The 139,302-nt window shown below is 42.5% G+C and overlaps 18 protein-coding genes and 1 pseudogene across 19 annotated transcripts in view; 10 read left to right on the forward strand and 9 right to left on the reverse strand.

Moving 5' to 3' along the window:
• The window catches only part of LOC109487442 (complement component C6-like), a 10,027-nt gene extending 9,466 nt beyond the window's left edge, over positions 1-561 (forward strand). The window contains exons 12-13 of the mRNA XM_019791437.1: positions 1-36; positions 323-561. The exon at positions 1-36 is cut by the window's left edge and continues 150 nt beyond it. Of these exons, the coding sequence (XP_019646996.1) occupies positions 1-36; positions 323-537 (251 nt within the window). The 3' untranslated portion in view covers positions 538-561. The remainder of the gene's footprint in view (positions 37-322) is intronic.
• A 999-nt stretch (positions 562-1,560) lies between these two features.
• On the reverse strand, positions 1,561-5,946 carry LOC109487353 (beta-galactoside alpha-2,6-sialyltransferase 2-like). Its single transcript, XM_019791330.1, has 4 exons — positions 5,737-5,946; positions 2,887-3,044; positions 2,243-2,382; positions 1,561-1,832 (listed from the first exon to the last, which is right to left on the reverse strand). Exons 1-4 carry the CDS (start codon positions 5,944-5,946, stop codon positions 1,579-1,581), a joined length of 762 nt encoding a protein of 253 aa, XP_019646889.1. The 3' UTR covers positions 1,561-1,578.
• Positions 5,947-8,523: 2,577 nt separating this feature from the next.
• Positions 8,524-19,295, reverse strand: LOC109487312. Its single transcript, XM_019791291.1, has 8 exons — positions 19,188-19,295; positions 18,778-18,852; positions 18,335-18,450; positions 17,561-17,629; positions 10,995-17,362; positions 10,345-10,431; positions 9,909-10,205; positions 8,524-9,122 (listed from the first exon to the last, which is right to left on the reverse strand). The coding sequence occupies exons 1-8, from the start codon at positions 19,293-19,295 to the stop codon at positions 8,524-8,526; spliced, it is 7,719 nt and encodes a 2,572-aa protein (XP_019646850.1).
• Positions 19,296-21,308: 2,013 nt separating this feature from the next.
• Positions 21,309-33,430, forward strand: LOC109487364 (Smith-Magenis syndrome chromosomal region candidate gene 8 protein-like). The gene is made up of 30 exons (XM_019791340.1): positions 21,309-21,696; positions 22,414-22,502; positions 22,860-22,932; positions 23,103-23,185; positions 23,345-23,390; positions 23,618-23,702; positions 23,961-24,115; positions 24,312-24,423; positions 24,603-24,667; positions 24,988-25,104; positions 25,292-25,349; positions 25,674-25,740; positions 26,190-26,280; positions 26,515-26,633; positions 27,010-27,818; positions 28,048-28,194; positions 28,431-28,490; positions 28,880-28,970; positions 29,149-29,213; positions 29,573-29,681; positions 30,142-30,195; positions 30,449-30,572; positions 30,901-30,957; positions 31,115-31,159; positions 31,341-31,372; positions 31,646-31,729; positions 31,887-31,914; positions 32,085-32,144; positions 32,441-32,516; positions 33,023-33,430. The coding sequence occupies exons 1-30, from the start codon at positions 21,496-21,498 to the stop codon at positions 33,085-33,087; spliced, it is 3,267 nt and encodes a 1,088-aa protein (XP_019646899.1). The 5' UTR covers positions 21,309-21,495; the 3' UTR covers positions 33,088-33,430.
• Positions 33,431-34,251: 821 nt separating this feature from the next.
• Positions 34,252-88,398, forward strand: LOC109487365 (mannosyl-oligosaccharide 1,2-alpha-mannosidase IA-like). The gene is made up of 12 exons (XM_019791341.1): positions 34,252-34,876; positions 70,745-70,960; positions 82,993-83,073; positions 83,376-83,470; positions 83,641-83,764; positions 84,090-84,183; positions 84,692-84,807; positions 85,219-85,345; positions 85,776-85,868; positions 86,282-86,454; positions 87,111-87,566; positions 87,679-88,398. Exons 1-11 carry the CDS (start codon positions 34,292-34,294, stop codon positions 87,357-87,359), a joined length of 1,953 nt encoding a protein of 650 aa, XP_019646900.1. The 5' UTR covers positions 34,252-34,291; the 3' UTR covers positions 87,360-87,566; positions 87,679-88,398.
• On the reverse strand, positions 44,862-49,350 carry LOC109487357 (annotated as a pseudogene).
• A 1,801-nt stretch (positions 88,399-90,199) lies between the features above and the next one.
• On the reverse strand, positions 90,200-94,063 carry LOC109487366 (interleukin-1 receptor-associated kinase 1-binding protein 1-like). Its single transcript, XM_019791342.1, has 4 exons — positions 93,862-94,063; positions 93,261-93,369; positions 92,642-92,838; positions 90,200-91,473 (listed from the first exon to the last, which is right to left on the reverse strand). Exons 1-4 carry the CDS (start codon positions 94,026-94,028, stop codon positions 91,194-91,196), a joined length of 753 nt encoding a protein of 250 aa, XP_019646901.1. The 5' UTR covers positions 94,029-94,063; the 3' UTR covers positions 90,200-91,193.
• Positions 94,064-94,322: 259 nt separating this feature from the next.
• On the forward strand, positions 94,323-97,834 carry LOC109487363 (acylphosphatase-2-like). The gene is made up of 4 exons (XM_019791339.1): positions 94,323-94,487; positions 94,814-94,830; positions 96,955-97,064; positions 97,478-97,834. Exons 1-4 carry the CDS (start codon positions 94,439-94,441, stop codon positions 97,602-97,604), a joined length of 303 nt encoding a protein of 100 aa, XP_019646898.1. The 5' UTR covers positions 94,323-94,438; the 3' UTR covers positions 97,605-97,834.
• Positions 97,835-98,131: 297 nt separating this feature from the next.
• Positions 98,132-101,411, reverse strand: LOC109487313 (uncharacterized short-chain type dehydrogenase/reductase y4vI-like). The gene is given in 3 exon segments (XM_019791292.1): positions 98,132-98,484; positions 98,487-98,948; positions 100,566-101,411. Coding segments are annotated over 3 exon segments (1,626 nt in total). The 5' UTR covers positions 101,377-101,411.
• Positions 101,412-102,688: 1,277 nt separating this feature from the next.
• Positions 102,689-105,455, reverse strand: LOC109487359 (soma ferritin-like). The gene is made up of 3 exons (XM_019791335.1): positions 105,016-105,455; positions 103,752-104,024; positions 102,689-103,226 (listed from the first exon to the last, which is right to left on the reverse strand). Exons 1-3 carry the CDS (start codon positions 105,118-105,120, stop codon positions 103,086-103,088), a joined length of 519 nt encoding a protein of 172 aa, XP_019646894.1. The 5' UTR covers positions 105,121-105,455; the 3' UTR covers positions 102,689-103,085.
• Positions 105,456-106,526: 1,071 nt separating this feature from the next.
• On the forward strand, positions 106,527-109,287 carry LOC109487361 (acylphosphatase-2-like). Of its 2 annotated transcripts, XM_019791336.1 has the most exons (4): positions 106,527-107,156; positions 107,884-107,900; positions 108,381-108,490; positions 108,861-109,275. In XM_019791336.1, the coding sequence occupies exons 1-4, from the start codon at positions 106,970-106,972 to the stop codon at positions 108,973-108,975; spliced, it is 429 nt and encodes a 142-aa protein (XP_019646895.1). In that variant the 5' UTR covers positions 106,527-106,969; the 3' UTR covers positions 108,976-109,275. The 2 variants fall into 2 exon arrangements, with proteins under 2 accessions (XP_019646895.1, XP_019646896.1); XM_019791337.1 differs by lacking the exon at positions 107,884-107,900 and having other exon boundaries at positions 108,861-109,287.
• A 1,162-nt stretch (positions 109,288-110,449) lies between these two features.
• On the forward strand, positions 110,450-112,553 carry LOC109487362 (acylphosphatase-2-like). The gene is made up of 4 exons (XM_019791338.1): positions 110,450-110,569; positions 111,247-111,263; positions 111,761-111,870; positions 112,353-112,553. Exons 1-4 carry the CDS (start codon positions 110,461-110,463, stop codon positions 112,465-112,467), a joined length of 351 nt encoding a protein of 116 aa, XP_019646897.1. The 5' UTR covers positions 110,450-110,460; the 3' UTR covers positions 112,468-112,553.
• A 203-nt stretch (positions 112,554-112,756) lies between these two features.
• LOC109487358 (peptidyl-prolyl cis-trans isomerase-like 6) lies at positions 112,757-116,465 on the reverse strand. The gene is made up of 8 exons (XM_019791334.1): positions 116,374-116,465; positions 115,869-115,964; positions 115,443-115,628; positions 114,890-114,952; positions 114,438-114,588; positions 114,255-114,311; positions 113,847-113,982; positions 112,757-113,629 (listed from the first exon to the last, which is right to left on the reverse strand). The coding sequence occupies exons 1-8, from the start codon at positions 116,458-116,460 to the stop codon at positions 113,476-113,478; spliced, it is 930 nt and encodes a 309-aa protein (XP_019646893.1). The 5' UTR covers positions 116,461-116,465; the 3' UTR covers positions 112,757-113,475.
• A 613-nt stretch (positions 116,466-117,078) lies between these two features.
• On the forward strand, positions 117,079-118,695 carry LOC109487346 (CST complex subunit STN1-like; the record flags this gene model as incomplete). Its single annotated transcript, XM_019791324.1, has 2 exons — positions 117,079-117,367; positions 117,709-118,695. Coding segments are annotated over 2 exons (1,158 nt in total), but the record flags the coding sequence as incomplete, so codon positions are not given.
• Positions 118,696-121,082: 2,387 nt separating this feature from the next.
• Positions 121,083-123,537, reverse strand: LOC109487314. Its single transcript, XM_019791293.1, has 4 exons — positions 123,497-123,537; positions 123,004-123,098; positions 122,396-122,584; positions 121,083-121,143 (listed from the first exon to the last, which is right to left on the reverse strand). The coding sequence occupies exons 1-4, from the start codon at positions 123,535-123,537 to the stop codon at positions 121,121-121,123; spliced, it is 348 nt and encodes a 115-aa protein (XP_019646852.1). The 3' UTR covers positions 121,083-121,120.
• Positions 123,538-126,287: 2,750 nt separating this feature from the next.
• Positions 126,288-127,328, forward strand: LOC109487315 (leucine-rich repeat and immunoglobulin-like domain-containing nogo receptor-interacting protein 3). The gene has a single exon (XM_019791294.1). The coding sequence runs from the start codon at positions 126,288-126,290 to the stop codon at positions 127,326-127,328; it is 1,041 nt and encodes a 346-aa protein (XP_019646853.1).
• Positions 127,329-128,319: 991 nt separating this feature from the next.
• LOC109487433 lies at positions 128,320-135,159 on the forward strand. Its single transcript, XM_019791428.1, has 6 exons — positions 128,320-128,820; positions 129,385-129,547; positions 130,407-130,463; positions 131,775-131,809; positions 133,120-133,302; positions 134,036-135,159. Exons 1-6 carry the CDS (start codon positions 128,622-128,624, stop codon positions 134,251-134,253), a joined length of 855 nt encoding a protein of 284 aa, XP_019646987.1. The 5' UTR covers positions 128,320-128,621; the 3' UTR covers positions 134,254-135,159.
• A 71-nt stretch (positions 135,160-135,230) lies between these two features.
• Positions 135,231-137,117, reverse strand: LOC109487347 (protein-lysine N-methyltransferase N6AMT2-like). Its single transcript, XM_019791325.1, has 4 exons — positions 136,939-137,117; positions 136,397-136,479; positions 135,725-136,005; positions 135,231-135,488 (listed from the first exon to the last, which is right to left on the reverse strand). Exons 1-4 carry the CDS (start codon positions 137,095-137,097, stop codon positions 135,361-135,363), a joined length of 651 nt encoding a protein of 216 aa, XP_019646884.1. The 5' UTR covers positions 137,098-137,117; the 3' UTR covers positions 135,231-135,360.
• An 816-nt stretch (positions 137,118-137,933) lies between these two features.
• LOC109487440 (uncharacterized protein KIAA0895-like) overlaps positions 137,934-139,302 on the forward strand; it is a 6,316-nt gene continuing 4,947 nt past the window's right edge. The window contains exons 1-2 of the mRNA XM_019791435.1: positions 137,934-138,047; positions 139,285-139,302. The exon at positions 139,285-139,302 is cut by the window's right edge and continues 323 nt beyond it. The gene's annotated coding sequence lies outside the window, so the exon portion shown is untranslated. The remainder of the gene's footprint in view (positions 138,048-139,284) is intronic.

The following is a 139,302-nucleotide window of genomic DNA, read 5'->3' on the forward strand; positions in this document are numbered from 1 at the left end:
CCCAAACCTGCAACGTCTTCGCCTGTGACGGACCTGGTAAGGTTTCCATCTAGTTTTGAGCTTTGTAACATAACAGAATGGGCGCCGGGCATGGGTGACAGGGTTAACATATATGTATAGTTATGTTTCATGTATGTTATGTATATGTTTCAAAGTAGAAACTAAATACTAGTAAATTCAAGAAAACTTCAAACAAGACATCTCAATCATGTAGACCCAGAAAAGGAAGCCGTCTTGACATAGGTTAAATTTCCGTTTATCGAATGTTGCCTAGTTTAACGTAGTGTCCTACAGTGTATCGATTTTGTACCATTTCTTGCAGGCACCACGCTGATCCCGGGCCCTCCCCCCACCCCGGCACCGCGGACCGGAGCCGGCAAGCTCCCCGCGGCTCAGGTCGCGACTGTGTCCGTGCTGGCCGTCGTCGCCTGCCTGGCCCTGGTCGGCGCCGCGCTGGCCTTCCGATCCGGGCGGAAGAGACGAGGCCCTCGCCATGATCCGAGCGAGACGGAGCCAATTACTAGCGCGAACACCTAGTCTTTTTCCAGCAACCTGGGAAGCCAGCCTGTAGTGGTATAGAATATTTAAAAAAAACTGATAGCTACCGGGTCCTGCAGCTTTCCGAGATCTGATCCGTCAGTACTCGACGACTAAGCACTGAGGTGTTGAAAAACTGTTCTACGTAGAACTATCGTAGAGTGAAACTCGCTGTCACCAAGTACAGTAGGAGCATTATCATTAGATAGCTTTAAACAATGTTTAGTTAGATGTTCAAGGGTTATGTGTAACAAGTCGTTCGGTGTAATGTAGCCAGCTGCCACCGCGCCGCGTGCCTGCGAAGCTGGTGTGTTACGCTGAAGGGTGGTTATACCGTCTATAAAGATACAGAGTATGTTGACTATGTACTGAAAATCTCCGTCTGTTGCTGCAATGCAGCGGCTGTAGTGTTGCTAGTTATCAAGGAGGAACACAAACCAGAGCAAAGATATGAACGAGTTCTTTTTCGTCTCGTCCACGTAGTTGTCCTTATGTAATTCACAACAAAGATAGTAACAAAGACTGGTAATTATAAAAGTGATAAGTTTGGTGTTAGTGATACTTAGTGGTAATTTCAGTGTAAGTACTTCAATAATTAATTCTTTGTACTTATACAGTATATTATGTATCCCTAGTACATGTATAATATTACAGTATCGTCATTGTAGTGTATTAAAGCGTTTGCATGTAGATAACAAGGATTTTTCGGATGACTTTGGTGAAGTTAATTTGGTCGTTTCCGTAAGTATTGTCTTGAAGATTCTGTTTGATTTTATTCGTGCGTGTTTCTGTGTGTTTTGGTTCATGAGAAATCAGCAGTGCTGCCTGAGGAGTTTTGACAGATGAATAACAATAAAACAAACAAACAAACATAATTAATTAACATGAATCTAGTCATAATCTCCAAGCAGATGTTACGGTGACCACAAAATACCGTATCAAATTGGCCAGGCAAATGGATACAGTCTGGCCAATGGAAACCGCCTGAGCAATTTGATACTGTATTTCGCGGCCACCGAAACATCTGCTTGGAGATTAAATCTAGTCACAGTTGACTTGACTGAAGCCCTTTAGGGTGGCCCGTCCTGTAGAGTCGATCTGTTTGGAGTCCGTGACGGCCAGGTTCCGCATGACGGTCCTGTCGGCGGAGTAGGAGTGCGTGCTCTCCCGCGCGCCGCCCGTCCGCACCTTGACGTCATCCCAGTAGTACTCCCGCTTGTCCCGTTGCCCGGCAACGGACGGTACCATCTCGTACAGGGTGACCCAGTCGCAGATATGCATCATCATCAACACACCTGGATGGAAAAAAAACGTGGGTAAGGTCACAAAGATGGACAATTTTTAGACTGATTACATTGCGCGTCTAGAACCCCACCCGACTGACTAGCCAAAATAGCCATATTTGTTGACTTGTTTCGTCAGTTAATTATAAAGTGATGTGGAAGAAGAGAGATGGATGTCACTCAAAACGTCCGGAAGTAATCGCCGTACTTTATCCAGTAGAAGAGTTTGAATTGTGTTATGAATATCGTTTACCTGGATGTCTAACCTTCTTCAACGTTTCATTATAATTATTTCACTATACAATCATCTACAAGATATTACGTTACATAAAATGGCATTGATAAATATTATGATGAGTATTGTGCCAACAGGAATGCAGTAAGTCTATCGCTCCTTCAAATCTATCGCAGATTTTCCTCACCCAGGAACCCGGAGGTTGAGCTCCTCCTCTTGCTGCAGGTTCCCGTCTTGCTGCAGAAGCCCGCCTGCAGCTGATGAACCGCGTCGTAAAATCCCGGCACGTGAACAAAGAAGGCACCACTGTGAAAACTCTGTCTGTACCTGAGAACACAAAAACACCTCAGTAAATCATAAACTGATCTAAATCTCTTTACAACAAAATTTGTGGGCATATTGTGTTATCAACACGTCGGCAAAACGCACTTCGTCTGCGCGAAACCCTGTTTTTTTCCGCGGTTTTCGTTGGATGTTTGATCAATGTTGCATTTGAATTTTGCCTGTTACAGACGATATCTTTTCGGACATACCATTTGGAAACTACAGAAGGAATGTTAACCTTATATACGAGAAAACGACCTTATATATCCAAAATGAACTGCAATACGTTTTTAATAGGTAAATATTCTTAACACTACTGTTAGTGTCCTGTCCCCTATATATAATGATACGGTCAAAAAAGTGTTCGGTTATTCTAATAACCGACCACTTTCAAGGTTACAGCCTGATAACCAATGGGAAAAGGAGCATTCTGATTGGTCAACGTCTTCTAGCTATAGTATATGATAATCTACGATATCCTGGGACTGCAGAACCGTGACGTCATACCTGACGTAATTCCGAATGGCTCCGTATCTCTCCTTCTTGTCCTTCACGACATTCCCGGTGACGGAGTTGACGTTCCTCATGACCAAGATTTCTTGGCGAAACGAAGAGTTCGTCTTCCAGAAGTCCGTCTTGCAGCGAGACTTTCTCCAGTTCGGCACCTGTGTGTTGATGAGACGGAGGGTCGTGTTGGACCCAACAAACTCCTCGAACGACTTGACGACGGCGCAGTTGAATCTTAAGACGGCGTCATGTGCGTCTAGAGGGAGCAAGGATGTTACATTAATGTCTCACTTGCCGTTTTACTCACGTGCACTTTTACATTCATACATGTATTTAGTTTTGTTGGTTCTTAGTTGTAGTAGACCATACGAACGTCCCTGTACTTTTGCGGAGTCAATAAAGAATCTCTATATCAGGCTAGAGAAAATAATGGCCCCAAAAGCAGATAAACTGAGACGTCAACACATCGAAAGTCCATCAGGTGTCTATATGTACCGTGGAAGCTTTAGTTTCGGTATGATTTTTGTGCGTTTCTGCTTGTTCCGGTATGATCAAAGTGGTAAGATAGCTATTTTTGTCACCTCAATTCATGTCGTGTCTACTACAAAAACAGAAATTGAAAATAACGAAACTTGAATCACCAATTTCTTTCCCGTAAAGATGAGTCCGCATGGCGTGGCTGCTGCTCACTACTGCGCATGTGTTGAAATGAACAGCTTCCGGTAACGTCACTTCCGGAAAGTGCTGCCTGAAGGGATAGCTTCTGAAGGCGGGAGTCTTGGAGGAGATGGTGGAGAAGGGAATCTTCTTAAGGCGACAGTAAAGGAGCTCCTGGGGGTAACTTTTGTCCGTAAGGTCATCTGATGGGACGAGAGAAGCAGTAAAAAAAGTTTAAGTCCTCCCCGCAACCATTAACATAGTCGCATATGGCGGCGCCCATCTCCGTTTCTGTAGCCCTTGTGCCGCACAGTTATGCAATCACTACAGCAGGGGTTCAGTCCACTGGTAGTGGTGTGTGTTTAACTTCCATACTCTTTCTCAAATAATGCTGAGAAAGCAGTATGCACCATTTTAAAGTCTTAAAGTACACCACTTTCAGAGAAGCAGTACATTAGCATAAATCGTGGTTGTAGCTAATCTCAAAGCAGATCCTAGGGTGGCAAAAGACAGTATCAAATTTGCCAGGCAGTATCCATATATATATATGCATTGGCCAGAGAGGGCCCAATACCCTCTATGGCCAATTTGATACTGTCTTTTGCCACCCTAGGATCTGCTTTGAGATTTCACTTTAGCCTCCTTGGCGACTAGACTCAGTGCTCTCCCGCTATACTACTGCCATGGATGACATCTATTCTCCAAAGATGTATAAGAGTCGGGTGTATAAGTCTCGGAGTTTCACGCGTGATTTTGCGTCATTTTGTCATTTCGCCCTTTTGGTAATAGCACCCTCTCTGCCATTCGCAGAAGAGAGAAAATACCCAGAAATAGGCATGGAAAGCCCCCCAAAACACGCCCAAAACATTGACCTGCACCCAACATCTGCTTGGAGATTAATTACGGGAAAAGCCAGAAACGTTTGGGAGGAAAATGATTCAAGCCAAATCAGTCCGATTTTCTTGTAATGAATGAAATCAAGGCGACATCGCACAGACTCCATCCCGCCTGATCGATTAGCAATACTCGGGTATCGATCTCCAATAACGCTGCGGCACGAGCGCTAGCCTACTCTCCAAGCAGAGGTTTGGATTTTGGCTTATTTTTGGCGTATTTTTTATCGGGGTTTCTTTTTTGCACATGATCACACGTTTAGTTTGCATCATCTAGTTTCCACTCACACTAATCCGATGCGACAGCTGAGTGACCAGAAATTAGTAATACCAAAAATCTGACAGATCACACAGAGAATTTTATTTATAGATAAAGAGCGATTTTAAATCATGATCACACGTTTAGTTTGCATCATGAATATTTCACCTATAATACTACCAATGGTTAGCATGAAAGTTCATCTGGTTAATCACACTCATCCGATTTTGGTCACATAACGGTCGCCCAGGGATCGCCGTGTCACGGAAAGAGTTAGTTTCCACCCTCTGGTTTCCACCAGAATAACTACGCGGGTTCGAAAAAAGCCAAATTTAGCCAATAGGGAGAACAATTGACTAGGGGAGTTTAGCTAGTCTCCACCAGACACCTTTTGCAGGCTGAATAAATAGTGCAGGCTTCTCTGGGCGGCCAGTTTCTCTCTCCTTTAAAGGCCGATTTCTACTATTTATTGAGCCTGCAAAAGGAGTCTGGTGGAGACTAGATTTTAGCCACCGTAGATTTCATTTGCCCTCGCAGTTGGGGGGAAATTAACCCTCTCGCGGACGGACTCTCCTGGCTAACTCCCCACCACCCTTTTTTTATACAAAATTTTACGATGCGTGCTCCCTATATAGCAAGGCCTGGTGGAGGCTAGGAAAGAGTGCCCTACGTACCGAGCAGAGCTCGAGCCATATGGAAACAGGTTCTTATGTAGATTTGAGAGTGTATGCTGATAAGAGATACTACATAAAAAAAAGCAAAATCAATTTGTTGTCTGGTATTACCCAACACTATGATCCGTACCCCCGTAGGAAGGCCTGGTGGAGGCTAGGAAAGAGTTAGCCTCCTGTGCAGGCTCGGGGGGGGGGGGATTTTGATACAGCGTTTTGAAGAGTTATAATTAATAGCCGGCCATCGTATAACCAGCCGCCGGGAGAAGGTTCCATTCCGCCCACGGGCGTTAAAAATCCTTCAAAACGCTGTATTAAAATTCTTACCTGCTCCGGATCCTGCACAGGAGGTTAGGAAAGAGTGCCCTACGTACCGAGCAGGTCCTGGCACAGCCAGATGACGGTCCCTGCTGCGGCCATGGCCAGCACCACGAACAGCCCCTGTCTGTCCAGCTGCTGCCGCGGCCGCCTCGGCTTGTTCATCCTCCGCCTGTACGCCGTCTGGGTGCCCGTAAAATCCGCTCCGATCGGTGATTACTACTAGTACTATTATACCGAGCGGGGCTGGATATATGTCCATGGCGCCGTGAATTCTGAGAACCACTCGCGGGTTCACGCCTAGCGTTCCGCCGTCTGAGTCAAGGCGAGGTTTAGTAAACACTCACGCCGCGGCATTACCTTGTTCTATTACGGCCGGGTGCGTTTAAGGTTCACCTCGGGTCTCTCCCGTACTGTACAGCGCGCTATTAAAACACAGGCTGTACTGTACGCTCACTCTGTACACAGATTCCTGATGGATGACCACATAACTGGCAGCACGGATTGTCACAACACGCAGTGCAGCAGTCAGATGCTACAATCTGTAACCGTACACCAATGAAGGGGCGTGATGAAGATCAGGATGAGGATTGTCACGACGTTCCGCATAGAGGAGGAGGGTTGATAACAAGCACGGCACGGCTGCAAGGATCGCTGTAGCATCACGACACGGCTGTCAGGACTAGTATTACTGCGTAGCTAGGGATGCCGTTTGCTTGATACACACAGCAGCACGGCTACATACAGGGATTTGCTAACAACAACATGGATCGCTACTAAAGCTACCCCGGCACGGCTAGCCCCTCTGCCTGCCCCTCGCGGAGTCTAACCTTTATATATCACACCACGCAGGGAGGGCCGAGGAACGTCATCCGCGCCAACAGTGCAGTAAACTGATCACCTCTCCGGAGGGTCGGCCCCTGAAACTACGGGGGAGCCGCATGGAAATTAAAGCAGCTCAGGCTGAATATAGAAGCAGGGAGATATGCTAATCTCCAAGCAGATGGAGGATGCGCCTCGGTGTTTTGTAGCCTGGTTACCAAATCTATTATAGCTCCCGAGTCCTACATCCTCGGGGGCTATAATAAGATTGGTATTAAACCAGGCTAGTGTTTTGCACGTTTTTATTTTTAGGTGTGAACCTTTTAATACACACTTGTAGGGAGGAAAATATAGGCCCTTGCTATACAAGCGTAAAGGCAAGTTATAAGGGCCACTTGAAACCTTCATTTTACCCCAGCGAATACTCTTAATATGCAAAATTGTACACAAAACGCGAAAGCCAATACTTCGAAGGTAAAAATATTAACATCTACATGTAGGTGTAGGATTCATCTCACTATAAAAGTATAAGCAAGGACGTTAAATCAGTTAAAGCTCCTTGATGTAAGCGGCTCTTGGGATGCGTAAGGGGGCGGGGCCATCACAAAGCAATACAAGAAAAGGCAGAAAAAAGAGAAGATGGAGGCTCTAAAATTTCTGGAGTTTTTTTCTTTAGAAATTGGTGAACAGTTGACTAAGGAGCAAGAATTCCATGAACATGTAGTTGGCCTCTGACAATTTCCATATTCATTTCACCCGAGAGGGTTGGAGTGGGGACTAGAACGCTGTAACGTTCACCATTACCCTACATTATCTGTTACTGATCGATACTGGCGATCTCAGGATCGATAATTGTATTGATCCATAGATGGGGATCACGTGAGCAGGACTGGACAATCCTGGCAACTTTGGCAAGAAAAGAGACAACGTAAATCAAGACTTATGCTACCGTATGGTCTTGATATTGGGGATGGTGAGCACGTACTGACATGAAAGATTTTTCAGGAAAAAGTCGTTGGAGATACGGAGACAGGCTCTTATGTAGATTTTAGAGTTTATGCTGATAAAAGACACTAGATATAAAAGCAAAGTCCATTTGTTGTCTGGCATCTACGATGTTAGCTTGGCTTAGTTACTTTCTTTTGTTAAATGATACAGATATTGGAAACAATATTGTAAAACAATAAAAAAAAGTGCATTAAAACTTATGCATGATTGCTGATAAGGTCCAAGAATTGTTGTGGCCAAATGAAGCCCTCTGCAAGACAATCAGAAATCTTAAACTCCAAAGAGGTTTATTCAATATTACAATAATATTCAGACATCAATTACATTTTCACAGATATGGCACCTTTGGAAAATTAAAACATATATACATGAAGCAGACTAAACCACAGTTGATGTTAATATTGCAATTATATCTCAGTTGTTAAGACATTATAATCATTCATAAACTATCAGGTTAACAATTGCTGGATTCCTGCAAATCATACTTTGAGTGGTAAGTTTTCAATGCCTGAGGGACATCAACAGATAAGCCATTCTATATCATAAGCATTATAATCATAAAATTATTAATCATCATCAATGCTATATCAATTATCATCAAAGTTGGACAAACACAAGAACAGAAACAATCCGTTTGGCAGGATTTCTGACAAATGTAGAAAGTCCAACAAAACAAAACAATTAAAATCAAATCAAAGAATTCAACTTTCACACTAATCTCTTTCACATGGCCACATAAACCTCTCTTCATAACATCTGCCAATACACTGATCTTTTCCTAAAAAAAAATAAGATTTACTGATCATAATACTTATCATATGTCATCATAGGACAGATAGGGGCAAAATGAAAAAGTTTTTCATCAGATCTGGCCATCTGGATGTGTGGGCCAAGTAATCCAAAGTGGAACTTAAACAAAACCTTTAAACCACAACACTTAACCAAAAATAAGCAGCTGCTGCATTCCTTACTTGCACTGTGTTTCAAGTCTACCTGGAGACATCTCACGTCATCTTCTGGCTTTCCTTTCAACTTTACTTGCCTTTCTAGAGACTTGCTCTCCTTCCCATGATGCTGGAGCTCTGTCCCGGGACACCTTCTCCCCTCTCCCGTGCTCAGTCCTCCCCCTGTCCCCCCTCCCCCAGCCCTCCTTATAGTTCTGTTCTCTCAACCTGACCTCTTCTGAGGTTGGTCTTCTCGAGCCGTGGCGGCTGTGCTCCGTGTGTTTTCTGTCACGTTTCATGTCCGATGTTTTCTGACTTCTGTGTGAATGTCTATCATCCTTTACCCTTTGTTCACTGTGTTGCCTGTTGTTTTGTCTTGCAGAACTGCCCTCATTTTGTTTAGAAGTGCCAGTATACAGCTTCTCCCTACAGTGACTGTCTCTGTAAGATGATGTACCAGAAGATTTCACTACTGTGGCGTCCTCATCATCACTGACAATTTCTCCCTCTGACAAGTCTTCATCTTCTTCTTGGTGATTTACTTCAAGACACTTCTTCACCACACCTGTGCCCTTCTCCTTGTGTGCTGTAGTCTTCTGAGTTTCAGACATTTCTGTATTCTGAGCTGCTGCCTTGGGAGAGCCGAATGCTTGGTACCAAATATCTGGGTTGGGAGACGTGATTCTTTTGTTGCATGTTTTGCTGTCAGGTGTTTGAGTGTGAGTTGGAACATCTTTTGGTGTATTGCAAGGTGGAGTGGGTGGCATGACAACAGTTGGTCCAGTTCTTACATTTTCTTGTTGACTAGTAAGAACATGTGTGCCAACTGGTGTGTTGGACACACCCAGTCTCTCTCCGGACAGAGCATCAAAGATGTTCCTGTTTGCAGAATACAGAACTTGAGCTGTGTTTCCAACAGTGGAAGGTAACACACCTGGCACCCGTGACACACCTGTCATGGGCGACATACCTGGAACCTGTGACGTAACTTTCACCTGTGATGAACCTGGCACCTGTGGCCCACCTACTACCTGTGACACACCTGGCAGAAACACACCTGTCGCAGGTGGAACAGCTGCTTGAGGTACACCTTGCAACACCTGATGATTCCGCCCTGTGTTCATCGCTTCTACACCTGTAACTAAACCAGTCTGTTGTTGAACTTTTCCTTGCTGTTTGCGTGACTTAGAGAGGAGTTCCTTCACTGTCTTTCCCTCAACTTTTGACGTAACCACTCCTGAAGTCCTGTCCCTTCCAGTCCTGGCGTTTCTGTGATTATGGTTTCCAACAGTAACAGAAGACGTGAGGGCAGAAAAAGTCTGACTTTCCCCACCAGCAACAGGCTGTAGTATTTGTGTACTTGCTGGAAACTGTTGACTGTGCAGGGGGGAGGGTTGAGGTGCTGCCACATTGCTTTCACAGGTTGTAACAAATAACTTTGTCTCTTGACTTCCTGTTGTTGATGATAAGAAGTCTGGCTCCTGTTTAGTTGGTAGCGACTCTTGTGCCTGTGGTTTGACTGGCCACAGCCACTCGTACCCGTAGTTTGCCTCCAGTGCACAGATTGCAGCATACGAGAACTTGTTCAGCTTGATGACAGGTCTCTCTGCAACATAAACTGGCGGTGTTGGCTGCGACACATTTGCAGGCTGAGGGGGTGGTTCACGATTCATAGGAGGGAGGGGAACTCGGAATATACCATCTGCAGATGAGTTTGGAGGCATTGGCCCTTGGATGACAACGTCTTCTACATCAGAAGGCAGGGGTGTTGGGATGACAGACTTTTGTCCACAGGGCTCTGGTGAGATATTGTGAAGAGGAAGAGCTGAAGGTTGTTCCTTGGACAATGGCTGTTGAACAGCAACACCGCCATGGGTGTTACTTACTGCACAGAGTGGATGCTGTGGCTGGTTTGGGAGTGTCTGAATGTCTGATGGCATGAGCAAGCTTGGAGGGTCTGTCAAGCTGGGGGTCTGATCAGGGGAAAGACTTGCAGACATGGGTGCTTCTGTCCCAGATAGACCTGCTGAAGTATCCACAGTGTTGGGTACTGCATCTTGCTTATGCCATGCTGCAAGACCAGTTTCTGACTGCACACTACAAACACCAGTGCCTTTTCCCTTTGGTGCAGTGACAGTGCTAATGTTACCAGCCTCCACCATAGCAGTGTCTGTTACAGTGTTGCTGTTTGAAGCTTTGTCTATACCAGGTACAGCTTTCCCAAAGGTGATGCTAGCTTGTCTGTCTGACCCTTGTGCTCCCCATGTTTTTGGATCTTTCTGATGAACAGCTGATACAGGACTGTTGGTACTGATTTCCTTCATAGGTTGATTTATTGAAGAAGTGGGACTAAGTGAGACCTTGGCACTTGCAGAAGCACTTGGCCTGTCTTCTGTGACACTTGGAAAAGCACTTGGCATGTCTACTGAGTTTCTTTTGGCAGTTTCTTCTGCCTGTTGCTGGCAGGATGCTTTAGAACTGACAGGCTGTTTCCTGACTGAAGATACTTCTTCAACATGAGCTATTGTCTCTTTACCTGTAAGTGATGCCTTGCTCTCAGGAAGAGGTACTGGTACCTCCATTGGTTCTTCTTGATCTCCCAGACCGTCTGAGACATCGTCTTCATCACTTGATACATCTGGGAAGAAGTCAGAAGGATCCAAGTCTTTCCTTTTCATATTTTTTTCTGGTGTTTGCACACACTTCATCTTCTTATGACTTTCTTCTGTCTGCTGTTTTGTATCTTCACTATCTTTCTTCAAGTTTTCATCAGCAAGGTGTTTTCTGAAGGCATCTGTTTTGCTGGGCAATCTTCTGGGGGGAGCTAATTTGGGTGAGGAGGCAATGGTTGTGTTAACTCTCCCACTTCCAGGCAAAGTCCAGGTCTTCTTCTCACCACTCGTCTTCCTTTCTTTCTCTGTTTGCCTGTGCATTTTGTCTGTCTCAAAGTGTTTCAAATCCTTTGTATGCAGCTTGCTGTTACCCTGTACTGCTGTATCAACTGTCTCACATTGCTTCACTGTGTCTGCTTTCCTTGAAGTATCCCCGATGTCCTGCCTAGTTTTATCTGCTATTTCACTGACTACAAGTGTGCCCAGTTGCTGACTGTCTTCTTCTTTACCTGTGCCAATGACTGACATGTCTAGTTGGAACCTTGGCGGCTTCGGTCTCTCAGCGGCAGGTGTGCTGGCAAACCTTCCACCTGGTGGAGAGTTGAACAGCTGTCGGAATGCACCTGACTGCCTTTTCTCCGCAGGTGTCTTCGGCAGAGCTGGGTTTGACTTCCCAGGTGTCGAAGCATCGTCTTTACCCGAGGGCGTTGCCCCTCTGCTGGGTGGGCCCATTTTCCCGGAAGGGGTGGACGGGATGAGACGCACGTCGATGGACATGGCGCTCTGGCACCGCAGGTCATCGGGGTCAAGGACAGAGAACTGATCCAAGGTCATCTCCTGACGGAGCCCGGTGGGTGTGGAGGGGCGGGGCAGGCTGGTGTCGCTGTTGAAGGAAGCCGCCGTCTCGATGGAGTTGTGGGCTGCGTTCTCTTCTGACGTGCTACAAGGCAACAAGACAGTGGTGTCTAGTTCTTCTTCATCTGATGATGTGCATTCTCCTTCCTCCATTTCCTCTTCCACGTCTGTATCTGGTGACAGGGAAGTCTGTGGCTGTGGTTTAGCACTGGTTTGTACGCCATGTTTGACAGCAACCTCTAGTTCTTCCTCACCCAATGTGGACTTCCCTGTGTTGATTTCTTGTTTCAGCGTAGTCTGTGACTTATCAGTTCTTCCCACGTTGTGGTCACCAAGAGGAGCCTCATTTTCTTCAGTACTAGCAGTAGCAGCAAGGCTCTCTGTTGTTTCTCCTGTCTGCATTGGTTCTAATTCCTTTGACACCTTGCTGTCACCCTTACTGGCTGATGAATCCACTCTGCCCCCCTCCCCATGCTGCCTGGCTGGTGTACCAGTACTGATGTATTTTGAAGTTTGATTTGGTGCAGACTTCTCTCCAAGGTTTGTGCTTGGCCTGTTGTGAGGGGGGTGCAGTAGAGAAGAAGTACTTGTGACTGGTTGTTTTTGTATCTGTTTGCTTGAGCTGTCATCTGGCACTGTTTCTTTATTGTTTTCTACATCATGAACTTTAGGACTTGCTGCTTGCTGCAGGTCTGTTGAAACACGTTGCTTGCTTGAAGTTGGCACAGTCAGCAAATCCTTCTGATTTGATTTTGAATCACTCTGTATTGTTTCTGGAGTACTATTGATAATTTGTTTGTTGTTAGTTGTTTCAATTTTACCAACAAGGGAAGGTTTGTTTGCCTCTGAACGATCGTGTGCAGACGTTTCACTTTGTGCGACATTTTTCTTCATTAACCGAGTCTGAAATCCATTTGATTTGGGGGAGAGGACAATCATATTAGGCATGTCTTCTAGGTCGTCATGTGGCAGTCTGTCTGCCCAACTGTTCTTCTCTAAGTCTGTAAGTGTTGATTCTCCCTCCATCTCAGGTGTTTGTCTAGTTTGCCACACACAGTATGATGCTGATTCTGTATTGTGATCACTTGATCTCGCTACAGATGAACTTGTGCTTGTTTTTCTGGCTTCCTTGTGGTGTGTCATCAGTGTCTGGTTTTCTTGCAGACTACCTTTCGTTTTCTGTTGGCTGATGTCTACTACTGCTGCTTCTTCTGTGGATTCAACTGAAGTCACAGTACTTGGCTTTCTAGGGCTTTTTCTTGGAAATCTTGCAGCATCAGCTGTCTTACCCTGTGGCTTCCTTGGGCTAGATCTTAAAGGTTTGACTTCCTGTGGTGGGACTTTTGTCTTCTTGGCTTTACTGTCTTGTTCAGGTATTGCTAAAACTTCTGCTGACTGCTTCTCCTTTCTGTCCCTTTTCTTCTTTTCATCTGTTTTCTTAGAGCCTTTGTCAGTGCTCTTCTTATATGCCTTTTCCTTCTTGCTGCCCAAGGCTGATGGTTGTGGGGGAATAAAGGGTGAATCCATTCCATACTTTCTCTGCCTTGAGCCTTTTTTCGGAGTACACCCTGACCCCACCTCAACTTCTGCTGCAATGGTAGGTTCCAATCTCCCAGGGGAGAACAACCTGTAGGGTGTTGACCCTGTCACAGCCACCTTCATTGGGCTTTTCTTGGCACCGCCTTTTTGTTTTTCAGTCCCTCCTTTCCAAGGGGATGCCTGTTGAAGGGAAAATGCAGGTTTCACAGGACTGTGGGTTGGGGTCTTAGCGGCAGCAGCAAGTTGGGCCAGCACCTCTACAGCAAAGAGCTCCTCATTGGAAAGGTTTGCTGTACTGGAGTCAAACTCATTACTGATGCTGAGTAAGCTGGTCTCAACACTTCTCCTGAGTTCCTCATCAGTTCTCAAGGGCAGCTCTTCCCTTTCTTCTGCAACAGTTGCTTTTTTACCATCCTCAGCAGCATTGTCCTCTGTTGAAGTGAGATCGTCCTCTTTCTCCTCTCCCCCTTTTTGTGGAGATGCGTGGCCATCTTGGGTCTGCACGTTGTCTTTGAGTTCTGAATCTGGGGTAGAAGACTCAGCAATTATGCTGACCTCAAAAGGCCCAGTTGATTCAGAGTTTGTCTGCTGTTTCACTTCCTTTGTGGAGAGAAGGGCTGACACAGGTTCTCGTGTCTCCAAGACCTCAGACCCTCCGCTAAAAGGGACAACTGTCTGAGAAAAGTCTTGTTCCTCTAAGGAGGAACCACCACTTCTGCTGGTGTCTTCACTTGGCACAAATGGAAGCTGGGATGACATCCCACTTTTTAAACTCTCTGGTAAACTCTGCTCTTTTTCCTGTTGGTTCACCTTTTCTGTTTGATTGAAACTTTTCAAATTAGTGTCTGTGTTGCCATGAAAGCTGCTGAAACTGAGGCTGCCATGATAAGAAGGTATGGGCTGTTCCATGTCCCGCTTGTCAGTCTTGAGCTGAGCGCTGATGGCGGGGAGCGGCAGGCTGCAGGACTCCTCACCGCTGGGGAGTTCAAGGTCGCTGCTCCTGGCACTCAGGTTGAGCTGGGGGGTGGGGGGCTTCACCGGGCTGAGGAGCGGGGAGTTACGGAATATCTCACGCGCCGCGTTCTCCGCTGTCTCATACTCGATGTGGAAGAGGTTGACGGTTTTTCCCTTAGCGCTCTTCCCCGTCCAGACGATGCTTCTACACTTCTCCACGAGGTTTTCTGTCTTCCGCGGCGACTTAGACTTCTTCTTAGGAGTGGCTGATGACTTCTTGGGTGTCTTTTGTGGAGATTTGAAGACTTTCTTTGTTGAAGTGTCATGAGGAGACATGGTGACTTTCTTAGGAGATGTTTGAGGAGACTTGACTAACTTCCTAGGAGTCTTTTGAGGAGACACAGGTATGTTTGGAGTGATTTCAGACTCTGCAACTTCTTGAGCAATCTTTTGAGGAGACTTCTTAGGACTACACTTGACTTTCTTAGAAGGACTTCGCTTCACATTCTTCCTTGGAGAAAGCCTTCCCTTCTTTGTTGGAGTGTTCTGAGCAGCCTTTTTCTTTTTAGAAGCAGGTGAGGTGATGTGTCCCTGTGTGACATCCTCTCTTTTCCTCTTTACGGGAGCCAGAATCGAGCCCAGCTCTTCAGCACAGCTGTCAGAATCAACCCTGACTCTCACATCTGCTCCTCTGTCAGGCTGCTCTGTCGTGGTGCTGGTAACTTCTTCCTCCATCTCACTCTCATCAGGTTTCTCCTGGAGCTGATGACCTGTTGTTACTGGCTGCTGCTGGCTGCTTCCTGCTTCTGTAGCACAGTCAGGGCTGTTATGTATGGTCTTTTCTCTGTCAGCTCTGCCTCTGTGAGGACTGGTAGGATGGTCTGTTTTCTCTTTCAGTTTATCACCATCCTTGTAATGTTTCTGACTTTCCACTGCTGTGTCTTGTTTGTCTAAAGCATCTGTCCCTTCCCCCATAGCATCAGTTTCAATGGGCTCTTCATTGAAAGAACTGCCTCTATCAGGACTTGTCAAAGCTGCTACCCTGCCTTGCTGTCTGGCTTCTCTACTCCTAGAAGAGTGAAGGGAGCCCTCAAAGCTAGTAGGTAAGTGTTTCTGAACATCAGCAGTGCTACCAGCTGAACTGCTTCCCAATGATGAGTCAGTCTCCACACTCAGAGATCGCTGACTGTCGGGGCCACTGTCTCTGTCTTCTGACCTGTCTCTGTAGTTCACGAACTTTGACCTATGGCCCCTTCTGTCAGGCTCCTTACTGTAGTCATGTAGACTGTTTGACCTTTCGCTGCTTCTATGTCTTGACCTCTCCTTTTTTCTTCCCTCAGACCTGTCCTTTTGTCTTGAGCTGGACTGTTTCTTTTCCTTGGACTGCTCACGCCCATCTCGGTCCTTCTCATATTGCTTTTTCCTTGGAGGTGACACTTTTCTTCTTTCTTTAAGATGTCTATGCTCGCCTGAAGATGACCTCTTTCTTTTCTGAGGTTCCCTGGTGTCTCCAGGAAGTTGGCTACGTTCACTTTTGTCTCCTTTCCTCCTTCCCTCCCTCTGCAGCCTGCTATTACTTCTGTATCTCTCTGTAGATCTTCCCTCATCCCTGTGCCTCTCTCTCCCCCTCTCTGTTATTCTGCTACTTGGCTCCTTCCCATGTCTACTTTCTTTGCTTTTCCTTGAGTTATGTTCTTTCTGTTCAACTGCCTTCCTTTTGTCGTGGTCCCCTTTTTTACTGTCATTAGAAGATTTCTCTTTTGACTTATCTCTGGAGTGTTTGTTCTGACTTAGTTTCTGTCTCAAGTCCCCAGGAGAGATGTTGTTCTCCCTCCTTCTGTCTGGTTCAAGCTCCTCTCTATTGCGCTCTAAACTTTTTTCATTACTGCTTCTTCCCTCCTTCTGATGTTTTTCTCTAGATGCATGCCTGGTTCGTTTCCTTGTTTTTGAGTCATATCTAGAGTCTTCGCCTCTCCTTTTGTCCTTTTCACATTCCATTCTCTTATTTTCTGAACTACTTTCACGACTGTGCCTACCGAGGCTCTCGCTGCCAGATGAACAGTAAGCAGAATCTTTTTTCCCTTCCCCAGAATGTCCTCTACCCTCATCATGCCCTGACATCTTGTTTCTGTATCCTTCTTGCTTGTTATCCTTTTTCTTATCTTCTAAGCTATTTTCACGACTACAGAGGCTCTTGCTACCAGATGAACAGTTGGCAGAATCTTTCTGCCTTTCCTTAGAATGTTTTCTATTCTTAATATCATCTCCTGTCACCTTGTGTCTTCCTCCTTCTTGCTTGTGATGCTTTTCAGAGTCATTTCTTAATTTCCCACTGTGGGCAGCATCCTCATATGGGTAAGGATCTGGAGGAGTCTTAGAACCTGCAGGCACAGGTTCCTTAAGACATGCTTGGCCCACTGTGGCCTCCTGCTCAGAGTCAGGGTGAGGATAAGTTGGTGTGTGTGGGCCAGTTCTTTCTCCAACTGACTTACTTCTTTCTTGAACACGTTCTTCTGTTTTCCCATCCATATTTTTTATCTCTTCTGTTTCTTTTCTCTTCAGTTTGTCCCGGTCTTGGCTTGCCTGCCGGGGCGTACTTCCTTCCCCAGCTGATCTGTCTGTTTTATCTCCTGTCTGCTGTTTTGTATCTCTACTTTTCAGATCAGACTTTGCAGGTTTGGAGTGACCTGTCCTGTCTCTGATACCAATTCTCGTGTCCTGGTCTTTCTCAGGAGACTGGGAACTTCTAAAGTTTCTGTCAGGATGTGACTTTGCCACACCTGCTCCTTCCCTCCTACTCCTGTCTCTTTCTGGAGATTCTCCCTGCTGATAGTTCTGTCTGTAGCCGCCAGGCTGTCTGTCTGCCACATCCCTGTGAGTTGAACTGGCCTCTCGTGTGATTGTGGACTCTCTTCCAGAAGGTCCAGGTCTGCTGTGGTCACTTCTGTAAGAGCAAAAGGACAAATGGTTGCTTAAAATTTGGAGATCTCTGCCAAATCTTTAACATTAAAAATCCTTACACAAACTCAGAGTGTTTATTTATTGTATGTTCTTTACCTATGTGAGTTACTGATAGCATGTTGAAGGCACTTGATAAGTCAAGATGAAATAATGAAGAGAGAAACACATAAGGCTGTCTCACCTGTTGTCAAAAGGCCTGGTGGAGTGAGGGATCCTGGGTGCACCTCTTCTCATTCGGAGCATGTCCAGACTGCAGGAAAATTTACAATAAACAATCAACAAAAATCAACATAATGCATAAATAATAGACCTGAAACACAATTTTGCAACTAAATTCCCCCTATGATAGTTTCTGAACCATCCCTTATGCATAATGTTCACACAACCCTAACAATAGAACATATAAAATAGACCTGAAACACAATTTTGCAGCTAAATTCCCCTATGATAGTTTCTGAACCATCCCTTATGCACAATTTTCACACATCCCCCTAAGATAGTTTATGTACCATCCCTCATCATCTTTGTGACAGAAAATCATTCCACTACACAAGGATCAATATGAACCCAGTAAAACCCAGAACTGTCACAGTGAGGCAGGCAGGATATCGGGTTGAGTTCCAGTTATTGCTGAGCTTCACATCTGGATCTTACCGGTATAGGAAACCTATAACTACTCAGGCCTGACCAGAATGCAACATCTTAGTTTATAGGTGTAGTTTAGTGAAGCATATTGATTGGAAAAAGTACTGGTACTACTGTACACGTCCCTAATAAAAGCACATGGCTCTACGATAATGTACACGTCTCCAATATGCAATAAAGTTCATTAATAAGAAGTAAAAAATTGCATACTTTAGAGGACAATCTACAGTAAACAGAAACTTACATATAATGAAATTCCTTCCTTTCCTTCGGTAAACATAAAAATCATCTATGTAGTTGTTGTACTTACTCAGCCCTGAGTTGTGCGATCTCCTTCTGTTTCCTGTCCAGTTCTGACTTGGCCGTGACAAACAGAACAGAGATGTTCTTCTTCAGCGCCCGGTTCTCTGCGGCAAGGGACTGTTTCTGAGGGGTACAGGAAAACAAGGCTTGCTGTTACTTACTGTCAGACATATCAATTTAATATACAAGTGTACTACTGTATGTTCTTTAGTTTTAATCCATTTTTATGGCAATGAAGTTACCAGTGGAGAAATATGAAGCTACTGTAAATTCATTTCCTTCTGCTATGGTTAAATTTTCAGTAGGGGTTGAAACAATTCTATAGTATATCATATATACACTGGAAATTTGTGACTTTGTGGTGGAGAGCTCACTGAAAAAACATAGGCATGATGTTATTAAGTAGGTTCCTGAACTGAGGTTCCTAGGACTTTCGTCAGGATACCTTACCTCTGTCTGTACGTGTTCCATCTGAGCCATCAGATCCTCCATCTGTCCTGCTGTCTTAGTCACCTCACTTCGTAACTGGGGAGGTCAGAAGGAAAACAACACATTACAACTTATATCGACTAAAGATAAAATGTGCTGCATAAGATAAACTTCACCTGTGGTGAAGTGCAATAATGAACATCATCACCAGGTGGCGATGGTCTTCTTCTGTGAAACAAGAAACATAATGCAGGAGATCGAAGATGAAGCATGATGCTATTTCAATGGTTATAGCTGGCTTTTTGCTTTCTTGGGATCACTTAATAAAGCACTTCTTGATAAGTGTGTTGTGTTCTTCACTTATGACTAACTGGTGCTGATGAAAACTTAAACTCAGCATGTGTTGCATATAGAAACATTTGCTGAATCACCTCCTCAAACTTTTCATTTTCTCGTTCCTCCTCAATTATGTCTTCATACAGATCCATGGAGCTCATCACACTCTGTTCCTCCACCAGCCCCCTCCCTCTTTCACTCATTTCTTCTGTCTCTTCGATCATGTCTGTGTACAGGTCTGCCTGCCCTCTCCCTCCTTCATTCATTCCCTCAGTCTCTTCGATCATGTCTGAGTACAGGTCCATCTGTCCTCTCTCTCCATCATTCATTTCTTCTGTCTCTCCAAGCATGTCCGAGTATAGGTCTGCCTGCCCCCTCCCTTCTGCACTCATTTCTTCCATTCCTCCAGTCATTTCTTCTGTCTCTCCGATCATGTCAGAGTAGAGGTCCAGACTACTCAGGGTACTCCTCTCAGGATCCTCCATCTTGGACTGGAGCTGTAACCACAATAATCATTCATGGTCATTGCTCTTGCTAGATAGGCAATATTTTTCTCTGAACGAATACTATTATTTTTGATGATTGGAACACTGGATGGCACTGGAACTTTAAGCAATGACTATGCCTTCCGCATTACGTTTAGCTGTGGTGCTCAAAGCGGAATTTCTGCAGTTCCTACCTGTCTGGTGACTCTACCTACCTCTATAGCTCTACAGCACTTCTACCGTTAATCTACTCTACTACACTCTTTTCAAATTCATTTTCCCTATTTGCCACAAAGAGTATTGCTACACGAGAACTAATACATTACGATATTAACTATTGTAAATAAGTAAGGGTAACTATACATCATACATGTATAAATGGTAATATAATTTCTGTGTCATACAACCCAGATACTTTACTGTTACGACTGATGCACCAAAAATTCTGTCAACACCTCCTCTAAAATCGTCTTGCTACAAAGGAAATATAACACGAGTAAGATTGCTCTACAATGTACTTATACACTCACCTGCCTGTGTGTGATCTAAAAGTTTACATTTATACGTTCTTCGGGGCAAAATTCACCAAAAATTTGCAGGATTTTCGCGCGTTTCGTGACATTTTGCCGCCAGATTCCATTGACCTTATCATGTGAGGTCATCGAATATACCACTATCGGTATAGGGTGAGAAATATTTAATCACACTGTATTTTGAGAGAGGGAAGCATAGTTTTGTGTATATTCAATGATTGAAGTCACAGTAATTGTCAAAAATATTGAAAACAGTAATACAAAACTAATTTTAAAACTTTCCTTTACTTTGAATAATAACGTTATGTGACACCCCTAAAATCTAGTGTCGTCGTCTACCCGTCATCCTCTGCGCTTATTTCCCAACATGGACGTCCACGTCCAAACAGGCAAGTTTGTTTACTTTTCCACACTTCCTTGTATTTTGGGACCCTATAACTGCGTAAACCAACATTTTAAAAGTATCTTCACAAGGGAGGTTAAGCTGTAGCTAACGAAAGTTTTCTGATATCGTTCGTTGTTGGCCGACAAGCTAGTACGTGGGCAGAACAAAGCCAGAGTTTTGAAGGAACATGAAAGAACATCACATGATACTTGTGACCCTGGCCCGGTTCTGTTTTGCTAATTTGACGTGTCCCCAAATGTAAGTTATGTTTGTAGATGTAAGTCTCTCAGGCCGTCGGTTTAGCTTCCGTTTTAGAAGCGTGCGTGTGCACTGAGTCCTGAGAGTCAGAAAACCTTAGGTCAGTTTATTTAATATGGGAGCTTTTAGCAACAATCAATTTGTTTGAACCATTGTGTTGGGGGCGGGGCTGTTTTGAGTTAATGAGGTTATGTGCAATTACTAGTACTGTACATGCAAAGGAGCCTGGCCTTCTTGGGTATGTGAAATGGCATATAAATTTGTTCTTCATCTTAATGTAGAACTTAATCTGTACAGCACAATAAGTTTGACTATATTCTATATACAACCTCATAAAAAAGTAACAGCTGGCACAAGGGTGGTACCCTATGCTTACTTCCTGTTTGATACTAAAAATTGAATTTAAATCCAACACTTGCATATGGAGAATGTCTGTATTTTCGTTTTCCTCTGTGACATCTAGATGTTTTTAACATTACACGGTGGACTAGCAATTTAACCTTCGTGCTCACCTATTTCTAAATGAATGAACAATTTGATTGACATTTTCAGGTTTTTGTGTTCCTGTCCAGTATTGCATAACAATATGCCAGGGTGAATGGACATCGTGAACAAGCTCAGATGGAGAGGAAAACATCTACTCCATTCAAAGAAATAATGGAACATTCTTACCAGAGGAACCCAAATCTACATAACACAAACCTGTAGTTTTGAAGAGAAGTAGAGAAGAAGAATCTCCACCATGTTCCACGTGGGGTTTAGTGACATTGTGGCATATGGAGTCAACACAGACGAGGATTACTACGAGGATGGGTACTTCAAGTCCCGTCTGCCGCCGGAGCTGGCGTTCCGAGCAGAGAACCCGTGGCACGCCGACGCCAAGGTCACAGAGGACTTTGTTCTGATTGCAGAGTTCTCAGAACAGGAGGGGCCCAAACCTCTGGTCAGTACTCTCTTTTCTATCTTCTGTATCTGTATAGCAGGTATACTAGTAACTGCCCTTTGGTGTAACACACCAGCTTTGCAGGCATGCGACACGGCAGCAGCTGGCTTTATTACACCGTACGATTTGTTACACCTAACCCTTGAACATCTAACTCTAAACATTGTTTAAAGCTATGTAATGATAATGCCCCTACTGTACTTGGTGCCAGCGAGTTCCACTCTGCAATAGTTCTAGGTATCTTGCTTGATTTTCAGCAAATGTTGGATGAAATGATTTTTTTGTGTGGAATATTTATATCTTTTGGTATTTGGTTCACGGCATGTTATGCACGGATGGAAGGTCACGTGATCCAAAATTGAGTTTTCCATAGGTGTAAAGATCTCACGACACCATCGTCGCTTCCCTAAATTGGATCAAGTTTCCAACTCAATTGAGTTTGCAATGAAATACATGTACAATCAATATCATTTACAGTACTTGGCTCTTTTTAGGTTTTTGATGATTATAAGTGGTACTAGTCTAAGTCTTTGTGTACTACAAGAAAATTATTGGTGTATGAGTGCCTTGTTCATGTACTACTAGATGGACAGCCTTAAAGTTTGGCAATAACCCCTCATGATTTTTTATTTCGTTCCCTGCTGGGGTTTAAACTTCTAAAATGTTACATGTAAGGATAAAGTTTAAATGAAAGTGCATTTTTTTCTCCTTTTGCAGGAAACTATCCCTGAGTATGGTGGGGGAAGGTTTGACAAGAACAACTTTGCTGTACGGATCATGTCAGCTGACTACCAGACACATGGGAGGTACGGAGGCACACAGACTGTACTGTGTTCTTTTTTTTTTTATTAAGAGTCACAATCAGCCAAAAAATGCAGGTGTAGACGTCTATACCTTTGGCTGTAGCTATAGACACAGTAGTGCTTTTACTAATGTCTGACATTGGGCAACTGTTTTTATCCTTTTCAGTAGCAAAAATTTTTGCTTTCCAGGATGAAAAGGTTAGGACTTTAGAGAAAAAAATATTTTTTGTAGCATACAAAATCAGGGAGTCTCTTGTGTTTCTAAATGTCATATTTTCACTGGAATGTATGTGTATATATTTTGTATATTACATATTTCTATCCCATCTCCTTACATTTACCATTTCCATGTTTGTGTAGTGCCAGTGGGTTCTGTCTGGTGGAGGACACACATGTGGTCATGATGGACACCAAGGAGGGAGCCTGTGCTTATGTAAGTACATGTATGGTAGAGATGGTTACTATGTACTTCTTGTGTCCTCATACCCTTGTTTTTTTTCAAGGAATTCTTAGTTTAGGCCTTCTGGGTGTAATACTAAGTATTTGGAGTGGATGTATTCAGTATGATGTAGATAATGTTTATCATTTTGAACTTCTTTTCAGGTTCATCATTTCACCTTGTTTGACCTTCAGGCCCGAGGGTTTGTTCGACCTTTCTGTATGTCATATGTCACCACCGACCGCAGGTAAGAATTTCAGGCTTTCTTTCTTAGAACACAGAACCAAAAATGCTATGGCAAAATTTTCTTATTCATTTGTTTCATTTGTATCAGTGTGTAGTCAATGGTATTACTGGTAGTCATTCTTGAATTTGAATTTCTCCATTTTTGTTTGCCTTCATGCAGCAAAATCATGACAAATCTGGAGGAAATGATGTCAGAGTTTAAAAAGGTGAGACAGCAGTATGGCTATGGCTATGACTAAGGTTAACCTTCTCCCTATGTCTTAGCCCATAAACATTCAAAATTTATGCCTTATGGCTACCTTAGTAGGTTGAATGTTAATCATTGTACATGTAATATCAGAACTGAAAACAGATTTTTGTAATGACTTGATAAAGGATGTGAAAATGATATGTTAACACTAACCTGTACTTTTTGATTCAATATTTTGGCCAGGTGTCGAATGTGTTCAAGTATGGGAATCGTCTGATGTTTGTGCAAGAACTGGAACACAGGCTGGCTGACCTGCAGTACACAAGGGGTAAGATAGGGGGCACCAATGATACTAGTAATTGTCCTTTATATCAATGATAATTAAGATAACATCATAAGAATCCAAATGCACGATGATTCAAACCCATTAAGATTCAAAGCAGTACTCCATGTAAGAAAAATTCACCTGACGTTGTTTTCAAGTTCTACTGGGACAACTTTTACAAAAGAAAATTATAGGGATAGATAAGTAGACGACTTATTCCAGAATCAGTGGTTATAAGCCATGGTTTTACTCTGACTACAGAAAAGTATGAACATTGGCAGCAGCAGAAGGATTCTGGGAAGTTGACCTCGGTTGACCTGGAGGAGGCTTCACTGCTGGACACCATCTCACTGACCACCCTGGACAGGGTCACTCAGGAGACAGTGGACATTCTCAGGACTGTCCGCCCAGCTCTGGTACTTGTATTTCCTGTATAAGTCGATTTGTATATTAAGTGAAATGGCCTTTGAACACTTCAGTCTAATATGGTGTCTTTTCTAGACCCATAACAGAACCTGTGTACATGTACATACATTGTAACCTGCACTAAAATTCCTCATTAAAAATCTCAATGCTAAAATTCTTACTAATAGATTCTGTATTTCTGTACAGAACAACCCGAGACTAGAAAGGCACTTCAGGAGACTACAGGACAGGTGTCAGGCCCAGGCTGGCAGACAGGAGGCTTCCTCTTCTAACTCTGAGGATGGTTGCAATAGTAATGGTGAGATAGCCTAGAATACTGTAAGGTCACTGGGTGTGAGGTACTGTTAACACTGCTCAGTTTAAAGAAATTTCAAGTGTATTTTTTTTCAGCACAATTTGAGAATTTCCTTTCACATTCACAATACTGTTTCCCATTTAAACAGGACTAAAGTTAGTATGATTTGTTTTGTCTGACAGGCTCCCACTGTTCTGAAGAAGATGGTGGGAAACTTGCCATGCCAGAGAATGGAGTGCCTTATGTGGTGGGTTGTTTTCTTTCTATTCACAATATTTGAACACACGCACGCACGCACGCACACACACACACACACACACACACACACACACACACATACACACACAGTCACACACACAGTCACAGACACACAGACACAACACACACACGAACACACACACACATACAAACTCATACACACACACATGCTTACTAAATTTGACCACTTGTAAAACAGGGAAACAAAATACCATAAAGATACAACAAGTTACAATAATGCCAAAAAGGTTACAATAATGCCAAAAGGTTCCCCTAACATTTGAAGACCATGTGCATTTCTCTCTCCAGCCAAAGGTAATCAGACCAGACAGTAGCAAACAGTTTGACCGTGAGCTGAGGAAACTGGACCAGCTGTGTGGTCAGGGGGAGAGGGAGGGACTCAACAGGCTCAGGCAGATACAGAAGGTATGTGTTTGTGTGTTCGTGTGTGTACTAAATGCATTAGATGCTTCTTCGTATAAAGATTGTTTTAGAAAATAATACATGATTCAAATAATCTAAAATGCAGGATGTGGCTTGTTGATCAATATGATTTGTACATGTTCTTGTAAAAGACAAAGGAAGAAACAAACATGTAATTTTCTGTCCCCAGTTCTTCAGCAGAGACTCCATGGCTGTCTCCATGGAGAAGAGGGAGTCAAAGCTGATAGGTTTGTCATGTCAGAATACCTCAGTTATCAGATGTACAGTATTCTTATGTATGTGTAGATTAAACCTATGTAAAACCAAATGTGCCTGCTATGGGCAGAAGCCAGTGATGTTACATGTGTTCTGATCTATTTGGTTCTGCAAATGTATCTTTAGATGTAAACTAAGAACCTGATAGTGGAAAGTGTTAAGGTCTAACGTAGAAACACTTCCCAATTGCATGCATGTCTTAACCTTCACCACATTGAAGTGACCATTTGACCACCTGTTATGAGGTTGGTTAGACAGAAGATTAAACCCCTCCCCTGTGTTATGTCCCTCTCCAGACCCTGCTCCAGGGCTGCTCACCTTCGGCCGATGTGTTGCCATGAACTTTCTTCACAACGTGGACCTGTAAGTATATTTCATCCTGATTCTCACAACTTTGTATTTGAGTTAGGACCAAAAATTGATGTGTTCAAAAACTCTTATTTTCCAAGATGTATTGTAGAGTGGAACTCATTGCCATCAGGAAGAATAGCTACAATACAATTTTTGTAAGCTAAGTGTGGATCCCAATAAAATCAAGTCAAGTCAAGCACAGCTGGGGCATCATCACTAGAAAGCTTTAAACAACTACTTCATTATAAATTAATATAGCTAGCTGCTGCCGCGCCGCGTGCCTGCGAATCTGCTATGTTACGTCGAATGGTGGTTATACCGGCTATACCAATGCAGATACAGATACTAGTGCTTTGATAACTGTCAGCAGCCACTACATTGATACAGTAAAATGGCATCCAGTGGTGTGTGCAGAAGTCCAACTCATGGTTTGAAGCATGTTTGTTGACTTGTTTGTGCAGGCAGTGTGCAGGAGGGTGCTGGCCGCTGGGACAGACCGGCAGAACAGAGCTACAGCATCCCGCAAGGAACCTGTTCAGGCGATGGATGTCGGTAGGTGCTTATGAAAACTATAGTAATAGAACTTCAGACATGTAAATGATTTTTTGTGTGAAGTCAGGCATGGAAAAATGTAAATGCTGTCAGTAGTTGTGCCAGCCTAATTCATTGTAGGGTTTCTCAATCCCTTATAAATTAGGGTTTTAAAAGCCCAAAAATGAATTACATGTACTAGTATATCATATCATGAGTTTTATTGAGCACAAGTTGTCCCCTTGTTTCTCCCAGAGTGAGAGTTTGTCCAGCCTCTACACGACTGACTCCTTCCAGTCCGGTCTGGAGTCCCGCGGTGCCACGCACAGTCTGGACCCCACCTTCCTACCTGCTTCTTCTTACAAGTCCATAGAGTAAGTTCTGTGTGTGCTTTTGGAAGCACATCGGCAGAACATACTGCACCTATGCGAAACCTGTAATGTATTGTGCATAGCACTTTGGCAGAACTTCTCATAAACCATTGTATTCTGTCAATATCCCGTCTGTAGTTTCCTAATGTTCCAACAGGCAAAATTCTGATGCAACGTTGACCAAAAATCCAACGAAAACCATAAAAAATTGGGGTTTCATGCAGGCGCAGTAGGTTCTGCCAATGTGCTGCATTTGGATATCTAATGATTACTGTTATTAGGCTGTTAGACATTTTAAAATTGTGAAATGAAAGAATATTATTAAGTGAAGTAACATTGAAAGTGACTAACCATCACTATGTATACGTGTCTCCCCCAGTTCTGTGTACTATGATTACGAGGAAGACGATGATCTCAACTATGACTCTGACAGTTTGGAGATTTTGAGCAGCTCTGAGACGAGCGGCACGATGCATTTCTTAGAAGAAACCACCCTGACACTGCGACCTGCCACCGTGGTCAACATTGAGGAGTCCTCCCCATTCCATGGGCTCCTCAGCACTGCAATAGGGAGAAGGGACACTCAAGACACATACCACTCTCTTAAAGACTCGTCTTCTTTCTCTGAGGACTTACTCTCCAACAACAGTATTGTTATCCTTGAAGACAACGAGGAAGCGTTTCCCAAGGAGTTAAGGATTTTAAGAAGGAGAAGTAAGAGTGAAGGAAACGACAGTGTAGATACACTTCATGGGGAGTCTCCTTCTATGGTTGAGGAAGACAATAAGAGAACAGAAACTCCTTCCTCAGAACAAGAAGTATGTATAATCGAACAAACACCTGAAGAAGAAAGTAGAACTGCTTGTCTTAAAGAAGCCACAGAGAACCAAAGTCAAGAGAAACAGGTGGAAACTCCTTCAGATCTAGAGAGAAACATTTGTACAGAAAAAGAAGAAGCTATATCTGATGATCCTGTAGGAGCCTCAGAGCAACAAAGTGAAGACAAACAAATGGAAAAGGATAGAAGGAACTGTCCAAGGGAAGAAGAAGAAATGTGCAATAATGTTTCAAACCTCAGTAGCCAAGAGAAGGAAGAAGCCATGTTGTCAGTGGATCGTTTTGAGCCGAGTGGAAACTCAGAATACGCATCAGCAAAGTCTTCTGTGGTGGAAGAGTTTAACACTCCAGGTTAAACTTTATGGTATTCTGTACTGTACTGCTGACCTTCACACATTTAGTCTATCCTGATTTTAGTCTATCCTGTTTGTAACTTGTTTGCAAAGTGAAAGATACCCCAGTAGGCACCCTACTGGAGCCTATTGTTATCTACATGTAAATAATGATCTAACAAACTGTGTAATTCAAAGTCATCAAGTGCTGTTGACAATCTTGTGAGTTTTATTTTTCCCACTTCCAGCCCAGAACACCCCCCGTAGCTCCATCAGCAGTGTGAGGAGTGATGTTCAGCAGGGCTTACCTTTGCCCTATGACCTGAACCTTGACCCAGGGTCATTGGTCGGCAGTGTGGCCAGTAGCATCAACAGTGACTGCTACTCTGTACCAGGTGGGCTCATGTACAATTTTTACAGTCCTTGAAATTTGCTGACGTGTTTTAATGAAATTTTCAGAAAAGGTAGAAATTCAGGAATTTCTAAGATTATGATGTAGGACTATTAGTGTGTATTGCAATAACAATAAATCTGCTAAAGTAAAACCTAATACCAACAAGGCAGTGACTTTCCCCAGTCAGGCACTACACATGGGATGTCCACTAACATTGCTGTGTCCTTTTCATCCTAGATTCACCCACCGACAACAGGTCAGAGACCCCACCAGAACCCAGGTGTAGAAAAAATGGAGGTAGGATAAATACTATGAATGAATGTATATGTATTAACACATGTAGTTTTTTAGCATCCACTGCAATTGCAAACAAGTATAGAACACAATGAAATACTAAGTACAAATAACTTGTCTGGTTAAAGGTTGCTATTATAGTTTTACTTAAAATATATGAATTCTGTCTTCCCAGTACCAAATTCATGTTCAATTACATTCAGTAACTTTGTAACAGTGGGGTTCAAGTGCCGCTAACTGACCTTACAATGGGTCCAGACCTTTTGGAGTAGTCATTAGCGCACTGGTGCTGTAAGATGGCTGCCCAGGTTCGGCAAAGGTTTGATTCCTGGGAGTCAGGGGTTTTTATGTTTCAAGTCGCTCCAATTTGTTTCAATTTCCCCTGCTTGCAGCAGTAGGTGTGACCAGTATGGGCAGTACAGGCTCAGACAGTGCAGGGGGCAGCTGGCCTTCATCAGGAGAGGCTGGAACTGTGGAGTCCAGGTAAGGCCTGTAAGGGATCAACAACTTACTGGAGGGGAAAAATGAACAAAACAAAAATGATACAGGAAAAGATAGTGGAAACTGAGTTTACTTTAGATGTAGAACTGACAGGTTTTTACTTCTATATAAATTTAACAAGACATGTATACAGTTCATAATGCTTTTTCTTTGTCCACAGACACATCAGAATGAGTGTGTGCAGTTATGGAGACCACATCTGTAACTTTGGGCCGCAGCTTCCAGGTATTGCCACACTTTTGTCACTTGAGTGTTGAATGTCAGTCCCACAACTTCAATGCTATTCTTTCATATCTTGTCAGCACAGCACCACAAATAACATCATCCAATCTGTCCTCAAATCTGATGCAATCTTCTGCAATCTTCCACAATATCCATGTCTGTCTGTACTCACAGTCATATTTTTAACTGTTGTTATTATGTGTATTTCTATTTGTATGTTTTCTTTTATCTATATGGGCCATGGATGCCTGAAATAATAGCCTTGGTAACCTGGCTATGAAATAAAGAAAAAAGAAAGAAGGAAAGAAAGAAAGAAACAGTGGGTGAAAGTATCTTTCCTTACTTCTGACTTTGTTTGTCAGGTTACGGAGTTGTGAGGTTCATGAAGCAGTACGTGTTTGCTGCTCACGTCATCTATGCACTGCTGACTGGCAGGCCACTGGTGGTCCTTGGGCTGCCGAGACAGGAGAGGTACTCGCGTTCCCCTTTCTTCAATTAATCAATCAACCAATAATGCCGAGGTCACATTTCCAAACTGGAGCCCACTCGGGGTGTTTGCATCAACGAAAAATTAACCATTCATATGAAGAATATAACGCAAATACATGTAGTACTTATTCTTAGTTCCTAAAAATGTTTTGTGTTTTCTTGTCTTGTATATCATACTATACATTTCGGTCCCTGGTTTGGAAATGTGACCTCAGCATAAGTAGGTAACATGGTCTGTGGCAATATTGCCCAACTACAGTTTACTAGCCTAAGGCCGATGATTACACTGGAGGATCAAAAGTGCTGACAAGGACATGATGGCAATACAGTATGAAGGAGAAGTCTGAGGCCTTTTCCTGGTAGATGTATCAAATGTGGTGTAAATTTGGTTACTGTGATTGTATTCAATTATTTTACTTTAATTTTTGTACTTATTTACTAGGGAAGTGCGAGGCCTGGTCACCACTCTTAGCTTGTTTGTTCCGGGCTTCTCCAAGTAAGTATCTTAGTCTTCCACAGCTGCAATAAAGTCTTAAGAGAGAATCTTGCTTTACTATGTGTTGGCTGATTTTTATCCATAATAACCTACAATGTACAACATGTACCTGTATAGAGTGTTGACCATGAGATATTATATGTATATTTTTAATTAGGTATATATTGGTGCACATTGCCTACTTGGAGGGCTTTTTCAACACCAGCAAGATGCGTGCTAAGTACTAATTCTATGTTCCCTGCCCACTTCCCAGTCGGTACCACACGGTGACCCCCTGGCACACTGCCCCCCTCTGTCTTACCGACATCTGCAACACAAAACTCATCGGACTGGCCAAGGTCAAACCTGCGGACCGCATGATACCCAGCTCTGTCAAGGTCAACATCAATGTTTTTGTGATATTCTTCAATTTATGACGCTTTGTGAATAGACTATACTGCAGAAAAATTGATACATACTAGGTAAGTCTTTGTAAATGCCAAACTAAACTTTCAATTATGGTTGCTTTGGGCCACTGTTATGGACATAGAAACATGATATTAAATTACAGGGTACATCCTGAACTGAATTTCATAACGATAGTACCTTCATACTGTGTTACCAACCTTATACTTAGTACATTTTTGTATATAGTATATATCACATGGATGGCAGTTCAGCACCAAGGAGGGAGTATTGTTTTCATTTTTCCATCTTTTTCCACAGAGATACGTGTCTGTGTTTGACTGTGACAAGAAAACACTGACCACTCCTCAGTACCAGGTTAGTCTTTGGTCTGTGCCTCACTGGAAGTTTCTTTGCATTTTTCAAATGTTCCTTAGTTCTAAATGTATGTCTGTGAGTGAGTTGACCTTGCAAAAGATACAGCATAAGTGTTAAGAATCTTCTTACAGAAAGTTGTGTTTGTTTTATGTTTCAGGGAACATACATCAATGCCATAGTGAGCAGGAAAAAGGACTTCAAGGTATGTACATACTAGTATGGCTTTTCAAATCAGCCAAAACATGCATTTTCTTTGAATTTGAATTCTTCTGTTGATTGGGGAAAGAAGCAATCATGCCTGTAATTGCCTATTGAAGTTTTCCTTTGTGAGGAGGCACATGTACATGTACTAACTTGTTGTTGATTACTTTTTTCCCAATCAGGTGGATGAGCCATATATAGGATACATACACAGGTATGTTGAACCAAACGAAAAACCTTTTATTACAGAGAAGCCCTAAAAAAGATATTTTACAGATCCCAGCTACAACTGTGACTGTAAGTTGTAACAAGAGTGATACTGGAGTTGTAACAGTGTCACTTTGTAAAATGTTTTATTAGTTAGTACCTAGTATCATCTGGTCACGTAAGGACCACAGCCATTACAGTATTTGTGATGCTCCTTCAGAAAGACTTATCACTTCTTGGATTTCACAATCATATACTTGTTTTTAATGTGCTCCCCCAGCACACTGCTAGAGCTGGCATCTAAGGCCTTCCTGTACTACCACTCCTACTGCCTTAACTCACCCAATGTGGAAAATATGCAAAGGTCAGTCCAGTTTTTAAACATTTTTATTTTTGGGATAAACCTGAGTGTGCAATGAATGAAAAGGAGAAGCATGAAGTATAGATTTTATGATATTCTTTTGCAGTTTTTTTCGAGGTTTTATGAGAACAATTTTGAACTGTTTTTTCCTTACTTTTAGCCATGATGGAGAGAAACTACAGAAGAAGGTAGGCACAAATTCTTCCACAGATTGGTGACCCTTCTTGTTCAATATTGAATGTTTAGTTGGGTTTAGCAAAAAATAATTGTGAAGTTCTGTAGATTTACAATTGTATACAACTGTCATTCACTTTTTAAAAATGTCATGCACTAACAATTCCTGTTTGTACACATATAGACTGCTGCAGGCTTCTTGGGAAAGTTGGGTGTGCAAGATGGGGATGCCAAGGTGGTTGAGGTGGGTAATTTATTTATTTCAGGCTATTGCTCATACATGTTGTAATTGTTGTAGAGTGACAACATGATAGCATTGTAAAATCGGTACTATAGGAAGGTATATGTAAATTTTGTGATTGACACCTTATGGATATGTAGATTGTCAACTGTTGTCCTTTTTCCAGCCATTTGCATGCAGAGACTATGTAGGACTCGGGAGCTAAAATAGGTTTGGTAATCAGGCTATAACTGTTCTGTACATTTGGTGCTGAAGTGCCCTGTACTGTGTGTGACATGTTGTACACTTGTCTTCTGCAGTACCTGGCAGAAATCATCAAGCAGCAGCAGGTGGATGACCTTCTACTGAGGCACGACAAGCAGGCACGATCAAGAGGTAACCATGGTTACCTGTATAAGTATGTTGTCAGAGCGTAACTGCGCTTGTGTAAAACCCTGATTTTTCACGATTTTCGTTGTATGTTTTGTCACCGTTGCATCAGTATTTTGCCTTTTGCAGAGGATATCTTTTCCGTTATAACATGTGGAAACTACAGATGAGGTGTTAACCTTATATACGCAAATATGATCTTATATGAGACGTTCTGCCAAAGTTCTGTGCACAATACATTACGGGTTTCACACAGATGCAGTACGTTCTGCTGACGTGCTGTATATACCTGTGTCAGTCAACTGTTATTAGTGCCTTTGACATACATGTATAAAGAATACAGTAAACCATGTTGTATATTATTTCTGTCACACCCACCCAAGAAAACATTTCAATGCAAAATGTGCCAAAAGTGGAGAAAATATGGTGTCCCCAAAGAAAGAATTGTAACAATGTCAATACTTCTAACATTCTATTACTATGTATACTAATGGTTTCTTCATCTTCCTTAGATTCTGAGCTGCCTCCTCCCCCCATCAGGACAGAGTATAGAGCCTGCTCCCAGTACAGGGTCTGATCTAAACCTGCTGCCAGTACAGGGTCTGATCTAAACCTGCTGCCAGTACAGGGTCTGATCTAAACCTGCTGCCAGTACAGGGTCTGATCTGCACCCGCTGCCATAGGAACTCAGGGCAAGCTGCAATGTGAACTGCTCTTCTGGAGCCAGACATGTCAAGCCATGAATTTCAGAAACTTTTATACTTTCTATAACAAGAGTATTCAGATGATTATTTGCTGACTGGAAAATCAAGGAACAAGTCAAAGGCAAAGCATATTAATTTTTTTCGCTAGTAGTTTCTACAAGAAGAGGACAAGAAGAAACAGAATGGAGAAGTGAGATGTACATGGAATGTGTTTAAAAGATTGTTGAAAACAGGTGGCAGCAATATACATGTACATGTGCAAAGAGTCACAAATCATTTCATTTTAACCGGAAGCTAATGCATGTAGCAGAAATGTAAGATGCACCGTCTTTTCTAAAGATGACTTTAATACTGGAATGTGGTGTCAACATACAAGTACAAATACAAGTACACTGTATCAATAAGTTACTTTGCAGACAGTACTGACAGTGTAAGAATCAATCATACTTGTACTTGTACAATGTATCTCTAATTCAATGAGGTGCTCAATAAATGATTGATATATTTCATTTATTCCATCTTCTGTATTTTTTGTGTACTGTACTTAAGTCAGGGTCTCTTGTAGAATTTACAAGCAATGTAATACATGGAGTCTTCACGATATACACCACCAAACCGACTGCAGTACCAGTCCTGGCCACATTGAGGCGCTAGTACCTAGTGGTAGTTTTACTGCAAAATTTTGTCCTCTGAGGAAGCTATCAGAGAAACTGAGATGCATGTGGAGAGTCAGCTTTGGTAGAGTAGCCATGATAACAATATCTTGAAGCTGTTTAACAAATGCAGCCCTTTATGATCATTTACATATGTAGCATAAGTTCATGATTTGCTTCTTGAGGAAAGAGCAATGATGATGGCAGGCGTTGCTATCTTGCATTGCTACCCAAAAGGTTACAGACATATGATGTAAGTGGCCAAGGCAACGTTTCTTCGTAGGCATTTCTGTCAAACATGTCACATGCATAATATCATTCCCGAGGAACCTGTACTGAACGCCTTGCGGAAATCGTTCGCAGTGGTCGTGCTCTACTACTCGTGACTTCTCGCGGGGAATTGTGGGTACCAGGTGGAAGCAAGATGGCGGCGGCTCCGCTGCTCCCGACGCATCGGCGCTACGTGAACGGCGTTCCCGTGCCGCAGAGACAGACTCTCCGCATGAGCGAGAAGTTCATGGTGCTGCTCATAGTCGCTGCCTTTCTGTTCGTCCTCGTGGGGGCCATGTTTTTCCTTCCCGAGTTCCGAGAGAAGGTGGTAGGGCCAGGCGAGCCCGGGGACATTTTCCGGCCTCAGCCGCCGGCTTCGCCTCCAGTGGGGGGACTCAAGTTCCACCAGCACGATTTCGACCCCGTCGAGAACGTCGCCAGGGACGTGGTGGACCCTGGTAAATCCCGGGGCAAGCAGGAACTTGAAATCGAGCAGGAGAAGGTCCTCCAGGAGGCCAGGCAAGTCCTGAACAAGTTTCAGGACGACGATGTCAAAAACGACATCAAGCAGGATAAAGCGAAGCTCCAACAACAGAGAGAGGAGGAGGAGAAGAGGAAACAGGAAGAGCAAAATAAGGAGCTTCTGGAAGTCAACAGGGTCGACACCGGGGCAGTGGGAGTGAGCGGTGGCGAGCCCACAGACCACGACACCAAGATGAGACGAGACAAAATCAAAGAGGTGAGTCCGAGTTCGTGTCTGTATCGCTACGTGTTTGCTAGATCCTGCCAAATAATCGGTCACACACGCGCGAGCATGTTTGGTTATACTTTAGCCAAACCACGGTTGGTTTAGACTACAATGGGTTTACACATCATTTGATATCCTCAGCCCCGTGCCACGTACCTTTTAATAATGACTCTGAGACGGAAATTATGTCCCGCTTGTCTTGCCCTAAACAGTGAAGATCCCCCTTGAGTTACACCTGTACGTAAATATGACCAAGATCGTGCGTCTTCCAGGAAGTAGAACTCACCCTAGACTTCTTCCTAACCCCGAATCTTTAGACCTAATCACCCCGACAGTTCCAAGCTGTGAAAAATGAACATTTTTGGCAGCCTGTGCGCCATACGATCGTCCCAGCGGGAGTTCCATATGTGAGGTAATGAATGAGTTGGTGAGAGGGAGTGGGCCGGTTAAACGTCATGGGAGGAGCCACACCTGTGCAGCTTAGGTGAGAAAAAGGTCATCGACAGTGTCAGTTACGTGTGAAGAGGTACTTTATGGTTTGGCAAGAATTCCCCCAAGGGATGTAGTTCTTGTAGGCAAGAAGTTTGGTGTGGGGAAACACTAGTATACATGTGTATCATGTAGATATATTATCCAGAAACAAAGAAAACATTCTCTAAGTGTTAAGCACTCTAGTGTTAGAGAAACACCAGTGTACTTAACAGTCACTGAGTGCTAGGTAAAAACAATATAAACATGTAAATGTATAGCCCTGCACATGTACATGTTGTTGTAATTGACAGTGATTTAAAAGGGGGGTGCATCAATGATTGGCAAAAATAACTAATGGGATACCACAGGTCGTCTACCTCAGCCTAGTACCTGGTTGGCTTGAAAGATTTTTATGGAGGAGGAGTATTTAATATGTCTGCAAAAAAATTAGAAAACACCAAAAGAAATGATTGCCAAAAATCAAATTTAGTCATCAGGAATGACTGTTTGGAATATGTGCTGCTTTTGGTCAGGCAAATACTGTATATAACTGTATATATTAGCTTGTTTTGATAGAAGGTGACCGAAATGGATGGGAAAAACTTACCGGTATTGCATGAACACTTTAAACACCTGCCCGCCATACCCGCATCTTTTGTGGTGGGTCCCAAATCACATTATTTGGAAAGGAACAAAAGGAATGCAACACTGCCAACATAGGTCTACTGTGTCATGTCATCATCGTGCAACCTGGTACACTGAACAATACAGCAGTCAGCTATTATGTGCCATGTGCAGTATACCAGGTTGTCCCGTGACCTGTAGATAGGCCTGTGACCTGTAGGTCAGTTTCATCTAATGCCCAGTATCAGCTGTTTGGTGTACATACACTGTCACTGTGTACCATCCTGTGCCATGCCAAACCTGTGTTGCATTTCTTTTCCTTTCCAACAAGTGTGATGAGGTCACCCACAGTATTGTGACTGGAATGACTTAAACATGGTTTGCAAATACTGGGTAACAATTACTTAACTTCTGTTTTGACTAGGAGCTTTTCTTGTGTAATTGGATAATGTCCACTTGGTTAAGTGGTCAGGCCCTGTGTGAATCGTGATCCCTCCCAACGTCAGCATGTCAATATTGAAGGGGCCTGCTGTGTTTGAAAAAATGAAACTGTTGCAGGGCTCAAAATTTGTTTTCGGGAATTGTAAGTATACTGTACTAGTGCACCTAACCTCAAAATTTAGGCGCATGAAAAAGAAGAAAAATCGAACCAAACATAAAATTAAGTAGAATGTCAACAAACATGACTGACTCTTTCGGAGCTTGAGTCTGAAATTAGCCGCACTGTTCAAATTATCTGTGCACAAATTACTTATAAATGCACCCAGTATTTCAAGCCCAGTGATGTTTCCAAAAACTACTCCAGTATTTTCTTTCAAAAATACTTTTCACCCCAAAGGTTATCAGTACAATCTGTCTGCCTTAGGCATGTTGTACATGTGGTAACCAATTACTGGGAAGTTGCTATCAAACTTCCTGTCTTCCAAGAAAAGTCTTGACTCTGAAGGAGACATGGAAAAATTGGCAAGACCCCAGCTGGCTGATTTCTTCTAGCATCCTCCAGAAAAAAGGTATTGGCTGGGCATGTGAGAAGACACCTGCATACAAGCATACCTAACTCCTGTGAGAATGAGAGTCTTTTGAGAGCAGCAGGCATTAAACCAGAGATAGTGAGTGAGAGCTCTTCCCTGGAAAGATTATAGAGAGGAGCTGGATATCATCAAATGCAAAAGGGGCCTTAGATAGTGTGTAGCTTGACATGTGGGGTTTACGTGTGACAAATCCTTTGATAAAAGCTGCCCTGTAATGCCAGTTCCAAATCCAGTTATTCTATGCTGAAGGGCAGTTCCTCATGTTGACTCCTTGGAAATAAAAGATACACACGCATAGAAGTAATCCCTTCTTATGACTTGTATTGCCAGGAGTTCCAGATTGATAATCTTGTAGAAATGAAGAATTCATCCCCATTCTCTCCCTGAAGGGTTTAGCATATAGGAAAGCTTAATCTCCAAGCAGATGCTGGGAGGCAAAAACTGTCCGTTTCTGTTAAACCAACCACCTCATTGACATCTGCATAAAGTTGGCATCTAACAAGCTCCTCAGTCAAACTGCATTGAGGAGTTTGTGAAAGCAAATGAGCAGCTAGGAAAGCACTACAATTCTACCTCCCAACATCTGAGATTGAGGAAGGCTGCCAAAATAAGTAGCTATCAGTGATGTAACCTTCCCCTTGTTGACTTCTGCTGTAACTGATACAGATTATAGGTCCATTGTTAGCAGGGTGTTGGTGTTAGATAAACATGTCATTATGCTGTCCAACTTGAAGATATACAAACCACATAACAACAAAGGGGAGCTGTGAAAGCTCAGCCTTCTGTCAGGTCACTAAAAATCACTTAACCACTTGATTCATCAGGAGGCTGTCCATTACAGTGTAATTTACACATTGTGATGTTTGGATTACCCGTACATGTACACCTTTGTTATATTTTGATGTTTTGGTCTTTATCAATATAATTTATCTGTCATTAATTACATTTGTATAATACATGTATCATATGTCCATCAAAAATGGAAAGTATTACTGTAATTCCTGATTTGTTCACTCTACTGATAAGTTCACTGTTTTCACTGTTGGTTCTGTACAGTGAACTTATCATTACAGTTAACAAATAATTCCTGGACTTTCTTTTTTCTGCACCTGTCTCCACCGTGAACATATAGTTCAGTAAACATGTCCATTTTTCTCAGACCGTGAAATTTTGCTACCGTGAACATAAAGTGAATTACAGTATTTTATCCTAATGCGTGATTAATTTCACCAAGCTTACTAACTCAGTCCAGTTACATGAAGTCTTGTAACTTATCATTAAGGACTGAAGGTTCAGTCGTGTTACAACTACCGATAGTACTACATACATGTACATGTACTACATTTTATGTATGGTGCATTTCGCTTGTGTAGTTAGTCTTCTCACATCAAAGCAAACAATGAAACTGTCACACACATCACAGAGATGACTAGCAGAGTTGTTACTGACCCGTGCTTGGGTGTGTCCTGTGTGATAAACTCTGTGTATAACGATGTTCTCCAAGCATTCAAATTACTGCACATGGTTTTTATGGAGAAGTGCGTAAACTCTGAATCAATCTGCAGCAGGAGATGCTGGAATTTTACAACATGGCCAGGAGCTGCATCTAAATTCATGGCATCTTTTTATCACCATTTCTGACAGGATGCAGAGTGTGCAAGGTGGTTGGGTTTTGGAAGCTGCATAGATCACAGTATTTTTTGAGATGTTGGCTTCGGCCAAAGGACGTGGACAAATTTTGTGTGTTTAGTTCTTGTGACTTGCTGCATTTTGTATGGATGATACGGTATAACAAAACAGGCCATTGTCACCTTGCCACATGGTCATGTCCCTGAGTCTAAAAAAAGCCCTTGATCTGATCATGTCAATTCTGGAGGGATGGAAGTTTGTACCATCTGAGTGCCTTTTCTGGTTGCAAATGTTGCAATGCCATTTCCTCAGGAGTGAGGTAGAATTTCCTTGGCAGCCTGTACATGTAGGTCCTGAGGCAGCCTAGTTGGCCCTGGCAACACTCTGGCACCCTGGGAAATGTTTAAAAGGTTGTATCAAAAGGTGTGCCCCCTGAGTGATGGTAAATGCCCATCCTCCCAGATCAGGTATCTTATGAAAACAGCCACTGATGTGGAATGATTATCAAGTTAGCTGCTCCATGTTGCCCTCTAGCACTGGGCCAGGCCAATGGAATGTGTAGTTTCTTGGCATGGATTTTTGCAGTCAAAAAGAACAAAACGGTCACATATGAATTGTACATTGTACAGTATTGAAAGCCTCTACCAGGCTTCGGGAGGCGGCTGGAAAGAGTAGAAATCGTCCAAATAGAGAGATAACATGCCGGGGGAGTTGGTCCGCTAGAGAGCACAGTTTGTCACACCGGATTTCTACTCTTTCCAGCCGCCTCCTGAAGCCTGGTAGCTACAGTATTGATGGGCTTGTTTCTCCTTACTATACTCAACTGTCATCAAGACATGGCACTCTCATCCATCGTTTGAAGAGACTAAAATTTGTTGTGACCTTGTAGTTGACTTTAACAAATTTCCAACATGAAACTAAATCAATATATGTAGCCAGAACTGCCCAGACTGAAGAAGCCAACACCAGTACTGGAGACTGTTAAAATCTGGTCTACATGGACATGCAATCAGTATAAAAAATATGGGAAAAATTTTGTATAAAGGGACATCCAAAAACTTTATGGGTGCAGATTGATAGAGGTGGTCACATCTACCGGTTTGATGGAGCCCAACTCTGGTGTGTAGGGCATATCTGAAGAGGGATTCTATTCTCACTCACTCAACCAACATTCTGTGATGACAGCCCATCAAGGTGATAAGTCATGTATGACCCTGTGGGAAATAACTGCTGGCTACCTGCATAGCCTGACTGTACGTTTGCAGGGCTTGAAATACTGGGTGCATGTGCAAATTAGTGCACCCAAATTTGGAGCTGTACACCCAATTTTTTTCTGTGGGTGCACCAGTGCACCCAAATATTTTTTGTAGGTTTACGTTAGTCGTATGTCAAGATGTAAAATGTATAGTTGTAGTACTAGTAGTATTCAGCATATTCTCCACATCTAAGCGTCAAAAATTATAAAATCATTCTTGTAGTACTTTTCTTTAGAAATGAAATATAATTAGTTTTTGCTGACATTCTATTTGTTTCATTTCATAAGGTGCACCCAAAAAATTTTTTGTGCACCCAATTGAACCAGTACACAGATTCCCAAAAATGAATTTTGAGCCCTGCTGCATAACCTGTATTCTATGTTTGGCTCAAGTTTGTTATTCTGTTGGCAGTGGGAGGTAACAGGGCAGAACAGATTGGGTAAGGGACGCCCACTGGTCAGGTTTGATGGGGTATCAGTCACAGTATGGGGTGCCTTCATATAGTGTGACTCTTTCTATAATACTGTGTTTGTATGTAATGGTGAACAAGTACTGCCAGCAGTGTCTGTGATAGCGGTAATAAGTTTTGCAGGCACACGATGATTGGCTATTTTACATCAAATGACTTCTGCTTTCATAACTATGGTATCTAATGCCATGACGAGTTTCCAATCGTACTTTGACGATGGGTTCCTACTTACATGTAGGTGAAACAAAAATTGTGAAAACCTGATTCAAGGAGATGACTCTAAATCATGTTGGTTGATAAGGAATCGATTTTACAGTTTCACATTCATCTAGTTTCTATAAGAATTTGCCCATAAAGATGTAGTAAAGATATTTCTTAATACGATAGATTGAGAGGGAAATACTCCTTGTTTGCCTGCAAATGTTGGCTCTAGTCTTAGATATTACATGTAGTAACACTATCAAATGGCAACCTTCAGTCAGCTGTGAACAATGGACATAAAGACTTGTAATTAATCTCTGAATAAATAATACATCCAAAATGAGTGGTCGGGGACAATGTTGTGCTTTTAGGGCACACTTCAGTGACCATTTACAATCCAGCCACTGAAATACCATGGGAATAAAGCTAGTATTGGTAGAGCAAAGCATGAAACATCAGAAAGACTTACTGGTATGGCATTATAGGAAATGGTGCTATTCATAGCTAAATACGTACATGTAATTGGTAGAGATAACTATGGATTGAGAGATATTTCGTAATATGTCGACCTACCCGTAGCGTCTACATATTGAGGTTGACCTGCTTCCCTTTAATTTTTACCAGTTTGTCAGAGGAAGGTTATGAGAACAGGCCTAGGTTTGCTTTGCTGTATGTTGACACCCTCCTGTGAGAAAAAGATATGACATTACATAATGCATTACATTAGCCTCTATAGATTATGAGCTTTTTAGCCTTGGTTATAATGTTCAAATGGCTGCCAGTGCCTTACATTAAATTTTGAAAGTCATTTCTCAAATTTCATGTGTACCATGTTGCCAACCCATATACAAGTAACGGGCTGCTCATAAAAATTTTCACATGTCATAAGTCCATCTTCCCTCAGTTATATCACAGTTGGTGACAGGCTATATTAAGGAGGTTATATAATCTCCCTGGTTATTATGTACTTCCTACACCTGTATATGAACCCTTGCCCGCAGGCTCTGTATATATCTCACTTGTTTTATTGTGTTTTATGAACTCAACCAGTGAATAAAGTCAACCTCCTGAGGGATGGTCTGATGTCTTTATCAATTGTAACTGTAGGACTTGTAAGTGCATCTTGTGGAAGATATAAGGGATAGGTGATGAGCAGAGGTGAGCATTGCTGGATGGGGGAGGACGATTTGTAAATAGGATGTGTGAAGCTTGGGGAAAATCTACATGTAAATGTACATGTGGCATGGTATACAAATTGTTGGAGTCTCCTGTTGATAAATTGTCAATATGACAAAGTACATGTTTGTGTTGGACACATGCCATATACTGATATAGATTGAGATTTGTTGATTTTGTTAGAAGTGTAAGTAAGGACCTGGTCATGTTTTTCTGGTAATCTAGGAGTTTGCCATGTACATGTGTGTACAGTAACTTGCTTCCAAGGAACATAGATGATATAATATCATACCATAGATGTCTTACAGATGGCAACAGGTCTGTTAATCTAGCAAGGTACCTCTACTAACACTTGTGTCTTGAAGTAGTCAGATGCAGGGTGTAGCAGTCATTTCCAAACGTCAGTTTTTATCTGATAAGACTAAGAAAAATAGCCCAGGGTGTTCAGAAATTACTTGTAAATTGTTGATGCATGGGTGTGTTGGTGAGTTTGTATGGATGGCCCAGTTTTAACTGCTGACAGCACTCCATCACAACGTTGGACTGACATGGTTGGTGAACTTCTATCAGATGTAGAACCACTCAGGGAGAGTGGGGAGTTCAATTTAGAAAGGAAACAGGGGTGCAAGGCTGGAATACTTGATGCAGTCATGGTTGCATGAACACTGGGAAATCTAGGTAAAATTTTGGTGGTTCAGTTTCACTTGTGGTTCTTACTTGCAATCACATCAAACATAAAAAAAATTATATATTGTTTCACTTAACACATATTCCATAGTAATAGTATTATATTGTGTACCGGTATGTGCAGGTACATTATGGGTCTCTCAAGGCCTTGATTTCTCATGTGTGATGTTGTTGTTATCTTTTGCCACCATTGCTATCTGTTTGACATTATCAGGCTGTCAGCACATACATGTGTATCACTGGTATTGTAGCTATGTGAAGAAAACACTGATCTACCCATGGTGAATAGTTTTATCAGGTTGGTATGTGACTCAGTGACAGGAATGCATGTTGTTTACCACAGAACCTTGATATACCTGTCCCTGAGGAAGGTAGCTGAGAAGTTACAGACAGGTTCATGTACATGTAGATGCCTTTGAGGTTGTGTTATTAGAGGAACATTACCTAAAGAAAGGTCACATGGACCCCTCCAAACTCCTAGATATATGCCAAGGCCATAGCACTTGGCAACATGCAGTTGATCTTTGACACTTTGTCATTCAAAACAGAGAGAGAGTTACCAGTATTGCAGCTAAGGTAAAGAGAACGGCCAGAAAAGTCCATCAGAAAACAGGTTGAAAGCAGACTGCACAAAACATGACATGCCATTCTCAAAGAAGCTGTCGTCTACCAGAAGAACCCTGCATTCATTTTCCTACCAATACACCCTGCAGTAAAAACAGTTGCTACCGGTAATAAACATGTAGGTCCCCTTGCTTTACAGGAGACAAATTAACCCGGTCAGTGCAAGTAAGCCCACCATTGAGAAGGTCATGTGTAGTTTGACCTTCACTTGTCTGATGTTCTGCCTAATTGACTCGGTAGATAGCTGCCTGACAGACAAGTGTTTTCACTCTTCAGTAAAGATTTAATCTCTACTCTAAACCAGATGGAGAACAGCAGCAAAATATGAAGGAAGGTTGTTTGCAAATTTTACATTTGTACATGCTTGTTGCCCTGTATCAGTCTCTTTTGACAAACAGAAAAATTCTCAAGGGTGATCTGTGGAAAGAGAAATAAACAGAAAAACACAGAGGAACTTGTGATAGATGTTTTGTGACACTGTTTATTTCAAGATGTTCATTCTAAATGTTGCAACATGTGTGCTACACAGAAAATGATTCCTCCCCACGTACACACGATGTACTCTATCAATATCATGTACATATTCATTTGAGCTCCAAAAGATGTTCAAAACTTCGAATTCAGACTATCATCTGCCTGTCAGACTAGCACTGTCGAGTCAATTTCAAGTTACAGCTTTACTGTCATGTTTCAAATCTGCCCAATATTAACATTTTTCTGGTAGCTGCATACAATTATGATGATGAAACATTTAAAAAACATTATCAGTTTCATAGGTACATACGCTGTATATGAGGTAAAGTAGAAAGAAATGGCTTCTGCTGGTTCCATTTCTGCAGTGTGCTGCATCTATCACCCGTCCTGCTGCAGGAACCATTGATTTCAGATCTCCTTCCTCACACCAGGAACTGCTGCTGCTCTGCTGCTACAGGATGTTCAAATTGCTTCCCTTAAAAATTGATGTTAAGTCACAGGAGCAGCTGGAAAATGACTTACTGCCCATTTTTTTTACCTTGAGCAAGATTTGTTTCTGAATGTTGTTTTGCAATGTGAAAGTTTTAAAAATATCTACCTATGCTTTTTGAGTTGTTGTTTTACCATGGACAGCCTTTGTAAAATTAACACACAACGAACAAACAAACAAACAAACAAACAAACAAACACTCTACGATCTAGCACACACACAAAGGTAGAAAACACAGACATTCCACTGTACATGCAGTGATGCAGGAACTACAAACTGGTAAAGCTAAAATCATAGGGTGTCTGGGGAATCAGTTTTTTTTAAACAACTTTCATAACTTCTAACTTGTTCCTAGAGCCATAAGAGAAACAGGAAGGGTTTCTTACCTAGATGGGTTTTCCAGGGAAGCAGGGTCCAGTGTGAATTGAATTTCACCCAAAGCAACCAAGTTCCTAACAGCCTACCAGTCCATCACCTTGTGGGCCTGAATGAGAAAGGGGGATAAGAGACTGCTGGGAGGGGGGAAGAAAAAGAAAGGAGGGGGGAGAAAGGGGGAAAGAGAAGGAAAGGAAGAAGGGAGAAGAAAAGACGAAAACACTGCATTGAAGCGTAACTTTCTTTGCACATTTGTAGAGATGACAAACACATCTTGTAAGCCAACAGTCACCTGTATTCATGACGTTATTCATCAAAAGAAAAATGACTAAACATGTTAAAGCACATGTTTCAGCACCAAGGAGAGATGCTGTCTCTAACCATAAAGATTTAAAACAAAAACAAGAAAAACAACCCGTGTGAATATATAAAAAATGAAGTTCTACCAATGATTTGTCTTTCAGCACCAGGGAGAAATACTAAAATTGCCCTTCCTAGTTGGGTCGGGTCTAACTTTTGCAGTGCAAGTGACAGAATTACACCTGACTTCACCACTGGATACACCTGTATCACACCTGCGTCATTGCCATATGTAGTACTATGGCAAAGCCACAGTGTGGCAATGGCATACACATCAAGTTTCAATTCTAAACGCATGGCATACATGTACATAGCAGTGACTTTACAAGAGGAGGGGTGTGTGCTCTCAAGCCCTGCCAGAACGTCTTTCCCACCCTTCAGAATGTCACAAACTTTCACTTGTCTTCATGTTGTTTACAATGATTAAATAATTACAATTTGACTTAACATGCAAAAGCTAGTCCTACAAATGATTTTTCTTTCAGCACCAAGAAGAGATAAAAACAATAACTCGAAAAACAGCCGGTATAAAGATATACTTTTGTATCTTAAAATACATTTGTTTCTTTAAAGATTTTAAGAGCTATATAAAAGTTTAAAAGAACTTGAAGGTACAAGCGGATAAACCGTAAGGCAGTGTAGAACTCTCCAAAGTCTAAGGACTTCTGGATGATGGGAGGACTGGATGTAACTATTCATTTTTCATCTGTTCCTTCCAGTCCTCCACACTTATCCCAAGGGAAGGGCAATACCACTTGCCCTTCACTTGTGTGTGGCCAGTTGCCTTACTTTTCTGCTGTCGACACATCGTGCAGATATATCTATACCCCCCATCTTTCTTGTGACGTTTTTTGGGCGGTTCCCCCCTGGCCATTCGCTCCTGGTCCTCAAGGGCGGCTTTTTTGTGTCGCCATTCACGCTGTCTTGATGACTGCTGTTCATCTGAAGGGGATGGTGTCTCCGTTGAGCTTGGGGGTGCTGGGGGGATACAGTATGGCCATCCATACCAAGGCATTGGTGGATATCCTGGCAAGTATGGTGGTGGCTGTGTTGTAGACGGATATCCTGGCATGTACGGTTGTGGCTGTGTTGTAGACGGATATCCTGGCATGTACGGTTGTGGCTGTGGTGCTGCACTTGCCCAAGGACCTGGGTAATAAAACGGAGGCTGTGGTGGTGGACTTGCTCCAGGTCCTTTGGCGTGAGATTGAGGCGGTGGTACGGCATGTTCTTGAGGATGAGGCACAGCTGGCAAGCCACGTGGTGCTGACTTCCTAGGGCGTTTCGCCGACTGGTCCTGCCTATTCTCTGGTTCGGGAAATGCCATCTCCTCGTGGCCATGTGATGTTTCCTGTTCGGGCAGTTGGCGGGCTGAAGCCAGCGGCTCCTCAGATGTTGTGATGGAGTCTGGAAGTGACGTGCCTTGCAAGAGCGCCTCTCTGTCCATCCTTTTTTGCCTCTTACTGACCCTGAGAAATGAAGGAATGTTCAATTTAGAAAGATTTACATGGGGCATATTGTTTCATGTAGTGAAAAAGATATAGAGTTTCAGCCATACATAAACACATTGCGGTTGCAAGTATTGGTGAAGCCTATCAACAGGAACAACATTATCTGTAAAATATGGTCCTTACTGGGCAGAATTTAGATTTAAAATGTAATCACAGCACATAGTGCGAAGACAATTTTATTTTTTTCTGCCATGACAACACATTCAACATTAAAGTCAGAAATTGAAAATATGTTACCATGCTGACACAGTTGTGTTGTTGATCACTACCAACACAATGTTGGTGTCTTCCTGGATCATGCGGTTGTCCGCCAGAAGCTGCTGGATGTTCGAGTATGTCTGCACAATAGACTGGGGCAGAGGAAGCTTCCTCCCTTCGGCATCCTCTGGGCGGTTACGTACTTGTGAGTATGTACGCAACAGCCTCAGGCAGACGCATTCGGATATCCTGTTCGTGCTCGGACACTGTGCCGCCTGCCCATGTGCCATGTATAACCTAAATGTGGGTTAAACACATTAGCACAAAATTAATGCATTAAGCAAAGTCTAATACGAAATGCAGTAATGCGCTTATTTAGTTCCTGATACCTGAGTATTCTATCCTGTGCCTAAGTGTAACATGAAAACTATACAACTGTGCTGCCAGTGGTATTGTTGGATAATTGTAAACAGCTCTAAGTTAAGAAGTCTACGCTGTATTACAGTTGTACCAAACATACCTCTCACAACCCTGTACACCTGGTGTTGGAGCGTCACGTTTTCTTGATGCTCTCCACATACTCCCCTGACGCACGACGCCCCTCTTGGCCTTCCTCTTGTACTTCGTTACTCCCTTGTCACAGTCAGACAGTTTGGCATACAATGCCACAATGTTCTTTGCCTCTGCTGCTGACAGAGCTGTGGCGGAGAGGTCAAGGCTCAGCAGGTAGGCTGCAAGGTTATCCACAGCATCCCACCCTGGAACCCCTTGAGCATCATCACGACTCCCCTATAATATACAGAATAAACAAAACAAACCCATACTTGTTATATACAAATCTATATGAAAGCATATTAAGCATGCTAATACAGAAAATTGGTATTGTTAGTTGTAGATGTAGCAGCACAAAGTTGGAGTGTCTCCTTTTTTGGCTATACCTGTCCTTTTATTTTATTTAAATGTATAAATTTTTTCCAAAATCCACTGTGTAACTGTGAGAAATTGACAATGGAACTTGAGGGTCAACACCGGTTGTACATGAACATATTCTGCTAAATAAGACATTCAATGGGCTTTTTCTTACTTGGGCATCTTGACTGGTAGTTGCAGAGGATGTAGCACTGGCAGTGTGGTCTCTCGTCGCAGAGGATGTAGCACTGGCAGTGTGGTCTCTCGTCGCAGAGGATGTAGCACTGGCAGTGTGGTCTCTCGTCGCAGAGGATGTAGCACTGGCAGTGTGGTCTCTCGTCGCAGAAGCCGAAGCTTTTCTGCGACTGGCAGTAGGTTCGATAACTCCAGTCACTGTAAAACAGTGTTTCACAATATAACAAAAGCGTACAATAACTTCTTGTTACACTATTTCACAAGTCAAAGCAATCTTGCTGTAGAACTGTATTCAAATATAATATGCAGTTTTAGTTGCCCCTTAAAGAAGATTTTCAGTCTGTTAGTATTTTGTTTGTGACCTTTAATTATTGGAACAAGCATCTTACCTTGGTTTCCTGACCATATGTGCTCAGCCAAGCACACTGTGACATCGAGTAGATCTTCTTCATCCGCCTCTTCCAAGACTAGTTCAGGGAGGAGACTGCCAACATCGTCATCTCTTACTACTGATGCAGTCAAGTCTCCTCTAGCAGACTGGGCCAGCAGATACTGAATGGCCATGAGCTCATCTGAAACATATAATCATCAATAAGGACTTAAAACCTGTTAAAAGTATTTTGTAATTGTACATAGTTACACCCTGGGATGTACAAACATATATCAAGCAGAACTTAGTAACTCACTAGAAAGCTCTTGCACAAATTATGAAGATGAGTTTGGCATTAGATACCTAAGTACAGCTCCTTGAATGAACTGACAGAATTTTAATTGGTATTTTCAGAAACTTTTGTGTAGCAGGAAAAGAGTCAACATGGGTTTGTGAGATCTGGAGAATCTAATGATAGAGAGGAATGTTATTTACACAATGAAACAACCTTACCAGTGGGCTTTCCTGGTGGACTAAACTCTGGAAGGAGCTTCACACCCAAGACCCTTTGACTGATGGTGTTGATGTTAGACATTAGACGAACATCATACAGTCTGGTCTTAGATGTGACTGGTCGTTGCACTGCCTCCCTTGCCCTGTTGATGTTCCACCTGCTTCCCCCTCGATCATATACATCTGGGTATGGCACGCGTTGGCTCGCCATCCTACAAGGGGGCATTTGCTGTCTGAATGATCAATTGTAACTTAAAGATGTTCAATGATATTACTCTGGACAAAACATATTTCATAAATACAACACCAGTTTAGTTTTGAGGCCTCTTGCAGGTCTCTTAACTGCATTCAGCATAGGAAATATCCCTAATATAGAATACAGCACAGTGAAGTCCGTATGATATAAAATATAGGAAAGTACTCTGTTTCAATGGTACCTTTACTCACCAGGGATGAAGGCACATTGGTGCCTGTGGAATGACTCCACTGACGATGAGCCTCTGGCACATCGGAGGACCTTCAACCTCTTCCCACCTTTCTCCAGGTAGCCAGTGATTGTGTAGAGGTTGACTCCCTGGGGGTCCACGATACATGGCAGGTGTTTTTGCTGCACTGCCCACACGTTTTCCATGGTTTTCTTACTGATCAGGGGAACACCTGAGGTATCCGTCAGTTCCCACATCTCCTTCAGAAGTTGGTTGATCAGCTGCCGGATGTGTTCCACTGGCCGCGTCATCCTCCGACAGTGCCTCGCCAGCTCATTTGCTGTGATTGCTGCTGTCACTTGTTTCTCGCTTGGGCGCTGACCCGCGTTCTTGTTCCGTAGCTCCCCTCTCTTGGCCTCCCTTAGCTGCTCGTAATCACCTTTGTCCCATACAAACAGGCAGCTGCTGAGCTTCGAACAAAAGGTGCCATATAGTGGATGATGTCGGTTGTGAGCCCCTTGGAAAAGCGTCTGAGAAAGTGGAAGATGTCAAGCTCACATGGCATCTCCATGGCTGGAACAACTTCAGAACAGGGGGGTCACCTGTAACGGCAAACACAAGTTGCCAGATGACAAAAAATCTACCATAGCACCAAGACAAACTTAAAGCTGTCTCCTGTTTCCATCAAGATAAACAGGCTAGCTCATATTAGCTAAGTCAAGGTGGCTGAGAATGCAGCTAAATTTGTCACCAATTGAAGTATAAGAAAGGAAGCAGAGCCCATTTAAACAATTTTTGTATTTGAATACAGATTCTGAAATGAAACAGGCCACAGAGTCATTTATCTATAATGTATCTATACATACCTGTCTGGCTGCAGCAGTCACGGTCCACATATATTACATCGGGGGGTGGTTCACTGGCAGTGCTGTACCGTCTGACAATGCCTTGACAGACCTCCTGCAGCCCTGCCCCCTCACCGGTTGTCAGGACTGAGTTTAGGACTTCCCCGGTCTCATTCGAGATGTTGGTCATCCATGAGGCCGAACAGGCAACATCTCCCGCCAACTTCTTTGTGACCTGAAAAACATTGCACAAGGAATTTCAATACATGCATTTGGAATATGACAGTCCTTTCCCCATTTAAAATCACAATATTTGCCTTGCTAGATCAATGCAATACCCATGCAGTTTTACATGCTGACCCTGATCTCTCACAGTAACCTCAAAATTGCAGCTGTAAGCTTAAAGTTATTTGTATATTGACTTGAGTCATGTAGATGTTTAACAGTATGCATTACTAATCATTTAATGTAGTTCTTTTCGTCAATTGGACTAGCTCTTTTTCTGACAAGCTTAATGTTTGCTGTTTTGGTCATCCCTGGCTTGATGGACGTCTTGCCACAGTAAGATAAATAGTAGTTAACACAAACCTTTTTCGTTGAGTCTAGCTTCAACACTCGTCCGTAGGTGCTGGTGATAATAGCCCTCATCTCATCTTCGTGTCCGAAGATCTCGTTTGTATGGGCAGCCTCAAACCATTGGGCCAGTGGAAGAGGACGGTATGCAGGTGGTGCTTGGTACACAGTGTCACATGGTGGTCCTGTCAGTCTTGCGCCTTTCTTGTGAATTTCACAATCGGAGAGATACTGCAGGCACCTCCTACCCCATTCCTCACTGTGAACCTCTTCAAGCGCTTGTTGAGTGAGACTGGAACTGTTCCCTTGCGTGCGTGGCTTCATCAGCGTTATGCATTTCTTATCTAATGCTTGGTACTTCGTCAGCACAGCAGGAAACAAACTTCTGTGGTACGGGTCGAGTTGATTCAGAATATCTGAGCTCCAAGGGCAAAATGGGACCTTGCAGTTGTTGCACCTTGGGTAATCCAAGCTCACCAGGTAGTATCTTGAGTCAATGTCTACAACCTCGCGTGCCCTTGTGTATATCCCACTATGAGACAGCTGTAGTTGACACTTGGGGCAGTTGAGTGGTATCCTCCACATTCTCATTGGCGCCCATAAGAACATCCTCTGCCGGAAGTATTGGTGAGGATCTGGGGGGACACTCATTGCCACGAGGGGACTCGGGGGATGATACCAATTTTGGTTTGGCAGAGTCTCTCCTAGCCTTCCATTGTGGTCATATAGACACTGTGCAATCCATGCCTGATCAGCAGGAGAGATGTTATTTCGGAGCTTTTTGGGTAGAAACGTCTCCCACCCTGATGGCACTGCAGGAAGCCCACTTCCATCCTTACTTGACTTTGACTGATGAGTCTTTTTGGACTGTGTGGTTGTGGTGGACCTTGATGTAGGTGATCCTTGTGTGCTATTCTGCACTGTTGTGTCAGTAGGGACTGTGCGCTCTTCACAGCTAGACGTTGCTACCTGCACTGTAGGAAGTTGGGTCCTTTTTGCCATTGGAAGTGTTTTAGAGTTGCTTACTGTGTGTTTTGTGGTTGTTTCCAATGTGCTTGTTGATGGAGTAGTGACAACAGTTTCAGGTGTTGCAGGTGATTCTGTTGTTATTGATGAAGTTTGCTCTGATGCATGCACTACTGTTGATTGAGCTTTTGCAGTGACAGTTGTGTTGTCTGAAGAAGCAGTTGTCGTCTTCGGAGAGGTTGACAAGTCAGGCCTTGTTCTGCTTTGCAGAGGAGAGCTCAAGGACTGCGAAGTTTGTGCAGTTGAGGACGGGGGCACAGATGTTATCTCTCGTGTGGTCTGCTCAAACTCTGTGGTTGGAGCTGTTGTGGTGGCTGTCGGTGTTTCAGGCGAAATAGGTGTGGATGTCTGTGGAGAGCAGGACAAACGACAAAGAGCCATGAGTTTCTTTGACATGTCTGTCGTTGACACTTTGATCAGTGTAGATATGAAATTTGTTTATACACCAAATCTACCAATACAGTACATGTATATACCAAATGCAAAACATTCATTCAGCTAAAACATAGCTTAATGGGACGAAATATGCCAGGAGACAGTGTACAAGCACACTAACACACAAACACACACACGGTACTAAAGAAATATGCCAGGAGACAGTGTACAAATACACTAACACACAAACACACACACGGTACTCAAGAAACATGCCAGGAGACAGTGTACAAGCACACTAACACACAAACACACACACGGTACTCAAGAAACATGCCAGGAGACAGTGTACAAGCACACTAACACACACACGGTACTCAAGAAACATGCCAGGAGACAGTGTACAAGCACACTAACACACAAACACACACACGGTACTCAAGAAACATGCCAGGAGACAGTGTACAAATACACTAACACACAAACACACACACGGTACTCAAGAAACATGCCAGGAGACAGTGTACAAATACACTTCTAACACACACACACACACACACACAAACACCCTTTCAGGGATCATCTTGTACTGACTGTCACTCATAATATGTTACTCTATATCTATAATGGATACTTGTAGAAACGTTTGTGACTAGTGCAGTTATAGAATATTATTAGGGCAGGCAGATAAAGCAAGATATATGTTATACATACAACAGATTTAATACAAATTCTATTCCAATTTTATCTCACAAATGTCAGTTTCATAAGTCATTATTGTAGTGTTCTTGATCCCCCATGTACAATGTATACTGTACCATCCCTTAACCCCTAACCCGGCCTCTCTACTAACATATGGTTTGAATAAAGCTCTCTGCATCACCACCTCTGGGAGTCCAGACTTGAGTCTGTTCTATCCCCCAAAACCTTGTTCAAATCCTACAATTATCTAACGTTACCACTGTTACACAATGAACAAGACAATAGCATCCATATATTCCCAATATGTAATAACTTCAGCTTATAAGAAAAAAATAGTTTGAATTATAAATATTTTCGTACGTACCTTGTGCGGATAGCCACAAGTGCACTGTATTGCCCTCCCCAGGACATCACTATGTACCTCGGGGCTGGCGATGAACTTTGGGCAACTTCTGATCTTGGCTATCTCTTCCCGCCACCTCCGACCCTTGGGAAACTTCCCAGTCGTGAACTTGTAGACGCCCATGGCATACTGTCGCATGACAGTACGCCAATGGGCGTCTGATTGTCCTTTCTTCGGCATGATGCCGCCCGCACGGCTCGCTCGCGGCTTCCACGGGAAAAACAAGGGCTTATGCAAGGCGTGTCGTGTTTCAGCTTTTCCCCCCTATGGAATCTGATTGGTCGGACCGTTAGGACTTGGGTTAGGACTTTGTTAGGACTTGTTCGGACTTGTTCGGATTTGGTTAGGACTTGGTTCGGAAATGTGTGATATATGATCGCATATGTTAGGACATGTTAGGAAGTGTTAGGAAGTTGGGAGCAGGCCATCCGGTGGGAGGTACGGCCAGTTGGGCATTTGCCAAGATGCAGAGAATCAGGGTTTCTTTTGTGCAGGGAAGTAAGAACCCTGGTGAGGTCCCATAACCTCAAGTCAACAGGCATTGTTGACACTGCTACATAGAAATCATTCATAGCTGTAGTCTATAGATGAAGAAATTAGGCAGGAGCTGGAAATTTATCATGTAAATTTTGCTTCATCAACAAAACTATTCAGAACAGAAACCTGAAAGATTCTAACAGTCAGGTGTGTATGGAGTATGGATGTTACTTCATGAAATTTGACAATGTGTGAATTGTATTTACGATATCTATAATTCTCTGTACTCAGTTTTTGTTCTAACTTCTAGGAATGTCTAAAGTGTTTGCTGTCCTAATAAAAAATGGAGGAATTTGGACACAGTCTGTCTAGCATGTATAGAAATGTGATGAAAAAAAAGCTGGCAGCAATATACGCTGCCTCTTCATGGGGAAAATTGAGGATAAAGCAACATAATATAACCTTAAATAATAGATGAGTGAGTCCTTACACCAGAGCGGTGGGAGAGAATGTGATCCATGTGGATGGTAATAGTGGTTGAAATCCGCCACACTTCCCCAGCTCGTAAATTATCTTTCTCAACAGAAATATGTGTCTGGTTATTGACACCTTGAACCACCTTCTACATTTCTCTGTTACTGTACCTACAATTTGTGTTTTGTAATACTGTGCTATACTTTTGCAAATTGAAGTTTGCTCAGTGGCTATAGAGACCACTTGTAAGCACTGAAGCACATTGTAAGTTTAGGGTACTTGAAGTTGAACATCATCTCTTCACGAACATCATCTCTTCACCTTTTTTTGTAGTTTGAAACTGCTGCTTCCTTAAAGTACATGTAGATTACATTAGATTAATGTGCACTACAGTAAGTGCTGAAAAGTGTGAGGGAGCTATATGCTGCCCTGGGACATGTTGGAAGTTCGAGTTCTTCAAGTTTTCTCGTTGCGTAGTCGACCCGAACAGACCTTAATTGGATAGACATTTTCTCCCCTACCCTCCCATCCTTCCTGCTCCTCTCTGTAATTGCCACGGCCTGAAGATAATCTGTTTTATCAGGTTCTCACATCCAGCTTGTGGAAGAACGTTCGCTCAAAGTCTCGGGCTGACGTCAAGCACACGGATATAAATTGGTACCCAGAGGCCAGCCATCCACCAACTCTCACATCAAGATAAAAACTTCAGCCAGGAACAAATTTCACACTCTGGGATCTGTACATCTGGTACTACATCTGAAGTTGACAAATGTTTTCTGCCATTTCTGGGAGGAAGTTTAGGTCCATTTCATGCTGCTGCAAACCTATTACTATATTATATTATAGTATTAGGCATCCTTCACAATCCTTGCAATGGTTTACCTCAGTTTTCCTAACACCAAACCAAGCCCAGGAAAACGTTGGCATACATTTGTAAAAGATTATCTGGAACAACACTAACACCTTCATCATGTCAGCAGAGTTGACATCTAATCCATGCTTCCAGAATGCATTTATTCATGTATCGGAATCCTTTGTGGAGGTAGAAGATGAGCTGTTGCTGTAGGATTGATTTCGGGAAAGTTTGGAGTCCCCTGGGCTGTTGTTATCTGTTAGCAGTCAGCCGCTGACCCAGGAGTGGTGCGGCATGCCTGGAGGAGGCTCAGGCAGTCTGGGATAATCTGCAGTGGTGGAAACAGCAGATCTGTATCTGTGTGGGGATTAATGATGAGCAGGTAGAGCCGCCCTCGGGCACAACACAACACACCACACCAGACCTTGCCTGCCTGTGGGACTATTTGTCATACATGTAGCATACCTAAGCCTTGCATACATTTACATGTACCTGTACTGTGCATGTATCTACATATCCGTATTGTTAAAAAACCACATTGCCTTGATAACTGAGTTCAATTACAGTAGTTACATTGTAGAGTACGGAAGTATTGTTTTGAGTGGCTGGGGCACAACACACCAGACCTTGCCTGCCTGTGGGACTATTTGTCATACCTATAGCCTAATACCTGTACTGTGCATTTATCTGTATATCTGTATTGTTCAAAAAGCACATTGCCTTACTAACTATAACTGACTGAAATTAGTTAAACTTAGAGTACAAAAGTATTGTTTTGAGTGGCTGCGCTGTGGGTTTGTGTGTCTGTTTGCCTGGAGTCATAGTAGGTTGACAGCACATGGGTGAGGGGAAGATTAACAGAATGACAAAAGGTCAGACACAGGAAATTTGGTGAATTTGTAGGTCACAAAAATACTTCCTGGAAGTCTGAAATTTCCAGTGTGTTAGTTATTCTGGCAGAGTGTAGTAAATTACAATCCACACGAAGATGACATTAATATTAGTCTTGTACAAAAATCAAGTCATGTATTTAGAGGTAGAGCTGGCTGGGGGGGTGTACTAAGAGAAAGCCCCCTACCCCTAGAAAGATAAGAACAAAAATCTCCGCAAACAATTATCATAAAATGTTACCTCAAAATCCATGGCCCTCCTGGTCTGTACCCTAACGTCATTATCATTTATAGATTGGTTGATACAACAAAGGCTCTTATCCAAACAGGTTTATTGGATGCTAAATCAAAGAAAACAATCAATTTGATGAATTAAAGAACATTACTATTGATGGTTTTATAGTGAAAGCACTGCCCAAGCTTAGTCAGTAACTCTGAATTTATTGCTCCAGTTTTACAGGGCCTATTTATGTGGCGCCCATGGACAGCAGTAACGATTGGCAGCAGATGACAGTGCAATAGATAAAACACATATGGAATATTGCAGGCATTGATGAGCTTTTAGAACACTGCTGCCAACATTGTTGGGCTAGACTTGCCAATAAAACTGAGGTCACCATACGAGCGTAAATCATAGCAGCCCATTCGTGTATAATTAATGTCTGAATTTGCTTTTTTTCTTAAAAAGATAGATTATCAGACAATGAACTCCTTGTAGAGCGGGAAATTATCTGCTAGGAGGGAGGGAAACTCTACGAAGGAAGCACAGAGAATTACAGAGTACTTAAAAGCCGGATGTTTTGTTTGTTTTAACTACATTTAACTTACTGGAAAATGAAAAAAAAATTGCATGTTCCATTGTCAGCAAGCCACCGACCTTGGCATTGATATTATGATGCTTTACCAGCAGAGTCACCCGAGTTTTCAAAAATGGAAAAGTAAATCAGAAAAAATCTTTTGTCAAACCACAATGCGAATGCTCAGAAATGGATAGAGATCTATAAAAACGAGTATAAGCTCTGCTGCCTTGGTGCAGTCGATAACAAAGAGGATGGTGTTGAAAATGGCTGAGTGCAATTTTCTCGGCAGAAGAGATGAATGTTGTCATCTCGACCATTATTACTGACTTTTCCTGGAGGAATGGCCTGCGGAGATAGGATGGCTGGTGGGGCCTAGGAAAAAAATGTTGTGTTTCCTGTTTCAGTCCATAAAAACTTAGTGTCGGTAGCTAGGTAGGGCCTAGGGATTATCTTCTTTTTTTTTTAAATTTGTTTCTCTTTTTTTATTAGACTTTGTCTATAGTCTCTAGTGATATAACTTATACAATACAGTTTAACAAAGTAAAACTTGCATGAGGACACTAAGTCTTATATTAGATAGGATGGAAAACCTAGGAAAAAAATTTTGTGTTTCCTGTTTCAGTCCATAAAAACTTAGGGTCGGTAGCTAGGTAGGGATTATCTTCTTTTTTTTTTTAAATTTGTTTCTTTTTTTTTATTAGACTTTGTCTATAGTCTCTAGGGATAGAACTTATACAATAGAACTTATACATGAAGACACTAAGTCTTATATTTTCAATACCAATGTTGGAAAACTGATTGTACAATGTTTCATCACTCAGGTGTCAGATCATGGAGCTATAAAAGGTTGAACAGCTCAAAAAATTAATGTCCCTTACCTAGGGGTCCACCCCCCAAAAAAAGCCTAGGGTCGGCATTTTTTTCTAGAGTAGGTCGGGAAACAGGAAACACAGTATTTTTTTTCCTAGGCCTGGGGGGAAAATCAATAGAGTCGTGGAGTCTGGAGTGGCGATGATCTATCATTGGTTCCTCGTTGTGGTTGGTTAATCGTACGTCGGGAGACATTAGCGTCAATGACGGGAAAACCAACTTCTGCCGAACAGCCTGACAAGTTCTGCACCCCCTTGGCTGGTACCACGGAATTAGCAAGTTGAGGTCAACGTTAATAGAAATCCAATAAGGCTGAAGCAAATTAGTATACTGGATCTCAGACTTTCTTGTATATTCCTGTGCCTGAACACAAACTGTTCGCACATGTGTCTAAACTCCTTGTACCTCCTACATTTAGTCTCTACTACTCCAATGGGGTGTTTGAAACAGTAGGCATTGTCCAAATAGATTAAAGAAAATGTTCCTCAGTTGGCAAAGTCCGGAAGTAGTAGTTGAAGTACTCGCCATATTTTATTCAATCGTAAAGTTTGAATTGTCTATCAAACTTATTAAATTCTGTGAGTAATACTTACCTGGATGGCTAACCTTTAGCAAGATAAATTTCCTTCGGCTCAGAACTGTTTGGTATTCCTAAACAACAGCAGGCAGCTGGGAATACCAGTATTACCATACCATGAAGGATGATACTTCTTGCACCTCTGACATGCTGTTTCCTTTCTTAAGCATGATAAGTGAACACGTCTTAGATGTAGATACTGGAAATTTATGCCCAGTCTTTGCGACCTTACACCTCTGACAGTGTTCGTCCTTTCTTAAAGCAAGATGAGTGACCATGTCTAATATCGCAGATACCGTGGAAAGTTCTGGCCAGTCTTTACATTATTCTTAGGTGACACCTTGCCCAGAGGTCAGGCTAGATTAAGGTGGAGGTTTGCTTTTCAATTTCCGTCAGGAAGCCATTTTAGTTTCTTTTATCGAAGATGTTTTACTTTTAGTTTCACAAATGGGCACCTTTGCAGTAAAGGTACATATAAATTCTGACACAAAGTCTCTCAGAATGTTGGATGAGATTCCCCCACCCTTGCCGTGGTTCTTTGCTTCTTAAGTTTATAGGTGACCATCTAAGTGACACTTTGGAAAGTTTTGGTTCGTTCTTTCATCAATCAGGCTGCCCAGAACGCCTACTTCTTACAAGGCTTTGTCTAGGGTTTAGCCTTTTGCACCAGTGCATAGTCTATATCGTCTAAATGGAACATGGGGAGCTGGGCAGCTATCAGGTGGCAGCTTACGCAGGCTTTTCATGTGACGTCACTTGCGCCCTGTTGGATTACAGTGTATCTGTCAGATATATCAACATGCTGCAGCGGTGATCCACTTTTGTACGAACGTGGGTGCTGGATATTTAAATTGTAATCACTATGACGTCAATGAAAAGCCTCTATACCCTGATGTCTCTAAACGGCTTCCTAACCTATGTGCACCTCCTGGTTGTCTCCTACTAAGTCTTAGACCATTTTGATGACGTACATGTACATGTGGGTTGTGCCCTGTGCTTTTCAGTGGCGTCAGCACAAAACTTTGCTCCATCAAACAGAGAAGACAGACAAAAGTTTAGAGCCATGATCTCTCAGGACATTAACCTCCCTCTTCTCTGTAAAGCTGTCTGCTCCAAGAGATAGACAACTCTCCAGTAATGAGATGTGTTCCATTGGAAGGGAACTTGTGCTATGTCAAACTTGACAAGCCAGAGAATGTTTGAATTTCCTATCAATATCATTCATTGCATTATGAAATATACAGTACTTGTTGTTTTGAAGTTGGGACCTTCAACAAATTTTGATGAAGTAGATACATGTACTGAACATACAATAATGTTTCAAAGTCATTTAAAAGAGCATTCTTCCCTCAAGAGTTTAAAATATGTTCAGCTCAGTTCAGTTCTGGTCATTCATTATACATTTACATTCATTCACTTGTTATGTAAAACTCCCATCTTTGTATTTATGAACTAAAGAGTATAAAACATTTCAATGAACAAGAAACCCATTATTGCCTTCATGCCCACTGCTGTAATAAGAGCCTTCCTGGTGCCAGTAGGATGTGTAGGGTCCCCTAAACTCATCAGGCACTGATTTATATCCGACCGAGGGCAGCTGCCTGGCCCCCTGGGACCCTGTCAATATTTCAGGTGGCATGGGTGTCACTTCATCGCTTTATGGGTTAGGGAAGAGCTGAATCATTTCAATGCCTCATTTGTTGTCTATAGATCCAACCCCACGACAATCATTCTTCCTTTACTTCCAGTGACTTTCCAGTTACTCATTTCTACTGATTAGGCCACACCAATTTAATTTCTTGGTTAACGGATTTTGCTAGAAAAAAAATGGAGCGGGCGGGCGAAAAAAAAATAAAAATAAAAATTTGAGACCACCTGCCATACAGCCATGTAGTAAGCAATCCATTAAGTTAAGTTACAAAATGATATAAGACATTATATTAGACACTTAAATTGAACTGAAAGGACCATTACTACATGTACATGAGCACTTCTCTTACATCCCTTTACAATTATTCGTATTATTTTGCATGATACACATCTTTACTGCATGAACAACAAACTGTCAGTTGACAAGACTCCCATCCAATTGGTTTCACTTTTATTCATCTTTCAAAGTTCCAAAGAGTGGTTTAAATCAGGGTGCTCTGTTCAGATCCCATTGTTTTCTTAGTTCAGGGCACACAGCTGGGCTGGGCATTCTATTGTGTCTGGCTGATATGGAAGTTATTTAGAGCTTGAAATTTACAATATCCTAAATATATGCTTTAGACAAATTTCCAGGAATGTGTAAAAGTTATTGGCAAAAGAATTAACTACTTTTACAGATATTTTATTTCTTTTTTATCTTTCCCCAATTCCCTAATACTACCGGTAGTATACATTTTATATTTCCCATTATACACTTTAGGTATGCTACAGCTACATTATACATAGCCATAATTCAAACAAATAGCCACATTGACACACTCTTCAAGTTGCCACAAATTCAATGGTCTAGGGTTTCACTATAAAGTCTTTGATGTATGGGGATTTTTATTTGTAGGGGGAACCATTTTATTAAAAAATTTAGATGTAATAATTCATACTTTATTTGCAATCTTACTCCTATTTATATGTATCTAAATAAGATGTAACTTTGTTAGAATGCCACATGCACATGTAGTATTTTTCACAGAGTAATTTCTATAATCCAAAGAAACTGTTTCCCCCTACTCGAAGTGGACTCTTCCGACCATGAGAAAGTTGCTTTAGTCAAATTAGTGAATGGACTTACGTTCATGGAGGACTTTTTACTTTGCCCAATTCCCATGTTTGTGGTAGGATTTTATACTTTTTGAGAGTAATACAGTTTGTGATGCCAGAATACATTGTTATGTCGTGTTATTTTTACATATTCCCTGGAAAAAAGATCGTTTTGATGGTGTGTGTGCATGTGCCGCCCAGGCCGAGTTTATTCGTTCGGCCGATTACTTTTAACGCCCGTTTCCGACACAATACGTGTTTCTAAATGAAATATAATATACATGTATATCTAAAAGGGAGATGATATGTTGTTACAGACACGATGACTTAGTAAATCTGCCGTACGTTTGACTGTCGTCAGTGAAGTTTTGTCCCATGAATGGTGACATGTGCAAAGGGGGTGGGGGGCGAGTTCTATATCAAAATAATTTTTTTGACGAACTTTTGAAGAGGCAACCTAGCTTTCCGAACAAATTGCACTCAGAAAAATGTTTCTGCCGTGAAGCAATGTATTTTTAACGCTGTTAACTATGCCCAAATTTTGAAAAATTACAACGTACGGGGACTGGATTTTGGGGCCCCAATTCGGGACCCGAGAGTATGGATTTTTGTTCTGTTTTTATTTTTATTTCATTTTGGCAAAAAAACGAAGCGGCGAATCCGTTAACCAAGGAAATAAATTGGTGTGGCCTTATTGACAAGTGGTGCCTTGAAAAATTGATGCCAATTTCGATCTATCTTCTGTGAGTATTGAACAAAAGACAGAAGGGATGACTATATCCTATGTCAAAGTTGTGAAAATACAACTTATACAACAATACAAGCCACACCTTTTTGAAATGGCTTTGTCTGTATAAACTGCCTGTCCAAATATTAGTCCAGTCTATAAATGCAGTTAGGGAAATTGCTGATCCAGGGATTTGAAAGGGACCTGCATGTGAAAAATTAGGTGACCAAGTGGTGCTGTCAGTTTTGCCCATGGGAAGAGAGGGAAAGAGGTCTGAGGTACAGGCAGTATTGTTTAGAATAGTGGCTGAGTTGTCACAAGTCTGACAGTTCATTTAGAATCAGCTTATGCTGAATGTAGTAAAAGGGCATTAAAAAGGTATTGAGGTATTAAAATCCTGTCTCTAGTGAGCACCTGTCTACATGCATGCACACCAGATTTTAGCTGGTCTTCTTGGGCATTTTGACTGTACAATGTTACTACATAAATGCATACAGTAAAGTTCTACCTGTTAAGCTTCTATTCTGCAGATATTGAATAATTCATTTGCCAAATCCTGCTGCTGATATACATCTTCGCTGGATGGGCCAGGGAGGTTTCGATAAGCATCATCAATTCAAAGTTATGTGTAAAAGTAAACGCTTTATCTTCTATTTTTGGGCCTGCCTGTATTTGATAGCAGTTAGAAAAGTGCTTGGTCATGGATAATGTGGTTCAATTGGGGAGTAGAGTGTAGTTTATTAGGTTGATGCCATCTGTAGTGTGTGTGGGAGGGAGGTGAGAGGCTGTGTGTCTTCATTAGACCTCTCAACCTTCATTCTGGGGATGACATTGGCATTGTCTGCATGCATTAGGGTAAGACTGGACAGAGTCTACCAGTACCAGCTTTTTTCTCAGCAAAGATCTTTCAGATAATAGTTCAGCACCAAAGACAGGTTCAGCAAAAATCTTTCGGATGATAGTCCAGCACCAAGGACAGGTTCACTGTATAGATTCAGGCTTCCAGAAGAGATAACAGTTGAGATAATAAACATACCAACTTCAGCTGAGACTATTGTGCTCACATCACCTATGTCCAGCTGAGGTTGTGAATTAGATGACATGTCAGCACCAAGGACAGGATTGTTTATGTAGAAAAAATTCCAAAACACATTTTTGATTAGTAAGAAGTACAAAAAGTAAATACAGAATGATGATATGTAGATTTCAGTTGATCTGTCTTTGTTTTTAAGTGAAGAGTTTTAGTAGTGAAAATTACCATAATTGGTATCTATTATGATATTGATTGTAAAAAGAGCTCTCTTCTATCTGTCTCTGCAGTAAGAGTTTATAGGCTGTTGAAATCCCACATCTGCTGCAGCTGATTGTTCTATAGCAGCTACAGGCGACATTTCAACACCTCAACTGGCCCTGAGGTTACCGGGCGGGTCTCTAGTAACCATTTATCGATCAGGGGAAATAACCTATATTTATCCTGCTTATGGTGTCTATCAGATGGCAAGTCAGTGGTGTTGAATGGCCGAGTAGGTAGGCTAGAGGACACAAGATCGAGAGGTCATGGGTTTGATCCTCGGCATTCCTGGGTAGATGTTGTGTCCTAGGGAAAGGCACTTGACATGACTGACTTTCCTCACTCGACCCAGGTGTAACATGAGCACCAGACTTCAGTTGTGGATCCGGAGGTAAAAAAGGCAATAGAAGGAGAGGGATGGGCTCTGCCTTCCAAAACTGTGACAGTGTGCCCTAGATACGGTGGATCATAAGCCTCAAAAAGTCTATGGAATGACCTTTACCTTTTTGTGTCTTTCAGATGACAAGTCAGCACCAAGGACAGGGTTATTATATTCACTTTACAAAAAAAATAACCTGTTTTTTGGTAATAAAGCACAATTTGTTGACTCTGGGCCATTGTTCAGCACCAAGGACAGGGTTACTCACTGTACAAAAAGCAATAAGCTATACTGCATTAGTGTTTTGTACACATGGAGCAATTGTTCAGCACCACGGACAGAGTTATTAACTGTACAAAAAGAACTACACTGTTCATAAAGCATATTTTGTAGACTGGACAATTGCTCAGCACCAAGGACAAAGCTATTTTCTGTACAAAAGAACTACTGAGTAAGCTGTTCCCATAGCACATTATGTAGATTGTGGGCAATTGTTCTGGATACAATTTTGTCAAGTGTGACATATTGTGGCCTGTACACAATTGCTTTATTAAGCAAGGGGGAACAACCCATAAATGCCCACCTCATCCACCAGCAGTCAATAACATATCAGAAATTTTTATTTCTAACACTAACAGATTCTTCAGGGTTTTTTTTTATAAGAAAGAAGTACATGTGTGCTGTAATGTAGCTGTATTTATTTATTCATTTATTGTAATTTGTACATGAGTAACTAGTTGAAATGCAAGGCTGTCTACAAGGTGCCCTTGAAAATTGGAAAATGACTTCTCAAGTCCTGGGCGACCATTTCTAGGTTATATGTACATAGTCTAATGGAAGCAATTTGCATTTTTATGACTCTTGCGCCATAATCTAGCCAGTCTTCTGGGTAATTAAGGACTTCTCAGGTCCTAATTGTCGTTATCTCAGATGCATTGCTCTTAAGTGTGCCTGACAATTAGAGATTGAGGCTACATAGTCAATCAGCAGTGAGAATTGACTGAGCATGTGCACAGATTTTTAACTAGTTAAAGAATGTATGCTATACAGAAAGGAAAGGGTTTGGTTATTATTATTCTTTAAACTAGCAGGTGAATGGCAGACTAGTACAGTACTAGTACAGGTCAGATATCTTTTGTCTCAAGCCATGTCCTAGAATTTCAGTTGTTTGTTTGACTCCGAGGTTTTCAGTTACTATCCATATTGTTGTTATGGAGTTTGCATGAGCAGAAAGGCATTTACATAATCAAACAACAACTAATATAATTCTGGCCACCAGATCAAAATTGATCTATGAATAAGACGTCAGTCTAGCATACTGATAATCTAATTCTCAATGTCATTCCAAAACACAAAATATACAAACATTTAACATATATCGAAGCTATCCTCACAGCATGTTGTTTCCTAGAACTGAAAGAAGAGCTATAATATGAGCACACATTCCTGTAGAGGCTTTTAATACCACAGTTTGACAGTAATGCAGCGACCAGCTACATTATATCGACCTGCTTAATGATCTGTATCCCTTTGGTGAAGTCAATATAACCTCAGCAGTGGAGAACTCTCATTGGAGAGAAAACCTAAAAGAGTACATGTGCATGTAAGCCCTCAGAACACTTATCCAGAAGAGTAGGGGTGACCCGTGTGCTTCGCAATAAAAGTGAGCCATGGGGAAGCCACATTCCACTATCAGCTATCGAAAAAGCATGTAATGCTTTGATACTGGCTGAAGATAGTTCCCTCTTTGCTCCAGGAAAAAAATAGTCAGAAAGATTTGAAAACAAATACTAGAATGCTTTCAAGCACTCATTTTTTTTAGATCTAATCCAATTTTAGCATCATTTTTCCCTGAATTGGGGGTTAGACATGCTTGCACCAGCTGAAAGTTTTTTTTTCATAAGCTTTGCAATCCTGGAGATCTCTATTTGTGCTGATGAAATATTGGTTTGCGATATCCATGATAGTTTGCAATCTCTAAGTCTTAAAGGTTTCAAAATTGCTTTTTTGAAAATCATTGCTTGGATTGGTAAACATGGACAAGTCATCATCCAAGAGTAAATTCCATGTGCAATGAACGTATCTGGTAATGTGAAACTCTCACATTTTGATGGCTATAATTGCAGTATATATGATGGTTTATTTCAAATTCAAGTAACACCTCGCAGCCAATGGCTGAATTATGTGATACATTTACAATTGATTAATAGATTTAAGCAAATAAACAGTCTAACGTATAATATTTAAAATCGAGGTATGTAGGTAGCGCATTGAATAAAAACAATTGATAACAAGTGGTTGGTTAAAACATTGAACATTTAAGTTAAAAGCATATCGGGATAAAATGATTAGGTGTGGCGCAACGAGTAGATTCTAGTATGTACATTTGAATAAAATTTCTGGGAATATTAAATAACATTTGAGTACACGTAGATACAAATAGATGGCAGCATTAAGTTATAAGTAGGGCAACGAAGTAAAGAGCAGCTACAACTTCAGCATCCGTATCATGTAAGGGATTGCACTTGTTCGGTATCTTTCAGTAGGAGGAATATTAAGCACCACCTGTGCTTCTGAATCACCCTAGCCTTTGGTTATAACCCCCGCCCATTACAGACGTAATCCGACTGTTGCGATGTGGGCCTAACGAACGATCAGGAGGTAGAAAATCAATGGATCCAAAACCCTGCTGACTCCTCTGACCTATCTGCAAACTGGGCGGACATAGCCAGGAATTCTGCCTCATTAATTTGTATTTATAGCTGGGCTAATTGCTTTAGTGTAGTGTGCTGGGGACGTAATGGGGCAGGCAGGTGACCTCAGGAAATAACGAAGATTAAAATGTGGGAGTAATTAATCATTGATTAGATGATTCTGCTCTTCATTTGTCTGGGCAGGATAATGAGGAGCAATCAGTGGCAATTGTGTCATGGAAATGGTGGGGAATTTACGGCATTTCATTATCAAATGACCCCAAAATATGAATAATGAATTGTGATGGATTGTATAATGATCACTGTGAAAGGTGGTTGTGATTGTAAGAGAAACTGGAAAGGGCCAGGGATTTAGCAATTGTGCATTTATTTTTTTTTCAGTACAATTTGCACCTGTATAGAATTACCAAAGTCTGACTCATGGAAAATCTTATGGATTTATGGAATTTTTTCATTAGATATCCTACAATTATAGTACAAATATGACAAATGATGGTTGATTACTAAGTGTATATAATTATGAAGAAGAAAGAGAAAGCGTTTAGCAATAGCAGTTGAAATTTAAAGTTGTACCTGGCAGTGAATTGCTTACCTCTGCCTCATAGACATTAGGAATTACAGAATGGAATCTCTATATGAGCATCACTGGAAGTGACTGAACTGTGGCTAACAATGGTTGATGGTGCAGTTATAATTGTGATAAGAGGTGCAGACATTTAGCTTCTAATGACTCCAGCTGTCGTTTTCACAGGTCAAAACTTATCATAACGTTAGACTAAATCATTCAGAAATGGAGGGAAAGAGTCAAGGACTCCAGAATTCAAGTAAAGCTTGTCAAGATGATGATGAAAAGCAAGTTAGAAACGTCCTGGCTTAGAGCCACTGTGAGGTTTAACGCAAGTCGTGCTTAGTGATGAACCCATGTCAGTGTTTGAACGGTTCTCTGGATACTTACAGAAAAAGCGAGTGGTACCTTAGGCTACGTACCATCACTCTTACCTGCTCCCGAGTTCCATGCATTTGTTTCCTGTCCTGGGGGACACTTTAAGTGTGTCCTTTCCCATCCCAGGTGTAGAGCTAAAGTGCTTTCTCTAGATACCACAATCCCTTCAACTGCCTTCCATCCTCAGGTGTGGCTCCATGCAGTACTCCTGGCATCAATGGTAATGCTTTAAATGTTTCCACTAGCTTTGCACCCTTAAGCCAGCTTTCACGTGTCCTTGGAACGCTGCCATTTGAACTGTAGAAGTGGGAGGCGTCTTCAGCAAAGTTTCTCGTCTCTCAGACAAGATAAGAAGTCCAAGATTATAGACTGTGAGAGCTACATGCATGTATATACCCGTAGCTTTCTTGAAACTTAGTGTCTTCATGATCTTTATAACGCATTACATGCACTTGAAATGGTACATAAGCTACAGATTCTACAGTTGTGGCAGACTGATGAATTTGAAGCCAGTTGTGTAATGATATCCATTAAGATAACTCTTCAGCATGTTGAGAGGAGGAGATACCATTCTTTAGCTCTTTGAAGTCAGAAGTAATGAAGGCAGATTTGATTTCTATGACCTACATGTGAATCAGTAAGGACAGTTTGTGTAATGATACTGCCAGGCTGAGTTGGTGCTGATGACACACTAATGGCTGGAATGTCTTTTGAAGCCTCTCACTGCAAGCGAGAAGTAGCCATGAAGAATGGAAGTACTGTAGGTAAATGTGGCTATACTACTGCCTTTTCTGCCGAGTATTTGGGAAATGTAATGGTAAATTTGTAGTGGCATTTGGTAAATAAATTACACACCAATAAAAATATTTGGCTCTCTGAATCTGAATTTTATTTGTAGCTCTTGTTGATATGGTTTTTTCAATGCTGGTTTGACTAATTATGGGGTGCTCTACAACCTATAGGGTATTAAGTTTTGGCCAAATTTGAATTAATTAGATTGGCTACCATTAGAAGATACAGACCGAAACCAGTGGCTAGGCAAGGCATCAAGTTTCAAGGCCTTTCCCTGTCAATTCCTGACCCCAGGGTCAACACTACACAACATTTGAAACATTAGAGTTTTCAGTAGTCATATCGACAACCAATGAGTGAAAATAAAATGTTGCCAAGTATTTCAAATGTTGTTGTCTAGTTTCTGATCCTTCTGTTCAGTGTATCAGTGTAGTCTCCTGTGACCAGTTTGGACTGCAAATTTTCACTTTTTGTAATATCAGGGCAGGAGTTCCTTTTATGAATAACCTACTAGTCTGCTAGACCGAACTGCCAAAGAAAGAAGAAGACTATTAACGAATTTGATATTAAACCATTATCAGATGTAGTAAAACTTAAAACTTACCAGTGGCCTCCCTTCAATTTTGCATCAGGTACATTTGATTTTGAGCGAGAGACAATCAATACCTGAGGCTTGATATCAAAGCCACCAAAACTGCCCGAAGCATCACAGCCAAGATTGGTGAGATAGAAAAACGCTCCCATAGCAATTACCACTGTCTGATTCCCCCATCTCCCCCACCGGTGGCCAAATGGCTTCGCTGCCAGCTGCAGAATTGCTTTGTGAGCGGGTAAATCCTTCTCTCGGCTATCTAATGACCTCCCGCGCAGTTTGCAGACCATAAAGCGGAAAGCTGTGCATTTGGCTGGCTGTTTGTCTTGCCGTGTCCTAAGCCTTTTTGATAACATGTTAGATGTGTGAGGTGTACAGACGGCACTTTTCTACTCACATTAGGGCAAACTGGGAGTACTGAGGGAAACTGTGGGGATGAAAGTGAAGAATACCTGCTGTTTCTCAGCTACTTTTCAAAAGTACCTCAATTGCGGGAAGACCAAGTAAACTTGTATTTCCCTGATGTTGCTTTGTTGACATTACGAAGTCAAAAGTCCAGTGCCAGTAACTGTTGGTGTTATGTATAATTTTTTGGCACTATTTGCAATAATACAGATAATATTTTGCCCAACTACTCCATTAAAGACACCTGGAGCCTGAGATTGCTTAAAATCCTTTTAGCTTTCTGGGCCAGTGGAAAGAATTGTTTCTTTAGAAGTTTTCATTGATTGAGCCCTGGTAAAGCTATATACCTGGGGATATAGAGTTGCAATTGTGATTTCAAACTCAGATTTAGGTCACTGTAACATCAGTCGTCTAGCCATATAGGCTTGACTGAAATTACCTCTCAGTAAAGTAAGTGAAAGGATATCTGTGTCATCAGATAAGTTTTAACATGTAAATGGCAGGTTGATGTGATAGTGAGGTTTATCTTTGGCCTCATCTGTGGAGCTTTCTGACAAGTTGACATGAAGATCAGTATATTTCTCATTAAAAGATGTTCAAGATGTTAATTTGCCTGAAAAAAAATTTGTTCAAGAAGCACTACTTCAATTAGAAATACTGTCAACTAACCCAGGGATTCTAGATCATATTTTAGGTAAATTTTTAATCATGACAAACTGTGAACATGTGATAATGTAACAATAACTTAGTAATTAGTAATCAACAACTTATTAAGTAATTATGTATGAGATTTTGTATTTCTCCCATACCAAGGTTCACCTTTGAAACAGCTACACATTAGTCCCTTGGCTGTATGTAGGCCTGAGCCAAAGAAATAAATATTTTATGAAATAAAAACACATTGAAATCCGTAGGATAGACATGTAGTTACTAGTTGTAAGCTATGGTTAACTGTCCAGGCGATTTTCCCTTGTTCATGAAGCCTGTATAATCTTACATTGCACATGTACTTCCCTTTCTAAGTTGACCCTATTCTAATCCCCGATGCTCCTACTCGTGAGGTTGTATATTATTGATGAGTATTAAGTAGTTTTCCGCTGACCCAAAGGCTGTTATGAGCTGAGTTATGTCCATCTTGATGTAACATGGCAGGTACAGAAGTGGCCCTGTACATGCTTACAGGACATTTCACACATTTACAGGCAATCTGCCAATGTATTGATCTGTTACTAATGCCTTACACAGTTTATCTAAACCATCAATAGTAGCTAATATCAGCTGCCCAGTAGGGCAACAGACTGGTACAAAATGTAGGTAGAATGGTTGGTAGAGACAGTATTCCCTTTGCAGTTGGAGGTCGTAGGTTCAAATTCCTATAATTTGATACCAAAAACTGTACATACCGTTGCTTTCTGTGCTTGCTAAGCACTCAGCACCTATTAGAAACAGTAGAACACACACCACAGTACTGTCCCAAACTACATGTATGGAGATGTGCACCAATCTCCAGAACAGTAAGGGCCACACATAAATTAGACTATATGGACAGCATCTGCTAGAGAGCCATATAATGATATATGATAAGAAAATGTGATTCAGATGCTTTATGATGATTTGCACTTTCTGAGGTTCAGAAATTGTGTTCACATCAATTAAATCCTAGCTCAAATGACTGATTTGTCTTCATTTTTGTTTAAATCCAGGGAGTTGTGATGTTGCTTTATTTGGTATTCATGTCAGACTTCTACACAGCAAATCTGTTGCATCAAATCATGGAATTAATCCTCAACTTTCGAGTGGAATATTTGGAATGTGCATATATGCAGTGGTTAATTGCTGCGTAGTTCAAGTTTGATGGTGCAATTTTCCAAAGTAATCAGGCTTCATCCACAAATGGCAACACTAAGTCGGCCTGCTCTCAACAAGCACTGACTGATTCCCAGAGTTGACAGTCTGCACATTTGATGAATAATCTTAATTCCCTTTCTGCGGAGCTTTATTCCTCGTGCCCTTTTGTACATGTATATCGTTATGTATATATGCATGTCAACTATCACAAGAAGAACAGCATCAATTTGTATTTTCTTGCTAATACTACAGTGAGACATATCCGAACTCCCCGAACTTAAGTTGAAGAGTCAGTCATGTAAGATTAACAGTTAGTAGAATATTCATCAGTCAGTGACTTGTTTTGAAAGGTACATGTAGAAACACATACCTCCAAATTTTTGCTGTCTACTGTACATCTTGATCACGGAGTGACCTAGTCTCGCGAGAACACAAGACTCTAAGGTTGAGACTTCGCAGTGCAGGTCTCCTGGCCTCCCCGCCGTACAGTTCAGACTTTTAAGTGTGTAAAACAAAGTGTGTAAGACTGCAAATAAAGCAATTCTTCTTTCTTGTTCCCTTCCCCTGCAGATGATGAAGTTTGCGTGGGACAACTACGTGCAATACGCCTGGGGTCAGAACGAGCTGAAGCCCATCTCCAGACGGGGTCACTCCGCCAGCATCTTCGGGAACTCTGCGATGGGTGCCACGATCGTGGATGGGCTGGACACGCTGTACGTCATGGGGCTCATGGATGAGTACAAGAAGGGCCGCGACTGGATCGCAACCAACCTCAAAATGGAGGCGGTGAGTCTAAGTCTCTTCTTCTTATGCTTGTTGTACAATGGTTTTGTTTCGTTGTGAGAAAGCAAGACATTGTGTTCGTACAGTATTTACAGTTACAATGCTTGAAGGGCTGGGACTGGATTGCAACCAACCTCAAAATGGAGGTGGTGTGACTCATAAGGACTCTTGTGTTCTTATGCATGTTGTTTTGATTCAATTTCAGAAAGAAAGACAGGATGTAGGAGTTTTCTTTATCACAGCCAATTCTCTCACCTAAAGTGTTGACGTTTCAGTGCTGTCTATCAGACACCTTCCTCAGAGCTTCTGACTGGAGTTCTGCTTCTTGCTGCTATATATAGCTGATGTAGGTGGCACTTTAGGTGACAGAATTGGTTTGTGTAAAAGAAAACTTCTGTATCCTACAAACGAATGAATGAAACCAATGTGATGAGACTAGTTTTGGCAGAAAGAAGGACAAGAGTGGTAGTTCTGCCTTTATTTGATCTTGAGGAACACATTTAGCTTAACAGCTGCATTCCATGCAGGTCAAGGGGTCAAACAATTTGGAATATACAGAAATCATGGCAGCACAATTACAATGCATGACAATTGGAAACAGAAACCAAACCCAGCTGTAATTTCCTCATTATAGAGCTTGCATTTCTGTATGTCATAGCATCTTTACTCCCTTCATAACCCAGATTCAGTACCATGGACAGAAACACTGGTGGCGCTGTCCGAGTACTGAAACTTTTACTGCTGTTGCTGTTGTCATATATCCTGATTATGACCTATTGGCAATTATAGCAAGTACTGAAAGCAGCCAGCAGTTAATCTATTTATACTACGCTCCTTTCCATAAGTTACAAGAGAAGTGTGGATGTTTTAATACTGATATTTATGTGTTTTCATTACTTTTACATGTGCTGAAGAATATGTATATATACAGTTAATGACAGCCCTTTCACTTACTGAGAGTTAAGATGGTTGAGTTATGGTTTAGTCCTGCCGTGTTTTAGCTGCTGGTCAATACCAGAGCCACAAATTGCTGGTGATGTGTGACTCCTGCCAGGTTTTAAACACTTTCCCATCAACTGTGCTGACAATTACCGTACAGCACGGCTCTGTGTGGGTGTGAGTCAGCATTTAGCGACAACAGATTCAAACGGCTGTGAGAAATGTTCAACAGAATTATGCTTTTCGACAGGTTATTTAACTTTTTTTAAGGAATAAAAATAGTGCCATGGCCAGATTTTGATGTGGTCATGCTATTCTTTTTCGTCTCAGACATTTTCTAGGAAAACATGATAGAATTCAGGGAACAGTTAGTACCAGTACCAAGTGAAGAGGATTTAGGTAGAAACTCCTTGCTGGTAATTCATATTTGCACTAGTAACTTTCAAGAATACTAAACAAACATAACCTTACGAATGCAAGACACATAGTACATGACATGATGTACATGAGTCCAAAAACTCAACTAAAAAAACTGTTGATATTTTCTGCTTTTAGTCAAAACTACAGTACTACTAGCTTCATCTGTCATTCTGTTTCATCTCCCTGGCTAATATACATTGGGCAGTTGAAAAACAGAGATGTTGGGGCTGCCCTTGCCTGAGGCTGAAGTATAGGAAACGAGAATTGACTGGTAATGATTTTTACATCCACTACATGAAAGACGACAGCAGGTGGCGATGTCACAGAACTAAGACCAGAGCTGGGTGACTAATGATCAGCGTTTTCAGTGCCTGATTGGTTAGAGGACAGGGAATTTAAAAGGCACTGAAAGTGTCATTGATCGTTATCTTCTTGTGGGATCAGGAATTAAGAATCAAGTATGTCCTAAGGCTGTAGAATGTAGCTCAAGTTTTTTTCCTGTGATGATTTTTTGTCCGTTACAAACTTGCCATGTCATTGGAACACCTTATGTTTGAGTAATGACCATGGAGCTCAGAAGTAGCCTGGACAAAAGGCCACCTCTTGGGAAGACAACAAAAGACAGACCATCTCTATAGAAAAGTGGGCTTTGAAGCATTGAAATCTGCATTGATCAGTGTCTTATAGAGGGGCATTTATGAGTTATGCTGGCATTGAACTTGCTAAAGGTTGACCGGTGTTCAGCATGCACGGCGCCTGGTTGGTTATCTGTACAGGACATCTCCTGAAGACATCAGTTTCCAGATTGACCTCTGTTGGCGGCAATATCCATGAGTTTGCATCTAAATGGAACCCAATGGATTATTAGCCCTTCAATCAATGACACATACTAGTGGGACTAGTGGGTCATTTAGGCTAGAAATTGGTGTAAGTGATGAAATCTGAAAAGACCATCGTCAACATTCCTCAATCAATGCACAGAGCTCAGTCCTCACAAGCAGGCCAATTCTGATCAGAATAAACTGTTTTAGATTCTTAACACACAACCAACAATTAACATGCACTGGTGATGTTGTTAAGGATTGGAAGGACTGTAAGGGATGAATTGTAAAACAGTCATCACTCTTATCATCAGTGTTCGGAGATTGATCCTGAAGACGATTATCTACGTGGCCACTCAATCAGAGGAAAGTCACGCACTGTTTCACATTCACTCAATACTATTTGTTACATAGTAAGTAATGTGTGCATGTAGGAGCCTGTTATCCTTGCTTGATTGGAAGGAGTCAGTGAGGAAAAATTTCTCTCCAAAAATAGACCATGTTTTAGATTGTCTCAAGTTGCAGTCAATAACATGATACATGTATATGCATGTACATGATCTGTCATCCATGATTTGAAAAAGAATGAGGAAAAATTCTTAGAAATATCACAAGGTCCTTTTTCTTGATCAACAGTCTGAGCTTGATCCAGAGCCAGGATATGTATTGACATTTCCCCCCAATCAGAATATAGGCGTGCCCTGCCTTTTGATTCCCTCCATATTACCGGCAATCAATGACGTGCACAAGTAGGACCCTGTCATCAATAATAGGACACAGAATAGGGAACAGACCGTCCTGCTTTTGATCAACGTTGGGAGATTCATTCTTCAGACAAATTTGGCTGATAAGCAGGTAGGGCTCTCTTTGTGGAAGATAAGAGTGATGCATCAATGTCATGATCGTAGACCGGAACCTCCTTGTATAAGATTCCCAAGGTATGATTTTTTGATAACCTATATGTTCGGCTCTGATTCACAACTGTGTGGGAAATGGACTTTATATATAATATAAGCCATTGGAATTAGAATTGACTGGAAAAAACTTACAGTAGCCTGTTTCTAGCAGCTGACAGAAGAATAAGAACTTCTTAATTGTCTTCACTTATTTGCATATCAATCAATAGTTTGTGCTTATAAACCTGCATTTCTCTTCTGGTCTCTCAGTCACTGACGAAAGCTAGTTGATACTAGCTGAGATGTCTGACCGTTTCCAACATCATATCCAGTTGCTTGAGTGACTGCTTTTGATGCATTATATAAAGTTAAGAAACTTTATATAATGCATCAAAAGCTGGTACATTGTAGAATCAGCCTTTAGCATAACATACCAGTGGTCACAGGGCAGTGTCTGGTTATATAACATCAAACAACTTCTCACATCCAACCTTCAAAGTTTGTTCAGACTTTAATTAAGAGCGAGAGCTCTAGACTAGACTGGTGTATTTGCATCTCCACCCTGACAGAACATTCCCTGGCACTCCCTGTCGTAGATTCTCTCCATACTTAAAGTGCCGCTAACTCCAGCACTTTCCCGAAGAAGCATTTCTGTCAGACTGATGTCACGGATCAGTGCGTGTATATCAGCACGGCCAAACAGAAATTCATGCGGCTTTATCGTCTTTAAGATCTGTCACTTGCTGTGAAAGCAATTTCAGCGATGGGACGGCAAGGCTTTCAAGAAGATTGGAAAGTTGAAAGGCCGTGCAAATAAAGCGGGGCAAAATCAGGCTTGCCTTACCTTCCATTTTCTTCCAGTCTGAAAGGATTTTCTTTATTCCCTGCAAGGCTTTCTTGTCAAAAATAGATGTAGTGAGCATATATTCCACAATCTGAGTTCTACTTCTTGTTTGCACCTGAGTTTAAAACAGCTACATGCACATGCCTATCATGAATACAGATAGCTGTGCCTTGTATTGGAAGTACTGTACATGTACTTGTAGTATTATACTATGTAGCTGTAAAAGAAGAAATTGAATTGAAATGCTTTATTGTGGAACAAGGCTACTGTTCAAGATTAGTTTGAAATGCATTACTTTAGCGAAGCAATTTTCTGTTGCCAAAAAAAGATCTGGAGTTTTCACTACTTGCACAGTTAACTTGTGGCTAGATGAAAGGGAACAATTTCAAAGTATGGCAGTATAACGAAGGTTTAGGCTGATCATGATGTAATTTTGGTATCTAAGTTTGGTCAGGAGACTTTATTACCATAGTTATTATGGTGCACAATTGATTGAATAAACTGTTTTTGTCATATGTTGCCAAGTTAACAACCTGTGTCCATAATCAGGTTGCTCAGTGTGATATTCGTCAGCAGATTGCTACTCTAATTAAGGATTTTTAACAAAAAATTACATTTTTCTCTCACCAATGGACACAGATATACATGGACTGACTAAATAATGCATACTTATAAAGCAGACTGTCCACTGGTCAGTACTTCATGATGCCCTGGACAGTAAGAGATTGTGTTATACAGGCACACAGATTCAATGGTTTCAAATTTGCTTAGTGGTGCATGTACTTTATAACATAGTGCAGATTTAAATCTTGGCACCTTTAGTAGCTTTACTATCCCCACAGCGATCCTGATTGCCCAAACTCATGATCTTGCTAAGATACAGAAATGGACCATCTATATTACAATCTGGCACTGTGACAAGAAACAGAACAATCTAGTTGCACACTGGAGAGCTAGCCAAGTCACTGCTTCAATCACACACAGTCTTTAGACAACTCTTACAGACTCCTGAGTACTGTCAGTAGCCTCTCAAATTGCAGCAGTGAGTTAACCATGCTTTAAACACAAATGTCATATACATCCCTTGCACACTGTAGAGCTAGGGAAGTCACTTCTGCAATCACACACAGTCTTTAGACAACTCTTACGGACTCCTGAGTACTGTCAGTAGCTTCTCAAATCACAGCAGTGAGTTAACCAAGCTTTAAACACAAATGTCATATACATCCCTTGCACACTGTAGAGCTAGGGAAGTCACTTCTGCAATCACACACAGTCTTTAGACAACTCGTACGGACTCCAGAGTACTGTCAGTAGCTTCTCAAATTGCAGCAGTGAGTTAACATGCTTAAAGTTTAAACACATGTACATCCCTTGCACACTGTACAGCTAGGGAAGTCACTTCTGCCATTACATCCAGTTTCAGACTCCCCATACCACTCTTATGGACTCAATACTCCTGACTACTGTCGGTAGCTTCTCAAATTGCAGCAGTGAGTTAACCATGCTTTAAACACAAATGTCATATACATCCCTTGCACACTGTAGAGCTAGGGAAGTCACTTCTGCAATCACACAGTCTCCAGACAACTCTTAATGACTCAGTACTCCTGAGTACTGTCAGTAGCCTCTCAAATTGCAGCAGTGTGTTAACCATGCCTTAGTTTAAACACATGTACATCCCTCGCACACTGTAGAGCTAGGGAAATCACTTCTTCAATCACATACAGTCTTGAACTCTCCATACTACTCAGGGTCTTATGGACTCAGTACTCCTGAGTACTGTCAGTAGCCTCTCAAATTACAGCAGGGAGTTAACCATGCTTTAAACACAAATGTTATATACATCCCTTGCACACTGTAGAGCACTTCTGCAATCACACACAGTCTCCAGACAACTCTTAATGACTCAGTATTCCTGAGTACTGTCAGTAGCCTCTCAAATTGCAGCAGAGAGTTAACCAAGCTTTAAACACCACCATACCGGCACTTCACACATCATGTCACCATAGATAGCTACCCGAGGTCTGATCTTGTTCCACTCGTCTCTTCTCGTTACAAACAGAACTGTTCAACCCACCATCAGGTCCACACACCTGTCAACACCAGTCATTTTAACTTAGTCAAGTCATTTTTCAAACTTCCTGGAACATGTTACCACTCACCAACTTTTAAGCTATAGGTTACATGTCATTTAAAAGCATGACTGTGCCTCATTGAGTACCATTACTGATGTCATTTCTTATACCCGGTATATCATGTACATGTATTAAAGAGATATTGGGGGAATTAGAGTTCGCATATTGTAATACTGTGACTGTTATGGTATTTTGATTAGTCCCGAACACGGACGATTAAAAGATTTAATTTACTATGTGTGTAATAACAGGACCGGTGTGCTGTAATTAGAGTGAGTTGTGCATACAGTACAGTAACTGTGATAACAATGCAAGGTTGTGAGTGTGACAATCGTGGGAACAATATTCATGTAACGTTCGGCAGACAACTAAACATCCTGCGTCACATTGTTCAACAGGATAATCAATATAAATGGCCCCATGCTCAGTGATCCACAGCCATATGCCAGGGTTAACTCCCTGTCCATTCTGTGGGGATGTCAGCTGCCTAAAGGGCTGGGCTGTTTAACTAGCCTCTGACACTATTCACCAGGAAGAGGAGTGTTTTTGTCACGTTTTGCGTCAGAGCAAAATCTCCATTGCCACATCGTTCAGCAGTGTTGTCGATATCAATACACCCCTGCTCCGTGAGCCGTGACTATATGCCACAGCTGATACTCTGGTCGTTCTGTACTACTTGTGGATGTCTATATCAGTATATGGCAGGAGCTGAGCTCTTAAACCAACTACCCACCATTCAGGTGTAGGAAGAACACTGTTCCCACAGGCTTCATTTCCTTTTCCATTACAAAAATGTGATCCATAGCTATATGTGAATATCCCAACAAGTTTAAAAGTTACAAGGACTGTAACTCTGTGTGATAGTACCAAATCCCTCGTCACTTTGCTCTCTGCTCGGGTTAAGATATGAGAGTTGTACTGGGGCCGCGAAAGGCCATTAGCGCCCAAACAGAGGCAAAATGACTGGGTCGTTGCGCGGGGATTTTTTTTTTTTAAACTTGACATGCGTCTCCCCTACCGATTCCCCGGGATGCGCAATGGTTCGGTCCCCTTTATCCTACCCGCGACCACAGAGTGACACCAGATGGGGGGTGCGTGCTATCTTACCCTCCCTGCGCGCAAAGCAACTCGGGATAGTACCAAATCCCTCGTCACTTTGCTCTCTGCTCGGGTTAAGATATGAGAGTTGTACTGGGGCCTTCTTTCCTCTTATACCTGCCCCCACATTACTCGTATCCTCTCCTCAAGTCCTTCTCTGCTCTAACACCCAATACTCACATTTTTCTCCTCCAATACTCACCCTTTCCTTTACTCTGCCACTCCATTTCTCACCATCGCTTACCTTACCCCCGTGCATAGAGAATCCCCCCTTAGCACCGTCTTCCCATGTAACCTGCGTCCACCAAATAAATGCAGTCCATATCAACCTTCAGAAATCTCCTGTTTTAATCGTTTCCGTCAAATACATCCAGTAATGTATCATCGTATCCCTTGGTTTTCCTCACCTCTCGCTAGTCAAAATCGTACATTAAGTGTCATTGTACCCCTTGGTTTTTTCTTATCTCTCGTCCTTCACTCCTCTTCAGAACACCGGCTTGAAATCCCTGCTGTTATTGCGCTGCGTTCACAGCCTGTCCCCCTGGCTCTCCTTCTCGGGTCTCCTGGCCACTTGATCCCGTAGGATCCCTCGTGGCATACTTTCTTCAGTTGCATACTAGTACTTCTCAGGCCGGTTCTCGACTGAGGGTAGCTGTGATCTATTCAAGTGTCAACCTGAGTTGAAGAACGACCGCTCGGGGACGGGTGCGACCAACGCACCCGCTGTGAAAGGTCGTTACGAAGTTGCTGAGTCAACTCGACTGACGCCAGCGGTGAAAGGGTGTTCTGGCCCTAATTATTTGGTTGGTGGGAACCATTCCCGACCACCATGTGTGGCACCAGATCAGGGACAGAAAGCTGCTGAAAGGGCTTTTATGAAAGAAATTTGTGTCTCCTTTTTGTTTGTTTGTTTTTTTTTTGTTTTTTTTTCGTTAACAGATAACGAAAAAACGCCAAAAGATACTGCACCCCCATTCAACCGTACTCAGAAGTCGGCACAAGTTAAACGAGAGGTGAGGAAAAACAAAATTTGGAGTATAGCAAAATTTTTTAGTGAAAATCGGATCAGAAGATGTGAGGTTCCCGCGAGACAACATAATGTTTCAAGTTTGTTTGCTGAAACCTGGGATTGTTCTACACAAGTTGCAAACATTGTGCCGCCTGTGTTGGCTGACATACACGTGTGAAGGGAATATTCATTTTATCGCAGGAAACATGGGCCCACACAGGGGTTGCTTCCGCGATTCACACAGAGGTGACCACTCTATATTGGGACAAAAGACAGAAAGGCTCCGTCTACTTCTTGGGGGGTGGCATCTACCCACGCTCTCCCAAATCCGATAAACATAGTTTTATGTCCGGGGAGCATCTAAACTTGCTCTTACCCGCTGGATTTTCAAAATCAATGTTTTCCAACCGTCCGGGGACTTGTTCTTCTCTGCCGGATTTCCACAATCAAATCAAAGCGTTTCGAACAGTCCGGCGAGCGTCTCAACTTGCTCTCACCCGTCAGATTTTTTAAAATCAAAGTTTCTAACGTAGTCCGGGGAGCATCTGAACGTACTCTTATCCGTTGGATTAAAAAATCCACATTTTTCCAAAAACAGTTCGGGGATCATCTCAACTTGCTCTTACTCGTCGCATATTTTCAAAATCAAAGTTTCTAAAAACAGTCCGGGGAGCATCTTCACTTGCTCTTACCCGTTAATTCAAAAATACAACATTTTTCCAAAACAGTCCGGGGATCATCTCAACTTGCTCTTACCCGTCAGATTTTCAAAACCAAAGTTTCTAAAAACAGTCCGGGGAGCATCTCAACTTGCTCTTACCCGTCAGATTTTCAAAATCAAAGTTTCTAAAGACAGTCCGGGGAGCATCTTAACAGTCGAACAATCGTTCTCACTAATTTTACCTGGGGCCAAACAAAAAACTTGGCTGCGGCTGTGTCGCCCTGCCCGTAGGTTGGTGACCGCTTGTGCGGCCGTCTTTCCGGGAAATATTATGTGCCGGGTGCTGGTGAACTGCTCTTTGGGGTCCCGGCCCGTCAGTCCGAGGATGAAAATCTGCGTCGCTAGCTCATCTCGGTTCATCTCCTGGGTTTGAAACTTGCCGGCTGCTCCAGCAGCTCTGCGTCGCCCTGGCCGATCTAAATTTCTAACAAAATGGCTCCAACCAGGGTAAAATCCCCGCGCAACACGGGAACGCCATGGCGTACGTCCGTGGCGTCCGGGCTGCGACCACAGAGTGACACCAGATGGGGGGTGCGTGCTATCTTACCCTCCCTGCGCGCAAAGCAACTCGGGATAGTGGGGAAGTTGGGTGAAGTAGGGTCACTCACCACTATACATGTACAGGGCTCGAAATTCATTTTTGGGAATAGGTGCACTGGTGCACCCAACCTAAAAAATTTGTTTTGGGTGCACCAGTGCAGTTTGGGTCCATATAAGATAAAATAGGTAGAATGTCAGCAAAAACTAATTATGTTTCATTTCTGAAGGAAAGTACTATATAATAACAATGATTTTATAATTTTTCTGACACTTGGATATTAAGAATATGCTGTACATACTACTATACATTTAACATCGTTACATACCTATAGACCTGTGCATCCACAGAAAAAAATTGGGTGCACAGCTCCAAATCTGGATGCACTTGAAGGTCACAGTATTATAATGCACCCAGTATTTCAAGCCCTGATACAACTTACAAGGCACATTCCATTTGCCCTTGAAGCCAGTTAGCAAGAGTGTAAAACTTCTCCCTGGTCATTGACCCTGCCCTGAGTGGCATTGGAAATGAGGGTTATTTGTCGACCATAAAGCCTTTGATGTTATGGGATAACCTGACCCTTGTACACTGTAGTCATTACAGAGTCAGATCCTGATGTGAGTGTGTGATGCAGATCATAACAAAAAGGACATGCACTATTTACAGTGGGGCATAGTTACAATACGTAATGTTGACTGCAGAAAGTCTGTAATAACATTCTGCCCTAAGGCCACACCAATTTAATTTCTTGGTTAACGGATTTGCCGCTTCATTTTTTTCTGATTTGCAAATAAAAATAAAAATGCAGAATCAACTGCAAAATGCTCATATTTTGCCATGAACAGTTGAAAACAGTCCTTTTCATCCTAGTTGTTACAGTTATTCCATCTTTCAATGCAATGGTATCATTAAAAGTTCAAAATTCATTGTTTAAATTTTGAACCAGCCTGGTGTGTTGACTTCATGGCTCCTATCGTACCATTTGGGCCATAATACGATGCCTAGGCCTGTTTTTATTTTTCATTTTTTTTGCCTGCCCGCTCCATTATTTTTCTAGAAAAATCCGTTAACCAAGAAATTATATTGGTGTGGCCTAAGGACTGCAACCCTTTTCTAAAGTGTGAGCAACAAAAGCTATCATTCGACCTCTCGACCCCTAGGTCCACAAGCAGGGTCACTAACCACTGAGCCACAATCACCGCCCCTCAAGAGACCAGACTGTAAAACTAACTTGTGGCTGTTGAACCCTGATCGGCATTGGAGATGTGTTAGGCCTTTGGAGCGTGCAGGGTGTGATGTTATCAGTTGTCCTGACCCGTGTGTATTCACAATCAACACAATCCCTGCAGAATCAGAGCTAGACGCTGTGAGAATCTCAATATCATTATAATGAGACCTTTCTTAACCCAACCCTATCCGTGCATAGTGTTGAGCTTATTAAGGAGGAAGCTTTTGGCTCAATCTGTACTCAAGCATGGATTGTCATCAGCCCTTCTTATCAACCAAAAATTATATATATCTAGGCCACCAATTTGTTGTTGTAATCTTAGTGTGATCTCAGTAGGCCTGAATGACCAGAATGAAATTTGCAAAATTAAGAAAAAGGATTTCATTTTTTTCAATCTCCATATACATTGTAGATTAATTATTAGACTCATAATTTAGAGACAATTTTGTTGAAACAATGATATGAAGAAAGTTGAAGCTATAGACCTAGTCTATCCAGTACAGTCCTACACTTTGAACACATCTATGTCAATCTATGTGCTAATGCAAACAATCCATCATTCTATGTTCAGAACAGATAGTCTATCAACTCCCCTTCAAACCCAATTAGAATAGATTAGTAACACTAACAAGGGACACATGTATGTATGGTTAATATGAGGAGCATCTCTTGGGGTTCTGTATCCATGTGATTTGTCTGCAGTTTTATAATCTGTCGGGTCTGCCTTATTGGAAAGTAAACACACATTCAATTTAGTGTAACAGTTGTTGTTTCTGTCAGATTCTAAATGATGTTCCTGTCACTTATTTTTGCAAACTTTAACTTTTTAAGATACATGTATAAGCCAGTAGAGTGCTTTCTGTCCTGTAGATACTTAAGAACAAGAATGGAGCAATGCATTTTTATCAGGGAGGTTGAAATAGAAGATAGATTTCATGTTGAGAATTTTTTTCCATTGACAGATATACAACTACAGATCACCAGAATGTCAATAATGGCATTTGACCAAATCAACCAATCAATATCTGTCCAACTGTGCCAAATACAAAGCTGGTCTGTGGCCTCAAAAATAGAATCAGTAAATACAGGCTTAATCACACAAAATGGGTCAAACTGATCTCATCAGAATGATGATCAGCAATCTGGTTACTAGTATTGTAAAAATTGCTAACTGTACATAATCACAATGTTTGCCTTCCCTGTCACAAACTTAGCTTAACTGTTCATTGAGTTCATTTATTGCAGCTAAACTGGTTTGAAAGCACCTTCATTCCCTTGTTTATATTCTAGCAGAGACAGATATATGTACATATACAATCCTGTCCCTGTGCTGTAAAAGTGATATTAATTTTAGTAACCTACTTACTCCTTTCTCCACAGACTGCAGACATCTCAGTATTTGAGGTGACCATCCGCTTCCTGGGGGGTCTGCTGGCTGCTTTTGCCATGACCGGAGACCAGGTAAGACTTTAAATATAAAATACAGATGCAGAACTTGCCTGTAACAACAGCTGAGAGAACTTAAATGAAATATGTAATTACAAGATACTGTAAATTCATTCATTTTTGAGGGAACTTGATTTTACAGTAACTCTTGTAAAAGGGGAAAGGAGGTTTTCACTGTGTGTTAAGTTCTGTAGTGTATAAATGGTGAAAATAAAACCACAGCAAACACTTTGAGTTATACTGTACTGTGCATGTGCACACATGTATGATCATGGAGAAGAGAAAGTGCCTTGACTGTTTCTACTGTTTCCCTACAGATGTTTAAAGACAAGGCTGTGTTGATCGCCGACAAGCTGCTGCCTGCCTTCAACACTCCTACAGGCATTCCCTGGGCACTCATCAATACCAAGAGGTGAGAAATCAGTCTGTTTCACTGTGAGTGTGTGTTTGTGTGTGGGGGGGTCAGTGTGTGCGTTTGAATGTGCATTGAATGTAAGATAGAGTGCATGCGTGTATTTGTGTATGTGTGCATGTATTTAAGGCAAGATAAAAGCATTGATACCTTTTTTTCCTTATGTACAGGGGAAATGGTCGTAACTGGGGCTGGGCATCTGGTGGTTCCTCACTCCTAGCAGAGTACGGCACGTTACACCTGGAGTTTGCCTACCTGACTGAGCTGACTGGGAACTCTGTATACCTGGACAAGGTAAGTTCTACAGTCTACCCTTTAGACTAATCTCTATCAGAATCTAATAGATTACCAAATTACCAATAGAATAGCTCTGGACATTGGCCAAAAAGACTGAATAATGTTCCAGGAGAGTTAGCCACCATGGGTTACAAATTGTACTTCCTAGGTCTGCTAACCCTTTGGCACACTATTCAGTCTAATTGGCCATTTGTAGTGCTATTTTATCAGGAAGGAATTGGAGTTTGGTAGAGACCACTTCTAGAGATGGATATCAACTATTGGAGCTTGCAAGAATTGGGTTGTTCTCACTGAGTGACTTTTGATATTTCTGTCTGTCCAGGTAAAAAGAGTGCGTGAGGTGATCTCGGAGTTAGACAAGCCAGACGGACTCTACCCCATCTACATCAACCCCAAGACTGGCAAGTGGGGACAAAGTAAGGCAAAAACTCGCTTTTTAGATGGCACGGTTGAGATAGAATAGAAGTTGTTTTTGAAATGTCTTGAAATTTGTTGACTGTAACGTTTTGTGTTATTCATAATCCGTATGTGTGTACAAGAAAAGTTATACATCTTTAGAAGTTGAAATGTGTAACATCTGTGTAACATCATATCACCAGGGTGCTTAAAGATATTTTTACTGCAACATACTTTTGGTATGCACTCCTTCACACATCAAATGTACATACCTAGGGTATGTTGCAGTAAAAATATCTATTTCTCAAGGTGGCGATATTATGGACCCTGGTGATATTATAGACACAGATGTTACATACATGTGCATTTATACATTAAAGCTTATACATATAAACCTTCATTCCTCTGATATGCAATGTCATGTAATCCTGTTGGTGTGAATGTTATGGGTTACATGTCTCTTAAATGTATAAGTCCAATGTTGAACAGACCTGAAGTGTACATGTATGTTATCCTTTCTGTATTCAGACCACGCGTCCCTGGGAGCGATGGGAGACAGTTTCTATGAGTACCTCCTGAAGTCCTGGATCATGTCCGGGAAAGTGGACAACAATGCTCGCAGGATGTACGACCAGGCCATGACGGTGAGTTAGCTCTCTTCCTCTCGTGAGATTTACTTTTCCTTTGAATTGTTATATCAAGTAGTACTGAGGAAAGTCCTTGTCTCATTGGCTTTTGTGTTAAAGAGTTATGTTCTGTAGACAATGAAAGAACAAACCTCAGATGTTGAAATACGACACTGTAACAGTAATTTGTCCTCTCTTTTTGTTGTGTTTGCTTTGGTGCAAATTTACCAACAGAAAGTCAGCACAATCAAACTATGTGGCCGTAATACTTGCACATAACCCATGAAAGCTGTATGGTATTTGCTCAATGATCCAAAGTTGCATTTGAAGACAAATTTTTCTTAAAAAAAACACCCATACAAGTAAGGATACAACATAGCAACATGTTTTGCTGATTTGTTGTTTTTTTACTTGTTTTGTTTGTTGCAGGCTATTGACAAGATGATGGTTCAGAAGTCTGCCTCAGGCCTGACGTACGTGGGAGACTACAAGAACAAGCGGGTGGAGAAGAAAATGGACCATCTATCCTGCTTCTCTGGCGGGATGTTCATGCTAGGTACAGAGGCTGTTTTGTAGTTCTAACATACATGAATGCATAGTCAAGGATCCGTCAGAAGGATGACGGCTGAGACTCACAGTTAACCGGTTTCGACTCTTATTGCAAAGTCTTCATCAGAAAATACATTATAAAACAAGTATAGGGGAGCCTCAAGAACAACCAGTTTGTTGGTCGTAGTAATGGTGAACTGGAAGAACAATGCTAAAAGTAAGCAGGAAGTTTTTGACTTCAAGGTGGTGTAGAATTTGTAGAATTTCAGTGAAGGAGTCAAATTCAGCTTTCCGCACATCTCTAGGTTTACGTCTTGTCCTCTTGCTAAAATTTGATTTTAAAATGAAGGACAGCCAAGGAAACAAGTCAGTGTGGCCTAAATGGCACTGGTCTGTTCTGCATGTTTCTGATTGGTCCGACTGTCTGGTTTCTTCAGGTGTAGAAGGAGCGCCTGAAGAGCTGAAGGACAGGTACAAGGAGCTGGGCACGGAGATCACCCACACCTGTCACGAGTCTTACATTAGATCAGGTCAGTAGAACCTACCTACCTTGTCCCTTGTCGGTAGAAAGGACAAAAAAGGCTCCTCTGGTTTGGGGGGGGGGACATTTAAGAAGCATTCCTTTCTCATTAAGTAATAAGTAGTGATATTGTTATATTAAAGTGTTCTTCTGAGCAAGGAGCTTATAGGCACTATAGGCTCCTTGTTCCGAGTAAGCCACCAGGCTTTGAGGAAAACATTTAAGACAGTGTCAATTGTTTTCTTAAGTTGTGTATCTTGCATTTTCTTAAAGTATTGTAATGTGTCATCCTGCAGCCACCAGACTTGGCCCTGAGGCCTTCAGATTTTATAAGAAGATCTTGGGTTTTTTTATGAACAGTTTTCTGGAGTTTTTTTCCATGTGTGTGTGTTTTATTTGAATGTTTCTTGTGTCCTACTCCAGCCACCAAGCTTGGTCCCGAGGCGTTCAGGTTTGAGGGGAATGTTGAGGCGATGTCCATCCGGCAGAACGAGAAGTACTACATCCTCAGGCCGGAGGTCATCGAGTCGTACTTCTACATGTGGAGATTTACCAAGGACCCCAAGTACCGGGACTGGGGCTGGGACGCAGCACAGGTACAGTCTGAAAATATTAACTGGAAATCTAACTCTAACACTAACAATTCTAGAAGCACTAACACCTCTTCTGGCACTAACTCTATGTGTGGAGATTTACCAAGGATCCCAAGTACCGAGACTGGGGCTGGGACGCAGCACAGGTACAGTCTAAAAATATTCTAAATTTTAACAGTAAATGTTACAGTAACACCCACTCTGACACTAACACTACATGTACGTGTGTGTTGAGAGGGCCCCAAGAACCGGTATTGGGGCTGGGACGCAGCACAGGTACAACCTGAACATGTTAACTACAAATCTAACACTCAGAGGTGGTATTAACAGTAACACTAGCACCTTTTCTGGCAATAACACTATGTGTGGAGACCAAGGACCCCAAGTCCATGCCCCAGCATCCCAGCCTGAAAATACAGATACATATGTATTTAAAAGTCTCACCAGTTGGCACTTGTGTGGCTGGGGAGCCGGGTTATTACTTCGATAAACAGTATGGAAATTAACTGCAAGAATTCAGAACAAAAGGTACCATATGTTAACTGTTTCACTGCATAGCAACTGGAGGATAAACATTATCAAACACTCCTTTAACTGGTGTCAGAAATGAGCTCCAGAAAGTTTCCATGCAATAATTTTTTTATTTTCTCTCTCTACAGGCCTTAGAGAAGTACTGTAGAACACCCGGCGGCTTCACAGGCATCCGAGACGTCTACAACGCCAACCCCGCCCAAGACGACGTTCAACAGAGCTTCTTCCTAGCAGAGACTCTTAAATATCTTTACCTCCTTTTCTCAGAGGATACTCTACTACCTTTAGACTTCTGGGTCTTTAACACAGAGGCCCACCCCCTCCCTATAAAGACTTCAATAGGTGCCAAAGACAGTCATGCCAACGATAGAAGGTAGTATGCTGCAGAGAGGCTGCTGGAATGATCCATTCCAAACGGGGGTGGGAAGGGGGTAGGTGTAGGGATAAACTAAAATTGCAATTTCGAATTTTTATGAAGATGATGATGGTTGATACTTGCAATTGTAGATGTTGCCAATTTGTATATTGTAAAAAGGAATCATGGAATTTATATGTTTGTTTTTTGTGTGTGTGATTGAGTAGAGGTAGCCTGGGTACCATCCTGGTTAGTTTACGTCCGCTCCTACAGTCGCTACCACCAAGCGACTGTAGGAGCGGACGTAAACTAACCAGGATGGTACCCAGGCTAGAGTAGAGGTGGGAGGAGAGGTACATTGGATTGATGTAAAACTGGCCACTTTACATGTAGATTTGGAAAGTCCTTTTCCAAACTGCTCCAGGGTACCATATTGGATGCCCTGCAGTACAACTTGATGTACAGTCAAGCTTTACTTCGGCATTTCAAAAGCATACTCACCTTAACATCATGTCATCTTTACTTCTATCATAGCAGAGACAGTTTTGATGATGTTGAATTTGAAAAAAAAATATTCTGAAAAAATTCCTGTCTTTTCTTGATTTAATGTGACCAGTGCTAGGCCCTGTCCACTGATTTTTTTTAAACAATAATTATTGCCTATTTTAATGCTCTTTTTAGATTTGCAATTGGTGGCATAATTATCAGCAATACTTGGTGTGTGCATTTTTCCACCTGGCTTACTTTGCTTCCACCAGTGATGATGTAATTTGACAATCATGTTTGCTGGTCTATCTGTGCCCAGCTGTAGTACTGATGTACCTACATTAGAACAGTGTTTTTGTCATCAGCAGTTAAAATTGTGAAACTATTTTCCAACTCAATCATTAGACTCACAAAATCAGTTCCTCCTGAAGGAGACCAGACGACTTGGTGGTAAGAAACTTGGCATTAAATATTTAAAATCCAATCTGTGTGTTCCCTACCCTAATGACAATGGAAAATGGTTGTGAGGGGGTCCAGTGGTTGTGTTGATTGGCCAGGAAAACCTTACGTTTGCAGAACATACACCTTTAAGTTAGTTAGTTGGTTGGTTGGTTGGTTGGTTGGTTAGCAGAAGGCCTTTACTATGTAAAATTGGATGTAACTGTTTTCATACGGTTTATGACTAGCTGGTTAGCCAGCCAGGTTTGACTGTACCCTTAAAACCCTTGTATAGATCAGTTACACTCCCCTGCACAAAATTGGACTGAAGCTGTGGACTAAGCAACACAGTTTGACTACAATGATCAATACATGTATGTGCTTTCTCCTGCACTGTTTTGAACTTCCACAGGGGATCCTCCATCAGGTGCAATAGCTTGCGACAAACATTTCATACATGCAGGGCATTTGCTTAATATACTTGCTGAAGATGGCCAAACCACAATCATTCATGTCTGTATGGTTAGATGTACCTGGTACAAAAATGTATATACCAGTGTATGATCTGTTTATGGTTGAATTGGAATGAACCTGTAGCTTCCTTATACAAATGTAATTGATTTCCAAGCAGATGTCAGGATTCAGTTCAGTCTGTGTTTTATGCATATTTTTGTGGCATTTAGTACATCTTTTTAGTGTTCTTTTTCTGTACTTTTTGTCTTCCCATAGGGGTAGGGGAAGAAGAAAAATTCAGACCACTAGAGAGGTATAAAATTCTTCAAAAACATGTTAAAACACTGACCCAACATCTGCTTGAGATTGGTTAGTTAGCTGACAGCCATAAAAGGACATAGAAGGTAGCTCTTCAAATGTATTTATTGGACTGCTGGGGACTTTGTGTATTTAAAGGCTTGATGCCAGCTTGTTATTCATGCAACAGACATAATGCTATTTATTCCCTCTACTTGTCACTTGGTAGGATGCAGCATTTTAGTTTGTTTGTTAGAGTTACTATATCATATTTCAGTTTACATGTATCTTTGTTACTATAGGGAACTTCCAATCTTAAAAGTGCACCTATTCAGTTTCTCAGTTCTTAGAGTCTACACCTCCAGAATCGGGGCATTTAGAGTGATCTATATACTAGAAAGCATGTGGAACCGAGCTCATATGCATATACATGTACATTTTCTGTTGTGGCTAGAGGTTTTGCATTCTGTATGTTTTTGTTAAACACAAATTCAAGACTGGAACAATATTGGATGGATGTCTAGTCTAGCTACACTGTAACTTTGATTTATACTGTGTACGAAATTTAAACTCTTATTTTATGGGACCAACCTTGGAGGGGATCCATTGCATACTACACCAGCACTCAAGCTAAAATCTAAGCTCTAATAATTTCCAATCCATTCCTGTAAAAATCATATTACAGTCAAGCTAATCATTCACTGGCCGTAATGTTGCTAGCTGTTAGTTTTTGAGAAATACATGTGTATTCATGTTATGTAAATTCAGAAAATTTAGTTTTGGCTGTTGCAATAGTTTTGCTTGGTGTAATCTTGAGAAATTTGGATGAAATGACTGTGTTGTTGATTGTAATGAGAATCATGAATTTCTTTATGGTTAAGACCAGTATACATGTACGATTGGAACTGATTATCACGTTTATCATAATGTTCAAATCCCTCTATTGGAACAGTGATAGCATAGGATGACTGTTTTTCTTATTGAACTTTTAAGACTCTTTTAAAATTTACTGTACCTTCCAAATATCCCATGTGTTTATAGATGTAAAGGACCAGTGTTCAAAAAGAATATATTATGTTTGTGTATTCTGGTATTGGAAAGCTAGGCATCTTGGTGTCTTTCAGGTACATGTACCAGGTAATACGTACCCAGAAATATGCAAATGTTCTGTACATGTTTGTGCTTCAGGGTAATACCCCCCCCCCCACACACACACACACAGGTAAGGTATTCTGAGGTAATCTGATTCCCATCCTGAATGTTTGTAACATTTTTGATTGATAAGTCTGTGGGACAATGTGAGAAACATCATGTTCGAGATGTGCATTTTCCCTGTTGTGTAAATAGTGCACATATTTTTATGCTATCAGGGACAGCAAGATGATGTGTAGAAAAAAAATTAGCTGTTATCAATTCCTAAAAAGTGAATTTGTTCAGTCTAGTACTGCTTCAGTTTTGACTAATTTTTGATTTTAAAATCACACCATTTTTTGTGACAAATCGTCATGCCCTATATTTACTTAGTACAGTGTATAATTGATTGAACATTTTGTGTTGACTGTAGTTAGTAAGTGGTCCTGTTTCCCATGATTAAGTTCTGTAGTTGTCTCCTACCCAGTGTATGCTTTTATGTTGGGCTCAGTGTTCTGTAAGTGGAAAAGATGTACAGTGTATCATTAAATTAAAGGTATAATTTTTCGATCAATTTACTCGCTGTCCTGTTTGTGTGATTCTTTGACTGGTTTATTACTGTACTGATGATTGTTAATGTTAATGTATTTAGACTATTTTATATAACTCCAGAAGCAAAATCCAACTGAAACATTGCCAGAGTTTATAAAGGTACTCCCCAAAAATTATTTTCAAATGAAAAATGTACTAAAACTTGTACCATAAAGCGGGATTCTATTTCATTTACAATAGCATGTTGAACATACAGAGAGACATTCACATGGGGACATCTAACGGTTTACAGTATTACTGCAACACACCGCCTTACTGATGTATATCATACACGAACATGATACATGTAACATGTCATGTGAGTCTATCTCATCATCCTGACAACTTTTGGCACTTTTCTAACTAAAACATCACTTGATAGCAAACTTCCTTGATTGCAAGTAAAATTCCAGAACTTTCTGAAAAAAAAGAACAGTCTTGAGATAAAAAAAAAGTGCTGCTATCTTCCTCCAGAAGGAGCTCTGCCTTTTTCCTTTGGCTTCAGCTCAAAGCTAGCAAACACCTTGGCTTGAACTGTCACTGTTGCCATGGCAATTCTCTCCTGGTACGTCATTGGCTTGTCTTGGTCATGTGACTGTCCCTGAGCAGGTGGCCCCTCCCATTCCCGACAACTCTCTTCCTTGATGCTGATTGGCTGGCCCACAGATGAACGGAGTAGTCTGGCAACTTCCACAGCTTTTTGTCGTGCATTTCTGACTGCCAGGAGACAAGCTTGTCGTCTGAGAGAGAAAATCCAAAAGTTTCCTTTACAAAACACGATACAATCTAACAGGTTAACAGAAGACATCCTCCTTCGCAGGGCTAAAATCCTCCGGTTCCCTTCCGGTTTTAGCCCTGCTATTTACCGCTGACAGTTTGACTTCTGGTGACGTCACTTAAAAATAATTCATGAGCTTGCCTTATTTGGCACAAACCAGACGGATGTCGGGGGGCATGCCCTAACTCTGTCTCGGCTTTGGCCAGGGCTTTGGCCGCTGCTGGGAAGCCCATATAGCACAGGCTCTTCCCTCCTCCTGTCCGCACACTCAGAAAAACGTCAAGCAGCGCCCGTAGCGTCGACTGCTGATGCTCACGAAGCCGCTCGACTCCAAATAAATCTTGCACGGCTCGCACGAAACTTCTAGTACTAGTATCTGTAATAGCCGCCATCTTGGCCTGTCATGTAAGACGTAACCTGATTGGCTAATAGGTTCCCAGCGACCTTTGCGGTTTTTGCGCAAAGCTCGGTGCGCAAATTCTCTGATTGGCTGACAGCAGTTTGGCGGTGACGTCACCAGAAGTCAAACTGTCAGCGGTAAATAGCAGGGCTAAAACCGGAAGGGAACCGGAGGATTTTAGCCCTGCGAAGGAGGATGCCAGAAGAAAGAGATATGTTAAATATACAAGGAGTGGAAGTTCTGCTCTTTCTACAAATACCTTTAAACAGCAAAGCTGAGTTAGGTACAGCTTACAATGTTCTGTTTTTTAACTTAATCCTTTTCCAGTAGTGGGCAATGGGTGAATGATTACAATTGTCACTCAATCTCTCAGCCTCCAAGTCTAGAAGCAGGGTTTCCAAGCATTAGACCACAAGTTGTCATACATGTATCTCTATACAATGTTATACTACTGAGATATATAGCGCGTCGGCAGAATGTACTGCACCTGCGCGAAACCTGTAATGTATTGTGCTTATCGCTTCGGCTGTACGTCTCATATAAGGTCGTCAACATGACGTGTGTAGTTTCCAAATGTTGTGTTGGAAAAGATATTGTCTGCAAGACTGCAACACTACAGGCAAAATTCTGACCAAACATCCAACGAAAATTGTGTAAAATCAGGATTTCGCACAGGCACAGTATGTTCTGCCAATGTGCTGAAATATCTATGACTGTAGAAAAACCTGACCTGAGCTCCTCCAACCTCTGCGGACTGTGGAAGAACTCTGGGGTTGCCACGACGACCGTCTCGTCCATCTTCTCCACCAGGAAGTTACAGACGCCCTGGCACTTCAGGAAGTCCACAAACACCACCCTGACCTCCCCCTCCATGTGGTACAGTCCATCCACCCTCTGGATGACCTTGGAGATCTGGGTGTCACCTTCCTGATAGAAGGTACAGGAGACAACATGACAGTTAAACATTGATCATCTAGAAAAGTACAGCAGCCATCCCCGATATTGAGCCTCGAGGCAATACATGATGACATCAGTCATTTGATGTATTGATACTGAGAGATATTACTAGTAAAGCTGCATAGCTGGTGTGTAACGCCTTGCAATTGAAACTGGTTTGCTACATTTCTTTCCAAGTGTAGATGTCGATGATTAAACATTACAGAATTCTGAATTTTCCTGTGTAATTTTGGTCACCAAAGATATTTCTTCCAAGGACATTACTAGTATATAGATATATTATTCCTTGTTTCCTCTAACACCCTAAATTTAGGAGGAAAAAATTTTTAAACCCTTAAGCTTTAAGATTAAGGATAAAGTGATATTTTGGATAAGTGGGCTGTGTTCTTCACCTTGACATGATGCGTCTGCAGCACCTGTAGGATGTAGTCCAGCCGTCTCTGTACGCTGGTTTTAGCCTCCAGCACAGCTTCCTTCTTACTGCTCACTATGACGGTCACTCTGGAGGAGTCAACAGTTCATGGATATCAGATCATACATAATGTCACATAATCATAAATTAACATTCTAAAAATAGACATAAGTATTTCTTCTTCTTTTGCATTTTATATAATCTGAACTAGCTGGTATAATGTCTTTCACACAACACATCACATACAAGCACCAACAACTGGTTACATATTTACATCAAACATGCATGTCAAACCCTACATGGTTAGTACCTGAGATATCACCTGACTCTATGGTCGTCTATGAAGAAATATTCTCCATAAATTATTAGACGTTGCAAACTAAAGATACAACGAAAATTATTATCTAACTTGATAAAGGTATGGGCATACGTATACTCTTCTACAACTCATGGAATTAACGCACAACTGCTGTTGGTAAATCAATTTAAATATATGTGCTAGTTGTGCTTCTTCAGTTCAAGACAAACTTCCCCAAGTTGCCCCCCTCCCCACGTTGTCAGAGTTTCCTACATGTACGTACCTGGCGCGGTCGGGCGGCAGAGAAAGCTCCCCCGTCGCCGAAACCTCGACCTCGTTCTTCCTGACAACCCTCCGGATGTTCTCTTCGTTTTCATCCACGTTTCTCGCCTTTTTCTCGCGGTCTTTCGTGGCCAGAGAAGCGAAAACCTGCACGGGGCGATAGGCCATCTTTTTGTTGACATCCGAAAATGGCGCTCGAATTTAGACTGTACCACTACTGTTTTGGGGGTGTTTTTAGAAAAGATGACGTGATTTTCAGACATTCTGAATTATCATACCTAACATTGTGTAACTAATATTAATGTGGACTACAGCATGTAATTGATTTTTGATACGTTTTTGTTCCGTTTTTATGTAAGGACGTTTTGGCGCATCAAAATTTATATATACTTGACCTTTACGTCATGCTAGAAGCGCCACCTACTGGACCATAACAAAAGTGCAGGAAAAGGTACAGCACACTGCAGTATGATTTAGATTCCAGTCATGTTTCGGTACGTGCTATATATATATCAGTCGCTGCGGCTGTGACGCTGTGTTGTCTTCAGGAGGACCAGTCTAACGGCAAAAACACCGCCATGACTGACCTACTTTCCGTCGAATACGAGATCTACGGGGAAGTTCAAGGTAAACGGTGAACATCGTTCTCTTGGATTTCAAGGGCACCGGCACAGGGGTCCCAGAACCCCTAGTTACATTCAGCTTGTTATTGGACGTGCGATGCAGTTTCATAGGTCATATAGAAGACCATATACATTTTTATCATGACATTATAGTTAGAGATATGTCACTACTAAAGTTATTGTCAGGGATACACAATTTGCGGTTTAACGCTCATGACGTTACTACCTGTAACGTTACAGATGACGTTACATATTACAGATTGTGACTGTTTATACTTTCCTGTCCTTTATTTATATCACGTGGTCGACTCAACAACTTGCATCGACAAGGTGTCTTCTTTCGAGATGTGAGTAGAACTACCCTTCATATGCTACAGTTTTGAATTTGACGTGTATCTAAAACGTTTTAGATGTACACGTGGGTGCTATTTCCTTATGTTCTTGCTGGTGACTACTTTACCCAACATTTTAATTCAGCTAGCAGTGATTGTAGCTTCAGGAATACCGGTAACCACAAAGAAGAATATTTACAGAAACGTGTATACCAAAGATTCACATTACTTATGTAATAATTTGCTGAGGGCACCTGAGTTTAACTGAGATGCTAGTATTTGTTTGCTTGTACACTCCAATCTTAACATCTTTCTGAAACCATACCTATGCACAGCACGAAAACAGATATTTAAGCAAACTTTCCGCAATATGTAAAGAGGTATTAAAGGTGGATAAATATTTAAGTTGACTTTACGACTTCGTAAAGGTTGCTGAAAGGTAAATTCCGCCTTTCCGTCACCTTTCAGTGGGCTTAAATACGACGTAAATATATAAAGACATTTAAGCAAACTTTCCGCATATGTAAAGAAGTATTAAAGGTCGGAAAATATTTCAGTTGACTTTACGACTTCGTAAAGGCCTCTGAAAGGCAAATGTTCCGTTTCGTAGCTTGTTTTTAACGTCTAACCATGTTCCAAATGGCAAATAGATAAACGAGTTTATGCCCAGCTGGCTTCACACTTTCATTTTGCTTTATTTGTGAAGCATGACAAAACTTACATTACTTTATGTCCTTCGCGTGAACTTACAAAGTATCCATATGCAGACACCCAATGAGGAACGTGTCATGTGATAGGGCGGTACCCAATGGGATACAAGACAGCGAGGTTCAAATCTACCGGACTCAACTCATTTTTATGGCGTCTATTTCGAAGATACGTCGACCCTCCTTCTAATTGAGACATTATGGCTGAAGTTGAGAATCTCATGGAGCGAGGAAAGGCAAGAAAATTTTCGACTTCTTTAGAATATGTTGAAATTGGTGAAGACCCAGTCGCAAAGAATCCAGGGGCTTCTAAGCAGCGGCAACGACAACACGACTCTCGGCCCGGCTCGGTCTGTCTGACAACAGCCAGGAGGACGGAGGAGAAATCTTTCACAAAACGCCGTATACGAGGGAGCTGATCAAATATATGTTTGGAGATACAAGTAGTCAATTCCTTGTATTGGTGAGCTTAGTTTAGGAATGTATTATTTTGAACTGTTTTCATTATACGTAATCTGCAGCTGGGGAGGATACGTAATAATGTGACAATATAGTATGAGCTAACATCTTCTTCCAAAACATTTTATTAGGAATCATTGTATTTTGTATGTTTTACTCAATAAATTGTTCTCAGATCATATCTGTTTCTGTCATCATATTCACATATACCGACGTAAGTTAAGGTTATGCACAGCCGATCCAAATGTTCGGAAAGGCAACTTAAAGCTTAAAATTGTCCGTAAACAGTGATTAAAGGAATAGTTTACAAAGCCTTTACGGACATAAAAGGTGCGTAAAGGCACTGCTAAAGTGCAAATACGTATCTTTCCAGTACTACGGAAAGGGCACGTAAAGACAATGTTTACGAGGGACTTAAAGGCAGCAAAAAGACCTCTTAAATTTTAAGCAAACGCATGCTTTCCGACCCAAAAAGGTCCGTAAACAATACTTAAAGGAATTGTTTACAAAGCCTTTACGGACATGAAAGGTGCGTAAAGGCACCGCTAAAGTAGTGCAAATACGTATATTTCCAGTACTACGGAAAGGGCACGTAAAGACAATGTTTACGAGGGACTTAAAGGCAGCTGAAAGACCTCTTAAATTTTAAGTAAACGCATGCTTTCCGACCAAAAAAGGTCCGTAAACGATACTTAAAGGAATAATTTACAAAGCCTTTACGGACATAAAAGGTGCGTAAAGGCACCGCTAAAGTAGTGCAAATACGTATCTTTAAGTACTACGGAAAGGGCACGTAAAGACAATGTTTACGTACACGGAAAGGTGCCGGAAAGGTGCGTAAAGATGGAAATTACGCCGCCTTTAAGCACGATTTAAGCATGCTTAAATATGGTTTTTCGTGCCGTGATGATGATCAGAAGGGATGCACACCGACAAACAAATGCTTTCATGTCTCTTCCGTCGGCTCCTCCAGAACACCCGTAAGCAGGCCCGGCGGCTGAACCTGGTGGGGTGGGTACAGAATACCCGACAGGGCACTGTGGCAGGCGTGGTGCAGGGGCCCAGGAACGCTGTCGACCAAATGTGAGGATATTTTACGTCATAGTATAACAGAAAATGGAAATTCCTTAGACATGAAGAGGGATAAAGAAATATCATATCTTATATATAATTATTTTATTCACTATAGCTAGCTATCCTTCTGGTAGCTAAGCTAAAATTTTTCTCTTATGTGCTAGCCTACTTAGTTTATCGGAGGATGGCAACCAGGCAAGTAGTAATGATAATACGATGATACGATGTTCTGGGTCAGTCTAGTTTTCGTAGTACATGTATACTGTTGAAATAGTCTTCTAGCCTGTGGAGTCCAGCCTTGTTAGCTTTAGTGCGCTCCCCAAGATCCGCTCCGAGGCTCCTTTGGTGGCGTAGCAGATCTTGGGGAGCGTTCTATTGCTAACAAGGCTGGACTCCAGGCTAGAGCTGTCTTCCCTCCACAGGAAGCACTGGCTGAGGCATGTCGGGAGTCCGATGTCGAGAATCGAAGGGGCGTCGTTCGACGAGAAAAGCATCGCCCGACTGGAGTTCGGAAACTTCGACATTTCGTACGGAGGCCGACGTCATTAAGTCGGCGACATGTCACCTTGTGCGACCTTGGACTATTTTTGTTAAAAAATAGAGAGGGAGAACATCGTGAGCTTCAATGTTCTCTTTAGCTCCATTTCACAACCGTTCTATGACTATGGCTGTCATCTTTCATCTGTCAAAAACAACACTAGTAACTAGTTGAGGTATCCTTGCGGCATAGACGAGATAATAAACCCATGATGTGCTAGAAATAAACCCATGATGTGCTAGATGATGAAGATTATCATTGTCTTTGATAGCCCCAACAGTGAATATCTGTCGTATATTGCAAAGCTAGCTAGCCTAGCTACTAATAAGTCTTGTGGCTCTTGTACAGGGTTACATGTACTTAGTTCGGATGTGTTCGGATGTCTTCTCGGATCTGAAGTTAAGTTCGACGTCTGCTCTGTGACTGCGATGATGGGCAAACGGATGAAGGCTGTCGTGTCTAGGAATATATATAGCCAGAGCAAGATAGCCTTAGCAAAGAGTCTGACAGATATGGATATAAATATGAATGAAAAGCTTCAAATTCCGCCAGTAATTTTCAGGTGCTCGCCCGTAGTGAACGGGCAGACGTCGCTGCAGAGCCAGCACACCGCCTCAGCAACCTCCTCGGGCGCCGCGACGCGACCGACGGGGCCCATGGCGTCCAGCTTCGCCATGAAGTCATTTGGCAGCTTTTCCCTCAGTCGATCCAGCATGGAAGTAGCGGTGAGCCCTGGACAGACGGCGTTCACGCGTATCCCGTCCTTGGCGTACTCCACCGCGGCTGTCTGGGTCAGCCCCAGGATGGCCCACTTGGACGCGCAGTAGGGAGAATTGTAAGGCATGGGGCCTAGGCCCGACCGGCTGCTGGCGTTGACGATACTGCCGCGCGCCCGCGGAAGCGGCACACGTCCGGCTTGTCGGCCCATCTAGCCGGGTCGCTCACGACGGGCTCCTGCTGCAGCATCTGGCCGATCTCGTACTTCAGACACAGCCACACGCCCTTGGCGTTCACGGACATGACGCGGTCGAACTCGTCTTCTTTGTAATCCACGATTCTGGCGGGAGTTCCTTCAATCCCGGCGCAGTTGAAGGCGCAGTCGATCCGCCCGAAGTGCCGAACCGCGGCGGTTACCATGGCTTCCACGCTTGTCGCCATGGTAACGTCCACCTGGACGGCGAGCCCCGGAGTTTGGAGCATGCCCAGTGTCTCCTTGGCGCTCGGCTCGTCGATATCAGCCACCACACAGCTGTACCCGAGCTCAGCAAACCGGACGGCCGTGGCACGACCGATGCCGCTCCCGCCTCCCGTTACCAGGGCAACGCGCTTCCGTGTATCAGTTGCCATGGTTACACCTAGAAAGCAGAATTTACTGGAATGAAAGCTGATCTTCAATGCAAAATGTAGTAGGTAGCATGATCATAGAATAAACTTTCTTAACACATTCTTTAGTGTTTGCACTCTTCTATACGCAATCCCTGGCGAAGCCACACACTACACGTGACTAACTAACGAGTATACGTAAGTGTCATTCTTCGTCCTCAGTCTGAGATCGCCTGCTTAACCTCTACCAGAGTCCCACTACTTGTTGGTATCTGGTCCTTCGTACTACAGTATTTTCGAAAGCGTCCGCTTCCCCCGCGCTGTGTCGATCTGGGCTTGCTCAGTACTAACCAAGGTCGGCGTCCCATAAATGACATAAATGATAACCCGAGGTCGATGACCTAGAAACCTGGTCGCGCTTGGAACAGTTTTACTCTTTACGTACAAATGGCAAAAACGATTTCAGGATTTAATCTTACGTCATATGTTTCACACCTGTGCGACTAGCAGCAAGCATTAATTTAAGACACTTAAGATACATGCAGTACTAGTACCCCCCTCCCCCTGGCAAATCGCTCTGTCTGTTGACAACTGAAGGTGTCGTTGGTCTAAGTGTAAACCCATGGATGACACTAGTTGGATCTTGGCCCTTTCTTACCTGAAGTGTAGCTAAGATTCACCTGAGTTGCAGAAGAGGCCACCTGTGGAGAAAGACTGTGCCCTCGGCTGAGCTGGACGAGTTGTTGTCTGTCTGTTGTCACAAACGGCTGTCTCATGACCTTGAACTACGTCATACCAACACACCACTTGCCCCGTGTAGAGATCACTCCGCCCTTATTGGCCCAGGGCACCGGCATTTCCGGTTGCCGTGAAAATGAAATCCCTAGAAGTAAAACAACTTACACTGTACCACTTCAGTAAAGGGGCCAGTCCACTAGTGATGTGTTCAACTCCCATAATCCCATACAGGCACGCCAGCAATCAGAAACTACATAATCACCAAACAACGGCAGCATCAAAACACCAACCGTGGGACAATGCTACGTAGACTAAACATAAGGCTTTCATATAAGGGTAGCCGATGAGATCGGTACGTATGCGTGGGCAAAAGACAGCAACGAAAGAGTTTGTGGGCATGGGACAGCTGCATTGAATCATTCTTAAGGTCAGGAACAGGATACAAACAACCAGTTCAAAAGACACAATGTGACAAGGAGGAGGAGTTAAAAAAGTCCGGAGAAAGGAAGTTTCAACACAAACTTTAGTGACCTGACCGACGACCTGGTTCAGAAGGTTTCTATATATCGTTACAAGTTAGTGAACACCGTAGCCCCGATGGACGTAGCCTGGTGTGCAGTCTACCGCGGTTTGGGCAGGCTCTCTCCGAGCCTGCTGGGCCAGCTAGGGCCTGACACTCTTCAAAATATTACGAACACATAAGCTAACAAACCAAAAAACGAACGAATGAACACACTGGGAACAAAAATATCCGTGGTACCTAACTTTTATCAATTAGCATACAATGTTAAAACAATTATCATTAAGTCTATTAAGAGTGATTGCCTGCACGGATGGATCCTTTGAGCCCTGGAGGCCGAGTGTAGGGTGAGAACCTCTGCGTTATACAAAGAAGCAATGTAGCACCCTTTACAACCCCCCTGCAATTTTCAGGTGCTCCCCCGTAGTGAACGGGCAGGCGTCGCTGCAGAGCCAGCACACGGCCTCAGCAACCTCCTGGGCCGCTGCCAGGCGACCGGCAGGGAACCACTTCGGGTCTTGTCTCTCCCGAAAATCCGGTGGCGACGTTTCCCACAGTCGATCTCGCATGGAAGTAGCGGTGAGCCCTGGACAGACGGCGTTCACGCGAATCCCGTCCTTGGCGTACTCCACCGCAGCTGTCTGGGTCAGTCCGAGGACGGCAAACTTGGACGCATTGTAGGGGCTCAAATACTTCCCTGGGCGCAGACCTGACAAACTGCTGACGTTGACGATACTGCCCCGCGCCCCGCGGAAGCGGCACACGTCCGGCTTGTCGGCCCATCTAGCCGGGTCGCTCACGACGGGCTCCTGCTGCAGCATCTGGGCGATCTCGTACTTTAGACACAGCCACACGCCCTTGGCGTTCACGCCCATCACGCGGTCGAAGTCGTCCTCGGGAGTGTCGGTGATTTCGGCTGAGGTTCCCAGGATCCCGGCGCAGTTGAAGGCGCAGTCGATCCGCCCGAAGTGCCGAACCGCGGCGGTTACCATGGCTTCCACGCTTGTCGCCATGGTAACGTCCACCTGGACGGCGAGCCCCGGAGTTTGGAGCATGCCCAGTGTCTCCTTGGCGCTCGGCTCGTCGATATCAGCCACCACACAGCTGTACCCGAGCTCAGCAAACCGGACGGCCGTGGCACGACCGATGCCGCTCCCGCCTCCCGTTACCAGGGCAACGCGCTTTCGTGTATTGGTTTCCATGGTTACGGATCTGCACCTAGAAGACAGAATGTTTATTACTTCACCATTTTTGTTGTTTTTGTTGCAACATTTTTATTGTTTTCAGAATGGTGCCACGTACCTAGGCTACGAGTCCTAAGATGATCACGTGCAAATTTCGAACTTTGCTTTCTTGACACGACTACCCCTATCCAAGGTTATCCTCTTGCTCTGTTGTTGTGACAAGGGCTGCACACAATTCGTTCCTGCAACGTACCGAAACCACTCTCAATATCACACAAACCATACATATCGCACCTTTGCACCAGAAGTCAATTCTTCGTATACAACGGATATTCTAGAGGGTCCAAACGTAAAGTGTACATGAGCCGAAACATCACTGCTACCAGCCGTCCCCTGAAATCCAACGTAAGTCGGGCCACTCTATGGACAAAGTTCAGTGGACTTAAAGGTGACCGCAGAGGAAGAAATAGACGGAAGACGACGTTACAAGTTATAAAACTTGGTCGTATCACGGCGTACTGTATGGGTTCCACCCCACATGCGCAAATCAAATACTCCCCCCCCCCCCACATGTGCACGCAAAGTACATGTACTTCCAATATCTCTCTAAGATTCACCTGTGTTTTGAAGAGGTTGAATGAGACAGGACCTTGAGGTCTCAGCTAGAAAAATGGCGTCCCCACCTTGGTTTTCAGTCTGGCTAGGCTAAAGGTCAAATTCCGAACAACAGACTGACGTTCATCAATGCCGGAGGCCATTGTTATAGTCTCTTAGATCCTCCAACGCTCCAGGTGCCACTGACGTTTAATTTTTTGGAGAGTGCTGGCGTACCTTACTTTTTTACTGGGGAGGGGGGGGTCTGCACTCTTGGTACGTAGAACGTATTAGAGATCCTGTCAATATATGTATGTTAAATACATGTATCTATCAATTCCTTTGTTGGTATGCCTGCAAAAAGCCAGATGGATATGCGTATGTATGCAAAGTAACCTATGGGGAAGGAGATATCCATTGGGTACATGTTTTGCAGCTGTAAAGGTGGGTTCGACAAGTTTATTTGATTTTCGGCATATGATTGGGGTCCAAGCAGTGTGCTTTATGTATGTTTAGGTATTAAAAGAAAATAATTTGATGCCCCCATGCTGCTATATGGTGTGATATGGTCTATCAACAGTTGATCATGGTCTATCAGGCTACATTACATGTACTTTCAGGGGAGGGGGGTGGATGGTAGGGTTAGGGTTGTGTATTAGGGCTGTGTTGTGTATTACTAGTGTATCCAATATATGTTTTATCAAATCTATAAACAAGAATCAAACAACCAACAAAATGATCTGCAGAGTTTTATTCCTTGAGCAACATTCCTAATAAACATCACGTTCTCTACTTTTCCTGTTCACCAGTGTCAGACTCTAGGTCTTTACTGAACCTTCTTCATGTTCATACGTTCTAACTGGGAGTTGGACTGTGTTGACATTCTGCATACGGCTGTGGAGTGTGTTGGTTTACAAAGATTGTAGTATAGTTGTAAAATTTACATCAAACTTTTCTTTTTGGTCATAACAGAACCATTGATCCATTTCTGAACTGCACAGTGCTGTTGTTATATGGGGAAGGGGGAGGGGGGATCTACTAGTGTTAATTAGGAACGTTGCGATGCTTTTCTAACTGCCAGATGGTGGTACGCCCAAGGGTACGCTGCCATGGCCGCTGCGTGGCGGGGACGTCTAGTCGCCGAGGGTCTCGTGGTCGAACATGTACTCGCCCAGGCCAGTGCCGACGCGCTTCAGGTTGGTGACGTGGTCGGCGATCTGCTTGATGGACTCCACCTGCTCCTTCAGGTACTCTCCCTCCAGAAAGTCCATCATCTGTGGGGAACAATAGGGAGGGTTGGGGGTTAGACACTGCACAGATATGTGTTATTGATCATATTATCCTATAGCAGTAGTAGTATACAATGTTTGATCATGCTCTTACTGTAGAACTGGAAAAGAAACAAGCCTGATGTCTGATCTGATCTTTTTGCAATGTTACAACTCCTGAAATGTACCGTTCTTGACAGTACCAAAACATCTATGAATGGCTCTTACATCAATTGACAATGTATAATTTGCGAGGCTTTGTTTTGAGTAACTTTCTCCACATAACCAGTACCAATTTTGTGCCCAATTGCTACCCGAGCTGGCTAAAGGTAAGAACTGTGTTAAGTGTAGGAAAGGGTAATGTCCAAGCAGATCATACGGTGGCAAGGCAGTATCCACTGGCCAGAGGAGTGTCCTCTGGTGGCTAATGGACACTCCTCTGGCCAATGGATACTGCCTTGCCACCGTAGGATCTGCTTGGAGATTAGGAAAGGGTAGCTCTAACAGAAGAAGACTGAAGAGGTGACTGACCTGTGGGTCACCAACGGTGTCTGCGGTCTTGTGCAGATCCAGCAGGGACTGGTTCACGCTCTTCTCCAGCGCCAGGGCGGCCTGCATGGCGTCCAGCCCGGAGCCCCACTCGTCGTGGTCGGGCTTCTGGATGTGCTGCAGCACCACGCGCCCGCCACGCATGTTCTGGTACTTCATCAGCTTCTCCGCGTGCTCACGCTCCTCGTCCGACGCGCTCCGGAAGAACTTGGCGAAGCCCTTCAGAGCCACATCATCACGGTCGAAGTAGGTGGCCTGTGGAGGAAATAAAAAGAGGAATTGTAAATAGAACATCCTTCTTCTTGAACTTGGACGTCAGCGATGTCATGATCATCACAGGGAACGAATGTAGAGAAATAAAAAGGATTACAAGTTGCCCATTTTAATCATAGATCTGCGCCACTGTATGGGTGTAGAGCAGCACTAGGATTTTCCTGTCTGTATCTATTCTATCCTACAAGAAGTGCCGCAAATTTGTTTTCCTTGCTGGTCTGACAAGCATGCCAATGGCTTGAACTAATCGCATCAGTAACTGTTAAGAAATCTACTGAAAGAGACCTCTCCATGGGCCACGCCACTGAAAAACATTTACCAGGTCACTAATGTTGTTTGCTCCATGACAGCAAAGATCACAAGTCAGGTGAGCAGAGCAAAAACACCTTGTCAGATGTCATCTATTGATCTAACATGTGACAACAGGTAAACAGGTACAGGGTACCACCGTGGTCATGTGAACCTGCGCCGTTCCATTTGCCGTGCACACCCACAGGTTCCACGTTTCAAAATATATAGTGCCACCGGGTGGAAAGCTACTGATTGGAACAGCCGCAGGAAGGTACTGGGAAGGCGGACCGCCATCTTTCCGAGCCTACGCAGTCAAGGACATTCGACAAAAAACGTCCCTGTACTAAAGACATACACGAAAACTAGTTTTTCTGCATTTATACATAGCTAATGATTTCCCTTTCCCTTGTCTCACACAATCAGCAATTTTGAGTTCGTATTTCCGTACGATTGCGGGCGAAAAGTCGTCCGACGGGCGAGTGCGTGGCGCTCGACCACAGTATCTCTCCAAAAACAAATTTTACCTAAAACCTCTGCTGCAAAATACCCTCACGATGTTTAATACGCCAGCAAACGACACTCCACAAGAATCGAGCATGGGGATAGTTTGGCGTTTTCTTACAGCCATTCTGCCCCCATCTAGAGCAGAAAATTCGGCGGGAAATGGACAAGAAGTACTCACCATGGAGTGGTAGACATAGCTGGCGTACAGCTCGAGGTTGATCTGCTTGTTGATGCCAGCCTCGCTGTCCTCGTGGAAGTTCTGACGAACCTGAGACACCGCCATCCTTGGGTTCTGGAGTTGAAGTTTTGTTCAAAGACAAAGATGAAAATTGGGATTGAAGTTTGCGACGAACGAAACTGTCACGTTCTTACACTGAAGAAGCAGTAACAATTCCAGATCTGAGCTCGTCCGGAGGGGCGCGCGGTTTATATAGTTTTGAGCCAGTATTTCAAGTGGACACCCTCCCCAAATTTCGCTGCTTGTATGACGTATTTTTACGTGATTCTAACTAATATATAAATATTTGTCACCACGTATAATAAATATATATTACTAATAGTTATAGTGCTGAATTTTGGCTTGTTTTTGCGGCTCTAATTTCTGGAAACAGCGCTATACTTTTCTGCAGTAGGGGTAAAATGACATAAAAAGAATGGCCGTACAGCGGATGCATTACACAACAGCCATTACATCATCCCGTTTTAAGAATCGTCATTGGCTAGAGCAAGTCACATGACGTCCAAAAGATCTATGACTTCTATGACGTCGCCCTTCGCAAGAATGCACTGTCATGATGCCTCAGGATTTCTTGACCGTACGGTCAATAAGATCCAATATTAAACAGATAAGAAGATGGTCACTGCAGAAATAGATGGAGGTTTCTAGATGTTTCTCCTCCCAGTTATAGTTGGACCGATTAGGTTTCAAGAGGTAAATATTTAATTTTCCGGTCGGTCTCAACATACAGTAGCTTATGAAATCTTACAAAAGTGCACATGCAATATCTATTTATAACTTATATGGAGCAAAATTAAGATAATACTAGTAAGTAAGCCATAAAATTAAATGGCCCAAGAACAGTAACGTACTGTTTCTATTCTAGATTTGTGTCAGGCGTGATCTATCCAGTAGCCAATATTGAGATCTAGATGTTTTGTGAATCATTACACAAGAAGCTTTTGAAGCTCCTTGAGTACACATAATCTTGCAGCATTGATGATTTTGATACATGTACTAGTAAGTTTTTTGATGTGACATGTACATTTTATTTCTATATGATGTCGGTTCACGGAAGCCACGGCGATTTTCAGTATGCTTCCGATGAGCTTGTCACACGACTTTTAAAGTATTAGTCATTCATCACGAGTTGTTTTGTAAGATCAAAGTACATCCGAGACATCACCGAGCGTCGTCCATAGATGGCAGGCGTATATATGACAATGTATGTGACCAATGGTATGATACGCTCGATTCTCACAAGTTCGACGACCTTAAACAAGGGCCGAAGGTCGTTGAGAATTGTAATGTGACGCCACTTGACTATTACATAACAGGTTGTTTGTTATAGATCAAAGTACATCTAAGTTATCACCGACCTCAGCGTCCAAAGTATAAATTGTGGTCAGGTGTATGGTACCGGTATGCTCGATTCTTTGCCCTCAACAAGTTCGACGGCCTTAGCGAACAACTTCTGCCGAAGGTCGTTGACAATGTGACGCCAGTTTGACTGCATATTTTACATCACGAGTTGTTTTGTTAGATCAAAGTGCATCTATAAAGTCAGCACAAATTTTCATGAGAAAACATTCTAGACGTTTCTGTGGTAATCCACATACTAGTACTCGCCGTGAGAATCAAAGAATACCTGAACTTGTCATTAATAGCCATGTAATTTGTAAAGCATGTCTCAAAGTTGACAGACAAAACAAAAATGATGCAAAAGAAAAAAAGAAACACACTGACGTAGAGAAACGTAGAGATTTTAGCACAGCCACAATGAGGATGCTAGATAAAAAATCATGAAATACTCAGAGAATATTCCTCATGACGATGATAGAATATATGCATGGAAATACATCTCTCCTAAACCGGATACACTACAGAGTGTAACCCAAACCCCTCAGACTTGTACATGTTGTTGGGGCTACCCCCGGACATATCGCATTGCAACATGCGCTATAAATATGTGTGCGGGTTCGCCACGCTGCTCTGTCTGCTCATGGGTCTGACGGCGTCCCAGGAGCAGTCCGAGGAACAACAGTGTGCCGACATGCCGAACCTGGTGTCTGTAGAGTACGAGATACACGGCAACGTGCAGGGTATGGCGTATCAGTAGGCAACAATGTCTGTCTAGAGTCCAATGTCATAAACCAGGACGTCACGAGCTAGCATGGTCGTCAGCCATTTCTTCATCGGCTATATATGTTTTTGTTTTGACGAATATGCATGGTCAATGTCAACTTTTATCAAATATGTGTTGTGTTAGCTTGTGTGTATCGCAACTTTTGTGTATCTAAAATGTCAGTTCAATCCCTTACCACAACTGTTAATGTTTCAACTGTTCAATGGTGCGCAGCATGCCAGCGCGTATAGGGATGACGTCACCAGTGAGTTGCGCACTGTGAAAGACCAAATCATGCTTGTTGCATGGGATCAAACTAGTTGACTCCATGCTTGTTGGTACCACGACCGTAAATATGGACATCACCATTGTAGTCCCCAGTTATAATATCTTTGAAGTCCCTCCCTTTTTTCTCTTGAAAATTTTGGCCCCATTTGAAGACTTTTATAACGTTGTGTACTTGACTATAGCCTTCGAAGTAATCAATGTTGATATCGCCCCATAGCTGCATGTATACGTAGCAGTACCTATGTACTGTTGGCACAAAGGGCAGGCGTCCACGTCACAGGGCACACCTACTGTACTGTGCGGCATGTGTCCAAACACGTGTGAGCAGGTAGATAGAAATGGCTGTGCAATCATGTTGTCTCAATGTTTACTTTGTTCTGCTTCATCCCTCATGTCATGACGTGCCGTTCCGACAGGTGTGTTTTTCCGGGCGGTGAGCAGACGTGTTTTCACTTTTCGCATAGTCTTAAAGATATACAAACTTGACGGCAAAGTATAAAAAGTGAGCTGCTGGAGGCGGTTGCTTAGCCTGGAGTCCAGCCTTGTTAGCTTTGGCCCGCTTCTCAAGATCCGCGGGGTAGCTATAGCGGATCTTGAGGAGCGGACTAAAGCTAACAAGGGTGGACTCCAGGCTAGCAGTTGCTTGCGTATACGTACAGCAGGGCACACAGCATAGTCATCTAGCGATGATACGTTTAAGTGCATCCATGAACGCACGCATGTATTGGTTTTTTACTTGCATGGAGAAAACAAACGTCGACCAACGCATATGTCTTCGTATCCAGTACTTGCTTTGTTTTGGAATATCTTATGGTGTATCCTAACTATGATTATAATTTTTGTACCATCATTTTGCTTCATTAATACGCTATGCTAGTAAACGTACTTTCTGAAAAGCGATGTTTTGTTTCAGTACACAGAAGAGCAGGCCAGCCGACTGGGGCTGGTCGGGTGGGTGAGAAACACCCGCCGAGGAACAGTGGAAGGTGTGGTGCAGGGACAGCGAGAACTGGTCCATCAAATGTGGGTGAACTAGAGCGCTAGAATACATTTAGATACTACAGTAGACAGAAGCTTGTATGATATTTATGTTTACCGAAGGAAAACGTATTGTTTTTGCTTTGTTTCCTCTTCTTCTCCAAACCAATATCAATGTCCTGAACCAAACGTCTGTCACCATGCCAACTAGTGTTGGGTTACATCATGTTGCAATTTTATAGCAGGATGGATTTAGGCTCCTGTCACCATATATATGAATGTGTTTGAGTAAGAATTAATAGAGCAGACCATATGCGAAAGCTTAAGTAGTCTATGTTTGTTTGTTTGTTTGCATTTCTCTATTTCCGTACTTTTGAAATTCTAATATTGATATTTGATTGTGCTCCACCCACAGGAAACATTGGTTAGAGCACACGGGAAGCCCGATGTCCCGGATTTCCAGAGCGACGTTCAGAAACCAGAAAGACATCAGCAAGTTGGAATTCGACAGATTCAAAATAACGTTCTAAAGTCATGATCATAAAACATCGATCGTCAGTCTACGATCATTGGAGCCTCGCCATTATGACAATAGCTGTTTAGAATATCAATACCCATGGACTTTCGGCGTATAGCTGTAGCGACGTACTCGTACTTAAGTTATGTGGAAATGTATTCTGAAAATATCTTGATGCCGTATTAAAGCCGGTTTGTACACTGCATGTCTGTTATGGGCTAATGGAAATACTTAATCTGCTGGTATGATTGAGTTGTACTTCTGGTAAATATAGTGATCATTTTCATAGAAGTTAACTGATGAAAAAAGACATAAAACATGCATACAGACCTGCGCACGTACTGTACGTCGGAAAGCTTTTGAAGTGTTTCCTGTTTGGGAAAAAGGGGTCAAAAGCCATATTTGCATCGTTGCTTATAGACGTGCCCCTGAACTTAACGAGACGAGACGACGTCACCAGGTCACTGTCACCCCGACTCGTCATCATGACCCCTCAGTGCCTCGGATAGTCAGTCTCTAGCCTCTACCGGGCTTCGGGAGGCGGCTGGAAAGAGTAGAAATCGGCCAAATAGAGAGATAACATGCCAGGGGAGTTGGTCCGCTACTCTAACATGTTATCTGTCATCGATTTGGCCGATTTCTACTTTTTTCAGCCGCCTTCCGAAGCCTGGTAGAAGCTAGATAGTCTCTACCCAGGCTCCTTCGGATGATAACTAAACAGCGGGTAGTCTCCTCAGCAGGCTTGTAGGCCTTTTCGGGGCTTTACCACATGTGCTGTATGTCTGCACCCGGTTTCTGACAGCCATAAGCCATCTATACCTCGGCATCTCAAAATCAGAACTGACAGCGCTCAAAGGAAGAGGCCGCGTTGACATACGCGCCAGTGATGATTCGCATGTCTCTGATGTCTGAATGTCTGGAAATCGGCCGCGGGTACCATCAATTCAATCAGAAAGCAGCACATGATAAGCCAAAACAAGAAGTCAAACCGTAAGTCTGCTGAGGAGACTACCCACAGGGCATGGAGGCTAACAAAATGGCCAAACTTTCCATAGCTTCGTCGGGGGGGGGGGGTCAACTGTTGGTCAAGGTGACCCGTTGCAGTTGGCTAACTACTCTGGAAAACTATCCAAGCAGTTTCTAACAATATCAATTTTATAGCATAGTGATACTCGTCAAAGGGTAATTCCTTTAGCAGCCCTACAGGTTGGGCTTCTTTTATTGGAGGAGGTATTATATGCTGTTTTTGATATGATTACAATCATTACATCCACTTTTTGGTAGTCAACTTCCCATAAGGACTGCAACAAAAACTGATACTAGCATAAAATCAGAATACGGCACATGATAAGCCCAAAACACTAAAGCCTAACCCAGGGTACAATCATCCAACCAAAACTAGATTACGGCACATGATAAGGCAACTTGAACACTAAAGCCTAACCCGTGGCCTGCTAAGTAGGCTACATACCCGGGGGGAGGGCATGGTATGCCGTGAATGGTCCACAGACCGCGGGCCCGGGAGTGTGGAGAACCAGCCGTCCCGCTACCGTCCAGCATGGCCGACTTGTTTTCTCTGGACTTCGAGATCTTCGGTCTGGTGACAGGTAAGGGAACGTGTGCTCCTTCTAATTGCCTTATAGCCTTATAGATGTTATTAAATCCGTTAAGCTTTGTAGATACTAACGATACACGAAGAAGAATAGCTGTACTGAGGCGAACATCTAGTAGAAACATTTTAGAGAAATCAAAATTCTGATTGCTATGTGGTACAATTTATTACAATGTAGCTTTCGATAAAAGACGATCGGGTGAACAATATATCACATTATAAGCACACCTAACCCGTTAAAATTATTGTAAACATACAAAATCCCTGGCCTCCTACAATGTATTGCCGATAGTGATTGGTGTAAGTGGGGACATAACATCACGCCCACCGGTATCTGGTGGTTTATGGCACGCCACGGGAGAGGATAAATGGTAAGGCGAGAGGGCGGGGCCATGTTGTCAACACTGACGGCCGGCCCAAATAAGGGCTATAGGGTCAAGGTGAATCGCCAGTTACGAGGTCTTGTGCTTGGCAATATACTAGTACTGTGGTTGTTACTGCATATATACGTGAACTAGCTGCACTTAATAATTGATATCATTACTTTAACCAAAGAGAGATTTAATCAGAGTCACATCTAGGCTACAATTTTTTTATTTTTGTGTGAAATGTACAAATTAATCTTTTCTTATTGAACTTTTCTGCCATCGCCCGTGGCGGTCCGACGAAAAGGTGTTTTCTTCAGAATGGTGAGTACCACATATCTGTTACAATATTATGGTGATGGATATCACGTTTGCTTTTGCATGCTGCGGAACCATAGAAAGCCACTAGGATACCTATAATTATACTTGTCTTTCGCTGTATTGTAACTAGGATGTTAAGTTTCATTTTGTAGCTTTTTCGTATGGTACTATATGTTCAAAAGGCATACATTCTACCATGTGCAAGTGTCGCACAATAAAGTTCTTCTATAATATATGAATGAGTATCTCCGATGGCGTTGTGTTTCAGCAAGCTGGAACATAAAAAATTCCGAATAAGCTACTGAGTTAATTGTACAGCAATGTAGAGATACGGAGTTGTGGATGAGAAATATTAATATTGTTGCCTTCATTTGACGCTATGATATGTGTGGGCCAAAGAACAAATGTTGAAGATAACATTTTTACATTGTAACAAATACAATTGTCGCGTAATGAAGTTCTCTTATGAATGATAATCTCCGATTTCCGTTGTGTTCCAGCACGCGGAGCAGGAGGCGGTGAGACTGGGGCTGGTGGGCTGGGTGAAGAACACGTACCACGACACGGTGGTCGGGCAGGTACAGGGGCCGACAGACAAAGTACAGGAAATGTGAGGATCCTACACTCACTTACACGCCTCAAAAATCTTTATCTTTTCACCAGAGATTTCTATTCAACTTTTGGTAAATATGAAAACATCAATCGTATACATGTACGTCTACGCTTTTTTTTCAAACTAGATGGCATTGTTAAGAGTCTGTTTTGTCTTAAAATACATGTAGTCTCGGACATTTGAAAGTTATCTTGAAGAGAAGTGTCTTGCAATAATCTTGTAATCAGTGACGTCTTGCGTCATACTATAGTATGTCTAGTATAGGAGCATGTCTTCAGAACAAAGTTGAACCTTAATTGATTATCTGAAGTTTATTAGAACTCTACCTTCATGGATCCTTGATCACAGTTACCAGTTATTTTACATGTCTTGCGCTGTATATTTAGGACACATTGATTGTAAAACAGCATATCCTTGATATAGGCATAAAAACATTGACCATACGGTTTACCTAAGTAATGACAACAGTTTCCCTACAGGAGGCAGTGGTTGGCCACCAAAGGAAGCCCGTTCTGCAGAATCGACAAAGCGCAGTTTAACAACGAAAGACCAATCGGCAAACTGGAGCACGAGAAATTCCGAATAAGCTACTGAGCGAAGTGTACAGCAATGTGGAGATACGGAGATGTGGATGAAAAATATTGTTAGCTTGATTTGATGCTATGACATGTTTGGGCCCAAGAACAGATATAGAAGACAGGGAGGAACATAGTATTTTATTGTTGGGCGCTAAGCCACATGACAAGCAGAAAATTACATACAGAAACCTTAAGGGGAAGTCTCCTTGGAACTCGAAAAAAGTCTTATGTGTAGGTCTTACTCTATCTGTTGACTTTTCTATTGCCTGTTATATTGTCATGATCGCTGTTGCTCCAATTTTTATACCATTCCGTGTACCATTATGCAATGATATCGTAAAAACTCATGACATTCTTATTACTAGTCTGCTGTCTGCTATCATTGAATGGAGGTCAGGATAGCTGTGTGTAAAAATCTGTGTGAACTGTATAACACTTCAGTGAACCACACTGAAGAGGCTTGATTAACAAACTCACAAGAAAACCATATGTAAACTGTGAAGATTTTGAATTCATCAAAACACACAATATCAGAAGCAATTTATTAATTTCTTAGGCTATAATAGCAATTTTCCTTACTTATGGTGTCTCTTTTACAGGAGTTTGCATGCAGCATTAGAATTCTTAAGAATACAATTTTCCTGCAGAATAATAGAAATGTTTTAATGTATTATGTACATCAGAAATGTAGCAATTGATGTTCTATGATTCCCAAGCATAGCCTAATACATATAATACATGTTCTACAACCACCATACACAGCCAGCACACATAAATCATCCCTTTCTCGTACCACTTCTAGATATTGATATACTCTGGGGTGAAGTCAAATATGAATTGCCTGAAAAAATCTCATTTTGTACACTTTATTACAAATGAATTTTCTATCAACAAGATCTAATTTTTGTTGTGCCCTTATGAAAGTCAATGCCCGCCAATCAGCAAAGTTTACAGAATGCTTTGTCTACAGTACATGTATATCATACTGTACTGTAAAACTAAGAGCCTTGGGAAGAAATGTCTCTCATGAATGTCCGTTGACAACAGGGGCCTGCGCCAACACATCGTCAGGCTGCAGAACGCCGCAGTCTTCGACCCTACAGTCCGCCTTCGGTCTCTCATTGTACGTCGGCTGGTCCTCCAACCTCTGCAGCAGGGCAGTGCCTTCAATCAGTTGTCTGGAACAGGAAAGGAGGAATGAATGAAAAATGAATGAATGAACAAACAAATGAACGATCGAATGAATGAATGAATGAAAAGTGAATGAGGAAACAGAATAAGGAAAGGTTAAAACATTAACCAACAACACTCTGATTCCAGTATAGAAATGTGGTAGTTTGGCAACTTTGAATGTTATAATTTCTAACTGTGTAAGTTGAAGACCTAAAAACCTACCCAAAGGCCACATATTTGGTGTTCATCCATGCTGTAGGCTGCATGGTGATGTAGAACTGTGACCCATTGGTGTGTCGGCCCTGATTCGCCATCCCCAGGACACCCCGTCTGTCGTGGGGCACCGCAAAGTTCTCGTCTGGGGAAGACAGATTCAGATTTAATCATTCAGTTTTCTCTTTTATAACTTCAAAAGTGAAAAGGAATGAGGTCACACTTCTGCAGACCACAAAAACTACACAACAGGGGATTCCATCATTGTTCACATTCAAACATGTTCTGAAACTGTACTTTGTGCTCACATGGATCACAATCAAATGCATCTGTACTGAGACTGTTTGAAAGTGTTCTAATGTTAACAAAAATGATGCTGTGGACTGTTATGTCGACTTGACTGAAAGTTTCACAAACCTTCAAAAACTGGTCCATAGATGGATTCTCCAGCATCCCCTCTTCCATTTGGTACATCTGTGAGAAAAACACAAAACATATAAAATGGTCCCTTCATAATAATACTAAGCTGCATGAATCAAACACCATGCTGCTTAAAGTTACTAGTGTATTTAAGTCACACAATGCAATTCATAAACCCACCTCCTCCCTGTATCCATCCATTCTTGACTGTTCTGTGGAAGATTGACCCTTTGTAGTGAAGGTCAATGTTGGTGTCCTTGGAGCGACCTTTCTCCCCCGTGCAGAGAGCTCGGAAGTTTTCACACGTCTTCGGCACCTTGTCTGTGTACAGCTGTGGAGAGGGGAGACAGACATGCATCAGAATACCTTCAACTGGGTCTTCACAGTAGGACATTTTATCTTTCAATACTAGTAGTTTAGGGGCCTCTTTATGATATACGATATAGTTCTGAAGAACATTTGGAGTTACAGAAGATGGTAAGAAAAGTAGAATAGTGTAGAATAGAGCAAGGTGGGGCAAGAGAGAGAGGGAGAGAGAGAGACAGGGAGAGAGAGGGAGAGAGAGAGAGACAGAGAGAGAGAGAAAAGAAAATAATAAAATTCAATGAATGAGAGAAAGATTTCTCCCTTACCTCAAACAGTAACCTCCCTGCTGCCTCCCCTCCAATGGAAATGTCCAGGTACACAAATGTTCTCTGGAAGGAGACATACTGTAAGTTAGCAAATAGCACAGAAACAACCATGACCAAATAACGAGATGCTACCATGTCTTTGCAACATGTCTTGGCGGGAAGACGGAATATGACTCCGTCGGTTGACGAAGGTTGACGAGATCAACCAAAAATTTATGGTGAGTTTACTTTTTGTGTTGGAACAAAGCTTAAACTCTATTATAACTATGTCTTTGCAACATTAAGATACAATGGCCTTAAAATGTCTCTATACAAAGCTTGTAGTTTTAAATACAGGGAACAGATGTAACAACCCACTCTATGTAATTACAATCATGGCAACCAACTTGCCTGGTTACCAAATGTATTATAGCTCCCGAGTCCTACATCCTCTCTGCAAATAGAGGTAGGAGAGGATAGGTAAGGGAAGGGAGCTATAATAGGTTTTGTAACCATGCTAGCAATCAACTGCTTAAAACTTAGCCAAGAAAGACCACTATTATATAAAACTGACCCCGTTGCTGAGCCTGTTTTTGTAGGCCTCCTCCGCCAGGGCCAGGTACAGGGCCGGAGGTCTGAAATCCTGGTATTCGTGGTTGTCCTGTGCCCACTTGATCAGTTCCTGGTGTCCGCCCAGCATCTGGCCGTTTGCGAAGGAGATGATCTTTTCCTGGAATGCCCACGTCTCACCTTTCAGTTCCTGGAAGTAAGAGGTATAATCGTCAGAGAGCACTATAGGTATCTAGTACATGTACCACCATACCATGATACATGTATCATAGTTTAAATATACATGTATCTAATTCCAGACTATTTACACCAAAAAAAGGTGCCATTTTACTAGTAGTGTAACTTTTTTTTGGTTTACTGCTTAGGGCCTTCAATCCGTGGACCTTTACTTTTTCAACTGAAAATCTGAATAACTTCAAAGTTGAAGTACCTTCCTCTTGGACTGCAAGTATTCTTCCCATTCAAACTCCACCATAGGTCGGATGTCGGGAGCTGAAAACTTCTCTGGCATCTTTTGGTGCAGAGCCTGAGGGAAAACATGAAAAAGTGATCATTATACGTCCTGGCAATGCTTGTCAACAGTAAACATTAGATTTAGCATGAAAGTTCATTTGTGTTGGTACAAGTCATTATGAAATAAAGACTAAGCTTTTAATAACTTCCAACACTTAGATTACGGAATTGGGACTGAGTCAACCGAAAATTTGGGTAAGTCCCAAATCCGTAATCTAAGTGTTGGAAGTTAAAGCTTAGTCTTTATTTCATAGACTTGTAAACATTAGAGTTTGAGTCGCAAAAATTATGTTGTGGTTCAATGGGGGAGGGGGGCGACTTCTGATCTCGATAAACAAAGGGAAAATTGACCCAAATAAGGGTGTAGCCGTTCATAAAACTGTTCTTTCGTTTCCTAAGAACTTCTTGTAAGTCATGCTCACCTCGGCGCAAGCTTTGGCGATGTGGAAAGTCTCATCCTGTAGGAGTCCGTACACCTGGAGGTGCTGTACCTGCGCGTCCGCCGCCATCTTGGTTGCTAAGACGACATCACGGCTCCACACAACCTATCCCACAATGCTTTGGAACCCTGCAGGCGGACATTTTGAAATGTAGATTCTTGGTGTCTGCCAGGATTTTAATGCATTTATCCCCAAAAGTGAGTCGATCGGTTTCCTTTTTACGTTTAAAAAATGTAAAGAATCTCTGAGTCTGACGCTTATCGTATCTTTTTATTACTACTCCTGTCTTGAAAGGTAGAACTAGAACAGCAAAAATACTAAGAATCGTGTGGGGAGGGGGGCGTGTACAGGACTAAGGACCCAACAGGCAAATGCTCCATGTATTATCCCTTATGCAACTTCAATATAGGATAAGGGTTATTGATGGCAAAGTTACTTTAGCCTCTACGTCGGGAGGCGGCTGGAAAGAGTAGAAATAGCCCGGGTGTGGCAAACTGTTCTCCCCATGCTGCAGACCAATCTCTCTATTTAGTATTTGGCCGATTTCTACTCTTTCCAGTCCCCCCCCCCCCAAAGCCTGGTAGAGGCTCTTTAAAAGCAACTTGGCTTGTAACATGTCATGTTAACAGTATCTGTTTCTCATTTCTAAATCATGCTCCACTGAACCTTACACAACCACCATGATGATCAGTGGCAGAGGGCCCAGCCACTCCTGTCAGCTCTACATCCACAGTCCACAACGAGAAGTCCTTCTCTTATCTCCCACAGACGTACTGGGGACTGGACCCTCTGCACCGAGCCTACGTCAAGATGTTCGTCCGAGATGTCTTGGAAATGGACATCTACCCCGGCCACCCCACCCTGAACGTCTACGCGTACAGGAATCATCCCATCAGTCGTGTGGACCTGCTGGGGTGGGTGGTTCGTGTGGAGGAGAGAGAGAAACTGTTCAACTATGCCATCGATGACGGCACAGGTTTGTTTATTTAGGAGGCTCCCATTATTGATAATACATCACTATTGAGTCTATTCTTCCTGAAGTCCTCTTACATATAATACAGCATTAACATCTGTGTCCATAATATCACCATAGTCCATAATATCGCCACCTTGAGAAAAAGTGTGCTTAAAGATATTTTTACTACACATGTACATTTGAGGTGTGCAGGAGTGCATACCAAACGTATGTTGCAGTAAAAATATCTTAAAGCATGTACTGTTTCTCAAGGTGGTGATATTATGGACCCTGGTGATATAATGGACACAGATGTTATATTAATAACTATTATTTACATACACTTTTCACTACTTTCACAGGTGTGATCAGCTGTACCTGCTGGAAACCCAGAGTCCCCGTTAATACAGAAGAGGATATTGATTATGCTACACCTGGAACGTCGACAGAGCAAGAAGCAGCAGAGCAAGAGTTTACAGAGTTCTTAGCCTTAAAGACGCGGGAGATTAAGAAATGTGTCCGTGAGCTGAGACAGCCGGTGAAGCTTAGAGACTTGCTTCACGTCCGAGGACGGATCAAGTCATACCGCGGCAGAAGGGAAGTTGGCGCGGTGTATTTCCGCTGCGTCGATGACCCAACGTGCTCGGTGGAGATAAACAGAACAATGGAGCAGCTTCAGTTGTATCAGGATTTCTACGATGTCCCGTTTCAGCCGCCAGGGAGTCAGGAGGGGGAAGATGATACAGAGGCAGGTGTCGTGAAAGCCCTACAAGACGCCATCGCAGACTTTCTTAGCGCAAACAGCGCTGTCTTAAACTTTGACATTAAGGAACTGGCCACAGTGGACAGTCTTATGTCAGTTGTACAGAAAGCACAAAAGGAAAACAATGCTACAATGAATGCAAAAGAAGTAAATTCTCTCTTTACCCAGGCTGTTGGGGGTCTAGCAGACCTGGGTATTGTGTACAAACGGAGTGACAAGGACAGCCTTTATGTAGTTATTGACAGGGACTCTGCCCTGGAGTCGGCTGTGTTAGATATCGTGAGGCGAGAGAGTCAAAACCCAAAGTACTCGGAGTCAGGGTGTCACTATCTGCATGTTCTGGACTGTTTAAGGATGAAGCACAGGTTTTCTGGTGTCAGCCCCAAAGTTGTGGGTCGTATCTTAGACAAGTTGGAGTCACAGAGTGACATCATCAGCACATCAGAAAACCACTACATAGCCTTCTAGTATAGTCAGGATTACCTTAAAATTACACAAATGGAAGAACTGTATCTTATTTATAATATTTTAGTACATTGAGATTGTCTTGATCTAGATGTCTATTTCCAACAAATAATAAAACTGATAACAATATTGTTTCAGTCTGTATTATCTTGTTTATTACCTACTATGTTTTAAGAGTACAGACACATCCATAGAAGATATGTCAGACTTTGACTGAGTCTCATGGTGATCAAAAAGGGCCAAATTTCATTTTTTGGGGGGGGGGGAAGGAATGCACTTTTATTTACTGTTGTTTGTATTGAAAAATGTATTCTGCAAAGACTTTGTGTATACTGGTAATACTTTTATCAGATTCCTATAGTCAGCCTCTTTCTGTGTGTGTGTGTGTGCATGAGACTCTGTTTCTTTGATGTTGGTTTGTTTATACCTGGGCAGTATGTAGTTAAGGCTGCAGGTGTTATTCTTACAGGTGCCACAAGTGGTCTTACAACAGTCAGCTGACTTCACGTTACCTTCACGTTTCCTTGTTTTCTTAAATAATGGACTCAAGTAGTAGTGAACAACAACAACCTGTTGGACAATGGTTTCAAGTGGAAGTAAAAAGTAGCCGGCTCTTGTGTGAGGTGTCTGCTGCGTTGGCTAATGATGGGAAAACCATGTCGGTGGGGGATTTCTAGAGATTTCTATTGAGTTGTTATTGCTGCTATGGCGTCATGGAGTGTAGTTTGCTCAGTCAAACCAAGGACATTCCGTCAGAGGCCTTGGTGAAGCGTACACAGTGATGTGGAGGAAGTATATTTGTGTCGCATTCTAGGGAATAATATTGTCAGACAGTTGAAGGTAAGGTTGACTTTGTTTGTTACATACAGTAATTAGTTATAGCTGTTGAAATCGAATACTGATTTTAGTACATTGTAGTGTAGTTTGAAGACCAGTTCTGAGTAAAACTAAAAGAAGGCTATATGCTTACGTCTGTTTTATCAACAACCTGTTCTTGCAAATTTGATAGGTTTTTGTGAATCTATGATGGTATTATTGGTTAGCTATCCCATAGCTTGACGCACTTACAAAGGATGGTTGAGTATAATCTGTCCTGGGCAGTCGCACCCTGGTCTTTGCCGATAACGGAAGTCTGAAGGGTTCAAGGCGTGGCACTCTTTAAACCAACAACTTAATTTCAACACCTGCAAAAACATTGTTGCCCCCTAAAGTAACGTGTACGCGTATGTGTGGAGCCAGAACCTCACCATTGCGCCAAAGATTTTTGAAAGGCTCCAGAGTTCATACCCTTATTTCCATTAGAAATTTGTGGTCTTAAGCACCCTACTGTCCTCCCAGACGCCCCGTTGAGCGCTATGGGCTGCTGCGGTGACTGCTGTAACTGCTGCTGCGGCTGGCTCTGGGCAGTCTTCTGGTTCTTCGTCATCGTGCTGGTGGGCATCCCGGTGGCGCTGTGGCTGTCGGTGGGTATAAACTCACTCAGCCTGCTTTTATATAACAATAATACTTGTGTGAAAAATGCCTGTCTTCATATGTCTTCGTTCTTTAACACTACAGTAACTGAATCTTAGAGCGTAGCTTTGACAGTGACTTAATTTCTTAACTCAGTTAACAGTTCATTTTGTTGTATTCTATTTCACTTCACTTGGATTTTCTATAGTTTGACTATCACGGGATAAAGGCCCGTGACCTAACTTTCAACTACAGGTATTATTAGAGACAGTGGCTTTTTTTTTGCCACCACTTGAAACCAGGGCGTACCTCAAACCTTAGTCCTTTGTTCTCGCAAACTACAGATACTGTCAATGCCAAGTGTACGTTTTCTCCATTTACGCCTTCTGTCTCCATCCTGCAGGTGCTGTACGTGCTATTCCTGCCCTTCATCGCGTGCTGTGACTGCTGTCAGGGCTGTGCCGAGGCGCTGCTGTCCGGGATCCACCTGCCGCTGGCCTACGCGCGCTTCATGCTGCACCAGCGCAGTCTGTGCCGCGTGTGCTGCGGACCACAGGAGTGGCCATGAACTCAGAAGTGGCAAGGAATTGGAAATCGTAGAGCAAAACCTACCAAAAAACTTACCAGAGCAATGTGGTATCAACTAGATATCACTTCTAATGTTTCACTGTGTTTTCAAACTAGGTTTGAAAATTCCCTTTGGTCTACTATGTCCAATTTCGTATATATAATATATACCTGAACTAATCTCCTAGCAGATCTTAGGGTTAGAAAACCAGTTACCGCGATGACCCCCGGATTTAAACATACTCTCATAAGTTGGCAAGCTAAGATTTAAAAGAAATGTATAGCAACTCTATATCATAGAGAAATGTATAGAATTTTCCTATTTTATACCACGATATGATACCCGTGTGTGAGCTAGAGATGGTTTGTAAATATTGGACAATATCTCTAATTGTTCCTGTATCTTATTTTGTTCCCACATATCTATTACGTACGACTGATACCGACTTGGCCTTTCATTTTATTGTGAATATAGATTTGCAGTGTTTTGTCCGGATCTTGATGCACGCACGTCTTGTTTCCGGCGTTCACTTCTTACCGAAGAAGCCAACTGAAAATGAAGCACACAATTAAACTATATCAAGACTAGAGTTCCACGATCTCATACCTTCGCCAAATGATGTTAGCCTTTATGAATAAGAAATATACTAATCACCCAGATTATGCAAATAGCATCCTCAATTGCATGAATTATATCAGTCTGTTGATCATATTCTCCACCAAAAGACAGTCTTATCTTAACAAAGAATGCCATTTTCTCATAAATTATGCAAATGTGGTCCTTATTTGAATAAGTTATGTTTAATTATGTTCACCTTCACTTAACTTTCAAACACCCGAAGTATGAAACTCCAGGCAGTTACCACTATGCAATTATAACATTTTCTTATTAATTATGCAAATTAAGTCTTCATTTGCATAATCGATATTTGCCTGTGTTTCTCTCGTTCTTAATAACATATGTTACAAGCTTGAACTTACTATCATGGAATGCAGCTGATTTATAGAATTTCCTCATTAATTATGCAAATTACATCAATATTTGCATAATTGTACTATCATTATGTCAAGCATCACTTAAGCTACCTACATACCAAAAATCACGATGATCCATCAATCGGTTCTTGAGTTATCCTCTTTTAAACGTTTGTCCTTTAAACCCCCCTGCAGTTCTAGAGCAAGCAACTAGGGGGCTCATACTCATGTCACTTCATCCTCAGCACAAGAGCTATCTACCATCTAAATTTCGTCACCCTAGCATGTCTGGATCATGAGATATCAAAACCGGAAGTTCTGTTGCAGTACCATAACATGCCGCCAGGGGGCCCAAAATCTAATCATTTTGAGGTCTCATCAAGACCTACCCACCTACCAAATATCAAGTCAGTCCATTTAAGCCTTCTCAAGTTATCGTGTTTACACACACACACACACACACACACATACACGAACGCCTCTGAAAACATAACCTTCTTGGCGAAGGTAATAAAACATGGGTAGCCGTTCTTATGTAATCATTTTACTGCAGTAAATATATCGTGACTTACTTAAAAACTGTACACACGCACATACGCACAATATCTAAGTTCATAACACTAAGCTTTTATGTAGAACAATATCCTTATGGAACAAGCTTCAACATGATTTAATACTTCCCTGATGGGTATTACCCTTAACACTTAAGACAAAAGTAAGCAGACCCATGTCATTATATTCATGCTAGGGTAACCCAAAATTTCTTGTTGCTGACAATGAGTCTTGTTTTTGTGGTGAACCGAAGAAAGATAAGAAAATAAATCTACCGCGGCGGCATGTGAAGCTGTCTCCGGACCAGGTGCCGTCCTCCTGGCAGGTCCTGGCCACGATTCTTTGATCGCCGGAGACGGGAACCCACCCGAACCAGCAGCGGAAGTAGCAGGTTTCCCCGTGCGTGTAGGGGTACATGCAGCCCGTAGCTATCGTGCCCTGGACGTAAGGTCGGAATCCGCAGTCTTCAACAAACAGAAACAAGAAAAATCGGACATTTCAGAGAAATTCAGACTTTCCGGCCATACCGGGTCACAAGTCTGTCAATCAACTGAAACACAATCTCCGCCCACCCATTTTCACTAATGAAGGCAGGACTCAGTAGTCTTCAACAAACAACAAAAAATCGGACATTTCAGATTTCCGGCCATATACCGGGTCACAATTATGTCAATCAACTGAAACACAATCTCTGCCCACTCCCTTCCACGCATATGCTGAGGACCATATACATACAAATTCCTTTTAATGCTAAAGGTCTACAATTCCTAGCCGTTTGGGTAGTTTCTAGGAAATTATGATATAAAAGGCAACAAGCACAAAAAAATTAATAAGAAAACTAATAATGAGCTCGAGTACAGTGCCAGATATATCTGAGGCTTACCCGAACCTCCACCTCCCATGAATTGCCAGAAGAAGAAAGCGTCGGACTGCAAGGCTAGAGTGGCCACTAGAACCACCAGGAGGACTGCACGGGAACTGAGAATGAGATAAACACTACGTGAACAAATCGTTTTCCATATTGTCTTTGGATACATAAGTTTTATAATACGGTGGAGTATATTCCATGGACACAATCAAAGTCGACATTACCGTACGATACAATACAATACAAGATATATTTTCAATGAGTTATGTTAAGGCTGTTTCAGCGTCATTTTCCCTGTTCCATCAGGGTCAGGGTAAACCACAAAGCTACTATCCTTTCATGACAAACGGACTGTTTGTATATAAATTTTTCTTGCCTGGCACGAAAGGGAGCAAGCGTAAGACAACAGGCAAACCATGTACAGTGACAAGCAGCGCAACAACACTGCTGGTGAGGCCGAGGACGCAGATCATGTGAGGACACAGAGTGAGTGTCCTTGGTGACTGACCGGACTGGTTTGCGTCTGGCCAGCTGCAGAACAGCGTCCATGGCTGACGATTTACGAAACACTAACCTTACATATCTCGTGTTTTTCACATTATAGGGAACCAAACTCACCTCATATTGTCGCACGGGTGTAGCGTGTGGTTCTAGGTTACAGTATCAGCAGGCTATGTGGCGTCTGCTGTGATAAAACTCAGGAAGTCTTCTTGTGTTACAGTAGTGTCGCCAACCCGGCGGGCAGGTAGCTAGAGATGATTGTGATCGTCATCAGAATATCAAAAGACGGGTGATCGGACGTCACTAACTGCTGCAGGGCATCAGTGGTCGCTACGCAAGTTGGAAGGGTGGGGCCTGGGATAGTCTCCACCAGACTCCTTTTGCAGGCCGAATAAATAGTAGAAATCGGCCTAAAAAGGGATATCATTGGCCAGAGGAGATGGCCGCCGATAGTCTCCATTTTTGCCTGCACGGACATGGAGATTCTACCGGCGGCCCCATCTCCTCTGACCAGTGATACCCCTTTTTAGACCGATTTCTACTCTTTATTCAGCCTGCAAAAGGAGTCTGGTGGAGACTAGGTCTGATAGACCTGGGCGTTGGACTGAGCGGATGTGTCTGTAGTGTTTTATCAGAGGCTTCTTGGAAGTCGGGGCGTTGGAAGGGAAAGGTCTCTTGGAAATCTCCACAAACCATTGAAATTAAATGCTTGGTGCTCACAGACACCTCTTTGTAGTGACCACAAGAGAGATTTTTTCGAGTTGGTATGACCTAGTGAGTGAGTGAGTGAGTGAGTGAGTGAGTGAGTGAGTGAGTGAGTGAGTGAGTGAGTGAGTGAGTGAGTGAGTGAGTGAGTGAGTGAGTGAGTGAGTGAGTGAGTGAGTGAGTGAGTGATGAAGACATTGTGATAGGGATATACATAGACATAATCGAGAGTCGTCAAAGAAAAGTGAGGACTGATGGCCGTCTGTACTATTATCTAACTTGCGTGCCATCCTGCGCTGCTGGTGTCCGCCACACTTCCTGGTCATGTGTCTAAAGCCAGCCGTCGCCCACAACGATTGTCGTGCGATCGTATACTGTCGTCAGTCTAAAGTCGGCCTTATACAAGAAAGCAAATCTTAACAGTGTTTCGGTGGTCGCATGTCAACTATTTGATGGCACAAAGACTAAAGGGCTAGCTACCTGTTGTAAACATATTCAGCATATTCGAGGAATATCCTACAGCACACTTTGCATTTAATAATCTTTGCATTTAATAATCGACGACGACAATAGCAACAACAACGACAGCAAAAGTGCCTCAAGGAGAACTGTACTAAACAGTTACAATATTACAGAGTGCACGACCAATTACGAGGTGACCTTTTCTTCGGTCCCCTGTGTGGCGGCCTTGGGCAGTTTTGACTATATACATGTACTCACAGGAGTAATTTGTCTACGTAGTTCTTGAATATTCAATGTTTAATACGTTCCAGTGCCAAAGCCAGTCGCAGACACCGACGTGCCCTGCCCCACCGCGGTCAACACGGGTACTGCAGACCATGCTGTCTCAATCAGCCCACCAAGGCTATGAGAACCACACAACTGACTAGGTCCTTTCCTTTGAGAACCTATGGCATTTTGGAAAGCTGACATTTAAGATTTAAGCACGGTTTGTATCACTTTTTAATCGAAATGATTCAATTCAAGATGGGTTAAACACATACGCCTACGTACACGTTAACAAACACCACAAAAACAACAACGACGACGACGACAATAGCAACAACAACGACAGCAAAAGTGCCTCATGGAGAACTGTACTAAACAGATACAAGATTACAGATTGCACGACCAATTACGAGGTGACCTTTTCTTCGGTCCCCTGGGTGGCGGCCTTGGGCAGTTTTGACTATATACATGTACTCACAGGAGTAATTTGTCTACGTAGTTCTTGAATATTCAATGTTTAATACGTTCCAGTGCCAAAGCCAGTCGCAGACACTGACGTGCCCTGCCCCACCGCGGTCAACACGGGTACTGCAGACCATGCTGTCTCAATTGCCCACCAAGGCTATGAGAACCACACAGCTGACTAGGTCCTTTCCTTTGAGAACCTATGGCATTTTGGAAAGCTGACATTTAAGATTTAAGCACGGTTTGTATCACTTTTTAGTCGAAATGATTCAATTCGCGATGGGTTAAACACATACGCCTACGCACACGTTAACAAACACAACAAAAACAACAACGACGACGACGACAATAGCAACAACAACGACAGCAAAAGTGCCTCATGGAGAACTGTACTAAAAGTTACAATATTACAGAGTGCACGTCCAATTACAATGTGACCTTTTCTTCGGTCTCCCGGGTGGTGTCCTTCGGCAGGTTTGACTATATACATGTACTCACAGGCGTAATTTGTCTACGTAGTTTTTGAATATTCAATGTTCGCCCGCACGTATAGAGACTACGACTGGTGTCTCTACGTTTGATTATTCAGCTGACTCATTTGCATTCCTCTTGCATAGGACTATAACTGATCACTCTGTCTTTCCGCGGGGCACACAGAAGAGCGGTCTACACTAAAATAAGGAGCCCGGACGAGGCTAACTGAGCCAAGCCGCCGCGCCACAGGACCAGGACTAGGTCAACTTTGAGTACGCTCAGAACAAGATGGGCCTGGGGCAATGCAGGATGTCGTGATGCCCCCACGGCCACGACCTCTGAGGTGGGAGACGAGAGTAAGTGAGTGAGATGTTTAAAAACAGAGTGCTGCCGGCGAAAACATATTGGACTGAGTCAGGATAGAGATGGGAGCTGTGGGCAGCCTGCAGGCGTTTTTGGTCGTTGTCACCATATCCATTGTCGTCTGGGGCGAAGCCTTACCACGAGACTGCATCTGTCCGAAGAGATCGACGTTCAGCTCACTAGAAGTTAAATGTACGGACCGTGGGCTGACCGCCTTGCCCGACAACATCCCGTCCCAAACGTATCTCCTGTATCTGTACAACAACAGGCTCCAGCAGGTCGCCTACTTCCCGCCGCTACCCAGGCTGTACACGCTAGACCTCAGTGACAATCTTATCGAGACCGTGTCGTGGAGCTCGCTCTGTAACCTACCGAATATGCGGTATCTTATCTTAAAGTCAAACAGGATAACGAGTGTCAGGTTAGCCGCCTGTATCACGCGTCTTACACAACTGTCGATGGTAGACCTGTCGTGCAACAGGATCGCGACCGTAGCTGAGGGTGACCTGGGGGTCCCTCACATCCAGGCCACAGTCTCCCTCCACCACAACCCTTTCCACTGCGACTGTGAGCTGCGGTGGCTGATCGCCAAGCTGAAATGCCTGCAGAATCACCCTGGCAGAGGCTTAGCATCTGATCAATGCGATGCCACGTTTCTCCCCAGTAATTTAGGCGGCCACCGCTGCAGTTCACCCGCCAAGTTTCGAGAAAGGCCGCTTGCGTCTGTTTCTATACCGTCGTCAAAGTGCGAGTCACCGGTACGTCCTTCAACAACTTCTTCTCCCATTAAACCAAACGGCGGAGACACGGGGACGATCAAGAGCACAAGATCGTATGGCTTGATACGAAGTATCCCTACACTGGCCGGTTCGACGCAACAAATGGCTAACACTACATTTGAAGAAGACGACGCGGTGACGGAAGTCGTTTCTGAAACTCTGACCATTCGATCCGGCAACATCACCGATAAGGAAGTTGTATCGGTCAGCAATGTTATGTGGAAGAGAGATGAGTCATTGATTGAGACTGTCATCGGTGTAGTGTTAGCCATCAGTCTAGGTTGTCTGATGTTAAAGCTCGTCAAAAACCGGTACAGAATTTAGTCCACTACAGACTAGTATACAATAACATGGACACTAGACATCAAAACCCAAGCCGGAAGAAGTGAGAGAAAGTGTAGAAAACTACTAGTATATGGAAGCCAACATCAACTGCACCAGCCATAGTCTTAGACTACACCTGTACATACGTCTATAGAATCGCTCTGGTACCGGTGTTGTAAACAATACGTGGCGTATAGGTTTCTGAGACCGAACGGAATTTAACATGATAAGCCTATCTGTTAGTGTGTTTCGTTGTGACTGACGAATAACCAAACAAATAATTTATTGAAGCAAATGATGATTCTTGAAGGTGATACAGGCTATCTTTACCTTTACCCTTAGGCTTTATCCTACAGGCTATCATCTTTATCTCATGTGCATAGGGTAGCCTGGCCTTCGTGGCCACTTTTGTCAGGCTATTGTATTTTCCCCGTATTGATTAACATCGGTGCTAACTCATAACAGACCTCGACATGTACATATTCTTCCTTGTATATCTAGGCACTGTAGCAATAAAGAATATCTTGGTGGTGACAGAACTTTGTCTCAGTCTGGCTGCTTTCTTCTAAACCGCAGATATTTGTGTGTTTTACGTCCCTGTGTAGAATAAGAAGATGAAACGTAGTTTGTTTTCCAGAACTACAGGTTTGCGCGTCAATATATCACAACTATAAACATCTTGCAAATGTCACACCTATATTATATTAACAAAACATCAAAACGGCGGGCCTGTGTGTGTGCGAAAATGTACAACAGATCAATGAATACAGATAAACGTGAGATACATGTATATACCTGTATCAATCGATATCTGATGGAGGAAGAATCACAGACTACATTTATATAAAATCCATCGCCACAACTGAGTAAAAATTCAGTCACACAAAATTTCTTTCAATTCTGTATCAGTCTACACAGCCGTGGCCATTCGTTCTTTGCTGAACTAAGGCGAACGCGAAAATTGCGAGAACCGTTGTCGTAGACGCATGATGAAAGGTATAAAGTATACACATATACAAGTAGATCCCCTTTTATTGACAGACGTATATGTAGGCGTAACACTGTAGGCCTGGTGCCAGACAGGATACGATACGTGGCAATCTGATCCATAAACAGGTACCTGGGGAGGCCCGATCCAGAGGACGACAGAAAAAAGATCCAACGGACAAGGTTACGACGGTGAAAACTTCTACTCAACCTACTCAAGTTGTACCAGTGGCCTAAGGAGGGTCCCTGTGCCTACAGAACTTTCCCAGCGCGCCCCGACAGTCGGTAACCGTTCCTGACGCAGCGATGCCCCGTCTTGTGGTCGGTGTTCTCCTCCTGGTGGCCGCCGGACTGCTGAGTCTCCGCCCGGTCTCCGCAGACGAGGACCACGTAGAGGGCGAAGACCACGTAGAGGGCGAAGAGCACGTAGAGGGCGAAGAGCACGCAGAGGAAGAAGAGCATCACGAAGAGCACGGACACGAACACGCGGAGGAACACGCGCACGGTACGACTCCAACATCTAATCATCTCGGGGGTTTTGTCAGGGATTAAGTGGCTCTAGTTTTTGTAGATTGGTCACCGCGGGGGATTGTCATTTTAAATCATAAATCTAGGACACGTAATCCAAACTTTCTCCAGGTATCTGATGTCTAATCCTGGTAGGCTGATGTTTGACGCAGTAAAACATGTAAGGAAAGAAAACTGGAATACTGACGACGATGTAACATGATGACATGGTAATAGATTTGATCAACAAGGCGGGCGCCCACCGAAATGTTGTTCCGGGGGTCTGTATGGTAAAGCCTCACGACTGACCAGTTGTTAAGCTTTCAGTTCAAGGCCATTCGTTTTGTAACAGTACCGCGTAAGGTTTTTTTATTGACTGTTCCAGTTACTGATCCCTTGTCCTACCTAAATGCCCACCTGCAAATCCCCGTGTAGTAAGCTGTTTTTTCCATGACCGCATTAGCTTGTTTTGAACCTGAAAAGCTACGAGTTTCAGCTGAAATAACACGATAAAAAATAAACCATCACTGCACATAAAGTCATCTCCTTTTTCGCAATTTAGAATGTCCGGAGGGTTACGAAGAACACGAAGGGCACTGTTACTACTTCTCCACGGAGACGGAGACTTACTCCGGGGCCGCCGAGTTTTGCGAGGCGCAGGACGGACGTCTGGCCGCGCCCGACTGTCATGACGAACACGCTGCCGAGTTCTTCTACAGAACACAGTGAGTGGAGGTTAGGGTAAAGACATGAAGACGAGAAACATGGCTCTAGCTGAGATAAGAAATGATCACCTCTGACTCGATGATTACTAGCTGACGTAGCAGAAAATAGTATTTTATTTGTTGGCAGGGCCGTGTGATTCAGAGATGTAAATCCATATCTTGATCGAGATAACTTGATGTAATTTTTCGGTGAAAACTTAGAGAATTCTCCGCGATGTTGAACAGGAAAAGTAGCCTCCAGTTTTTCTGTGTGTTCGAGTGTGATATGCTGATATTAGGGTAAAGGAAATACTGTACCATTTACATGGGCATACATATGAAATCTTTGTTGTTTACCACCTTGTCACTGGAGTCCGGTCACACCACTTACTGTGCACCTATAAAAACACAACAAGTCATACATCATCATGACACAGTTCCACAGGTTACTACCGGTTAGCGCGCATTCGGCCGCCACACTGACCCGTACACGTGAGGTCATCTGGGCATTGTCAGAATGATATAGATGTATGCCAACACTAGACGCTGTTTGATTTTCGTTTTCTAGTTTGGGTTGCTTCTGATGGACATCTCTAGTCTCTGTGAGCTACATGTCAAATACGTGGCTAGCAGAACTTAAACCTCACCACTGGGTGATTTTACAGAACAGCGTTCCAAACATTTATTTTCCGATACAAGATGGTCTCAAAGATGATATGCATTAAAATGGTGACTAATGGGGGAAAAAGAAAACTTTTATAATAGTAAGATAGATTATATGCCAAGCGGAACATAAACAGGGGGTTTATTGATGTCATCGATGGTGAATCATTGCCAACTACCGATTCTATCAAACTCTACATCTTATTTCCTGACGTAGTGCCTGGATCAGTCCGGATACTGAGGAAGACTGCGGCAGCGGCCACACGCCAGCTGAGTTGAGTAACATTTTCTCGTTATATCTACATCAGAATGCTTGTTTTCCATTCTCCCAGTTATAGTTAGCATTTGATTTTGATAATAATTGCCAGGATAACATCATCGAAACACTCACAAATGTTGAATGGAGGGGGGTAAGATACGGTAATCGTGGTGTACAGTAATCTCCAAGCAGATCCCTTTCGGTGGCACAAAGACAGTATCAAATTGGCCAGGCAGTATCTATTAGCCAGAGAAGGTCGCCGGTCACCGTTGGTGTGGGTAGCGACAAAAAAAAAAGCGGCCATATATAAAAGCTAACGATCATTCCCCACAACCTCTGCTTGGAGAGTAGTGTACAGTACTCTCCAAGCAGAGGTTGTGGGGAATGATCGTTACATTTTTATATATGGCCGGGTTTTTTTGTCCTGATCCCCGTCGGTGGCCGCGGAGCTTCTCTGGCTAATGAATACAGCCTGGCCAATTTGATACTGTCTTTTTGCCACCGAGAGGGACCTGCTTGGAGATTAGTGTACAGCAGGTGTGTTTAAAATGCACTCGGTTCGCTGTGTGCGGCGGGCCCGGGGAATGTGTTCACGGCACCAGACGGTAGTGGTTGTTTTAATCGACCTGTTGTGGCTACAAACAGGCGTTGTTTGTGGATGCCAATAACTGCATGCATGCATGGACGAATGTATTGACGCTAACCAGGTGGAAAAACGTAAAAAAACATGAGTATATAAAATGCCCACGTACCGTTGGACAGGGACCGTGTATTCTCACGTCATTGCCTTCGACGAGTTTAATGGTATAAGGACATAAGGACGTCAGCTAGCTTCATTTACTCTCCAAGCGGAGGTTGATGGGGAAAGATCGTTACCTTTTTATAAATGGCCCATTTTATTGTCGCTACCCCCATCCCTGGGTGGCAAATGGACCCTCTCTGGCCAATGGATACTGTCTTTTTGCCACCCTGGGATCTGCTTGGAGATTAGCTTCATTAGCAAGATTACATGTTGGGCTTTTTTGCTTATGATATCCTTTTTTCCTGATTGTACATCTATACATATTCTGATCGTACCCAGTTTCTTGTAGTCTCCAGTACAACAGGCCAATAGAAGCCGAACGAAGCCCAACCAGAAAGGGTGCTATGAGGATTGCATGAGCCTCCCTTTTCAAAGCCGCACTGTCTGTCAGCAATGTCCTGTGTACTTTATTGATTTAGCTTTGAAGTCGGGAACAGAGAGACCCCGAACGGTTGATAGGATATATGGCAACTACATTTGGGGAAACAAACTCAGATTTTCTTCCTCTTGTTGTTCCTGTTTAGGACCCAGCTACCCTTCATCTGTGTCCACGCACCAAGTAAGTCATAAGGCTCTCATCCTACCCACAACTATTCTTACTGTAGTGTCTAGATCTTCTTAAGTGACATCCCTACTACTACTGTCAGTCAGTCTCAAGAGCAACCAACGAACGATAAATCTAAGGATGAATCCAGCAAGTATAAACATAGACATTTCCTTAGCCAATTGCAACTTAGCAGGCTTACGAGTTTAGTACTAGTGCCCGGCAGTTTTCCGATTGTATATCAATTCAGAAAAAAAAACAGCGCATAACAAGAAAAACAGGCCAATTCATGCATCAACTAAGGAGGTTGGTTACCTTTCTACTCGATTTCATCATCTTAGCCTCAGATGCACTACGTGCGGTATACTAGTAAACAAATCGACAGTCGGTACGCACTACATGTAGCGCACGTACTGACCAGGAGAGAGTTTGTGCTGGCAGTATTGACACCACAGGAGCGTGTCCGGGTGCGAGAAACCCCGCGACACCGGCGCACGGCTCCATCCGTGTCTTTGTTATGATAGGAGCGGCGGGGACCACAAACGTTACGGATATCAGTCGGCAAAGCTATTTGTAATGTGTCAATCAAACAAGTTACTAAACACAGGTTGAGTCAACATGTAAACAATGGGGAGCCCAACAGCGACGATGTCACTAACCCCAACAAATTAAACACGCACAGTGTTGTATAATGAAGATATAGATATTAAAGAACATCCTGTGTTGTAATATTAAACATGGGTTAGGCAATGGCCAAGATATGCTGTAGCAAAATGCCCAGACCGTCAACCACATGCGGCCTCTTTGAAACTTGAGCCTCGCACAGATATGGAGAAAACAACTGATGAACATCTATTGAATAAATCCACCGGCGGATAGTAGTGTGTCCTGTCTCCGATCAAGTGTAAGAAAATTTCTATTCTAAAGCCCACAAAATGGTGTCAGAAGTGGGATTGATCCAAGGTCTATAGCTAGCAACTGAAGACGTCCGCTTTATGTCTCCAAAGTACCTCGCTCGTCTGCTTTACTTCTAAGACCCCTTAAGATGTTGGGACCAAGGCGAACATCTTGCTTAGCTCCTGCTTCAGCTCTCCTGTAGACTACTCTGCTAAGTCATTGTTTCCTCCTTGTTTAGGATCATATCTTCTTAGAAGCAAGCCAGCAGCTACGTTCTTGAAGTAGGATGCCAATGCAAAATGAAGTCCACCTTATTCTCGATTATGCTGTGCTCATCATACATGTTTCTAAACATTTCCTCTTCGCTACATGTCGTTACACAGTCGTGGGTAGTGTTATCTAATTATGATGCATGTATGATGTCCCAGCATGTGACGAGCCGCCTGTCCAGCCGAACACCGTCAGGTCAGGCTGTGAGGAGCCGTACGACCAACAGGAGGCCTGCCACTACTCGTGCGGCCCGGGGTACCACCTGTACGAAGGGACCGCCTCTTCTGCTATGGCCACCTGTCTGGATGGCGAGTGGCACGGACCCTTCATGGTCTGCAATGGTACGTTCCACGCGATGTACATTACGCATTTACGATTACGCCACAAAAGCAATATCACCTATAGCACGTCAAAGTTCTACTGTATCTATTGAGTAAATGTATGCGCTGATTAGAATGTAGTTTTCGTTTCGGATCAAGCTCACAAAATGGTGTCAGAAGTGGGATTGGTCTTAGATCTCAAGACGTTCAAGTTGACAAGTTGCCCATTGCTGGTATTTGTGTGCCCTAAAAATGTGAATTCTACTCCTACCCAGCGGACTACCCGGAACTAGATCTGAAACTGTAGTTTCTGTTTTGCATTAAGCTCACAAAATGGTGTCAGAAGTGGGATTGGTCTTAGATCTCAAGACGTTCAAGTTGACAAGACGAACTGTTCAAGTTGACAGTTCTACTGTATCTATTGAGTATATGTATGCGCTGATTGGAATGTAGTTTCCGCTTTGCATTAAGCTCACAAAATGGTGTCAGAAGTGGGATAGGTCTTAGATCTCAAGATGTTCAAGTTGACAAGTCGCCCATTGCTGGTACATGTATTTGTGTGCCCTAAAAAATGTGAATTCTACTTCTACCCAGCGGACGGCCCGGAGCTAACTCTGAAACTGAAGTTTCTTATTAAGCTCACAAACTGGTGTCAGAAGTGGGATTGGTCTTAGATCTCAAGTTCAAGTTGACTAAGTCCAATCATTGCTGGTATTTGTGTGCCCTAAAAAATGTGAATTCTACTTCTACGCAGCAAACTGCCCGGAGCTGAATCTGAACCCGGGAGTCATGAAGAACGGCGAAAGCTGTGAAGCGCCCTACATCACCGGGGACATGTGCTCTTTCTCATGCGAGGACATGCAGCAACCAATCAGTGGCGACCACGACATGTCGTGTTTCGGGGGGGAATGGATCCATGCAGCCACAGATGAGTTAGGAGTACCCCTCGTCTGTAAGGACCACTTCGTTTGATGTTATACATGTATTAAGAAATGAGATAATCCTAGAGCTCCATTCGCATTCACCATTTTACTTATTCAGTTCATCGTAACACAACTGGGTTTCCCCTTTAACTTCAACCTATAATAAATAATTCCAAGTGGGCAAGTATATTATACAGAAGCAAGACCTTAAATCTTCTTGACTTTCACATTCTAAACTGCTCTTGACTAATGCGTCCCCTCTTACAGGTTCTTCTGACTTACTAAGAGTCTTGTTTCCTCCGTTTCAGGTCCTCCACCTGAGGAATAAGAAGAGCAGTGGCGAGACAGTCAGAATCTCATCTCCAGTGCAAAACGAGCACCACACCATCTGAACTGGCACACTGGTGCTCACAACATGTAGGAAAGTTTAGCCTCAACCGATGGATGTGCTGGTCAATTAATTGCAAACTAGTTGAATTTTGAAAAATGACCTGGAGTCATTTTGCAGAAGTTGTGGAAACGTTTTTGGTTATAAAAAGACGATTACCATCAACAGAATAAAGTGAATTGCAAGCCTTACACTTGTAAAACTACTCACTGTCTTGTGTTGAATTTAGTGTTTTTCATCTGTTCTTGTTTATATATATCGAAGGATATTCAAAGTTTATTTTATCTTCCTGTAGCATTCCAACAGTGTTGGAAACATTCAGATCACATTCAATGGAAAACCAAAGTGGGCCTGAGTAATTGCAATACACCCTGATTTTCTGAGAATGCAACAATATTAATTAAACCTTATACAATATAAACCTTATATATTACATCCTAACTATACAAACCAGCCCCGTACTGAAAATAAGAAGAAATTGGCCTCCCTACTTTTTGGTAGGTCACCCAAAAGACACCCTATTTTTTACACTCCCAACCCCTGCCATGCACACATGCCTCCTTTCAGTCTTATTATAAATACAAAAATGATGCAAGACAAAACTTAAATTCCTCAAAATTTGCACCTCAAAATGCAGAAAGTAGTGAGAGTGTAATAAATTTTTAAAAAGCCCCCATAAAAAGCTTACGCACCATGTGTCTTCACTGCGCATAGCATACTTATACCCAACAAAAAAATCCTAGCTAAAAGCCTGATACAAACACACTGCTAGCTCAGCCCAGTTTGGTAGTTGACATAACATCTGAACTCGTTGCAGAGGTTCCTTGTGTGTTGTGGTCTGAAAGTGCAGGGTTGGACTCCCAGAAGCCTCGAGGCCAGGTCTTTCATCTTCTCACCTGCAGAAACATAAGGTGGAGTTAACAGCACAGATCTACCGCATCTTGTAGATTTTATTAATAAAGATATCTACAATTGAGAACATAATGTTCCCAAAACGTAATCTCCTGAGAGTTACGGTTACAGACACATAACCTACTGTTTTAGCTGAAATCAATCACTCTCTAACGTCCTTTTAGTGATGAAAAAAAGAGTATTTTTGTTCCATTGACTCATATAACATCTGTGCACTGACCTGTACATAACATGATCTTCCCCTTAGTCAGGAACTTGACTGTTATTGCTGTTTTAGTCAGACAATCGTCTGACAAATACGGCGGGTCTGCCACAACAATGTCGAAGGACTTTTCCTCCAGTGGCTGTGAGAACTTCAGTGGACTGTTGAAGTCGTAGAACACGAAGTCTCCGCCGTAGATGTTGAAGCGCTGGTCGTACTCCAGGAGAACTGCCCTGCAGGTGTCAGGTTTCACCTCCCGCAGTCGCTTGTACAGCGTGGGGCAGCTCAGACAGGCAACGCTGCGGAGGAGAACAATGATGGAATGACAGAGTGAAATGGTAGTAGAGGTAGACTGGTAGTATTTGTATTTGTATTTGTATAGCCGGTATAACCAGCTTCACAGGCAGGCAGTGTGGCGGCAGCTGGCTACATACACCAAACAACTTGTTACATCTAACCCTTGGACATCTAACTCTAAACATTGTTTAAAGCTATCTAATGATAATGTAGTAATACATGTAGTACATGTATAAAGTATTTGATTATACTGGACATACTGCAGTTTATTTCTTCAACTCTCTCTCCAACCAACAAGGTTATGCCACTGTCAAGTGTGCCTGTACGTGAAGCTTCTATTTTAGACTGTACGTAGAGTGGTGTACAAATACATGTACATGTACGTCTTCTTACCTGCCGCCTGGACCAGCTACATCAAGAACCTCTCTGGTCAGAGCGTCAGCCGTGTCGTCTGAGTACCAGAACTGGCTCAGGTTCTGTAGGAAACAAGGAAAAAGCAATTTAGCGAATGAACAACCAGATATGTGTTTGTTCAAAATCCTACTTCATTTGTGTCAGTTATAGGTATATGGAGGCACAGACCCAAGACTGTATGACTGGGCATTCGATATCATTTGTGGTAGTACATAACAACTTTTACAAGGAGTCGGCACATGCTGGCCTTTTGCAGCATTTATGAGTCAGCACTGTACTGAGTTCTGGAATTCCATGGACCTTCGGCAGCCTGGTTGCCGTCCTCTATAGCTACTGCTGGCACCTTTCTGTTGATAGCTACCATGGCCTGGGTGCCATGGTAGCTGCCTGGCTCCCAGGCCAGAGCCTCAGTGGTGATCCTTTTTTTTTTTGAGAACAGGCAAAAATCAATGTGCACACAAATGTCATCCTTAAATTAAGTTAAAATTAAATCAGTGTGGCCTTTAGTAGCATCTCCCTACCCAGTCTTCCTCCAGCTCGACCTTCCCCACGTCCTGCTGCCGTATCGCCTCCTGCAGCTGCCTCTCTCTGTCGGCCTGCTCTGTGTAGAACTGCTGCAGCACCGCCAGAGTGTCTGCAGGCAGCTGGGGGACGTCATCATCACTGTCGCACTCCGACATGGCCGCAAGGTTTCAACAAGACCTAGGAAAAAAATGTTGTGTTTCCTGTTAATGAATGGTTTATTTAGTTCAAAACCAATGACACAAACTTTGCAGCCAAAACGGCTGAATTGCGTTACGACATTTGTTAATTGCAGTCCTGAAGAAATTAGGGTCGGTAGAATGGTAGGGATTATCTTTTTTCCCAACGCCCCCCACCCCCTTCTACCTAAGTAATTTAGGCGGTGCAACGTACTGGGTTTCTGTCTTTTTAGCGTCAAGCTATGTGTACTATAATGTAATTAAATGGCTTAATGTCAATACTACGTAGATATACAAACATACTCTGTTCTGATCGAGTGGAAAAGGTACTGATGTCCCACGTTGCGTTGTTTCAGCATGACCCGTACTGCAGTTTTTATTAATGTCGCAAGGCGGCCTATACAGAAGGGGTCACTGGAAGTGAACACTGCCCGATGGGTACATCTAAAACAACTAGACATATTTTACTTTAATACTTTGGTAGGTAATAAAAGATAGTTTTAAAAATGTAATCAAAATAATTCAAATATCAATACCGTGTTTACTACTGATAGACTTATCAATCTAACCATACTGATGAAAACTGGTTCAACAACCCCTACTACATTAATAGACTATTCTACACCGCAACGAACGCATAGATGGATGGAGGAATATCTAAAAGATTTTGATTTATATACTCTAAAAATATTCAAGATACAATGTAATAACTCTTTCTAATAATAAATATTGTTTTATCTTATATATTTAGCGTCCATTGACTTTGTTATTTTGTCTATCGTGTCCTTTGAGTTTCATTTTACGTTTGGCACCGCATGCCTAGAGACCCAGCTGTCCGTGGGAATGGCGTGCCTTTGTTGTTTGTTGTCAGGTGCCGCCAGGTGTCACTCAGGTTGGCGGCGACCTACACAGGCGGACCGGCAGGACAGGTAGGTCTCACAGGCTAGATAATTATCTGTCATGGCACATCACAATTTTCTTTTTGAGTGCAGACGCGAGCAAGGGAAAGATAACTTAAATGTTTGTTTGTTTCAATGTTTGTTCAAAATGTTTGCCTGTGTTTTGTTGACATAGTTAGCAGGTAACGTTACTAGTAATGTAAAAGTTTGACAGGTGACGCCGGTAGTTTAAAGTGTGCTCTCTCTCCCGTCATATGTACACAAACAGAAATATGGGAAAGAATTGCTTACAATCTACAGGCGTGCATTATTAATATAGAAATCAAACCTAGAACTAGAACATTTGTCTGAAATTTATATGTCCTCGTTTTTTGATGGCAGGAACTTATTTCAACTGGCAACTTTAAAGCCTTATCTGGTACCACGTTTCTGTTTACAAGGCGGTAGTTTCAGTGAGGCAAGTTTACACATCTGACGTGTTTACTAGTCTGAATGTTCGTACTATAGATATACAAGAAAGGTGCAACAAAAATCCAATATCAAAGATCAAGGGGTGTGTTGTGAAAACCTGCGGTCTGTATATACCCAAACACATCACGATATGACCCCCTGTATCGACCGCTTCTGTGGCTGTTATTTAGAGAGTAAACCTCGCTGCAAACTTTCACACACAGGAGTTATTGTTCCAGTGTTGTGATATCTATGAAAGGGCTTGAAGCTCCGCTGACTTCTGTATTTGTGTAGGCAAGGCCAGTGTGAATAACATGCCAATTGTCGGCCTAATCAACATTGACAGAATGGTTATTACAGTTATTACCACTGTGATTATGAAAGATCGCATCAATTATGTATGAGCAAGTACTTATGGTAAGTGTCATGTGATAGAAATGCCTATTAGTATTTTCATACTGAAATACACATCAAGAGCAATTATGCTAAATGAAGGGAGGTAGTGGCAGGTGGCAATCTACGATTTCTTGATCAAAATGGGTCCTAATGCAGTTGCTTTTTTCCTCACTGTTCATTTCCTTCTATTTGCTACTCACAACTAGCCTCTATCAGGCTTTGGGAGGCGGCTGGATAGAGTAGAAATTGGCCAAATAGACTAAGATAACATGCTGAAGGAGTTGGTCTGCTAGAGTGTACATTTTGCCATACTGGGTGCCTTTCCAGTGGCCTCCTGAAGCCTGGTAGAGGCTAAATCACATCATCTCCCTGTTCCCACGTGTAAAATGACTTAACAGCATTCTTTTCTGTTTGAATCCAGGTACCAGACAGGAATGGA

The sequence above is a fragment of the Branchiostoma belcheri genome, unplaced genomic scaffold (assembly GCF_001625305.1).
Source record: "Branchiostoma belcheri isolate BF01 breed outbred unplaced genomic scaffold, Haploidv18h27 scaffold88, whole genome shotgun sequence".
Classification (NCBI taxonomy): Eukaryota; Metazoa; Chordata; class Leptocardii; order Amphioxiformes; family Branchiostomatidae; genus Branchiostoma; species Branchiostoma belcheri.

Coding starts and splice junctions, on each gene's coding strand:
- LOC109487366 (XM_019791342.1), bottom strand. CDS start 94,028: ATGGCCTATCGCCCCGTGCAGGTTTTCGCTTCTCTGGCCACGAAAGAC. Junction 93,370..93,861: donor CTGCCGCCCGACCGCGCCAG/GTACGTACATGT, acceptor TGACTCCTCCAG/AGTGACCGTCATAGTGAGCA. Junction 92,839..93,260: donor TGCAGACGCATCATGTCAAG/GTGAAGAACACA, acceptor ACCTTCTATCAG/GAAGGTGACACCCAGATCTC.
- LOC109487312 (XM_019791291.1), bottom strand. CDS start 19,295: ATGAGTGAAAGAGGGAGGGGGCTGGTGGAGGAACAGAGTGTGATGAGC. Junction 18,451..18,777: donor TGGAACACGTACAGACAGAG/GTAAGGTATCCT, acceptor TGTACCCCTCAG/AAACAGTCCCTTGCCGCAGA. Junction 10,432..10,994: donor GAGCAAGGCATCACTTACAG/GTAAAGAGACAA, acceptor TCCCCTGATCAG/ACCCCCAGCTTGACAGACCC.
- LOC109487365 (XM_019791341.1), top strand. CDS start 34,292: ATGGCGGCGGCTCCGCTGCTCCCGACGCATCGGCGCTACGTGAACGGC. Junction 84,184..84,691: donor GACTGGCAAGTGGGGACAAA/GTAAGGCAAAAA, acceptor TTCTGTATTCAG/ACCACGCGTCCCTGGGAGCG. Junction 86,455..87,110: donor GGGGCTGGGACGCAGCACAG/GTACAGTCTGAA, acceptor CTCTCTCTACAG/GCCTTAGAGAAGTACTGTAG.
- LOC109487362 (XM_019791338.1), top strand. CDS start 110,461: ATGGTCCACAGACCGCGGGCCCGGGAGTGTGGAGAACCAGCCGTCCCG. Junction 111,871..112,352: donor ACAGACAAAGTACAGGAAAT/GTGAGGATCCTA, acceptor GTTTCCCTACAG/GAGGCAGTGGTTGGCCACCA.
- LOC109487347 (XM_019791325.1), bottom strand. CDS start 137,097: ATGTCGGAGTGCGACAGTGATGATGACGTCCCCCAGCTGCCTGCAGAC. Junction 136,480..136,938: donor TCGAGCTGGAGGAAGACTGG/GTAGGGAGATGC, acceptor TGTTTCCTACAG/AACCTGAGCCAGTTCTGGTA. Junction 136,006..136,396: donor GTAGCTGGTCCAGGCGGCAG/GTAAGAAGACGT, acceptor TCTCCTCCGCAG/CGTTGCCTGTCTGAGCTGCC.
- LOC109487353 (XM_019791330.1), bottom strand. CDS start 5,946: ATGGACATATATCCAGCCCCGCTCGGTATAATAGTACTAGTAGTAATC. Junction 2,383..2,886: donor GCCATTCGGAATTACGTCAG/GTATGACGTCAC, acceptor TTGTGTTCTCAG/GTACAGACAGAGTTTTCACA. Junction 1,833..2,242: donor CTCAACCTCCGGGTTCCTGG/GTGAGGAAAATC, acceptor TTTTCCATCCAG/GTGTGTTGATGATGATGCAT.
- LOC109487433 (XM_019791428.1), top strand. CDS start 128,622: ATGCCCCGTCTTGTGGTCGGTGTTCTCCTCCTGGTGGCCGCCGGACTG. Junction 129,548..130,406: donor GAGTTCTTCTACAGAACACA/GTGAGTGGAGGT, acceptor TTCCTGACGTAG/TGCCTGGATCAGTCCGGATA. Junction 131,810..133,119: donor CATCTGTGTCCACGCACCAA/GTAAGTCATAAG, acceptor ATGATGTCCCAG/CATGTGACGAGCCGCCTGTC.
- LOC109487358 (XM_019791334.1), bottom strand. CDS start 116,460: ATGGCGGCGGACGCGCAGGTACAGCACCTCCAGGTGTACGGACTCCTA. Junction 114,312..114,437: donor TGGATGGATACAGGGAGGAG/GTGGGTTTATGA, acceptor TTTTTCTCACAG/ATGTACCAAATGGAAGAGGG. Junction 113,983..114,254: donor CTATGGACCAGTTTTTGAAG/GTTTGTGAAACT, acceptor TGTCTTCCCCAG/ACGAGAACTTTGCGGTGCCC.
- LOC109487359 (XM_019791335.1), bottom strand. CDS start 105,120: ATGGCGGTGTCTCAGGTTCGTCAGAACTTCCACGAGGACAGCGAGGCT. Junction 104,025..105,015: donor GCTATGTCTACCACTCCATG/GTGAGTACTTCT, acceptor TTTCCTCCACAG/GCCACCTACTTCGACCGTGA. Junction 103,227..103,751: donor ACACCGTTGGTGACCCACAG/GTCAGTCACCTC, acceptor TGTTCCCCACAG/ATGATGGACTTTCTGGAGGG.
- LOC109487361 (XM_019791336.1), top strand. CDS start 106,970: ATGTTGTTGGGGCTACCCCCGGACATATCGCATTGCAACATGCGCTAT. Junction 108,491..108,860: donor CGAGAACTGGTCCATCAAAT/GTGGGTGAACTA, acceptor CTCCACCCACAG/GAAACATTGGTTAGAGCACA.
- LOC109487315 (XM_019791294.1), top strand. CDS start 126,288: ATGGGAGCTGTGGGCAGCCTGCAGGCGTTTTTGGTCGTTGTCACCATA.
- LOC109487363 (XM_019791339.1), top strand. CDS start 94,439: ATGACTGACCTACTTTCCGTCGAATACGAGATCTACGGGGAAGTTCAA. Junction 97,065..97,477: donor AGGAACGCTGTCGACCAAAT/GTGAGGATATTT, acceptor TTCCCTCCACAG/GAAGCACTGGCTGAGGCATG.
- LOC109487364 (XM_019791340.1), top strand. CDS start 21,496: ATGTTCCACGTGGGGTTTAGTGACATTGTGGCATATGGAGTCAACACA. Junction 28,971..29,148: donor GCTGGAACTGTGGAGTCCAG/GTAAGGCCTGTA, acceptor CTTTGTCCACAG/ACACATCAGAATGAGTGTGT. Junction 32,145..32,440: donor GGGATGCCAAGGTGGTTGAG/GTGGGTAATTTA, acceptor TGTCTTCTGCAG/TACCTGGCAGAAATCATCAA.
- LOC109487314 (XM_019791293.1), bottom strand. CDS start 123,537: ATGGACGCTGTTCTGCAGCTGGCCAGACGCAAACCAGTCCG. Junction 123,099..123,496: donor GCCAGACGCAAACCAGTCCG/GTCAGTCACCAA, acceptor TCTCATTCTCAG/TTCCCGTGCAGTCCTCCTGG. Junction 121,144..122,395: donor CAGCTTCACATGCCGCCGCG/GTAGATTTATTT, acceptor CTTCATTTTCAG/TTGGCTTCTTCGGTAAGAAG.